The sequence below is a fragment of the Gouania willdenowi genome, chromosome 3, assembly GCF_900634775.1.
Source record: "Gouania willdenowi chromosome 3, fGouWil2.1, whole genome shotgun sequence".
NCBI lineage: Eukaryota > Metazoa > Chordata > Actinopteri > Blenniiformes > Gobiesocidae > Gouania > Gouania willdenowi.
In genome coordinates, this window is record NC_041046.1 from 19,711,124 (window position 1) to 19,855,302 (window position 144,179).

The 144,179-nt window shown below is 37.7% G+C and overlaps 4 protein-coding genes across 6 annotated transcripts; 3 read left to right on the forward strand and 1 right to left on the reverse strand.

Moving 5' to 3' along the window:
• Positions 1-2,086: 2,086 nt before the first annotated feature.
• Positions 2,087-8,525, forward strand: sec11a (SEC11 homolog A, signal peptidase complex subunit). The gene is made up of 6 exons (XM_028437075.1): positions 2,087-2,254; positions 3,743-3,852; positions 4,266-4,415; positions 4,520-4,638; positions 7,971-8,029; positions 8,101-8,525. Exons 1-6 carry the CDS (start codon positions 2,204-2,206, stop codon positions 8,149-8,151), a joined length of 540 nt encoding a protein of 179 aa, XP_028292876.1. The 5' UTR covers positions 2,087-2,203; the 3' UTR covers positions 8,152-8,525.
• Positions 8,526-22,229: 13,704 nt separating this feature from the next.
• Positions 22,230-23,526, forward strand: nmbb (neuromedin Bb). The gene is made up of 3 exons (XM_028443044.1): positions 22,230-22,456; positions 22,559-22,743; positions 23,382-23,526. Exons 1-3 carry the CDS (start codon positions 22,291-22,293, stop codon positions 23,433-23,435), a joined length of 405 nt encoding a protein of 134 aa, XP_028298845.1. The 5' UTR covers positions 22,230-22,290; the 3' UTR covers positions 23,436-23,526.
• Positions 23,527-38,523: 14,997 nt separating this feature from the next.
• Positions 38,524-48,396, forward strand: LOC114461320 (tetraspanin-3-like). Its single transcript, XM_028443323.1, has 7 exons — positions 38,524-38,692; positions 41,924-42,115; positions 43,336-43,410; positions 43,559-43,660; positions 44,903-45,055; positions 45,200-45,283; positions 47,324-48,396. The coding sequence occupies exons 1-7, from the start codon at positions 38,630-38,632 to the stop codon at positions 47,414-47,416; spliced, it is 762 nt and encodes a 253-aa protein (XP_028299124.1). The 5' UTR covers positions 38,524-38,629; the 3' UTR covers positions 47,417-48,396.
• Positions 48,397-53,019: 4,623 nt separating this feature from the next.
• Positions 53,020-64,797, reverse strand: LOC114461310 (proline-serine-threonine phosphatase-interacting protein 1-like). Of its 3 annotated transcripts, XM_028443309.1 has the most exons (15): positions 64,515-64,797; positions 63,614-63,714; positions 62,130-62,204; positions 61,656-61,690; positions 61,462-61,568; positions 60,200-60,262; positions 59,910-60,002; positions 58,059-58,104; positions 57,870-57,949; positions 57,476-57,574; positions 57,205-57,301; positions 55,609-55,699; positions 55,281-55,360; positions 54,240-54,352; positions 53,020-53,790 (listed from the first exon to the last, which is right to left on the reverse strand). In XM_028443309.1, the coding sequence occupies exons 1-15, from the start codon at positions 64,545-64,547 to the stop codon at positions 53,659-53,661; spliced, it is 1,245 nt and encodes a 414-aa protein (XP_028299110.1). In that variant the 5' UTR covers positions 64,548-64,797; the 3' UTR covers positions 53,020-53,658. The 3 variants fall into 3 exon arrangements, with proteins under 3 accessions (XP_028299110.1, XP_028299109.1, XP_028299111.1); XM_028443308.1 differs by having other exon boundaries at positions 61,462-61,690; XM_028443310.1 differs by lacking the exon at positions 61,656-61,690 and having other exon boundaries at positions 64,515-64,553.
• Positions 64,798-144,179: the final 79,382 nt, after the last annotated feature.

The following is a 144,179-nucleotide window of genomic DNA, read 5'->3' on the forward strand; positions in this document are numbered from 1 at the left end:
TAACATAGTTCCCCAGGTTTGTGTTTAATTAAATTGTAATTGACAGTTTTTATATAATTTCCATGGTACAAAAGTCAATCATATGAACTCAATAACAATTCAATTATGATTACATCAGCAATAGATTTTTTTCCAATCACAACTACAGTTATAATTATGTCATAATTGTAATGAATTACCAATTATGGAATTACAATTATAATTGACGCCAAACCTGGTACTGGTATTGGATGATACTGGTGTAAAACAATCAATACTCTAATTTAATTTAATGTCCTGCATATAGAAAAAGATTATGTACAGTTTGACTTCAAGAAATATGTACATAGCCATACAAATATGAAATCTCTAGAGATTGATAACAGAGGTAAAAACAAACCGTACAAAAAAAATAAAAATGAATACATTTGCTGAAATTGAAGCAAATACTGAAAACAATATGGCTCAGACTTCATGAAATGTAATTATTACCCATTTGTGTTAAATGTGAAAAAAATACTGAATGATTACAAATAAGTGTAAGAGTGATTATATTATTACTTCCCACAGCCGATTCCCCAAGAGCACGGGAAAGTAATATTATATTTTTGTAATGTAGTTTCTCAACTTTACCTCAAGAAGATTTTTGTTTTCATTTGCTCTTAATTTTTTTTTTTGCACATTGTTTATTTAAGAAAAAATCAAGACATGATGATGTTTTTTTTTTTGTTGTATATTGTTTCTGAACAAAAAGGTTTGTCATGATATTATTATTATTAAAGTATTTTGTGGTCACTTAAACGTTACCCAAATTCTGTCCTAGTGTTACTCACTCCGAGTTCAATCAAGGCTCAACATCGTTCTTGGGTTTTAAACAGCCATTTATTAACATGTCTTTACACGTCAAAAGCCGTCAGAACTCAGAAGATAAAATACAAAAGTTAAATTAACTCACATAAAGACTCACACATTTGACACGTTTCACAAATAAAGCACATCATTGGCTCTCCATCACCTTGTGCTGCTCTGGGGTGCCACCAGTGGGGCCTCCAGAAATGTTTCATAGGGTGACCAGATTGGGCCACTTCAAATCTTGGGGTGGCACACCAAAACTAAAAGCCATAATTCAGGATTTTATTATACTGTTAACTGTTGTAAACAGGCCAGTAGAAAACTATCAGAAAGACTTACGCCTACTGATATACTTTGGTTACTTTGGATTATTAATAATCAAATATGCATAGACTATTAATAGTACAGTTAACATTTTGAGTTCTACAACAATTCTGTTTTATTGTAAAATGAATATATTAGGCATATGGTGTACGTTTATTGTAAACAAAACAGTTACCAGGGAAAAGAAGGTACTGGCAGATATAAATAAAAGCAAGTACAGAAACAATAATGTCTTTGCTTTATATATCAGGAACTTCCCAACAGGGATCAATAGTCTGATTCTGCACTGTAAACCTAAATAAATTAACAGATCTAAAAAAAAAAATTGAGGCAATCAATAGCCTCAGATTTTTTTTTAGTTGATCAACTCAAAAGTCAATGTTTTCCAGAACTTAAAAGATTGGATGACTGGCTACTTGTACTTTCTGATAACCGTGCCACAGCTAATTATTATCCCCAGCAATGCAATAAAACGGAACAAAAAATTAAGTTCTCCCCCTGTGTCTCTCTGTAATTTCAACCAAAATAAGAGAATTATATCTACATTAATTAACTGAATTTTTACCTATTCGTTCACTGAACATCCATATGAAATATGTATTTGTATCTATTAAAATGTTATTATCTTTTTAAATTAATTTGAAACTATGAATTGCATTTATAATAGTGTCTGTGATGGCAGCTACACTAGGTTTTTTTTTTTTTTTTACCAAATAATCCCAAAACCACCCATCAGTTTCAGCAGTTTGATAATACAAAAAACCTTTTATATTAAAAAAGTATCGATATCTGTTGCATTTAACTGATTATACGGTCGATACAGTCTTACAGTATCGGCCAACGCTACTATTTGAGGGCATCTGTTCTCTCGTATCCTGCACTGACACCTCAACAAACAGCCTCGACGAGGGGCGGGACTTCCGGTTTAGCGCACCCGGAAGATTCAGATACAAGTTTTCACAACAGCCAGACTGTGTTTCCATATGCCCATCACTCTGGGCACTTTATCTTCTTTTAGGTGCTTTTCGGATCTGTAGTGTCTGCAACTATGTTATCATTAGACTTTCTGGACGATGTCCGTCGCATGAATAAGCGGCAGGTAGGTTATTTCACTCTGCGGTGGAGTGCTTCTTTGTATGGGGACTGAGCTGGGAGCTAACAGGGCTAGCCGCTTCTCACCGCTACCTCTGACCACACGTTAGTCCGCTCACTGTGACTGTTACCTGCTTAAATACTGTACACACCACGCATACCCATACACTGTGACCTCAGTTTAAACTTTCCACACATTTTCCTGACTTACCACTGCACAGTTAGTTAGCTAAATCTGTGACGCCTGGTGAGCGATTCTTTCAGTCATAATGTGGACGAATGATGTAAATGTGGGTTGATCTAGTTTGTGGCTCAGAGAACAGCGTTTAGCGCGTACACGTTGGCACTACAGGGGAGTGGGACAATGACAAATAAAGCATGGAAAATAAATATATGGGTTTTCAAATGTTTATTTTTGGTTTAAAATGATAATTATAATCATAGATGTAAAGGAGTACTGACATGTCCTACTCAAGCAGAAGTACAGTTACTTTCATTAAAATTGTACTCAAGTACAAGTAAAAAAAAAAAGGTTATATATGGTAATAAATCTTGCCACGGTTCCCTTACATACAGTAAACATCTCATGTATAAACCTAAAAAGGAAGTGACCAAATCTTGCACAATTTGAACTTGCTCAAAGGCATCTGCATAAAATAAAAGGTTTGTCAAAATGTACAATTTAAAGAAATAAATAAAATAACACCATTGAGTTCAATTGAAAAAAAAAATTATATATATATATATATATCAGGCTCTAAGTATAGCAAAATGAATGCACTCTAAATCTATGAGAATAACCTCCATTCAATGTTGTCGGTGCATTACATTTAATCTGATTGGTCGGCTATGATGTGATGCATTTGATTGTCATCCGGTCATTTCATTTTCTGTAGTTTCACAATGTCTGTTAATAATTTAAAAAACAAAACATTATTTAGTAACAGTTTTTTTAAAAAACGTACTTAAGTTCAAGTAAAATGACTGATTTAGAAATATACTCAAAACATTACCCATAAAAGTAACTCAATTACAGTAATGTGAGTACTTGTAATCTGTTACACTCACCTCTGATTATAATAATGATGATGAAAAAATGTGTATTAGCATTCATTCATTCCATCATTATGCTCCAGAGTTTTTATTATTATTATTATTATTTATTTGTTTTTATTGCATTCCGAGCTAAATGTAGCTGGACAAAGGGTTACTTGGATTGAGAAGTAAGAGAACAGGGGTAGTTGAGCCAAACAAGTTTGATCTACACATTGTTCTACAAGAAAAGCACACAAGTACATAACTCTACGTTATTGTCTGAGTGATCTGAGATTACCAAGATTACACAAATTAACTCTCAAACTATCTATAACTTGTGATGTGTGGAACCTGCAACCTTTTAACTCTGAAAAACAAATGCATATAATTTTCAAATGTTAAATACTGTTTATGAAGCCAAATCTTTTAATGCTGATTTATTTTCGTCTGTTTCTTGCAGCTCTATTACCAGGTGCTGAATTTTGGTATGATAGTTTCCTCTGCGCTGATGATCTGGAAAGGACTAATGGTGGTCACTGGGAGTGAAAGTCCCATTGTTGTTGTTCTCAGGTAAGTCAGTGTAATGCTTCCCAATGGTGTTTTTCACTATAATAAAAAAAAATTATTTTTAAAGAATATAAAGAAAAAGAATAAAATGATGTATAGAAATGTTTTATTGACAAAATTGCTTATCATAGGGGCTGATTATTTAGAGCAAGGCAGCTTTAATGCTCATATTAATGTGTTACGTATTTTAGGGATTCATAATTGCATGAAAATTAAAGCCCTGAGGAAACTAAACATAAGTACCCTGAAAAACTACAAAAATGTTACAACCTCTGCACAACTGTCTCATTTAGAAGGACATTATTCAGGGACATCCAGTAACATCATACAGAGCTGGGAGAAATTGAGTTATATGTTGTCAACACATTTGCGTGTCAGTATAATGAAATACGAATCTGTAATTTTGCTTTTTCCAGTGGGAGTATGGAGCCAGCTTTCCATAGAGGAGACCTCTTGTTTTTGACCAATCGAGTGGAGGATCCAATAAGAGTGGGAGAAATCGTGGTCTTTAGGATAGAAGGGAGGGAGATCCCCATAGTACACAGAGTACTGAAGATTCACGAAAAGTATGAATGTGTATATTTCATATTGTTCATTTTAAAGACATGTCAAACATAGTTGTTCAGCGTGACCTTTGATGCAGTCTAACAACTTCCCGGTGTGTTGACAGGGCGAATGGGGACATTAAGTTCTTGACCAAAGGAGACAACAATGCAGTGGATGACAGAGGGCTGTACAAGCAGGGCCAGCATTGGTTGGAGAAAAAAGACGTGGTGGGACGAGCCAGGGGGTAAGTGCTCATGTTTGATTTGTTTAATGTAATAGTACATTTGATGAAGCGCTCTTTAACCATCTCAGTGGTGAAGTAGAAAAGATGTTTACATTCAAACTGTTCATACTTGAAATCATGGAAAATAAATCTACCGCAGCTGTAGGGCCTCCAATTTTCCGTTTTTAAATTTCTCAAAATGGTAAAAAAGTTTTACCATTTCCACGTCCAGCCGTGTCTCATTACACTGGTTATTAAACTTCCATACCGTGTACCAAACAAATAGGTTTAATAGAGTCAACTACTGTTACAGTAACTAGGGGTGTCCAGGTCCGATATCAGACAGATTTTATCGGACTGCATCTAAAATCTCCGATATATAATATATTTATTCAATTGTAGAATACTGTAGATATTATGTATGTAACCAATTGGTTAATAATAAATGGGTCAGTTTTTCTCATCCCTACTGTTGCACAGTACATAAATTGATCAAGCCTTTTCTAACATTCCACACTACAAAATAAGTAATAAACGTATGTATGATTCGTGCTGATATCGTATTGAATCGATATCGGCCAACAATCAAGGCTGCAATATCGGTATCGTATCGTAAGTGAGAAAGTAGTATCAGGACATCCCTACTGTTACCTTTACATTTTGTATCCTTCAGATGATTTACGTAAACAACATGGTTACGCTGAAGTCACGTGAGATTACTTCGCAAGAGTGATGTTGACCACACTGCTAGACCCTCACACAGTAATGGGAAAGATACTATTAAAATGTGTGATCTGATCACAAAGCATTATTTGTGAAACATAGGGCTGGGCAATATTTCAGGATTCAAGATATTTCTATTTTTCTATTTTGGTGATATAGAAATCACAACAACGCCTATATCAATAGGCTATCGACACACACACACACACACACACACACACACACACACACACACACACACACACACACACACACACACACACACACACACACACTTGATCTGGTTTGATTTTAGAAAATCAGAGATATTTATCAACCATAACTTTATGTGACATATCAGATATAAAATAAACAAGTTTCAGCAGCAGTGGTTTATATTAAACAGTAAAAACACTATTATTTATTGTTTTTATTTTCAGTTTTTTTTTTTTAAGAAAATAATTTCATAAATGAGAAAATAAATGCCAAAGTTGCCCCATAATATGTTCTTAATACAAACCTTGCTCTTTGTTTCATGTCAAATGTAAGTTCTATATCAGGTGTGCACTGATTTATTATTTACAAACTTGCGTTGCACATTTAGTTTGATTAAGCATTTATTTAATGTCGATATCTGCACATTTAATAGTTTATCTTTTTAATTTAGGTATTTTATTTATTTATTTTTTTACATAGTTTTGTGCACCTTTTTTTAAATGTTAATTTGAGTATTTAAATTTGGCCTTTTTCCTTCTGGTCCTTATTTTGAACAGGTTAAAAAAACCGAATCAATAATTATCGATATCGACTGATATGAAACTTATATCGTGATACACTTTTCAGGCATATCGCCCAGCCCTACTATTTATCTATCTATACATCCATCCATCCATCCACTGATACCATCCACACATTTTACACAAAATCCCGCTCATCTGTGTGATTTTAGATGCTTCTGCCATCACGTGTTACAAGGTACAATAATTACCAGTTGAGCTAGAACAGCGACAGCGAAACCTGTCTTTGTACCAGAGCCTTATCTGAAGCACTTGTTCATCACAACACATTAAAAACACACTTAATATGATGCTCTGCATTCATTTTCAGTCACAGGATAGCATGATTACTACTCAAGTCATTACATGTAGGGAGATATTTTGAACAGGATTATGGGTGAAAATGAAAGTTCCATCAGCTGTACATGATATAGAAGGACCTACTGCTCAATAAGAGCAGCAGGTAAAAACCCCTTAAGAACCCATGAGGTCGATGGAAACGCTGTGACTTCTCTACTTTAGTAGAACAAGGCTTTGTAGGGCTTTACTTCATCTATTTTCTATGTGGGTTCATTTCCATGTAACAAGCCATGTATGTACCTGTAGTTGATCCTTCTTAGTGCTTGTCCTCCCTTGTCCCAGTCGGAAATGAAGGGCATTGAACCTCTAATCTTCTGAAACCTCTCTTTTTTTCCTTTTCTCTGAACTTTAATGGCAGGGTTTGGATCCTAGATTCACTTAAGGTGTTACGTGTGCTTCATAGTCATTTGTGTCTTTTTGCCAGTTTGAAGGCAACAATACAATTAGTCAGAAATTCAGTTTGAGCTTCTCAAGCACATTGCAAAGAATAAAAAATAAAGTTCAACCTAAATAAAGTTAGTCAGAATTAGTAGAATAGGCTTAATTATGTAGTAGGGCCAGTTAATCAGCCCGATTTACTTGATTATTGAAGTCTCAACTCAGATATTGATGATTTGATTCCTTTTATTTAACAACAGTAAGCTGCTGAAGTATTTGACTTCTATTTTGATTAACACTTCACAGCACCTTCAATATTATAAAGTGCAGTGGTTCTCAAGCTTCTTTGGCCCCAGTACCCCCATTCTATCATTTCTGAATCCAAGTCCTCCTTTTGTCCAGATACATTTAGCTCAGAATATTATAAAAAAACAACTATAGATCATAATGATGGAATAAATGAGTGTAAACAGTCATGTTAAATGATCTCATTTTGTAAATAAGTGGAATGAAACCATATATTTTGCTTCCTGAATAGATGTATTTTTATCATTTCTGGTCATATCTCACCTGGTGTGGAACCCAGACTGAGCCTTGTGATTTCAATTCATGTTCCAATCAAAATCATTTCATTATCATGATTATGATTCATTTTTAACCACAAATACCCAATTTAATTTCTAATGCTTTTATTTATTAGTTTTCCGCACTCTGTAGTGCCATTGAGTACCCCTAGGGGTACACGTACCCCCATTTGAGAAAAACTGGTATAGTGTAATTAAACTATATATAATATATATTATATTAGCAGGAATAATCTGGTTTTTATTACAATTTTAGGAAATTTAAGAATGGATTCATAATCGTCAATAATAAAATCACATGAACTTATGTTCACCACCCCTTTTACAAATGCTTAAATGATTGAAATATCATTTTTGATAAGGCATGTTCACTCATTACTTAAAACTAAAACAGCTTTTGTGCTAAATCTGCAAAGTCTGCAGGTTATGCAAAACATGAGTAAATATTGTAAATGAAATAAATATGGTGAAATCTTTATTTATTGACGATAGTTTTTGCTCTTTTAGACATGGCGAGGTCTTTATTGTTGACTTTTTGCCTTTTTCATCTTCGGTTTGTGCCATACATAGGAATCGTCACCATTCTCATGAATGATTATCCCAAGTTCAAAGTAAGTTGTTGATCACTGTGTTAGACATGCTTTAGAAAGTGTTTTATTCATACTGTGTGTTTGTCCTGCAGTACGCTGTGCTCTTCCTGCTGGGGCTCTTTGTGTTGGTCCATCGGGAATGAGACGCTCAGCCTTCACGGATTAAACAACGTCCAAGAAAACCTCAGTCATGCCTTTCAAACCTGAAATAAGTTAGTTTGTCAAACCTGACTAGCTTTTTTTGTACCACGTGTTTGATTGTTTTGTAGAGCTGTGGTTCGGGTCTTTACATTGGAAAAGTTCAAGCTTTAAAATATCTATTTTTGAGGGATTCGACAGGCTAGTCTGAGTTTGAGGTCACTTTTTATTTGTAACCTTCCGAATGTGAGCTGCCATTCTTAAAGATATAACTTCAGGCTATTTTCTTTACTGTTTGTTGTCTTTAAGCAAAATGTGTGAAGTATTTCATGACAACTGATTCTAAATGGTATTAAATATGAATTTTGGTTACCATTCATAATAGATTGTTTTCTTTCTTTGGTAAAAACATTTGGATTCAACCAGGGGTGTCTTACACCTGCGTACAATTACTTTACAACTATTATTTTCCTTTATTAATTTGTGTGTTAGCAGGATTACATCAAAAGTAATGCATGATAGACATTACACCATGGAAGATTCAATTACATTTAGGAGGGGATCTCAATCAATTTACTGATTCTGGATCCATTTTTTTTCCTCTTTAAATTTCTATTTATTATTAGAAAAAATTCAAAAAATATTTTGTCGGTTTGCAATTGATCAATCTTTATGGACCTGGATTAAAAAATAAATTAACAAAGGGGGTGCCAGTTCCTTCTGCATGTTTTAGAGGTTTGTACTTTATCTGATTGTTACAGTTGTATGTTATGAGGTTGTTTGCAGAGCTGGATGATGACAGTCCGTCAGCTCAGGTGTGGAGAGCAGAATAACATCTGATTACCTCATTGATATATCACTGATATTTATCCTGTGTGTTGTGCAAAAGCAGAATAATTTAATCACCTTCTGTGCAGAGATGGCTATTAAAAGCTAACATAATTCATTTCTGCATGTGGTGAGAAACAGAAAAACCCTGCAGAAAATACTTTAGCAGGCACACAGAGAACATCCAAACTCCACACTGAAACACCCCAGGAGTATAGTGCTATTCAGAATGATGACAGTTCATAAAAATGAATTACATTTATAAAGCATAAACTTAAGGTATAGAAAAAAAACATTAATTGACACTACAGTCATACTGATGGAGGTAAGCTACATCTGCAGCCATAGCTGTCAAAGATGGAGCAAATATTTGTTTTCATGCTACCCATAAAACACTATTCAAAGTTAATGTGAGATTTTGACACTTGTTGCTGTTAATTCTCTGGGATCCTGGGTGTTTTTGACCATTTGTTTTTATATATTTATTTATTTTTTGCAGTGTACACTGTTTTTATCAGCCCATGTTTAGTAATGCTTTTTTAAGTCATCTGCGTTAGTAGATCTGGACAATATAGAATATGGCGATATAGAAAATGACATCACCCAGTATGTATGTATATATATATATATATATCTGGAGGGGGGCTTGGTGTTAACTCCGCTCTGACCTGGCCGCATGGCTCCACCTTGCCGTAGCATTGGTGTTGTACCTCGTCAATCTCAAGTTGTTATAGCAGTTGCCTTTTGTGGATGTTGAAACACTGAGTTACTAGGTGTTTGGCCGTGAGTTTGGACTGTGGGTTTCATAGTAACCATTTCTCCCACATCCTTTGCATGGAGCCCCTCTGACTAGGGTTGCTGGAGTAGTAGCATTCCAACAGAGCCCTGTTATCGCACCTCGCCCATTTCAGTCTTGTTCTTGTTCCAGTAGCCCATTTTTCATCAAGGCGCTCATGTTCCCCAGCACCTGACGCAGACCTTGTTTGGCCGGGCGACGTCTGAGCCGGCATGTCATTCATTTCATTGTCTCTCATCATTGTATGAGGTAGGCAGTAGCGTGAAGGATCTTGCCCAATGACCCACACTGGCAGATGATATATTGCTCATTTGCCCCAGCGGGGAGAACTTCCCCTAAACAAGCCACTCTACAGAACTCACTCACATGTGCTGTCCTTTATAGGAGATAAAAAGTCAAAAGAGGCACATATTGTGCAGCTGTTTGTTAATAAATGTGCCTGTGTAGCATTTTTCACCTGCAAATTTAACCGAGAAATGTCTCTCTGGTCAGACTTTATTTGATTTAAAAAGATTGAGACTTATATCATACATCACCATTTTGAGAAAAGATATCGAGATATGTGTTTTGGTCTATATATCGCCCAGCACTATGTGTTACTGTACTATTCTTTTTTTTTTAATTTCCCATTTTGGTATAAAATTTGGTTAAAGTTTTTATTGATTTGATCTATAACAAATTAAAAAAATAAATTAAGAAAACCTGAATTATAAATTTCAAACATTTAGTTACAGATTTAGTCAAATGAACTCCTTGTGGCTGAATTTTCCTGCTACGTCTTTATATTAGTCATCTGATCTAATGTACAGTGCACTCTACACCTCAGAGGCTTCACATGGTATCTGGCTGTGACCTTTGGTTGTAAGGGAGAGCTTGTGAGTATGGCAGGATGGTGCATGGGTTAATGTCAAATCAGCTACGTGATTGTGCCTCCAAATATAAACCCAGCTGCAGATTCTTTCTTTAGTTTGTTTTGTTTAACACAAGTTTAGCTTCTGTAATCAGGAGAAAATCTGCAGCAACTCTTTTATGTTTTACTCCTGCTCCATCTGGTAATAATACACTGCCTTGGATCAGCATGTAATTTTTTATGAATCCACTTGAAAATCTATCAAGGCACTTGAACTTTGTCTGAAAATGATTGCATTTGCAATTTGCATGCCTTTAGTCAAAGACCTTGACAGTGACACCTATAGGTCACGTGGGGGTGGGGTGGGGGGGGGGGGCATTAATAAACACAGGCACATTACGCGTATGTAGAAAAGGTCTGGAAATGCACCTGTAGTACCAGGGGCTATGGCTATGTTTGACGTATCTCTAGACACTTTTTTTATTCTATCCTACCTGTGTCTAACTTAGTGAATTACCACTGCCAGCAACTCTGTCCCTCCAAGTTAAAGTGCATCTCCCATATGAAAGCACATGTATCAAGTGTTGTATAATATATCATGTAGAACATCATAAATGAAAACACTGCTTATTTAAGCAACTTTACTCTCCCCTTCTTTAGTTACAGCAGGTGCTGATATTCAAGCTGCATTTTGGGTTTATTTCGGCAGGTCCAAAATATAGCTTTTAAAACTTATGTTACAGAAATAATAATAATAAAAACAAGTAGATTTGTACATTTGATTTCAGTCTTGTTTTCCATTCTATTATGAAGCGAAACTCGAGATGTTCTGTATGTTTAATTCTTTTTTTTTGTTTTTGCTGCACTGATGTATAACAAATTGGCTTGACAGATGCAGATGTAGTATTTGAGATTGCCTGTCATACTTCTGTTAATCTCCAATATTAGAAAATACAAATCAAATGAAACATCATATGTAGTGCTATAAGTTAGCACATCATAAACAAGTAAGAACACTTTTCAGACACCAAAACTTGTTGCTTTTTCTCTCCTTCAGAAAACAATATTAATCCAGTGAGTTTGTTCATTTGTCAGTCCACGGCGTGCTCGCAGCATGTAGCAGTTAGCACTGTCCAAGTGTCCATGCTAGCTGTCCTATGCTAGCTGCTACATGTTGAGCACTGAGGTGGTAGTGGGGGCTACAAAGCTCCAGTGATCCACAAACTCAAGCCAAAATGAACACAAACCAAGCTGAGCAGCTCTGCAGTCTTGTTATTGTTAGTGTGTGCATCAGTATTATGGGTATACCAGAAACTCTTAAAATGAGAAAGGCTCCTGCACTGTTTTAGACTAGTGCTAACAAAAAAGAAGCGATTTACGGCGTACTTTTTTTTAGTGCGTTATTTTTTCCTGTAATGAATTAATCTCAATGAACACGTTAAAGTGACATGAAGTATTTGCTTCATGAATTTGTATTGTATTGTGGCTTTTGATGATTTTTCCAAGTGTGGGTAAATGTCTAAAATCACTGAATAAGGGACATGTGGGCAAACACATCCATCCATCCATCTTCTCCCGCTTAGCCGTTTCCCGGGTCGCGGGGGCAGCATCCCTCAGTAGGGAGGCCCAGACTTCCTCTCCCCGGCCACTTCCTCCAGCTCTTCCGGAGGGACCCCGAGACGTTCCCAGGCCAGCCGAGAGACATAGTCTCTCCAGCGGTCCTCGGTCTTCCCCGGGGCCTCCTTCCGGAGGGGCATCCTAATTAGGTGCCCGAGCCACCTCATCTGGCTCTTCTCGATGCGGAGGAGCAGCGACTCTACTTTGAGCCCCTCCCGAATGACTGAGCTTCTCACCCTATCTCTAAGGGAGAGCCCAGCCACCCTACGGAGGAAACTCATTTAGGCCGCTTGTACCCGTGATCTTGTTCTTTCGGTCATGACCCAAATTCATGACCATAGGTGAGGGTTGGAACGAGACCGACCTGTAAATAGAGAGCTGCGCTTTTTGGCTCAGCTCCCTCTTTACAATGACGGACCGGTGCAGACTCCGCATCACTGCAGACGCCGCACCAATCCGCCTGTCGATCTCTCGCTCCATCCTTCCCTCACTCGTGAACAAGACCCCGAGGTACTTGAACTCCTCCACCTGGGGCAGAACCTCATCTCCAACCCGGAGAAGGCACTCCAGCTTTTCCGGTTGAGAATCATGGACTCGGATTTGGAGGTGCTGATTCTCATTCCGGCCGCTTCACACTCGGCTGCAAACCGATCCAGTGAGAGTTGAAGGTGTATGTTGTATGTTGGAGCCAACAGGACCACATCATCTGCAAAAAGCAGTGATGCAATACTTAGGCCCCCGAACCGGACCCCCTCACGCCTCTATCACTTTATTCACTTTAGCACTGGTGATGATAGGCCAGCTGTGTTGTCGGCTATAAATAGCTTTGAGAATCAGATTGGTCCTCGGAGAACTGCAGTGATCACAGCTCATGCTGAGACTGGCCTGATGTCATGTTGGCCAACGTGTGAGGATCTGCTAGGGAGGTAAACGTGGATGGAGCATAGATGTTCCTCTTTTTACCTCTGGTGTACACAATGTATCAGATGGACTTCATTGTGGTTAATAGTACAAATAACCTTTACTCATAGTTTCAAATACAGAATCGTAGACAAGGAAATGTGTGCATTATGGTAGCTGCAATAGGCACACTCAGAACCTGGTAGACATGGGCAACTGGAGGCCTGTGGGCCATATGTGGCCCTTGGTTTAAATTTGTGGATATTGCTGCATTTGAATGTTCACTCCCCTTTTTAAGCCTTGTATTATAACTGACTAATGTTATTGACTATGTCTATTAATACTGATTCTAGTTGTTTCATGAACTCCTGTTGCCTCCAGCTGCATTCCCACTTTAGATCTGTCGCACATTAACTCTTTTTTGCTCGTTTGTTTTGGTGTGTCATACCTGCTGCTGCAGCAAATGTAATGTAATCTTTGTTGTATTTTGCCATGTGATAATGAACTAGCTTTATCTATTTCCAGGGTGCCTATTGTACATCTGGCCTAGGGCTACAGAAGAAAACTAGCCTTTTGGCTAACTGGCATATTCTACAGTTGAGCTGTTATGATAATATGCATTGTCCTTGTAAATAAATACATTTCAGTTTTCAATTTCAATGACCAAAAATATACAAAATGACTAATATTACACCAAATCACAACAAAAATTACACAAAAGTAATACAGAAACACAAAATGAATTCAAAGATAGACAAAATTACTCCAAAAAACACAGCATAACTGTGTTTTAATACACACAAAACAAGAACAAGAAAATACGCTAAATACTATATACCCTACTAAATAACTCAGAAAACATACAAAACGACCAAAAGAAACACAAATTTCAACAAAAAGGCATGGAATTTAATCATCCAAAGTACAGAATGAAAGGAAGAATAAATCCATAAAGGGACAGAAAATATATAATAATTCAGAAAATACACAGAGCAACAAGAAAAATATAAACAAAATGACATACACACACATACACACACACACACATGCACAAGATTTTGTTTAAAAAAATCCACCTTGCTTTTTTAAAAAAACATCTTACATAGAGTATATCATATTATATATGACCTACAGCATTTACCCTACACCAGATCTGCAACACATAAAAAGATTTGTCACAAGGTTTTAGTGAAATGTGTTAAATACTCAACTTTATGAGCAGTATTTAACTTTACTAAGTGCTAACTAACATCTCTCATATGTATTTATCTTTGTGAGTTTGAATTCTGGAAAGTAAATCAGATTTTAGATGGAGCTCATTGGTGACTAGAGATCTTGAAGGGCCCCTCACATGGTCCATGAGGACTACCTGGTGTTGGTGACCACTGCTTTAAACTAACACTCTATGCTCTGTTTCTAAAAGCCCCACATTACAACCATCTATTTACATGTACATTAATGTACACAAGAGCTACACAAAAGCAGGACAACATTTATGAATCCAGAAAATGAACATCTCTTACCTTAACTTCCTATAGTCCTAAGTTTCCTCCTATGTTTTCAAATCCCTCTGAACATCATCCATTGAGGTTTTATCATTCATGGGTTTTTCCTTTTACATTAAATCCACTGGTATTTGGTCTCTTTTAATCTCCCACTCTTTCTATCTTGGGCTTTGTTCCTTTTTCTCTTTTTCTCATGTGTGGTAATTTCGTCAAAACAAAGTGCCATCTTATGATTCTGTCTCGCGTAAGTAAAATGACCGTAATGACGCCATTTGGGTCCAAATAGCAACTTCTTAGCTTTCAGAAAAAGGTAGAATTTATTATATAGAGCAAATATTAGGAGATCTACAGTTTTTTAAATTATCTCGTTCACCAGAGATTTGTTCTAGGTCCCTGGGAACCCAGACAAGACATGAAAGAGGATATGTCAGGGTAAAAACCGGACGTATGGTCACTCTATTAGACAATTTCCTTGAAATCTAAATTTAAACTGTTCCACAGCCGTACCCCACACTCAGGAAACTCAAAAGCTTTCTGGTGGTTCTCGCTGCACACCCTCAAGTCATAACTTCTCTCCTCGTCGGTGAAACACTTTTGGTGTAAGACAGTAAATTTTGATGACTTGCATTGTAAAAGATTTGTGCATTGTCAAAATTGATTAAATCAGTGAGCTTTAATAATTTGGAATTTAGAAAAAAAAAAAAAAAAAAACATTTGCGTAATCTAAATCAGTGTTTAGATCAGGGGTTACGTGAGCACATTGCAGGGGGTACGTGGAAAAATGAAGAATTTATTTCCAAGATAATAAAAAATATTCTCAGTCATTTCATAAATTTGTCAATAAAATGGTACGTGTGCGCTACAACTTGTTTTTAAAGTTTAAATGCCTGTTTAAAGGAGAAATATTCAAAGAAGCTCTTATTGTGGTAAATGTCATAAAACTTATATATAACACAGGCAGGTTAATTATTTGTTTTGTATTTATTCATTTATATTTCTTATTATTTGTATCTATTCCTTTTTTTTCTAATTTCAACTATTATTTTTGTTCAATGACAATATAATCATAATATATTGCTATTAATAATACAAATGTTGACTATAAAATTATTTATTATATTTATCAATTGTATTGCCTTGAAGGCAACATAATTTTGTTTAATTTGGTTTAAAAAAGATAATGCCTGAATATTAATTGTTCAATTTATGAAGATGAAATAAAATGACTTGCGTTGAATATTCAGCTGTGTTATGTTCTACTTTTGGAGAATCATGAACACGTATGAGTGAGGGGGTACTCATGGTATGAAAAAAGCACTCAAGGGGTACACATGATAAGAAAGGTTGGGAACCACTGATCTAAATAACGAGCCTGGTAATGCAGTGAACTTTTATAGGTGTTACCCCATATAACAAATACCCTAGGCTAAATACAGCAACACAATACAACAAAACAACATAGAGAGCATAGGAAATTCTTAGCTGTGTTTATTTTGAAAATATTTCTTTAAAGTTTAGTTTGTGTCCCACTGGGCAATCAACTTTCCTTCAGTCTGATCTACGTTTAATTGTCTTAGTCATTTTTGCACTAGTACATAGGGTCCATCTAAAGCCTTAACTCCAGAAAAGAAAAGAAAAATCAACATCTTTCACTTTCTTGCCTTTTGTCCAATTTTTGGTGCTTTTCAGATTTTGGTCAATTTCTCAACTTTACTTCAGTCTAGCTTCGTTTAACTGTCGTAGTCATTTTTGCACTAGTATTTAAGGTCCTTCTAAAGCCCTAATGCAACATATTTTCACTTTTTGGCCATATATCTAAATAGGACGAAAAATTGGAGGCGTTAACTTTAATTTTTTGTCCTTTTCAGATTTTGGTCAATTTCTCTACTTAATTTGTCTTCCCCTAATTCAATTGTCTTAGTCATTTTCCCTAGTATTTAGGGTCCTCCTAACGCCTAATGTCATGGTGCTACCCCTTGTCCTCTTAACTGGTTAGAAAACTGTTTTTTTTTTTTTTTTTTTTTGCAATAAGGCTGTCACAAGACCATAAACACTAGTGCAATTGTGATGTGCACACTTACACTGGGATGAAAATGCAGCAAGGCATGAAAAATTAGGAAAAAGTGGAAAATGAGAAAAAGTGACAAACACCCAAAATCATAGGTAAGGCATACAAATTGAAAAACTTTTTTTTTTTCTTCTCTGCAATAAGGCTGTCATAAGACTATAAACTAGTACAAATATATTGAGCACACAAAAACTTGGATGAAAATGCGATAAGGCATAAAAAATGAGAAAAAAGTTACAAATACCAAAAATTATTAAAGCATAAAATTAAAAAACTGGATTTTTTTTTTTTTCTGCAATAAGGCTGTCACAAGACCATAAAATCTAGTGCAACTGGGATGTGCACACTTAAACTGGGATGAAAATGCAGCACGCCATGAAAAATTAGGAAAAAGTGGAAAATGAGAAAAAGTGACAAACACCCAAAATCATAGGTAAGGCATACAAATTGAAAAACCTTTTTTTTTTTCCCCCTGCAATAAGGCTGTAATAAGACTATAAAAAAGTACAAATATAATGAGCACACAAAAACTTACAGGCACAATGCAGTAAGGCATGAAAAATGAGAAAAAAGTTACAAACACCAAAAATTATTAAAGCATAAAATTGAAAAACTGGATTTTTTTTTTTTTTTTCTGCAATTGTGATGTGCACACTTAAACGGGGAGGCATGAAAACTTGGGAAAAAGTGAAAAATGAGAAAGTAACAGACACCCAAAATCAAGGCAAAAAATGTGAAAACTTTGAAATTTTTTTCTCCTGAGATAAGGCTGTCACATGACCCTAAAAACTAGTGCAAATATGATGAGCACAATTAAACTAGGATAAAAAAGGCAATAAGGCATGAAAAATGAGAAAAAAGTGACAAATACACAAAATCAGAGGTTAGGCTGTAGTAAGGTAAATACCCAATCACAAAAAACCACTGCTTTAGCCAATCAGAAAATTGTAGTGCTCAGAATTAATTTTTGCATGTCGCAAATACATGCAAAACCCTTTGTTCTGTCTTTGATTATTAATGCTTAAATTGGCCCTTATTCTAAATAATGTGGGCCACAGATCAGAAAATCACATTTTTGTGACCCTGCTGTGATAAAAGATGTCCATCTCTGTGCATGCATTCATTTCCTGCACATCTGAAAAATGGTTTAGAGAAATATGCAGGAGATCATTTATAACCCATTGAAAATTCACATGTTAAAAAAAAAAAAAAATACTGTTTAATAAAATCAGCCAAAAAAAAAAGATACAATTAAATAATGAATAATTAATAATAATAATTTGCGTTAAATTTCAGATCATTGTCAGAAACAATATTGCAATTGTCAGGACACAAACCTTAATTGGCAAAAAAAAGTAAATCCAAATTTGAAGACCATAAAAATCTAAGTTAGTATTAGAAAAGTTTTCTAAGATATAAATAAAGAAAATGTGAAGGCATCTGGATATGTTTGTGAGTTTTATGAATACTTCTATTATACACTGAAAAATAACAACAACACTGATTAATAAAAAATATATATGTTGGCAATGGCATGATTAAAGCGTCCAATCATTGGTGTCCATGTGATGGCAAAAATCATGAACTGCAAGAAAAAATGATGAGAATGGATTAATACATGTTTTCATGTTATTCACTGATATATTTTCAATTTTAAAATTGAATTCAATGCATCAAATGTGATAACGATTGTGCTCCGGGCCCTCCCCCGCATCAGCATCGCGCGAGGGAGGTGCAAGCAGGGTCTTAATTAAGACCCTCCTGTAAACGTCTGGGAACCCCCTTATGCCCCCCCCCCCCATTTCGTCGAAATAAGAATTTATACATACACAAAAAATATACACGCATCTGGAAGATTGGCTGTTTTGCACAAGCGAAGGCCAGAGCGCACACACTTGTTCTATTACGTCACCCAGTGGCGTGCACAGACATTTTGGGGGGCAGGTGCTCAGTGAAAAATAAGGGCACTTTATGCAGCATGTAGAACTGATGGCTGCCTTATCATAGCAGTGTGAGATTTGAAAAATAAATAAACATTACAGGCACATGTTGAATGTGATTGCATAATTATGTCAACATCTTCATAAAATGACTTGACCTTTGAACTGGTACAGTTTCCCACTATAGCACTGATCAGTCAATCATTATAGTTGTATTTCTTGGAATGAACGCACATGGAGAGGTTTTAAGCAAGTTAACGAGCTACAATGATAGATTAGTGTAGCATTTTCCCCTGTCAGAACAAAAGAAGTGTACAAAGTGTCATTTGAAGTGAGGAGTGAAGAGTGAGTGTTACCACTCTCTAAAAGCGTCCTCCTCCTCGGTGCCATGTGTTTAAAGAGTCTGACGACCTCACTATGATTTACCTGGAGGTCTTTCTCTGTGGCAAGCTGTTGGATAGCTGCTATTTTTTAATTGTGTCATGTCTTTCACATACAGCTGCTACATCATGCCTTTCTTGTTCTCCCTCATTCTGGTCATCAGACATCACTTCTGATTCTGTAACTGTGCATAGACTTGGTGCTGCTATGGACTCTGCTTTATCTGGAGATTCATCTATCTCATCTTCTTTGCTGATAGACGGCCTACTGCTTTCCTGCTGTAGCTGCCTAGAAAAGAATAATAACAGTTTTAGTAATAACCTATTTTTTAAGGTTGAAAAGAGCATATTAAGGTAAATACAAGAATACGTGTCTTGTAACATAGAAATAACTTGTTGGTACAAAATAATATAATTAGCTAAAATAGCTTAATGCCTAATTTTGTACAGCCAAACCACTTTGTGTATTTAAAATAAAATGTGGACAGCTTTTAAGATATTTCAGTAAAATTAAAGGAACAGTTCAACTTTAAAATCTGAGCTTTAAAATGCCCTATACAGTGAACATGACTGCTGTAGCCCTCTTTCTTATCCTCTCCTTTCTAGGCATTTATACTGCAATTGGTTAATAAAAAGAGACCAACAATATGAATAAGACTGTTTGTTTATATTTCAACAAGGCACAGGGCTACTTTTTCTCCAGGCAATAGGGAAATGCCTGTTTGTTCATCAAAAAAATTACTGCAAGTGTTAATTATGTAACCTAATGTAAACCTAAACAATAGCCTACTAAATATTCATCTTAAGTAAGTATACTGATAGATTCACACGCTGTACGATACCAATGACAAACTACCAGTGGTTATCATCACGTCATATCTGTTATTGATTTTGGGGAGAGTCTGGCTTGTTAAGCAGGTGAGCAATCAGCTCATTTATGCCCAGCTGTGTGGCGTTGTGACAGGCTACTTCACAACAGAGACAAATAAATGCATTCATACTGTATATGTGTTACCTGGCTATTGGGCAGGGGAGGAGGTGTGTTTCAGGCTGCAGCTGTGCACTGTCTGCTGCTACAACACGCCTCCGTTTGTGTCACGTTGACAGAGGCGCGTTTGTGTGTGTGTGTGTGGGGGGGAGAATTAAATCAACGAGCACTTTCAGATGATCATGTAAGCGAGGGCCACCAAAAAAACACACATAAAAAAACAAAAAAACACTGAACTTTCAAAAGGGCACTTGCTTGGTACAGAGGGCAAAGAGCAGATGCTTTAGCACCACCTAGTGTCTACCTGTGCACGCCACTGACGACACCTGTCCAACCTGGGCTTCGTGATAAACATGGAAAAGAGCATGTGGTCCTCAGCACAGGAAATAAGTTTTCCTGAGGCTGTCCCTGCGCTCGGTGCCTTTCACGGCACGTCTCTCGGCCCAACGGTTGACAGCTTGTAGGGCATGTCTCGGCCTGGCGCTTTTCCAACCGGGATAATCTGTTCGATTCAGATTATGTCTTCGGTTACTCGGGCTGATGGCATCTGCCATCTTCGTAATCCGCCTTGGTCGCCTCCGCATAAGAGATTTCCAGCTGTGGGTGGCCTCATTCTCGCTGAATCCCGTGCGTCATGGCGCACGGAGAGTGCTGGTCACGCCAGAGTGTGTCGCTGCTCTGCGCCACTGGCGACCCCCGGCTTTCCTGACGCACGGTGCATGTGACTATGGGCACCATCACGTCCAGGATGGTGGTCACGGATGCCATTATGACGAGCTGGGGCGGGGTGCACGGGGGCAGATCTGTGAGGGGCCACTGGTGTGTGTGTGTGTGTGTGTGTGTGTGTGTGTGTGTGTGTGTGTGTGTGTGTGTGTGTGTGTGTGTGTGTGTGTGTGTGTGTGTGTGTGTGTGTGTGTGTGTGTGTGTGTGTCAGTTTTAGTGGAGCCCTAAAAGGAGGGGACGATGGGAGTGGAGAGGAGTTTATACATTAGATCTACAGATGTTCTCTGTGGTGCTTGTGAAAATAATTCACAGTGCTTATGATGTTACATGTTACAACGTGAAACATAAGTCGGACAAGATCTGGAACCCTTTCTACTTAGTTTTGGAGTGATGGTGATGTTTGTTTGTTCTTTTGTGCGGTCATGTTATTTGGTTAGTGGACATAAATACTGTGTAGATTGTATGATTGTTTTGAGGATTGAAGCAAAGCAAAACACCAAACCCTCATGTATATACTAGCCTGGGATCAATATATCTTCTAATCTATTGCGGTATTATTTCTTGATGTTTGTTGTGTCAGTTCAATTCAATGGGACTTCATTTGTATAGCGCAATTTACAACAAAGTCATCTCAATCCGCTTATCAAAATATAAAATTCATAATAACAAAGAAAAAAAAAACCCAACAAGATCCACACGAAGAAGCATTTAGCGACAGTGGGAAGAAACAACTCCCTTTTAACAGGAAGAAATCTCCAGCAGAACCAGGTTCAGAGGTGGCAGCCATCTGCGTCGACTGGTTGGGGTTAGTGGACAGAAGGACCAACAGAACTCCAGTTTTAAAGTCTTTACACTGGCTCCCAGTCAGCCTCAGAATAGACTTTAAAGTTCTGCTGCTGGTGTATAAATCTGTGAATGGGTTTGGTCCAGAATACATCAGTGACATGTTAGTCAGGTATGAACCCAGCAGGTCTCTCAGATCTATGGACTCAGGTCAGATAGTAGAGCCCAGAGCTCACAGTAAACATAGTGATGCTGCTTTTAGTTGTTATGCTGCAAAGAAGTGGAACAAACTACCAGCAGAGCTGAAATCAGTATCTAATGTGAACATTTTTAAATCAAAGTTAAAGGCACTTTTTTTTCCTCTACTGCGTATGATTGAGAAAGAGATTTTTGGTCATGTTGTTGATGTAATGTGTCTGTTGATGATTTTAATTGATTTCACTGATGATTTTAATTGATTTTACTGATGTTTTTAAATGTTCTTATTGATTTTAAACAATTGAATGTTTTGTCATGTAAAGCACATTGAGTTGCCTTGAGTATGAAATGTGCTATACAAATAAATTTGCCTTGCCTTGCCTACAGAGAGATAGAACATCAGAGTGTCGTCCCCCCCATGGACCCCCAGTAATAAATATCTGGAGCCGCCACTGATCAGCATCAGCTTCATCATCAGCATCATCATCAGCATCAGCATCAGCCTCTATAAAGCAGGGGGAACACAGGCTGCTGAACGACGCACTTTGGAAAGTTGCTGGGCTCAGAGATGAGAGGACTAACCCTTAACACCGTCTGCCAGTCCGGCATGTTTGCCTACTTTATGTTGTTTTCTTTTGTGTCTTTCACTGCTGCTGTTAGTTTTGACCTGACAGAGCTCAGGAACAAAGTAGCAAAAATCAAAGTGAATCCGAGAGGTAATCTGTGGGCAACAGGTAAGAAATACTTGCAACACTTTCTTCATTCTTTAGAAATAAAACTTTACGTTTTCAATGCTCTGATTGCACTATCGTGTGTTGACCTCATTGGCTCTGCAGGACACTTCATGGGGAAGAAGAGCGTGATGGAAGCGCCTCTGCTTCCGTCCTCTGAGGACCAGAGCGTGGACGCGCTCCAGCTGCCTGTGGCCGCATATCAGAGCGCGCTGGGTGAGCTCTTCCATGACTTTCTGCGGGTGGCTCTGCAAACACAGCTGGAGGACCAGAACCTCTCCAAAACCCAGGTTAGAACACACATATGGGGCGCCGATTGTAAAGTTGCCCATGCTAAAATAAACAGCAACATTTTGCAATAAATAGCAACAAACCACGTTTAAAAAAAAAACGTGTGAAATGTTTCCACGTAACTCTTGACCAGGTTTACAGCAATATTTGTAAAATGTGTTATTTATTTTCTCGTAAAAATACAACGTCAAAGTTAAATCTAAATGTTAAATATAAAATTTAAATCTAAACGGTGAATCTAAACGATTAATCTAAATCTAAATGTTAAATCTAAATTGAATTGGTAAATCTAAATTGAATTGGTAAATCTAAATTGAATTGGTAAATCTAAATCTAAATGTTAAATTGAGTTGGTAAATTTAAATCTAAATGTTAAATTGAATTGGTAAATCTAAATGTAAATGTTAAATCTAAATCTAAAAGTTCAAATTCACATATGTTTTTTAAACATGTTTATTTTGCTGAATGTTGCAAAAAATAATGCTGTTTATTTTGGCAATCTGGCTAAATGTGGCAAAAAAAAGTTGCCGTTTATTTTCATATGCACAACTTTACGATCATCACCCCATAACCTAGTGCCAGAGTTTAGAGAGTCATGATGATCACCTGGAACCGTTTTATCCTCTCTCTGTTTCAGGAGGGAGAATTGTTGATGAAAGTTATAGAAAACTACATCCAAAACAAAAAGTGATGCTGAGGATGGAAAGATGGCACGAACACAGAGGTCAGCTGCTTTGAATTAAAAACAAAACAAAACAAACAAAGAAGAAACTAATGACTTTCGTGCTCATTATTGTTGTTTAAACGTGACTGTTGCAGCACTGTTGTTTATCTCAATTATTTTTGTTTTCGTCATATTCTTTTTGTGTATTTTGATTATATTTAATAAAGTTAATAAAACTATTTGCACTGCTTTGACTTTGTTATTCCATAATGGTTTGGATGTTTAATGTCTAACCCATATATAGTGGAGCACATTGGGTCTTTTTAAGTCACATTACTGAGACTGACATTGTTGTATATAAATAAATAGCTATAGCTTTTAACTTTTAATTCATTTTTTTTGTCCTCAAATTATGAACAAACTTTACCTTTACTCTGGTTGTGCAGTTGTCAAGGCTTTAACAGTAAATTTGCAGAATAAGATAAGGTAAACCTTTATTCATCCCATAGAGAAGAAATTTGGTTTTAACATCCTCTGCTTTCCTCGCTTTGGTACACCTGATCCCTCCATCCTGCTTTATTCATAGGCCTATCACTAACACTTGATTTCTTCCAGTGAGCGCTGTTTTTTCTTGCTTTGATGTTGATGTAGAAGCATATCCAATCGAACACTTATATAAACATAAACGTAGGCTGCTTACATCAAATGTATTTCTATTTTCTCCTGCATACTTTGTCTACAAATCCATACCAAAGTGTTTTTTTTCTCCTTTGCATGAAGAGATGATTGGTTGTTCCAATCAATAGAGGTAAAGTCAAGTGAGATAACACTTATCGCTTTTTAGCTGTGGGCCAATGTGTACTAGAAATGTTCTTTGATCTATTTCTATCGTGCAGTGTCCTGGCTGCTTTGTGCCTTATTTCAGATGTGTTGCACACAAAAATGTGGAAGTGGTGAGTTGTTTAAATCAGTATAGGAAATGAATAATTGTGTGTAGAATTTTGAGTATGTAAATTTAATAATTTTGTCTTGCAAAAAAAAAAAGTAATCCAATTATCTCATGAGTTAGAAAATACATTATGCCTGATGACATTTAAAGAAGTAACAAATCCTAATTTTTTTTTGCTCAACCTGTTATCCTTTGATATATTAGAGCAGGGGTTCTTAACCTTGGGGTCGCGAGACACTGTAGGGGGTTGCCAGATGCCTCCAAGGAACTAAGAATGATTTCTGAACAATTTGAGCCCATTTGAGCTTATTTTTACCCTTTTTCTGCAAATACACCAAACTTGTCATATCTTAACCTATTTTCGTAACTTTTTGTTGCTGTATTTTTGCTCCTTTTAATGCGTTTTTGCTACATTACTCCCATTTCTACCATTCCCCATCAAATTTCAATGCATTTTCTTCACATTTTTTCCACTTTCAAGACATTCACTCATAATTGTCACTTTTGACCTTTTTTTTTTTTTTTTTTTTACCACATTTCTTCCTTTTTTGGCTAATTGAACCACATTCATGATTTGTCATGCCCATTATTTGCCAGTTTAAACTTCCGTAGTTGTTCCTCCTAATTGCTCCAATATTGATACTTTTATCCCATTTTACCACCTTTTCACTATTTCACTTTTTAACCCATTTTATTTCTGATTAAAACAGGGATTTGCCTCTTTAAGATGACTATAAACTATGGCACAAATAATACTAAACGTCCTGGATATTAGTGGATATTATAGTGGATATTATTCAGATCATCGTTTCGGACCATCATTTTGCTGACTTTATGGATGGGTCCCAAAAATCTCTCCTCGTTATTCCCCCTTATAGATGGCCCTGTGTCCACATGACTGTTCTTCAATGTTCATGTCTGTGTTCAAGCACCTTCAGGTACAGTGGAGGTCCCTGGTTTCTGGCACCCTTATTTTGGGGGTCACAGGCTGAAAATGTTGAGAACCACTGCATTAGAGGACAGCATATTTGTACCAGCTTTTCTCAGTATTCTTTGAAAACACATCAAGACTGGGTGAAGGAAAACTCACATCTGTAAACCAACCGTCAAAGGTCTTCAAACCACTAAATCTTCAGACGCAGGGTACTTGTGTGTCCATGTAGGTTAGTGGGTCAGAAAATTGCATACAATTTAAAACCTTATTACAGTACAATTCTGTTGTTCTCAAATAGGCTGCAGAAAAGTCTTGTTGGTGCCAACATTAAATTACCTCCAATGGTCCACAAGCACCTTGCATGGCAGCTCTGGCCCATTGGGGACTTCCACAGTGGTAATAAAGGTATTATATGAATCAGGCCCATTGAAACAGTGCTAGCAGTCGCCTCAGAAAACTGTCACTTTTTGCGTTTACTTTAAAAGAAAAGGAGAAAAGGAGGGGTTGCGGCACGCATCAACTGTTTGTTTATCACCGGAGCACAGCTGTTTAGATACTGTGGATAGAGGCACCGGACAGGTAGGGTTTGGACAGATACTTTGAACTGGTGTTCAGGTTCGGTCAAATAGTGTCGTTTGTGCTCAGGATTCTTCCTTTCCTGTAGCATCAGCTGTAGCCCTGAAGAATGGAACTTTGTCTGTAACAGTGAGAGCTGTGATTCACGGGGCAGGTAGAATGGAGCAGGAATACACCAATGATACATGGATTATGTAAATGAGTCAGATGGGTCTCTTGCGTGCACCGCCCCATTTATGTTTCATGTTCGCTTGTTACCCGTGCACTGATCTGATGTTGACATTATCAGTTGTTAATAAAATTGGTGCTTACCATTAAAACAAATGAAAATATGTCATTTCTTTGAGAAAAAAAAAAGAAGAGGTTTTCACTGTTGGGTCGGACTCAGATAAGAAAATGCGGCCTGATCCACACTCCAACTGTGACACAGTTATTTATTTACTCGCAGTCGCCGTTCATGTGCATATGCCTCTGCATACATCTGTGGAACCAAACAGTAGCGTCGTCTACTGTGCTAGTCTTCTTTCAGTCTCCAAGCTGTCTTCTTCTCATACTTCTTTATTTCTGGTACTGGGCCACCTCACCAAGCCATCGAGAACGTGCATTAGCGTCATTTGATGTCATGTTTTTAGAACTGCACTGGAAATTCATGCCCAGAACAGCAGTACATATGTAGAAATGTGTGTGGGCTCATTCTCTTTGGTTTAGAGTGCTTCATCACCCATTAGCATTAAAATAAAACTTAAAATGAGTGTATTTTGTCTCAAATCCTGCCCTATGCTCCTTTAAGTTAATATCGAAATAATTTTATGACATTTGTTGTGCACTGAGGTGCTGTGTTCATAAAGAAATGTAATATATAAATTTAATCTGATTCTATACTTTGGCTCAAGCTTAACTGAAAGATTATATATAATACGAGAGATTTAGTCAGGTTATTCTCCTTAAAAGTTATTGAAGAGCAGCAAGGACACACAGTCATCACCATTATGCTTAGTTTAGACACTAGTGATGTCATGACATTGCATTAGCGCTGTGACGAGTAATTCTCTAGTGGATATCCCTCCTCTAAATGGCTTCAATGTTGTCCCAGATTTGTCCCCACTGCTGGCTGTGTCTGCTCCGATGCACACAAAAACAACTTCATACCATAGGCGGAGTTTGAGATTCTTGCTGGGGGGCAAACGAAAAACATAGTATTAAATATGTAGATTGTCTCGAGATTCGCGCCAACTACGATGTGTAACATATAAAATAATGCAAAAAATTAAAAACATAATTGATCATGTTGACTACAACGCGTGGTTTAATGTTGTGAATTCATGATAAATTCAGGCCGGCAGCAGCTTTCTGCTTCATTTTTGTTATTAGAGTATTTTTGTTGTTTTAAAAATATTTTTATAATATGTACATTTAATTGAGAAATGCATTTTTCAAATGAATTTGGGAAAACAGTAATGAAAACTTTTGTACACGGGTGGGGGGGGAGTTGCTCATGCTTCATACACACGTCCAAAGCATCTGCAACACACATCCTTGTGTTGTCCGTAGTAATTTACAAATTCAATGAAAATGTGGAGAAAAGCATTTCGAAAACCTACAATAAAAAGGAAAATCAAAGAAATCATGGCTGCTACCAAAGGGTTTTATTTAAAAGAATAATGTTGTTCAAAAATATTTCAATTGTGTTTTTGTAATAAATGCGCACATATTTTTGTTCATTGGTAATACAGTTAACACATTTTATTAATTTACTGGAGGGAACCCACATGTGTGCTGGAAAATATACGCCCATGTGAAACATGCCAAAAAGATTCTTTTGATTTACATTTGGTGATACGTTTTCAGAGAAATGTAGTTGCGTTAACTATTTATGTAACACAGAAATAAAAAATCTATTTTAAATACAGTTTATGTACAACATGAGTGATCATGTGGATTACCAGAGTAATGCTGACATGGTCTTTGTCTGTGACAGGGTCAGCACAGCACAAGGGGCAACGAAACCAAGACCTCATTTATAATGATTTGCAAACTAGTTTCCATGCTTAGTTTGTAATCTATAAAAATGAACTTGGTGTAGGAATGTGCACACCTATATGTCAACTTGGATCCTTGCACACAAATATTTTGGAAACTTGGTGAGGTCATAAATTAAAGCGAGACTCACGTCATACGTTTAATGTCATTACGTATCAGACACACTTGTGCAGGCTTCTTTGTGAACCCACAGCTATAGGAGAAAGGATCACTGGCCCCCACCTGTAGCAGACACACTCTGACGTGCCATGTCTTTCTCCTCTTGGCTCCAACTTCAGATCAGATCCCTTTTTCTTCCCCTCTTCCATATTTTGCTTTGTGGCACCCACACTATTTACATCAGAGATGACGTGCTGTTACTAATTAGTTTTTCATTTTTTAGTGTCGTCACTACATGTGACCACCAAATAAATAATCTACTTTTTCTTGCCTTGTGTACTCACCCGTACCTCTATTTCATTCGTCAAATTCCTTTTCCTTGTCTTCTCTGCTGTGCTCGAGCAGACAATGCCATTGCAAAAATCATGAGCTCCTTCGAATTGACCATTTATGGTAGAATGTGGGTGTGTCGAGGGTAGCATATGAAGTTAATTTATCTGCAAACAATTTATGGTGGATTGTGAATTATAATGGGAAGAGTGTATGCAAGTCTACTCCCCATGGTTGTATGAATCTAAATATTTTTTGGTGCACCATATTTTTCGATTTCTGGATGCTCATTTTGGTATAATATAGATTATAGACAATGTTTTATAAATGAGTCTATGGTTAGCAGAGCGGCACACACTGTCAACAAAGTTGTGGAATGCTGCTGGGTAATGACGGTATCCATCCTCTGATGTCACGACCAAGATGGCGGAACATGAGCGAGTATATATGTAGTAAACACAAAAGAAAATTCTGGACATTTTCATATAAATGACATACGTACTTGCTATAAAGCACATAATGTTTAACAAAGACCTGAATGAACATAATCCAAGGCACTTGTTTGTTTCACTTCCCCTTAAAGTCTAGAAGGTCATCCGCAGGAATTTCCACAATTATAGTCTCCACGTCCACAGAATGAAAGAAATGAAAATATGTTCATCAGAAAGATTCAGGTTTAGAATCACTCATGTGATGGAAGCAATACAAGCAGCAGAGGATTCCTACCTCCATAATAAATGTCCCACAAGCTGCTAGAAAATGTAGGAAAATGATTTGGAATACTATACACATATGTTTGCACTGGTTTCTTTTTTCGGTTGCCGTGTGTGTTTTTGAATATCTGTGCGTGCTAGCTTGTGTATGGGGGATGCAAGATTTATGAAAGCATCAAACCATGAATAGTTTTAAACAAACTAACTAAACTACCTTTAATAAACTCCAACGAAAATCAATTTTTGTGACAACATCCACCAATACATTAAGGGGCGGATTCACAAAAGGTTGAGTGGTATTAAAATGTGTGCAAACATCACTCCACAAGCTAATGATGAGTACAAAGCTCAGGGAATCAGGACTGAGCGTCTTGAGCTCGTCAGAATGCGCCCTAATTCCATTTAGCGAGTTTCCCTCTAATGAATATGCATTGGAGGCGGATCTGCCAGGGGGACAAATATATGGGAGGAGGAAATGCAAATAAATTAATGCTGGGGACACAATGTGATTCATATTATTAAGTTTTAAAGTTGTTGATTAAAAAAAAAAGAAAAAAAAACATTTATTTAGTTTTATACATTATTAAATGTTTGTGCAGCAGACAGAGAAGTCCATCTGCCTCAAATTTAACTTCCTCAAATATCAGTGTGCTTGTGCACTAACCATTGCTGCAATCTTAGTGAATTCCGCGCAGCAGGTGAAGAAACTGCGTCACTAAATAATTTAGCGAAGCAATTGGATTACCACCCTTTATTTCAGATCTTAGTGAATCTGGCCCTAAGATGTTAAATTCAAAAAAACAACCCATTTGTGTTTTGTTGTTAATCAAACCCATTTTATGTTCAGTTTTTATGTTTAGTTGGAAGATTCTCTACACTTGTCTTATACAACAAATCATAGCATTCCTCTTTTGTGCTGAATCAGAGTTCTGCTGGTGCTGATAGGCTACCCAAAGTACAGCCTGCATGGGATATAGGAGCTGTTGCAGGGATGACACGTGAACATCATATTCCCACGCATTCATTCATTTGAGTTATACCTAGAATACATTTTAGGATGGTGGGAGGAAGTACTAAGAGATAATCCATGCAAACTCCACTCAAAAAGATAACTTTGTTTCCTTCTGACCTTAAAAGTCTTTTCCATTTTAAAAAGGAAATAATTATAAAAGTGACACAATTGGCTCTTGCTGTGCTAGCAGGAAAAAAATACCCTGGTTGCTTCTGGACTTAGATAAATTAAGTAAATATATTTCCCTCTTGTTTATTTGGAACCCTAAAGTCTGACAGAGACAAAAGTGTGAAACCTTCACTAAATAAAGTCAAGGCTTTGGGCACCAGTCCGAGTCAGGCTTGTTTGGAAGTTGTGACTAATTCAGGAGTAATTTATCTTTCCCCCACAGGAAAACAAGATGAAAAAATACTTGACATGTCTGAGGAGTTGCATTCATTTGTTTTTGCCTGGGGTCTATGTAAGAGGGTGAATATATATGGATATATAAAAGATTAATGTAAATGCTTCAGGAATGATTGTATTGTCATTGTTTGATTTTTTTTTTTTTTATTGCTTAGCTGTTATAAAGTGCCTCTCACAACCGATATCATGGTGTAAAACGAGCAATGAAACACTGCCTCCCTCTGGCAATCCAACCTCACTACATCAATGACCCCACAGCTTACAGTAGTGGTTCCCAAACTTTCTTTGATCGTGACCCCATTTTAATATCACATTTCTGGCGACCCCAAACACTTTATTTGTCCTTCTAGAATTAGTCAAGTTAGTCAGGATTAGTGATTAAATCAATATTTATGATAGAGTCACAACCCAAGATTGAATAACCCTGTCTTACCTAGTGTGGGTGCACTACTATTAGTCATACATTGGAAATGACCAATCCCAACATGAGCCATTCGGAAAGCTGTACAAATTGTGGCTTTGCCCCCACAATATATTCATAGCTTTTGCTTTGTTAACTTTTGCCAACCTGAGTAAATATGCTTAATTTACAAGCGCTTTTAAAACTGGTGTGACATGTTGAACTAAGTAAAAGTAAAAGTTTATTGATATGGCACCTTTCAAGAGCAGAAACGCCACAGAGTGCTTCACAATCAGAGAATTAAAACAGAGTTGAAACAAAAACAGTCACAAAGCAAAATACAGAAAGATTAGACAAAGGCAAGTCTGAACAGATATGTCTTCTGCTGCTTTTTAAAAATGTCCACAGAGGTCAGGGCTCTCAGTTCTGGGGAAGACCATTCCAAGTTTTAGGAGCCACAACCTCAAAGGCACGGTAAGTCACCTTTGGTTTTTAACCTTGTGCAAGGAACAACCAACAGTCTCTGGTCAGAGGACCTCAGGGACCTGCTGGTATTATAAGGCCTCAGCAGTTCAGTGACATAAGCTGGAGCTTGACCATGCAATGCTCTAAACACAATAATAAGAACTTTGTTTTGGATACAAAAACTGACGGGGAGCCAGTGTAAAGACTTAAGATGAGCGGACCAAACTATTTACATGCTGTTCTAGACTCAGAGGCTGACCATTATAGACAGGAACCTCAGGAACAACATGTTCAGGAGCAGATATAAGAACCTCTGTCTTATCAGTGTTCAACTGAAGAAAATTACTTAACAACCAAGCTTTTATGCATTTTACACAGTCAAGCAGAACAGACAGCTTGTGGTTTAAAAGAAATGAACAGCTGAATGTCATCTGCATAACAATGATCTGACACATTTTTAAAAGTTCTTATAAGATCCCCCAGATGGAGCAGATTCAACAAGAACAACAGAGAGCCCAAAACAGATCCTTTGGGAACACCACAAAATAGGGTTTCTACAAATGAAGCATGTTTACCAACAGTAACTGAAAATGATCTATCTGATAAATATGAAGATAACCAGTCAAGGGCTGTTCCAGAGACACCCACCCACTGCTGGAGTCTCTCAATCTGCACACTATGCTCCATAGTGTCAGAAGCAGCACTGAGATCCAGGAGGACCAGGACTGACCATTCTCCAGCGTCAGCCTACATTAGGAGATCATAACTGACTCTAAGAAGGGCAGTTTCCGTTGAATGATTTTGGCGGAAACCAGACAGAAATTTATCTAAAATCTTGTGCTCATCCAAGACTGATGTAAACTGGCACAAGCTGCGCATGTGCAGAGAGTGTTTCTTTTCTAAACTTCGGGAAAATCATCCTCTATAGGGCTCCACTAAAACTGACACACACACACACACACACACACGCACGCACGCACGCACGCACACACACACACACACACACACACACACACACAGACACACACACACCACAGTATTAGGGGTGTCTCAATCCAATATTGATATCGGTCCTATATCAGCCAGAAAACAAATATTGGATTTTAATGGACTGCATCTAAAATCTTGTAGCACAATAAAAAAACACGCACTTCCCTTTTACTTGAGGCAGTGTGCTGGATCAAAAAGGTCCAAAGATGCTAAGAAGCATTAAGATTTTTTTTTTATTTGCAATTGTGGTCATTACACCATATTAAGATTAGTTTAGGACACACCTACATAAAGTATAATACTTCCATACAATATTATGGGTACCCTGATGTTTGTATGATCATGCATATAAAATTATATCCTAAGAATGTTATATTTATAAATAGTGCGAAAAGTTTTTTTAAATATACATAGTCTATTTTATATATATTTGTATATAGTAGTGTGTATATTTTTGTATATATTTATATTGTGAATATAGTTAGCACACATGGCAACTGTAAATATATGCGAGACAAATGTCCACTCACCTACGCTGACATGCATCATGTGACCACCCTGTGCAATCATGTACACTATAAAAACAGGTGTGCCGGAAAGCAGCAACTCATGTCTGATGAAGGGCGGTCAGCCCGAAACGTCACGTTTTTTGGTGTTTATTAAAAACTGAAATTGGGAGCTAACTACGCAGTGGTGCGGACCTTCGTTTCTTCTCTGCATCTAAAATCTCCAATATATATTATATTTATTAAACTGTAAATATTATGTTGAAGGTTAAAATGTATGTAACCAATTGGTTAATAATAAATGGGTCAGTTTTTCCACATATCTACTGTTGCTGACTATTGTTCTCTGTTTGAGTAACATCAATTGATCAAGCCTTTTCTAACATTCCATACTACAAACAAAGCAATAAAAGTATGTATGATTCGTGCTGATATCGTATCGGATCGATATAAGTGTCGGCCAATACTCAAGGCTGCAATATCAGTATCATATCGGACGTGAAAAGGTGGTATCGGGACATCACTACTTCGTATGTCCTGTAGGTACAGGAAACAATTCTTCATTCAGAAGCAGAGTTCTTTCTCCTTTTTTGTTTTTCAAAAACTTTAGAGTGAGCATTCATAACTAAACTCAATTAAAACAAATTTGGAAAAAACAAAACAAAAAGTGCATTTATCACTCTTATCAGTATATTAGGAAATTATTGTTACAGGGATAAATGTTATGTACATTTTTGAAATCTACTCCCCTGATTTCATTATGTATACAAAATTTAAAGGGGCATAACCAAGCAGGAAGCAGAGATGAGAGGACACAGGCCATTGGAAATGACCATCATCCTGCCAGTGAATTATTAAGAGAAAGACCAGTCAACAGGGGAATTCATTATTTTGTATCTCACACCACACACCTTGGATTTTGAACTGTTGATGTAAACACTGTAAAAGAAGACAGAGTCAGATGGTCAGATGTTTTTTTGCATCCAGAGCAGTCTGCTGTGAAGGATTATTGATTACGTTACAGTAATAAATCTTGTCATCTGTTTGAGGTGATGAAAGAAAGAAATGGGGTCATGTCCAAGTCATTGGAAACACCAGCATTAAAAGTTCTACGCTGACGATATCAAATGAAAGCATAGATCACCATCTCTGTGTTGAGGATTAACTGCATTTGGGCCATATTATTAAACTGCTGGCAAATGTTCAAATGATAGTTTCAATATGTGAAGTAAATGCAAGCTGGGAATTTAGAGTAGCGTCAAGATCTTGAACAATAGCTCCTGGTTTCAGGGATAGTGACATCCCCGTAGTTGGTTTCATTAAGATATTTGTCTGTCAGGGCTTTAGGATTCTGACCTGGAGGGTTTTGTCACAGTTAATGTGTCATTTTTGCCATTTATAATTTTACATATGATACAGTTTAAAGTATACTGATTGGCCAACAGGATAACATACAACTGTGTATATCAGAGATGGGCAATTCTATCACAGTGAGGGCCACAAAAATGTGATTATATCTGATCCGAGGGCCACATTATTAACATTTACAGTATGTCAGCATTTAGAATAATGACCAATCAGTGCATTACAGTAATACAGGGGGAAAGGGGTTTTGTCTTTTTTTTTTCTTTGTCTGTGGTTTTGAGGTTTTCTCAGTTTTAATAATTTTGTGTGTTTTAGGGGTCCAATACATGTGTTTTTGTTAGTTTTTGTGTTCTTGTTTGAATTTGGTGTATTTTTCTACATTTTAGTTGTGGATTTGTGCATTTTTGGGTTCACTTTCTGTATTTTGTTGTCGTTTTCTGTATTTTCCTGTCATTTTGTGCAATTTTGTTCACAGTTTGTGTGTCTTTGGAGCTATTTTGTAATGTGTTATTGTTTTGTGTGTTTTTTTAGTCATTTTATTTGTTTAAGTGGTTGTTGTGTCTGTCTTTCTTGTCCTTTTATGTCATTTTGGGAATTGTTTGTGTACTTTGTGCATTTTGCTGCGATTTGTGTGTTTTGGGAGTTACTTTGTGTATTATGATGGACTTCATATTTCTGACTTCATGATTGACTTCAACGGGTGGGTCGGGACCCAAAAGCGGGTCGCGGACCTGTACTAGGTGGGTCGCAGAGAGCTGGTCAAAAATAGATAAATGCTTAATGTCTCTCATGTTGGACTTGTATTTTACTTTGAAAGAAACTTTTCTTTCGACAGGCATGCTGTGAAATGCGTGTTGCACAGGAAAATATATAGATTTATGTTTTAAAAAAGATTAAAGCTATTTTTGAAAAACAAAATTTTGTCGGTTGAATTCTAAAAAAAAAAAAGTGGGTCGCCATTTAATGTCCGTGGCAAAATGTGGGTCTCAGGGTGGGACCAGTTGAGAACCTCTGTCATATATCATATTCCTTCAATCTTCTTGAATTACAATTTTGGGGGATTTGCTTTGGGGGCTGCAAAAAAGTTGACTGAGGATCACATGTGGCCCTCGGACAACCAGTTGCATATGTCTGGTGTATATCATCATCCACATAGCTGTTAAAATATTAGTTTAGCTCAAGTGTATAATAAACTTGTAAAAGTTTAAAGTAATTGGGCCTAAAACAGTGCCTTGGGGAATGCTTCTACTTTGTGTTTTACATAAATCATATTTTATCTTTCAGCATGATAAGCTGTTCTCTGCATTTGTACAGAATCTGCTGTGACTTATTGAGTATTCTCAGATATCATCATCACGCCTTATTTTACATCTCAGTAACTGATAGCAAAGACATATAATGTGATAAATAAATAGATATCACTTCAGTCTGCAGTCATATTTGTCCTCCTCACTGTAAATCTTACTTATGGGCTTTTATAATTGGAATTGTGAGGATTTGGGCAACATGTAATTTGATAAAAGCATTTACTGATGATAAAACAGGAAAGCGTGTGTGAGGTTGTGGTTTCTTTTTCTATATTACCATTGATGTGTAAATGTGTTCTGGCATTAACATTTAGTTTTGCTGCTATTTTTTCTCACTTTACTTTAAAATTCTGTTTCAACTTTTGAATTATGCTTTCAAAAATAAAGAGGTTCTAACAATAGATCAGCAGTGTGAATGTAAATCATTAAAAGGAAACAAAAGGTTTGACTTGACATTTCCTGATAGGTCAATAATGGGATTTAAAGCAAACTGGTTTGAATGGATCTCAAAAGCATGTGATAGGATTATAGTGATTGCGTTAAGTGATAAATATACTGAGTACTGTGAGGAAATGCTGTGTGTAGCATTATGATACAATCATTGAGGGACAGTAAGTAAGTATTTAGTAATATTTTCAACTATCTGTACTGTACTTGAATATTATTTTTGGTGATTATTCCTTACTTTTACTCCACTCGATGTGAAAGACAAATATTATACTTTTTACTCCACTTTTTATATGAATGTTCTTGTATACTTACTTTTATCTCCTGTCAAGTTTTTTCATCGCTTCAGTTCTAATGCTACAATGTTTCTATTGATATGTTGATTTTACAGTGTAGCAGCTGGATGGCTCACTGTACTAAAGTTGTGGCGGTTTTTATCTGTATTACATTTGTATTATTTTATTATTATTTTTCATGGAGGTGTGCACTTGTATTTAATCTCTATTTAATTAACAATGTTTTATTTAGTTATATATGTTTTCTTTTCTTTTCTTCCTTTTCTATGTTTTAATTTGTCTTCTTTTCGTTCAATATTCTGGAGTATCTATAAAAAATAAATAAATAAATAAATTTAAAAAAAGCAATTTACCCCGGGGATAAATAAAGTATATCTGAATCAGATTCTCATACAGGTTAATGTCTATAGCCAATCAGACAGGTACTTTTTTAATAATGGTGTTGTTTGGACAATAGTTTTTTTTTGGTAGATATTGACCCTGTGGATGATGAAGATACTCCTCCTCAGCATCCAAGGCTGTATTTTAGGTCCACGTTCAAGGTTTTTGAAACCAAAAGTGATTGGTACCATAATAACAGTGATTAAAGATAAAGTCTGGTTAGTTTAACAACAGACACACTGAGCACTGCAGTGTATTAGTTCTTCAGTGTTTGGTGAATGTATACATCGGATGATGTTACGACAGGTATCAAAAACATGGGGCAGATAATGCTTTGGTGTTTCATTATTTGAAATAATGAAGATGTAAACTCTCGAGGAGATTTTTAATAACGTTCAACACTTAAGTCAGTTTTTATGCAAACACTTCTGTACTTTTATTTCCTATTTTTACCAAACTAATTGTTCTTTAGTAGTTTTTGACAAAGAGTATCTGTACTTTTACTAAAGGCAGAGGTGAAAGTAACATATTACAAGTATTCTCTCACATTACTGTAATTGAGTTGCCAGTGATACTTGTACTTTTTAAATGAAGTAAAGTAATTTGTTACATTTCTACACCCAACCGTTTGTGAGTAAATTATTATTTTTTGTTTCTAAAATGATCAACGGACATTGTGAAACTGCAAAAGAATCAAATGACCTGTCATGATCAAATAATCCATATGTTCTTAGTTGTGCCATTTCTGATCAACGCCACTTTATTCGATTCACAATAATATAACCTTTATTCATCACCGTAGTGAAATTCTTCTCTGCATTTTACACATTTTTCCCCGAGGGGTGGCAGAGGACTGCCAATTACAGGCACCCAGGGAGCAGTTGGATTAGGATCAAGGGACTTGCTCAGCATCCTACAGTGATGGCCCAGGTGAGATTTGAACCTGTGACCCTTCGATTACAAGCTCGCTTCCTTACACTAGGCCACCACTCCCCTTGTGGTTTCTCATTTAGAATGGCACTGTTTAGAACAGGGTTCTCAACTGGTCTCACCCTGCGACCCAATTTTGCCACCGTCATTAATTTGCGACCCACTTTTTTTCTTTATAGAATTCAACCAAACAAATTGAATCTTATTAATCCATAAAGTCTTTTTTTTAAAAAACATAAATCTATATATTTGCCTGTGCAACAAGCATTTCACAACATGTCTGTCAAAAGAAAAGTTTCTTTCAAAATAAAAGGCAAGCCCAACCCAACATGAGAGACATTAAGTATTTATTTATTTTTGACCAGTACAGGTCCGCGACCTACTTTTGGGTCCTGACCCACCAGTTGAGAATTACTGCTTTAGAATTCATAAAGTTAGTTTTATTTAAAGGCGGAAATCTTTTTTTTCTTTCTATTTTGAATTGAATTCATTGGTGGTATTTTATTTTAAAAAACAATGCACATTTTGAACAACCTTTGATTTTATAAAAAAATAAATTAAGTTCCAATTGTGCAAGATATAATCCCTTCTTTTTTAAGTTTATACGTGAGATGTTTAATGTATGCAAGGGAACTGTGGCAATATTTATTACCAAAAATAAACATGGGGGGTAAAAATTAACTAGTAACTTTTACTTTGTAAGTATTATTTAATTGAACTACTTTTTACTTGTACTTGAGTAGGATGTATCAGTACTCTTTACACCTCTGGTTAAATATATGTACTTTGTTCACCTTTGCATTCAATGCAGTAATGATGATGATGATGATGATGATGATGATGATGATGATGATGATGATGATGTCTGTAAAACGCGGTCCGTCTGTTTGTGCTGAAAGATGACGTCACCACAGCACGTGACCTTGCATCTTTGCAGTGATCTGATTGGTCCTTTCAGTCACAGGCTGCACTGTTGGGCTGAACGGGGCCATTTTATTATTTTAACACAGCACAAGTGCAGGTGCGTCTTCTTTATTTTCAAACCAACAGGTTTTTACCTCAGTGTTTGCTCCACCATGGGCCAGTGCGGGATTAACTCGTCTAAAACCGTGCTGGTTTTCCTCAACCTCATATTCTGGGTAAGAAGCCTTTTGTCTGTGGTGGTGGTAACGGTGTGTAGCATCCCGCTGAGGCCGGAGATGGACAGGGTTGGAGAGCCTGCAAACTGCGCCAGAGCCGCACTGCAGCTCAGACAGAGGCTGGAGGAGGGATGTGTACAGACTACACAGTTTAATACCAGTTCACAGTCAGGTATACTGTATGTTTCTGTGCTAATGTAGCGATGTGAGAACAAGCTAGCACCACAGAGCCCGATGATGTCATCCCTCTGCTGAGATTAAACCTCAACGCTATGAGAGCTCAGCATCCTCCTGTCAATCTGGAAATATACATGGATTATAATCCACACACTCAAATAAACCAGCCATGCATGGAGAGAACCACACTGTGATTGTCTGATCAGGGCCACATTATCAACACATATCAGCATTTATTAGAATAAAGAGCTTTCATCCAGGACACAGCTAGTGTTTTAATGTGCTTTTCTTCTATATTTGTCTGTCTTTTTTTTAATCTCTTTGTTGTCAGTTTGTGTTTTTTTTTTGGAGTCATATTTATTTATTTACCATTTTATGTGTTTTTAACGTTTTTTGTGCTTGTTTTGAGATGTAAGTTGTTTTGCATGCTTTTGGAGACATTTTTGTTGTCCTTTTGTATTCAAAGTGTCTATGGATACGGAAACGTATCCATAGCCCCCGGGACTATGCTTACGTTTTACGGACGTTTTCTACATAACCGTACTTTGTTTTGTGCCTGTGTTTATTCACCGTATCAGAATGGCCGAATGGTCCAAGGCGCCTGACTCAAGGATCCTATCTTCTGCTCCCGTGGGTTCAAATCCCACTGTAATTTTTTAGTTTTAACATATTTAACAAAGCAAATTTCACCTTTAAAAATACATATACGAAAATAATAAACATTTTATGTTATTTCCATAGGGATGTAACGATTAATCGTAAGGCAGTTAAAAATCGATTCATAGGTATTACGATTCACATCAATGCTGTGAAAATTGAATCACAGTACTTTTTTTAACCAGCAGAGGGCGCTACCCAGAAGTGTTGGCGGCGAGCGAAATCTGCTAATACTTTCTTTCTGGCCATCTTCTACTCTTTAACATATTCATAAATTATTCCTTACCCCTTTAGCACCGAAAGAATATCTGTAATATTACGTGAATATCTGTAAAAGTCACGTTTTTCTATTAGCTCTGTCTGCTAGCATAGCATCTCTTCTTCACTGCAAAATATCTGCATGCCAACCGACCACTGGGGTACCAGCGCCCTCTGCTGGTTCAAACAAATATCTGACCTAAATACAGTAAAATGACTGTTTTGTTTTTTTTTTTTTTTCTTTTTTTTTTAAAGTCCAATTGTTAAGGCACAAAATACATTTTCAGTTGCACTTTTAAAAAGAAAAAAGAACTATTATGCAGTTTTGTATTGTTTACTATAGAACCAGAATTTAAATAATAAGCTTATTCTTCATTTGTATTATTCCTTTATTTATGTCATTCAAGATTTATTTTTAGTTAAATTGCATTGTTTTGAATAGTTTATCAAGGGATTCTTTTGACAATGAAAAATAGTATAGTATTTTCCCAAAAAAAATAAAGGAATATTTTTTAGTCATTTATATACAGTCCCATTTTGTAAAATAAATCGTGAGAGAATCGTATCGTGAACCCAGTATCGTGAATCGAATCGTATCGGGAGTTGAGTGAATCGTTACATCCCTATATTTCCAGGGTTAGGGTTGAAAAATAAAAGGATAAGCAGGGTAGCTAAAAATAAATAAGCTAAAATAAAACTAACAGAACTTTAATGCTGTTTTCACACCGGATGCGTCACAAAATGTCCGTAAATCCAGATTACATACAAAGTCAATGGATAGATGTGTCCCAGATGCAAAATCTTTCCTGTGCGGCGGTGCAGTCTGATCCGCACTTCAAGAGCATTGGCCGTGCGAGCGTGCTCCCTATTTTACGCATATTCACACATCTGCTAGAGTTGAAAATATTGAACTCCAGCGACTGTATCGAGTGACGAAAGCCAATCAGAGTTTTTGTTGACGATGGCGTCAAGTTGTTAACACAGACACCGGTCTGTTCACCCATTGAACCATGGAGTAGAAGCTGTGTGTGACCACCTGGAGCTGTATGACACGGCCTTTATAACCGGGACCAGACTAGGAAGGATTAGGCGTGGAGGAGAATCAGCCAGGAGGTGGTAGTAGCAGGTACGAGCGTTAGCCGCTAATCACACCGGCTTTTTTCACTGGTGGTTTATGTTTATGAGAGGAGAAAAAGGAGCGCAGCTCCTCGCTTTAACAGGCAGTGAAACTCACTGAGTTGGATGTGTCGTTTCAAATGCGCTTATGAAGTGAATGGGGACATTTTATGATCCTGCAACACATGCGGAACGTTTCGTGTGGCAGATGCGCCCGGTGCCGCAGAAGACGCATTTGGTGTGAACGCATTAATAAGTCACATGGTGACCTATCACGTGACTTAAACTGGCCAACGAGGGGCGCTGCATATGAATAGACTGTCAGTCCGGTGTCATTTTTGTGTATTTCTACTGTTTTTTGTATTTTTTTTATGTTCCTGTCATTCTCTGTGTTTACCTTGAGAGCCACACAAACTGAGGCCAAGGGCTATATATGGCCCCCAGGCTGCATGTTTCCCATGTCTGGTCTAAACACTTAACACTGTCTAAACAGTGTTTTATAGGCCACCACTCTGAATGACTGTTTAAATATGACTATTGTAAGATTATGATTGCAGTATATAACACAACTAATTCAGTTGTATATATCTCATTCTCACTAAATACACAAATTTAATATAACCCAAAAATGTTTGCAAGGGCTCAGTTTCCCCATGTTTATATTGCATAATGGCAGTTTTTAATGTGAAATTGGCGAAAGAATCTGCAATTTTCCTCAAATTGTTCCAAATTTCCCCCAAATAAATAAAAATTGATCACAAAATAAAATAAATTTAAAGTGAAAATCCTGCAGGGACTGATATGTCACTTATTGCTTGGATATTATCAGTGCCTGACATTTATTAAACCGTGGAAATGCAAACCAGAGCACATTAGTAGTATTTGGATCCTGAACTAAAATTAGTTTGATACCCTTGATCTCATTCTTAATAACAATTCAATTTATTAAAGCAGCACCAAGTTGGCTGAATGGCCTCCTAATGACTCTTTTTGTACATCTCATCTTCCTGTTTTCCACACCAGGCTGCTGCTGGAATTTTATGCTACATTGGAGCCTATGTGTTCATCACTTATGACGACTATGATCATTTCTTCGAAGACGTGTACACTCTGATTCCAGCTATTATAATCATAGCTGTGGGGACTCTGCTCTTCATCATCGGCCTGATCGGCTGCTGTGCAACTATACGGGAGAGTTCCTGTGGCCTCGCAACTGTGAGTATTGATAGACGGTATTGGGAAAGTTCATTTTCTGTCACAAACTACTTCAAAGTTCGGTTCACGCATTTTAAAATGTACTAGTTCAGTTCATAATTCATAATTAAAGCACCTGGCTAGTATGGACTGAAATTAAATTTGATGTGAATTGTATGCAGGTTTGGAAAATAATTGGATCTTTAGGACTACTGATAAGATAACAAGGAAGAGAAGAGTTTTAGTTTAGTCTGTCCTGTGTAAACAGTAGCGCTCTGGTGTAAATCATACGTGTAAATGGATAAGAGACACAATTGAAAGCTCTGAAGCTGCATGTGAGCATGTGCCTGAGTGCGCATGCCCCTGCTACAGGAGAACAGCACTCACGGACACGGCGGCACGGCTAGCTTAGCAGGTCGGCAGTAATGCACAAAAAAGCGAGCAAAGGATCGCAATTTGTAATTCCTATAAGGCCGAAATAAGTCCTGGTGGAGCTGCAAACAAAAAACTACCTTATTCACGTATTATAGTATGCAGAAATTAAAGCTAGAAATCAAGGTAATGCTAAAGCTAAGCTAGTGCGGCAAAGAACCATTGGGTATTACTACTAGTGTGGAATTATTCTACAATATTCACTCATCATGACAGTAAAATAGACCATCCTAAGTCAATCTACTGCAGTAATTTCTCTCTCAACCAGTAGAAAATGCTGTGAATACTTGATAGTGCATGAAAAAAAATAAATACCGCCATATACAGAGAAACTGTTAGAATTTTGAAAAACACCGTGATATACATTTTTGGTCATACCGCCCAGCCCTAGTCCCAATATACATACAATCAACAGCTGCTACATAGTCAACGGCAATTCACAATATTCATGTGCTGTTCATTTTTTTTAACTTAATGATTAGCACTACAAATAATAACGGGCTGTACAGTAAATGTCTTGAAAATGTATGAAATGTGTGTTTTATGTGCAACAGACTGTAGTCTATCATATTTCATTCTCCACAGACGCCTCATAAGGAGAGGACGTTAAACAGAAACATTTGATTGTGTTTCCATGTGTGTTTTCAACTTTGAGCTCCTTTCCCTCTTTGATAGTAACTTTAATCCAAAATATTCCAGTTCAAACAAAGTGACTCAAAAACGTTGTTCTTTGAAACACGTTTTCTGTGAGTTGACTTTGTATTTCTAACTATGGTTTTTTTTTTTTTTTTTTTTTAATATAATTTCAGTTTGCAGCCATTCTTCTGTTGGTGTTTGTGACAGAGTGTGTAGTGGTGGTACTCGGATACATCTATAGAGCAAAGGTAAACACTCACTCACCAAACTAGTTCAAGTGGATCAAACATTTCACTTTGAGTAGGTGCTTTTATTTGTGATATTTCAGTTTGAGCAATGATCATTTTTGCTTGAGAAAAAGGTTGTTTAAAATGACTCCCAATTCTTTTGTTCCAGGTAGAGGACCAGGTGAATCACTCCATCCAGAAGGTTTACAATCAATACAATGGCACCAACTTTGATGCTCCCAGTCGTGCTATTGACTATGTGCAGAGACAGGTGAGGAAAACATCTATTGGATCAAAGGTCACCAACACGGGGCCCATGGTAGCCCCTCAGACCGGTCACAACGTTGCACTAGTCACCAATCAGCTCCATCTATAATCTGATTTATTAGTCAGACTTCAAACTCACAAAGATAAATACAGATGACAGTTGTAGTTTATTTATTTGTTCATTACAGTCCTTTTAGATGGGAATCCTTCTATGCTCTGGGTTTTTGTCTTCAACAGTCAGTGATTTAAATGTTTTAAAAATGTATTTATTTGTTCATTGGATTGGAGATCTAATTTCCTTGAAAAAAAGTTGTCTGAAAAAATTAAACCTTACATTTTATTTACAAAAAGAAGACAAAATGAACTTCCTGGAATGATCCCCTTTAAACAGTGCGCTGACATGCTCTGGTGGCTAAAGTTAGTGAGTAAAAAGCCTCAAGATAGGAGGACTTCCACCCAAAAGAACTCCAATGAACAGATAAATAAATATACTCATAAGGACACATCAAAGCAATCGGCAGATGCATCTGAGGAAGACTGGCAGTTGACAATTGAAACATGTCAGGAGATCTAATTACCTGAAAAAAAAGTTGCCTGAATAAATGAAACCTCACATATTAGAGCCTTAGTAGAGGCAAATAAAGCTGCATTTGATAGGTTTTGTATTAAATTAACAATCTTTGTTTATTTATTTTTCATGTAAGAATGTGACAAATTTATTTAAGTGTCGCAGATAAGATTTAGTTAAAAATGCTGTAGATTTGTTTTTTGGGAAAAAAAAAACAAAAAAAAACGAAAGTGGATTTTTGTAAAATAATTCATAGTTGTTAAATATTGCAAGTGTTATGTTTTACAATTGGCTAAAAGTTGCTAGTTAGTGGCTAGTAAAATAGGAGCATGACTTCCTATGAAATGTCATTACATTTTAATAATTGAATAAACAATTATCTTTTGAAGTAGCTTGTAGTTTCAGGAACTTTGGTGACCCCTGGATTGGATTTTTATTTTTTTTTCATTTTTTTCATCTAAATATGGGGCACCTCATTGCCCTTGGTGACCCACAGTTCTCCCGTTCTTGTCTCCCATGTTATTTGTTACTGTTCTTCCATGTTCTCTTTAGACGGGATGATACTGAAATTTGTTTAAAGCACTTTGTGGTTTTTATAAATAAAGATTACTTACTTACTTAATCAGAAAAAAATAAACACTATTACTAAATGTATTTACTCTCTACATTTCATAAAAGCTTCATTGCTGTGGCATTCACAACTACTCTGACTGGAGGAACACCCGTTGGTTTAAAGAGTCAAAGAACAACAGTGTCCCCGTCAGCTGCTGTCAGCCCAGCATCAGTAACTGCACCGGCACCCTCACCCGACCTGCAGATCTCTACCAGGAGGTACTCACAGCAAGTAGAGCAGAGATAACTCTGCATCTTTGAATAAATAGTTTACAAATTCAGAGTGAAAAGGATCTCAAAGTATTGGTCATTGCACTTTTGAAAGAGTTCACACCTGTGAAATGTGTGTTTTTCCTGTTCCAGGGTTGTGAGGCTTTGGTTGTGAAGAAGTTGAAGGAGATCATGATGTATGTGATTTGGGCAGCTTTAACGTTTGCATCCATACAGGTAAGGAGTGCAAGGTTGTGAAGCATCCAGAACTAGAGACATAACACAGACAAACAGACTTCAAACAAACAAGACCAAAGGAAACCATTTTAAAAATTAGATTCAAATGAAATCATTATTACCACCTGGTACATTTGTTTACAGTAGCCCATAGGTCTGTCTGCCATCTATACTGGCCTATTGTGAGATGCGTTGTCGGCACCCTTCGCTGGGGGTCGGAGGGAACGGGCGACCTGGCCTTGACCCCGGCCGCCGCGCCAACCCTCGGTGAAGGGGGCCGACGACTGTGGCGAGGCCAGGAAGTAGGGGGGGAGCGCAGCGAGGAAGGCTGAGTGCCGGGACTCTCGCGGTGGGGAGAGGAAGACGGCGGTGGCGGCTGCTCCTCCAGCCCATAGACTGTAGCCGCGGAGCGAGCCCAGCCCTTAGAGCCAATCCTTATCCCGAAATTACAGGTCAACTACTGTCTGCATACACAATCAAAAGACGAGAGGCTGGCCCGACTGACTGACTGTTTGTTGATTTTTGCGACATTGCTGCAGCGCTTGCAAGTTACCGGTCTAGCGCCCCTAGTGGCCAAAAGTTACACAGTGTGACTTTAAGTACGTTTTAAAATAAGTAAAGTAATTTATTACATTTCTACACCCAAACATTACTGAGTAAATTATTTTTTGTTTTAAAATGATCAACAAACATTGTGAAACTACAAAACAAGAAATGACCAGACAACAATCAAATGCATTACATCATAGCCAACTATTCAGATTAAACATAATGTAAATATGTCAGTTTTAGAGTTCATGAATTTAGCTATACTTGGAGCCTGATAATTTATTAATTTTGAGTTGAATTAATTGGTGGTGTTTTATTTCTAAATAATTTTTTATTTCATACAGATGTTTTTGTGGAAAATAAATTAAGTTCCACTTTTGGTAGATTTGGTCTCTTCCTTTTTTAAGTTTTTACATGAGGTGTTTACTGTACGCAAGGGAACTGTGGCAAGATTTATTACCAAAAATAAATGTGGGGGATGAAAGTAACTAGTAACTTTTACTTTGAGTATTATTTAATTGAGATACTTTTTACTTGTACTTGATCATTTTACTTGAGTAGGATATATCAGTGCTCTTTACAGCTCTGGCATTAGCCTAGCATTCGCATTAGCCTAGCATTAGCGTTAGTATTAGTCTAGCATTAGCATTAACCTAGCATTAGCTTAACATTAACAAACAGTTTGAAATGTGTTGAATGCATTATCTGAACATGTTAAAGGTTGAATGGTTTGTCATTTGTTTGTCAAAGATTTGAATTAAAAACTGGAGCTTAACCAGCTGTCCTCTCTAACAATGGGATCGCAGCTAAAATGTCAATACAGTTTCACAAAAAAAATGAATAACTCCAAAAGTTTAAAAGTTACAAATTATAAAAGTACAACCATACATTTGGGGAACTTTCTGAACGGTTTGATAGCTTATTTGTCAAAAACGGACCAACAGTGTTGGAGGAGTTAACGGCCGACGGAAGAAAGAACAAATAACTAGAAGTTAGATTCCATACACACTCAGTAAAAGAGCATGCTAGCTCTATTAATTGGCTATAACTAATGTTGTAACATTTTGTGTTTTTGGAGTCATTTTCCTATATTCTTGTTGTCATGTTGTTGTTTTTATTGTCATATCATGTATTTTCCACAGTTATCTTGTATGCTTTAGAGGCTTTTTGTGAATTCCTGGTGTTTCTTTTAAGGAAGTGGCTTTCCGTACGGTTGCTTTGTCAATATACCGACATTCTATCCGTATGCAGCGCCCCTATTTGGCTAATTTAGGTCACGTGATAGGTCAGTCAACGGTCAGTTTAGGTCCCGTGACTAAGACTAACCCTTACTGTAAACCTAACCCTAAGACTGCACAAAATTAGGACCCACAGTTGCCCATGTCTGGTCTAGTAGAAAGACAACGATTAAAGAATTATTAAAGATGTCAATGCTTTTGTTCTATGACAACTACATCATAAAATCAATGCTGTGTGTTCTGTCTCCCTCAGATGCTGGGCATGCTCTGTGCCTGCGTGGTGCTGTGCAGGAGGAGTCACGACCCTGCGTATGAGCTGCTGGTCACAACCAACAACTACGCATGAAAAGCGCAGCAAAAACCTGCAAAGCACCTGAAACAGGATCCTCACTCAACATGTCCGCAGTAGATTTTCACCTTTTCACAACCCATGATATACTGTAGTAGCCAACACTGATGATGAGTTTGGATGGGCGCGTGCTGTAATGAAAACATTATTTATTGATTACAGTTTTTTAACATTTATTTTAGATGTTTTCCCTTCGCATTATACTACGGTAGTTGTTTACTGATGTTGGCATATTTTTTTCTCCCTTTTTTTGGCTTCTTGTAGTTTTTTTTGTGTTCATTCTCTGTGTGAGGATTATGTAGAATATCTTTGGAGTTTATGTCGAATGTATTTCCTTGTGTGCGTGTTTGCACTACAGCTGGAGCCCTGGAGACATAACGTGGTTGCTTAGAGCACGTGAACACTTTTGTTTATTGAGAAGACTGTGAAAATTTAGACATTTTGTTGTCTGAAAAGCAGTCCTTCTCATACCATCATGGATTTAGGATTCATTTTACAAGTTCTGACACTGTATGAATAAGGACACTAATTAATTTGAATTCTGTGTTTTTCCCTTCAGAGCCATGCTTTCAAAAGTCTTCATCTTTACAAATAGTCAGGATGTGAATAAATGCGAATAATGTACAGTGTTTTAAAGTATGTGTGCTCCCTTAATCTTGTGAGCAATGCCAATGTATAAATTGTAAAACCAACCTTTTGGTCTCCAGTGCCATTAGTGGGAGTTTGATCAGTGTTATCTGAAGACTAGTCTGTGTATAGGTTATGTTTGTCCTTATCAGATATCCTATGTTTAGTTTATAGATATGATGATGCATTATTTTTTACATTTTAGCTAAATTGTGCAACGTTTCAGTATTTTCGACCTGTTAAGTTAAGCCCACTTGTATTAAGCTAGTGCTTCAGGAAGTGTGAGGAACAAAATTTGGGTATAAAGAGGCAAGAAAAGCAGGAGACAAATAAACTCATACATTTCAACATGATTGTGTCATTTCTGTTTTCACTCAGGCCTGACTTCACAAGACTGCTATTCACGTATTTGTAACTATAAAAGAACACATGGGAACGTTATTAGGTCATGAATGAAAGAGTTAAACTCTGAATACAAGCAGTGTAAGGGTTTTCCTCTTAGGGTGCTGACTGAGTCTGACCTTTTATACTGAGGTTTGCTGCCAACCAGCAGGATTTTGGTTTTTAATGTAATTGTTCACACAGCACATCTGGGTGTCTCTGGTTCCCAGTAGGTGATATGAGGGGGGATGGTGTGTGTGTCTGTTAAAAAAAATTACGAAAATGCGTCCCATCTATGTAGATAGAGTAGGAATGCTAAGTTCTCTCTTTTCTCAGTGGTTTGGTCCAGTCTGTTTCTTCCCTCTGCCCAGACAGGCTGAGACAGGGCTAAGGACTCCAAATAATAGTAATATTTTTGTGCTCTTGGTTTGCACACTGGTGATTTCAAAAAAGTAGACAGAAAAAAAAAAGTATCAGAACACACTTTAGTAAAGACAAAAAAAAAAAAAACAGTAATATTTATGGAATTATGGCAATCAAAGTGGAATAAGAAAAAGAATAGACTTTTGAGGTAGATGTGGCTTTATTATTCCATAAAAAAACTTTTCATTAAAAAAAGCCTTTTCAATCAAAAAATGTACTTTAATCAAAAGTAAATATTTTCATTAAAAAAAAAAAGAAGTATAGAAGAATTTTTTGAGACCCAAATAATTGCATTTGAACACTTTTTCTTTAACAATATTTACTTTTCATTGAAAAGGTTTTCCTGTTGTCATGCTTGTACACCTTCACAAAATAAGAAATGTAACGCTTATTGATAAATTTAAAAAAACAAAACTGGTATACCAAAATACGAATTAAATGCAGCTTTGCAGAACAGCTCAATATTGACAGGTAGTCATCATGGTAATAATCTACAGGAGTGATTGCAGAAACAACTGGAGGTCTAATATCCTTCAAACAACCCGAAAAGATTGACTAGTATATAGATTTAGTGTATCTATAGTGTAAACTTTAATGACTAATTCAGTGATATCCCTTAATCAACTTAGTACATACTGCTTGTTTTATAATATTGTAAATATATTTACATATTCAGAGATAATTGTGTGTGAATGAGCTGAAGTAAAGTGCATTGGAACTACTTTGTCATAAAAACACTATTTAAATCTAGTCCATTTTAACATTTACTATTCAGTCAACATTTTGCCTACAACTTCGGGTGCACGGTGAATTAGTGGTTAGCACGTCTGTCTCACAGCAAGAAGGTCCTGGGTTCAAAGGGTAGACACCTGGGCCCTCTCTGTGTGGAGTTTACATGTTCTCCCCATGCTTACCTGGGTTTTCTCTGAGTACTCTGGCTTCCTCTCATAATCCAAAAACATGACTGATAAGTTGATTCTCTAAAACGCCCAATGAGGGCTGGAGATTGGCACCAGCAGACCCCCTGCAACCCTGAAAAAAAAAGGAGTGAGCCTAGAAAACGGATGGATGGATAATTAATAAATAAATAATGAATAGAAATAAATTGAAACTGAAACAACAAAAACAAATCTGTCACAAATAGAACTAAACATGAACGTCAGCCTGTTCAGCATCTGACACAATTTAGTACAATTTTGAAGCTTCACTAGTTGACTAACTATAGGAGTGTTCTTGTCACCGGTACTTGTTATCCTGTACACCCTTGGTTCCCAAAGTGAGGTACAGGTACCCCCAGGGGTACGCAAATTGTCATAAAGGGTATGTGTCAATGTGTCAACATTGGAAACTAGAATATAAATAGAGCAGCAGTCAGGAGCCTCCATGCATTGCCACAGAGTACACATTGGCCTATATATGAGTTGTATTTCACAGTTTTCAACTGATAAATATGTTGTTTTACTGCTATATGTTCAATCAATAACTGTTTGGTAGATTTCTTCTTCCGAAACCAAGATATTGTTTCTCTATGGAAGAGTATTAGGGCCACAGAAGAAAAAAAATTTGCAGGCTAGAAAAAAAAAAAAAAAAAAAATGTCATGCACATGCACTTCATAAAAAAAAGTCAAAAATCAAAGTTGAGGTTTTTTTTTTGGAGGTAAAAAAAAAAGAAAAAGTCGAAAATCATTGTCAACATTTTTTAGGGCCACTGAAGAAAAAAAAAACTATCTCTGGTAACAAACAAACAAAAAAACAAAAAAAGAAATTCATGCACTTCAAGAAAAAAGTCAAAAATCAATGCTAACTTTTTTTCATTATGCTGACTGCTTGTGCAAAATGCCTGGCAGGCAGTTTGAGGAACTGGTTAAACTATACTTTAGAATAAACACAGATGACTGTTACTTCAAAGTGCAAAAACTGTGACTGCTTACGTGCTTCCTCGTTATGGTCAGTATTCTCGCCTGTCACTCGTGGGAGACTGGGGTTAAATTCCCCGATGGGGAGATTACATCATTATTCGTCCAGTGCTTATTTTTCTAAATTTATAGAACATGTCATTTGTTTGGATCACCTTTCCATGAACTAACAGTGTTTAAGTCTGAGTCAGTATCTCAGTGTTAATTATCTTTTTGCATAAAAATCTGCAAAATGGTGACTTATACCTGCATGCCCACTGTATAAAAATGGGGAATATTTAGGATGTCCAATTGTGTCCGTTTACAAAATCCTTAATGTAAACGATAATGGTAAGAATTTAATTGAACCACGTCCCCAAACAGGCATTTTGTACAAACAGTCAGCATAATGAGAAAAAGAAACATGGGAGGCCGACAAACACATCCTGTTACCACAGAGATAAACTGTGTTGACTGAGAACATCCTCAACATGATTATCACTGACATAAGGCCTGTGTCGATGGTTGAAGATGAAGCTTCATAAAGACATAAAATATGAAGAGACATTCAGGGAAGTGACGACTGCATTTAACACCAACAGCAAACTGTCTCTAACTGCTGATATATGAACATGTGTAGCCAATGAAGACTACCTTGGAGTTATCTGCCACTACATTAACAATGGGATAAATGAAGAGGCTGAAATTCAAAATGGGGTGAATTTTTATCCGATGTATCGAGTGATTGTTTGGCCGATCGTTTGTTGCAGCTCTACTGTTATTATACTTAATTTTGAAGTGATAAAGACCAAATGTTTTAGCAAATTCTCACCAGAACTCCAAATGTTTGTCATCAACAAACGGAACAAAATTCAACAATTTTGATACATTACATACAGTATATCATTAATGTACATGATAAATAATTTAGGTCCCATCACCGACAGCTGGGGGATGCCACGCACAATGTCCAAACATTCAAATTGATGTTCTCTCATTTTCACAAACCACAAATTTATTTTTCGTCCATGGAATTAAAGGTGCAGTCTGCAACTCTTATAAAAGTGACTTTTTTGTCATATTTGTTAAAGTTGTCGCTATGAAAGGACAGCTTTACATGAAACTAGTAGTTTGTGTGAAAAAAACAGGCTCATGCAGCTCCTGCAGCCTTTGGCAGATTGCCAGAATGCACCGCAACAGAGCAAATAGAACCAATCAGAGCCAGGATTGTGTTTGATGGACTATCTGACATCTGTTGCTCACATGCCCCGCCCCTTTCCTGGGATGTAGCGTCGTCTTTTTTGACAGTGTATGGTCTGGAGGAGTAGAAGATGGAATTAGTGATTTTTCTGCTTGAAAGGTAATTACTGCTGCTTGATTTACATTATGTTTGATTTGTAATTGTTACACTAGAACACTGTGGTGCATGTGTTGTTCATGTGCACGCAGCAGCCTCCGTTTGGGCTGCTTTAAGTGACACTGTGTTGTTGCTGCTGCTGCTGCTGCTGCTGATAGATTGGTGTACTGTGTGCACATTGAGAGAGAGAAGCACTGCAGTAATATGCTTTTAACAGAGCATGTTATATTACTGTGATGTTGCTGTTGGGCTAATGTTAGCTTGTTAGCTCCTCTGAGGGAGGAACTTTGGAAAGTTTGGAGGCAGGGCAAGAGAGCAGTGGGAAGGGAGGGGTAGAGAGGGATCTGAGAGTAGCAGACTGCATCTTTAATGATGTCCTCCATGAGTTCAGTTAAAGCTAGTGATGTTGACCAGTTGTTTCTGAAACCATACTGTTTAAGAGTAATTTGTATTTATGGTTTTTTTGTAATCTATAATTTAAAATAATTTCCAGAAATTTTGAGGGAGAAGAGAAACGGGCATGTCATTTGTGAAATGGTGTTTGTCTCCAGTTTCGAACATCTCTATTTTTGTTGTTTTTGGATTAGGGTTTTTTTTTCTCTAAATTTGGTCCAACATTTACAAAAAATCTATTAGCCACTTCTTTTCTATTATAGATATTTTCCATCATTGGTCTATGATTGGTCTAGATCAGTGTTTCTGAAAGGGGGGTACGTGATGGCACTACTGGAGGAAAATAAACAAATGAAAGCATTAAAACAATGGAGTTTTATAATGTTTATTTTAGTTAAAAATTACTATCATACTGAACATTACCAGCAACTCACAGAACGACAACAAAAACACACAAAATAAGGCAAAATATACCATATTATAAAAAGAACAAACAACAAAATACACAAAATGACATCAAAAACACACACACTAAGAAAAATAGTTACCATTACCAGCAACACACAAAATGACAAAAGACACTACATGAGAGAAAAATATGCAGGATCACGACAAAATGCACAAAAATAACAGAGATACATACAAAATGGCATACGAAGCAACTAAACAACACCAAAGCACACACATCGAGAATCATTTAAATAATACCAACAACACACAAAAATGACAACAAAAACACACAAAATAAGAGAAAAATGCACTGAATAATTAAAAGAACAGACAAACAACAACAAAATACACAAAATGACACCAACTTAGAACATGACGTGAAAATACAAAGGGTCATTCTTGGTCCCACATCAAGAGGCAAATGAAAGGAAATTATGAAAACTATAGAAATAAATCTAACCATGAATCACTAAATTCTGTTTCATTCACTTATTAACAAAATTAGATTCTTTAAAATGTGTGTTATCACTCATTCATTCCATCATTATGCTTTATAGTAAAATGTTGTAGTTGGACAACGGAGGTACATGAGTCAAAAAAGTTTGAGAACCACTGTTCTAGAGTAGTTAAGGCCGTTTACACGAGTATAGATTACAGTTTGGATTGTAAAACAATATGTACTATAATGGACTCATTTTGAACTAAGTGCATGTTCAGGCTTTAGTCAGGTAATTTCCAGGTACCACTCCAGTCAACCCATTGCTCTCCACTGTCCACCAGCCATCGTCTCCTCGCTCCAGTACCCGGGCCATATCCCCTTTGCTCACTGTTAGCTCATCAGCCTCCTTTAGAAATGATGGTACACATTATATACTAATTACACACAAATGTCCTGTAGATCAGTGATTCTCAACTGGTGGGTCGGGACCCAAAAGTGGGTCGCGGACCGGTACTAGGTGGGTCGCGGACATCTGGTCAAAAATAAATAAACACTTAATGTCTCTCATGTTGGACTTGTCTTTTATCTTGAAAGAAAGTTTTTTTTGACAGGCATGCTGGGAAATGCATGTTGCACATGAAAATATATAGATTTATGTTTTAAAAAAGATTATGTGTGTGTTTTCAACAGCTACTTTTGAAAAACTATGGGTCGCGAATTAATGACCGTGGCAAAATGTGGGTCCCAGGGTGAAACCAGTTGAGAACCCCTGCTCAATATTACTTTATGCTGACATTGGAAAAGCTTTGTTTCACAAGGTGATTATAGATTTGTTTTAAGCACGTGAGCGTGTACCTGTGCATTGTACTGATAACACACAACATAAAGGTCCTCCTCAGCTGAAGGTGTGGAGAGTGTTTCCTGCTGATGGCATGGAAGGTGGGAGTATCCTGTATCTGAAGTCTCAACTGAAAGCAAAAAAGGATTCTTAAATTAGTTTAGAAGCAATGCTTTTTTTAATTTGTATTTTTACAGCTGTACAACCCAAATTCTAAGGACTTATTTCACTTTCTATTTTCTAGTTCACACAGTCTCCTATCAGAAATGTGAATGTTTGCACTCAGAGGCTTGTATGCATCAAACATGTCCTTAAGATGGATGGGAAAGGGCTTTTCTTTACTTTCCCAGAGTCTCACACTGTATGATTTAGGTATGAATGCATCATTTCACATAGATCTTAACCGAGCAAATACGAAACATCAAGATGTTATTTTAAAATCAAATTAATTGAATTAAACCAATGCAAGATGTGACTGCAATCCTTGTTGGTAAATATAGCATCGGAATACCAATGCTTTGTGGGTACCCCAGCAAACAGTATAGAAATTATGTTGCTTGATAAGTGTAATATTTTCATTTGATACTATCTTAACTTGTATGTGAACGTTTTTAGTCGTCCAGGTTTAGACATTAACGTTATTTATGAAAAACCACCACGAACAGCTCTTGTTATGCTTTAAAGATCTCTCATCCACGAAGCCCCTCCTGATGTGAGTATACCTCTTGGATGAGCGAATAAAACCCATCAAGGAAACAAGTGGGGAAAAAATTTACAAAATAAAATAATTAAAGAAAAAACAAAACACGCATGTGGTCTGCTAGTAGATTACCTCTATAATTTCTGAATGTAAGATATATGCCCCATATTAATTTCTGTAAGCTTAATACACAGATGGGTGGCATTATCTTCCCACTTGATTTGCCTTTGCATCCCTAAAAATAATTAGAAATACAAAAACAATCATTTACCAACAAGCCCACATTTCTTTCTTTCTTATACCCCCCCCCGCAAAAAAATAAATAAATCAAAAAACCTCAATAAATGACAGTACTTACTGTCGCCAGCAGATGTCAGTCTTGAATGTGAGGTTTGAGGACTTTCAACAGTCAATGAGCTTCCCATGAGAGTAGAGGACCTGAGGCCATGCAGTATAATAAATACAAAGGAACAAGCAGACACAGATCATCAGGCGTGACAAAACAAAAGTCACTGACTGTATTAGCAAACCTGAATGTAAATAGCAAAAAGCCATGATAGGTTTGTGCATTACTCAGCGTTTGTTCTCTTATGTGTAATATGAGTCCTAATCACTTGGATATGGAAGGGCTTTCTGTACTCCCACTATTTGCTATACAGTGAAGCTACTTAGTTGCCTTGTCACACCTTCTTGTCCAGTTTTGTCTTTCCAAATGAGCTTGACCGTTGCTTTCTCTGAGTTTTACTGTGCGGTTGTAGCTTTCAAATGATATGGGCTCTGTAAAAAAGGAGAACAATAAGCTTTTCAATATACAAGCATTGGCCACATTAACATGAAAGCTTTAATTCTACTTTAATTTAGAATGCAAGTTAATTCCTCTTTAAGCTGACCTTGTAAACACTACATTTCGAATGCAAATGTAATTCTGAATAAAACTTCAATCCAGTTTAGATGGCTGGTTTATTCAGATTTTAATTCTGAATTAAATCATTGGAAACATGCTCGACTTTTCGCGATGACGTGCTGGTGACGACATAATTGAAGCTGGCCGCCCAGACTCCAGCCGAGACTATTTATTTAATAAGATCCTTGGAAGATATGATCGCTGTAACACGGTTCACCTTTCGCGGCCTCGGTGTTTCGCAGATTTTTTTTTACAGTGCAATTTTGGATGCATTTTTTTTTACACTGTATGAACGCGCATTGTGTCCTGTTTGGCTAATGCTGAGTTCACCCACCAGCGGCACATCCAACTCGGTGAGTTTCACTGCCTGCTGAAGCGAGGAGCTGCGCTCCTTTTCTCCTCTCATAAACATAAACCACCAGTCCTACAGCTCCAGGTGGTCACACACAGCTTCTACTCCATGGTTGAATGGGTGAGCAGACCAGTGTCTGTGTTGATGTGAAGTCATCATCAACACAGCCTCTGAATGCGTTCGGCATCAATGTCTGATCACTTGATCACTAGCAGTGTGACTCTGAAGTGCTGTATGTTTCAAAACAGGTTTATGTTCTAAAATCTATGAAGGTTTGAACTTTAAGAGTGTTTAAACGAGAGAAATGTTAATTCCTATCTGAGAAAAGTGTATAAAGTGTGTGGTGAGGGGTTTTACAGCCTTAAAACATGTATAATAATTGTAAAAAATAAAGCTGACTACTTTGCGGATTTTGCCAATTGCAGATTATTTTTAGAACGTAACCCCCGCAGTAAACGAGGGACTACTGTATAATGAAAAGGATGGATGGAAGCATAAGCATGCAAACATTCACACAGACACACGGACTTATTACGCACACACAGACATTGGCAAACGGAATAGGCTTCATTGGAACATGGAGCACCAGAGTTTCACTCATGACGCGGGGATCATTGAAAAGTTCATTTTTCACTCAATGTCCTGTATAGTGGAGGTAGTTGCATTAATTGCAGGCTTTGATTGACCAAAGTACAGTGTTCTGTCTCCCTTCTCTTTCTCAGCTCACGAAAGTGAAACTGTGTTATTGTCGAGCAGCTGCTTCAAAAATACAATCAAAATAAAAGTGAAAACAGTTCTTTGTGGTCTTTTATCTTGTAGCCGAAAAGAAAAAGTTTGTGTGTTTTTTTTCCCGAAAATCGTAATACGTCACGTTCTCCCCCTAGTGGCTTGATTAATGACACACAAGGTAAAGTTTTTGACTCACTTCTAAGTATTGGAATATCTACTGGAGTAAACATAGCCATATTATGGCGGCTGAGTGGCATTTCAAAGTAAAAGTGGTCTTTATCACAGCTCTTGGTTTACCTGGGGGCCTTGATCCTGTGCTTTTCTTCAGTATAAAACAGTTGATGTCTGTAGTGATGTCACACTGCTCCAGAACTTTCCTCACCTCCTCATAAGACTAACCAAACAAAAAGAGATACCCAATGTTTCCACGTATTACACAGCTGAAGATCTCACACTCCTTTATTTATGACTTTTGTTCAATGGGAAGTTATCCCAAAAACGATATAAAAAAAAGTCTGCAGTTTTTGTTTCTACAGCAGATAAATCCTGGACTGAGTTTTATATTCACCTCATCATCTTTGACACACTGCATTGAGAAATGATTGCAGTGGTCCCAGAGAGCACATCGCAGCATGCTAATGCGATCCCCCTCCATTTGCTGGAACACCTGAAACACACACGCACATAAACAAACATGTGGCTTTTTTGTGCTTTTTCCAAAAATGTGTGCATCATCAATTTTGTGTCTGCAGGAATTACAGAGAGCAAGCTAACTGATGAGTTACATTAAAAAGCATTAGGGCTGCTCTATGATGAAGTGTGTGTCACGTCATTATGAGTTTTTCCTCTATTTTTGGCTTCACTGTTGAGGTGCACTTCCTCAGTGGTCTGCGAATGCTGCACTCTTATACAGGCTGTGGTGTGAGGTTAGAAGCAGTCAACACAAAATTAATGTGCAGTACTTCGCAAGCGCTCCGGTGAGTCTCCTCCCACTCTTGGCGAACAGTTTCTAGATGAACAATGCTTTTGAAATACAGCTTTTCTGTAGGAAATGTAAAAGAGTTGTTGTTTGAAAAATGGCAATTATCACATGTGTCACAAAATGTTAAACATTTAACCTGTGCAATAAAAGATAAAAATAGACATCAAACCTCCTTCGAGAAGAGCCTGTTTGCAGTGACTTATCCTATGACGATACTGTCAAAGACATGAAGAGAGAAACGTGTTTGTTAAAAAGTGTCCTAATCTTAGCAAGAAAACAAACATATAGAAGTATAATGATATATATTATATAAGTAAATAGACAGGGGTCCCTAGTTTAAGGGTACTATACACTTGACAAGAACAGAAAAAAATCTGACTAAGGTGTTTATTTTGAAAAATCTACGTATGTTTTCAAAATTACAAACTCACTCAGTATCGTACATGTGTAGCCAATATGTTTAAAAATGAAGAACATCCGGACTGACAGAGTAACAATAAAAGGTTGTCAATTAATCCTGCCAAAAAGTGGTTAAATGAAATACAAAGCTACTGGAGATGAACGCTTTTAACAGATAAGCCCATAGTGTAAGCCTCATAGAGTGAAATATACATCCAAGGATGCTCTGGGACACATCTTCAGTGATGTTTCTGAGATCACTGGTTTTTTCAGCGCTATCTGCCCTCCCACTGGTGACCCAGCCAGGGTCGATCAAGCCATGGCTTGTGTCCCAGCAGCAATTTTTTACTTACATCCGCTGCTCTTCCTGATCTAAAGCCATCTGGAGGCTCTCTCAGTAGCTTTCAAGGTCTTCTTTATGGCTTTCCTTTTTGCAATCCCCATGATGCTAAGCTCTGTGTAAACTTTGCACAGTGAGTGGCCAGCAAAGCCTCGACACCCCACTTCTATGGATTCACAGTGTGCCTTCCAGCAACTTCCTTGGGATTGCTCTACCAGCTCCCGGTATTTGGGCCGCTTCTGCTCGTTTGCCTCCTTGATCCGATCCTCCCATGGAACTGTCAGTTTTACCACAAGACCTTGCCTTGCAGAGACAGAGGAACGCACAATTTCTGGTCTCAAGGACGTTGTTGTTCTGTGGTACACAGACTCGAGTTGCCTACCCAGGTCTACTCTTAGCTCCCAGTCAGACGCGGAGGTGAGTAGGCTGACTAGTGGTTTGGGTTGTGACTGAGGCTGCTCTCTGGCCCTGAGTAAGATGATCTTCTGCTTGCCTTGCTGGTGCTTGCTAATGTTGTTGGAGATGGCTTCCGCAGCTCCCTTCAGTAGCTTGTCATGCCGCCAGCGGTAGCGACCCTCCTCCAGTGCTTTCAGGCAACTGCTACGGATATGTTAGATTAAACCTCTCCCAGAACACAAGATGGCGAGTCGGCCATACCCCAGAGATGGACGTTAACAGGGCTAAAAAGGACATTGTGCACCCTGCTGCCGCATGGACACCACCCTGCTGCTCCGCTCTTCCTCGACTCCTGATCGCACCTTTTTTAGGACTAGCTAATAAATAGAACAGGAATACATAATAAATCCAATCAAAAGTGTGTTTTGATCTCCACTATAAACACTCACTTATTAACATTTTCGGAAAAGTTTTGCGCAATGTATTGTGGGATGAGGAGTCCAGTAAACAGATACATAGAAGTTTTTTCCTTTATTCTTACAGTGAGTTCTTGTGTTTCTTCACCAGACAAGGAAGACAGTGATTGGCTTTTTTGTTCTAGTTTCTTCCTGGTATTTCCCATGATATCATGTCACTGCAAGACATTCAATTTTGGCCAGATTTGGATCTTTCTGTGTAAACCCAAAAATAAACATCCACTATTGTTTTATCCACAACTTTCAGTCAGTGAAAACACCAGATATGTGTTGGGAAGTGACTTTGGCAGAGCTTTTGAGGGCAAACATAAGAAATCGCAGTAACAACTGTCAACCGGCAATTTTGATCTTTGATATGACCTGTGTTTCCTATTGTTGAATTGCAAAAGTTAACTGGCATGTAATGTACCTTTTCTGCAACTTTGGAAGAAGCAGCTGCTTTCTCAACCCCCTGCTCAACATCATCTGCCTCTTTGCATCTCAACTCGTAGTTCCTCTTTGACTGGAACAGAGAAAAACAACTGTGAATCTGCTAAACTTTCACAAACCTCTGAGAGAATGCATTCATATAAAGCAGTATAGCAGCACACAAAAAAAAAACATTTGATGCAATTCAATTTACGTCATTAGTGCTTTCTGAAATGTTTTGGTATTTCAATAACAACAATGACAGTGAAGCCAATTGAAGCTTGATCCTACCTCCATGCTCCTCTTGAACGAGGAAATCTTCTTCTTTTGAGTTTTTTCCATGATGCTCTCAAACTAGAAACAAGCAGTTTGAATAAAAGGAGTTAGCATAAAATGTTCCCTTGCTTTTCTGTTTATGTCCTGTGGGTTTATTTGTCTTTCTGGCAAAGATGAAAGTCTGAATTAGACATTTTTATATTATTGAAAATTGCCATTAATGGTGGACTGGAAGCAGACTTGTCTTTGGTTCGAATTCTCTGTTTGGGTCATCACTGTGGAAAGATGAGCTAGTTAAGAATGAAAAGTTAAGTTGATATTATATTTTTTCATGTGTGACAGTAATGTCAATAGTACACATCAAAGTAATATCTAGACCGAAGATTTCATAACAGAATCTTGCTCAAGGCACCTCTGTACCCGACAAGCTCTTGTCCCACAGGAGACACAGGCAACGAGTGTCCCCCAGATGAAGTGGAACAAGACATAAATGATCAGCTTCGCATCCCATTAACAAGTCTGACACAATCAGCAGATACAGAATTAGCATGTGCACCCTGTCTGGTCGACAGACAACAGCCTCTGATGTCAGTAAAAGTGTAGCATTATTATTTGATGAGAAATGTTCTGCTTCAACAATATTGGGTGTCTTGCCACATCCATGTGTAAACAAACATGTATAACTCCCACGGAGGTGAGAAGGTGCATAAATCATTCTGTTACAGTTGTATTTTAAAAGTAACTAAACCCTGAGGTTTAAGTTGACGTGCATCTACACTTGAATATTAATATTAAAAAAAATTCCTTGTTCATGGGCGGGGCTCTTGGACCAATTAAGACATACCCATTCCATTCCAAGCAACAGTCTATGCTATTCTAACTACTCAATACTTACTATACCTCTCTATTCAAAGGCTGCACAGTAAACAGGAGCGGGCGTGGCCAACGGTGCTGGTTTGGGTTGGGCAGGCTGGGCTCAGGGGCTGCATGGTAAATTAATGGTCAGGTGAGGCTTTTAAATTACCACACGAAAGATGCATAAATAGATGTTGTAATGGGTTATGGCCTAAAAAAATCTTGGGTCAGGCCATGTCGGGCTAAATATTTAGACCCAATTACAGCTACGTCACAGTACAACATTATGGCTAAATGTTATATCTACCATCCTTTATTTTCTTTGATTTATGGAATACATTTATAAAAGTGAGCAAAAAAAGAAAAGGAAAAAAATGCTGTTTTAAAATTACAATTCAAACACTTTAAAACAATCTCAGTACCTTTCTCCTCTGTTCTCTCTGACGCTCTCTGAAATTCTCAATCTTTTTCACCTCCTCTTTCAGAGTATCAGATAATTGCAGGTGTGAGTGTCCAATGTTCTGGAGTTCTGCATACAGAAATATACAAACAGCATTGTGAACATTTTGGCAGTCAAACAGAATTGTAGTGGGTTTGTCAAATGAGGAAGACTCACGACTCTTTAACATTTCAAATGAGGCTCTGAGAGTGCTGTAAAAAGATAACCAGAGAGGTTTCGATTAAAAGACATTCATTTCCTCTTCCCCTCAGTGAAGGAGTCATTATGAAAATACTAAAGATTAATGTTGAATTTACAGTAAGTGCTTTCTTTGGGGTTTCTTGTGAAGCTGAACACAAGTACACCAGGTAACTAACAAGGCAGGGAACATGAAACTGACAAATAATACAGATTGGACACTGAGAGGGAAGAGTTGAGTCATTTGTACAGTCACACATACACATGCAGACCTGATGTCTTTTTATGTCTCAAAGTAACGCACGTGGCTTTCCTCTAAATATGATGGATTCAGAGACACCTGACTCCTCCTGTTACATATTCTACCCATTTTATTCAATACAGTACCCTTAGAAAAATCAAATCACACTGAACAATGTGAATCTTTAACAGTTTACACTTCATATTTATTACCTGATTTCAGAGAGTCCACCTGCTTTTCGAGCGATAGCCACCAGCTCCTTCCCATACTTCTCCTCTGCTAAAGCCCTGCGTAATGTGATCAGATAAATCAGTATAAACCCAGAGCTGCATATCATTTTATCATAAAATTTACTTTAGTATCAAGAAGCATGTGCACATTTATCATTATTAAGTTAGCTGTGACTTGTTACTATTCACAAGTGAGCTTTTGATGAAATCCAGAACCTACTTTACTCTATTGAGAACATGACTTTGTAAGACCACCCCAGAAGGTGAATGCATGCTCAGCAGGTTGTCAATCTAACATCATTTTTTAAAATGTTATCAGTATGTCTATATTTTCTATCAGCCATTGAGACCTGTGGAGAATGACTCTATCTCCTCCTGCAGTTGGATTGGAAAGACACGCTCTATTGGGACAGATGTAGCAGGGACGGAAAGCCTGGTGTCACCCCCCTCCCCCCCATACACCCCCCCACAATACCAAATAGTACCATTGACAATATATCTTGTGACATTTTAATTTCACAACATCACGTACCATGATATATTGTCCCATCCTTATAATCCAACTAACCTGCCATATGTCTAATGTGTGGTGCTTAGCCCACTGGATAGCATGCAAATGCTAAAGGTCAGGACACATGCCAGCAATCATCTAACTATGATGACACAGCATTACTAAACTCACAAGGCTTATGTTGGGTGTTACTTAGCAACACCATGACTGATTGGAAGCCAGTGTAAAGACTTTGAAACTGGACTAATGTGTTCTGACCTCTTTGGGCTGTATCGGTCAAATATAGATTGTGGTGGAAAATAGCTTATTTATGTTGATACCCTTATATTCCTAGGCTGGTGGTTTGGCTGTCAAAATAACATTTCTAGGTTATTTAGAAGCTGAGATATTGACAAATAACCTTTTTCAAGGCAGCCATTTTGTAAAATCCAAGTCAGCGGGCAAACCCGATAGGTATTAGTGCTACTGGAAACACTGTTCTTCCTGATAGGTTATACAATAACGTTTCCAAAAAATACATAATTTTGATGCTATTCAAAAACCTGGTGACGTTACGTTCCGTGACTCTGTCTTAACATTGCGTGCATGTTGTTCCTCATTGGTTTTGACCTTTCAGTTTTCATAGCTAGCATTTCCTGCTTTATTTGAGGCTGAGAATTGAATAAAACCAAAGTTTCCCAAACATGTAGCTTCTTCTCTCCAGACAAATTTCATTTTTTTTCCACTTCATCAATTTCTGTGGAGACTTAAAAAAAAATGACAGTTTTACATTACCATGTTTCTATGACTGTATTCCTTGTGAAAGTAAAGTTGGAAAATAACAACAACAATATACTGTCATTAAAGCTGGTTCCAGGGCAATTTATTTTTATGAATAAATGTTGATGTCATTGGTCTTTTCAAACCACAATTTATCATTCAATGCGGATTTTAGTTAACAAGTTCCAAATACAACCTCATTTTCAAAAGCTCCTCCACATCTTTACACATTTGCCTTCCATCCCGTAACCTTTGGATCACTGCGTCATACCCAGCATGGCACGTGAAATCAGAGCTCTGTAATGAGAGCACATATAGAAAACATTTACACCGTTGCTTTGACACAGTTGGTTGCACAATAACTATTACAACATTAAGTTTGCCTCAGGCCAACTGTATGTTAAAAATGGAGAAGTAACACATGAAATGAACAAAATTACAACAGGGAGATTCCAAAGTATGTTCAGTGCTTCATCAAACTGATGACTTTAATGTGGCTTCCCATTCCATTAGTACACATCAACACTAATTTATTTTGGTATTTGAACTAAAGGGCTATGGGAATAGATCTTATGTCATATTAACTCCCCTTTGGCATGTGTTTACACTGGAATAAACTGTCAAATCATTTGAAGTTGACAAGATTTAAGATCAGTGTGATTTACATTTTGACTGTGATTCAAATATAGACAGCCTCACGAATAAGCTGATCATATTGTCTACAACAGTTTTGGTCCTTGACAGTTTAATCTAGTAGAAGTTAAGAGGTTATGCAGTGCAGTAAAATATAGTACTTTAGTTAGCAATCAAATCCACAACCCTTTTATGATCCATGAGACGGAAATGATAGAGGAAGCCATCTGGAACACTCACTCTTCGTCCTCTGACAGTGAGGAAGATATTTTTAACATGTTTAACTACATGGACCTGGTCTTCCTGAGCTGCAGCTTTTTTTTAGGCATCCAGACATGCCCAAACTCATACTTATTGTAGACTTAATACAGTAGATGAAAGGTTTGTTTTTAGCCAGAAATGTTTTTATGATTTTCTTGCAAGGATCACTTTAGAAAAACTTGAGGAAACAAAAAAAGACTTACCCAGAAAGCATCTTTGAACATCAGAGGGGTCATCTTATCTGCTCGATTTGTAAACAGCTTCACTTTCCTCTTTGCTGAAAACTCAGAGCATTCAGTTATTTAAAACTCCACATAAGTGCAACTTCTCTGACAGTATTTTGAATGAGGAAGAGCTCGTGTGCTATGATGTCACTGGACACAAACAGCTCAGCCCACATGTTACACAGAACATCTTTAATTATCCTTTGTTTTATTGTTGTTCATCTTTCACAGGTGTTTGAAGGCCACCATTGTGTTTCTCTCTGGTGTGTGACTGATGAATGGTGCTTTAAAAGTCATTTAGAGTTAAAGTAATCAGCAGGGTTGGACCACAACTGGTGGTCTTTGACTCATGAGTGTCCTCTGGTGGTCTGTGAGGTGAAAAAGAAAACTTTCTAAAAGCTGCCAAGGAGGATATTTTTGCCGGTATTTTTTTTTAATTTTATTTATTTGTCTGCGGACAGTCTAACTCAAAAAGTGATGATGAAATTTTCAGAAAATATCCTAAACGGGATAAGGAAGAAGTGATTAGATTTTGCCGATGATCTGGATCATTAAACTGGTTCTGGATCACTTCATAAAAAATGATAAATCCCTATGTTCGTCTCTTTGAGCTGGTTCTGCAACAATTGTAGCTGTTGGCTTTGCTTATTACATGCTCTAGTCATAATTAGTGTTTACATTTATTTTTTGATCATACCACAGTACATGGCAGAAGTATAAACCGCTTCACACCATCTCGCGGCACTTGAAGCTGCTTTGTATTTTATAGTTGTATGCAGAACAAGTGGCTGGTAAATGAAGCTGGGTTATTAAAGAAACTTGCCTCTGATCATTCTACATGTATGCACACAGATATGAATAGTGTTGGGACTGTAACGGGTTCGGCCTTAAAGAAAGATCGGCTTCATTTTGGTTCAGACGGGTTCAGGTCGTATATACTGTCGGACTATGTTGGGTTTGATTTTTTTTGGGCCCGGTTCTCCAATAGTGAGTATCGAGTAGCTGGTTAGCATAGCATAGATTGTTCTTTGGAGATTTTTATAGTATCGACTGGGCATGTCTTATCTGCTCCAGGAGCCCCGACCATAATAAAGGCATTTTAAGTTGTGATGATCATGGCATGATCAGGATTACTGATCCAGATAACTGCCAAATAGGATCTTTGGTGCTTGGGGAAGGTTTGTGCTCCCTGAATGCTCTTGTTCATGTATTTACTATTATTATGTTGTATTTTTATTATTAGAACAGCACAGTGGTTTATTGGGCATGACTTCTGCTTTTCTCAACTCAACATATCCTGTTCCTGGACGTCCTAGGAGTTTTCTCCCTGTGTCTGTAGAGTTTTTCTCCTGTTACTCTGACTTCCTCCCATAGCCAAAAAACATGCATTTTCTGTTGAATATACTGAATTAGTGTTTTATCTGTCTCTATATTATATGATCCAACATGTAGGCCTACACATTGCCTACATACCAGATGTGAGATTCAATAACGGTCGGGTACTAAAGATTTAAAAAAAAAAAAAAATGCATATTTTTTAATGCTTTCCGTTAGGCTTTTGAACTCGGCGCATTAGTATAGGAGATATTTTCAGATTTAAATAGTTATTTGTCTTTAAATGCATTTCCTGTCAGTTGTATGCTACATTAGTGACCACTAGAGGGTGACAAATACATTTGCCTGTAATGAATTGATCCTAAAGATCCCATACCAATGACATTAGATAATCTATCTATGGCCCTGGTCCAGGGTGAACAGCTCCTGAATGTCTTCAGGGGAGAAAATAAAATCTCAAATCTCGCCGTCCAGATGAAAAAAGTACAAATCTGTGCCTGAGGCATCTCTGGTAAAGACTCTGAACGAGCACTGAAGCCTGATATTGATTTTCAAAGTGAGGAGAGGAGACAGAGGATGGACAGAGCGTGTGTCACAGGTCGCTCCCTGAGACGTGTGAAAATCTTTGAATCCCTCACGGAATGAAAGGATCATTCTGTCACACACCACACAACATGTTAAAGGCACAGCACTAATCAATACAACCAACTGAGAATAATGGAGCCACGTCCATTTGTCAGATTTTTATCTGTTTTACATTTAAAACTTTTTTGGGTTTTTTTTTTCCCTCAACGCTTTTAGATTTTTGCTTATTTCTCCAGCGATATTAATAAAATGTTTTATTTAAAACCCTTGATTTTTTTCCTTTTTTTTTTTTCTAAATAAAAACGTATTTAGAAATAATTACTGAATTACATGCATATTAAAATAAATGGTAACACTTTACTTCAAGAATTAAGATTCAATTTAAGTCACAGCTGCAGAATTTTTCAGTTTTTATTTAATTATGTTATTTATTTTTTTAATTTTTTAAATAGTTTAATTAGCTTTTGCAAGTGTTTTAGATTTAATAATGTTCTACTTGCACCATAGTATATAAATAATAGAATAAATAATTGAATTAAAAATATTTACTTGGTAACTGTTTACTTGAAGTTTTATACATAAAACTGACATTACGCTGTCATTAGCATGCATTAGGTGTCATGAAGGCTGTCATTAAGTGTCGTTCACTAAATTATGACACCTTTGGAGCTATGTTGACATTTTTCGTGTTAGGTGGAGGGATCTAGTGGGGTTAGGTAGATTTGGGTTATTTAAGGACTAAACAAGGGTTAAGGTTCAGGGTTAGGGTAACTAATGACACTTAATTGCAGCCTTCATGACACCTTATTCATGCTAATGAATAAGGTGTCATGTCTTAATAATGACAGCGTAATGTCAGTCTTATGTATAAAACTTCAAGTAAAATGTTACCAAGTAAATATTTTTGATTCAATTATTTATTTTAATATGTATGTACAATGGTGCAAGTAGAACATTATTAAATCTAAAACACTTGCAAAAGCTAATTAAACTATTTACCCATTAGTAATTCAGTGATGGTGATAAAAAAAAAAATAAAAATAAAGAAAATAACATAATTAAATAAAAACTGAAATATTCTGCAACTGTGACTTAAATTGAATCTTAATTCTTGAGAAGTTTAGATTAAAAAGAGACATAAAATTGTAGTTTTCCCTCTTGGAAAACAAAACATCAACCAGTTAGAGCGAAAGTAATCCTCGCAGGCCACGGCTTACAAGTTTTCACATCAAGCTGTCTGAGTCCATGGTGTTTGGCCTTCACTGTGACCCCGATTGAGGCCTCAAATGGAGGGGACAGGCCCTGGGAATCAGCTCTGCTGCCAGAGGCTGCATTCACTCTTACACACACACACACACACACCCTTCTCCCACTCATTTTTTCTCTCTCCATCACACTCCCCGGAGTGGCAGTTATTGAACTGTGACAAACGAGCCGTGTCAGACCAGCCCCTCTACCTGGGGGATTGGCTAAATGACCTTTCCATTACCCAACCACTGCTGTATTCCCCCTCCACAGATAGAGTTACACACGCAGCCACACAGCCCATTTGCCAGGACCAGTGTCACAGTTGCTGCCATCATCCCTACATCCTTTCATCATATTTGCAGAGAATCATTTATTTCACATTATTTTTCTTTAGTTTATTTTTACAATTTGTGCAACATGTGCAGTACATGTATGGCACACAGTTGTGAGGGGCTAGACAGTGCTTCTGTGCTGAGTGATGAACATGTGACGCTCTTGCTTGGGTTCCTTCCATGTGTGTGAGATTTCAGAGAGAGAGAAAGAGAGACTGGCCCTTAAAGTGCTGGACGTAACTGGTTTTCACACATTTTCCGCCCTCCGTCCTTGCTAATCCCTTGATCCTAAACCACTGGCACCAGCCCCGAATCCCACTAGACACTTTGGGGGAAAGTCTAAGGAATGCAGAAGGGGGGTTGAAAGGGTTACTATAAGTATAAAAGGAGAGATAGGAAACAACAGGGAAAGGGTTGCTGGAGAAATGGGATGTGATGAAGATGTAAGAGAGGAAACAAGGTCAGGTGGAATAATGTGCATCAAGTGGAAATCATAAAATAGGAGGATATAAATTAAACGGCACAGAGCGTTGTGTTGTCTCCTGCTGAAGAAAAATGCAGTGGAATCCATGGCCGGCCACATTAGTGGGAACCTGTTAGGAAGCTGACAGATGGAGCGCTAATGATATGTAGACACTAGGGCAGGGCCTGTATTTGCTAGTGAGCCGATCTGTAGGGGCTGTCATAATATAGCTGAAAACCAACAGCTGAAGGAGGCAGAGGAACAGAGGAGCAGAAGAAGAAATAGCACATCTCTCGCATTTGATCTGTGGATGGATTTAAGTGAAACATTTATTATGTGTTCCTAATCCTCAGCATTACAGCTAAGAACACTGGCCTCAATCAATGGGATCCTCCTGTGTCTTAGTATTCCCTGTTGGACTTCCTTGGACACTCACACACATGCACGTCTGGCTCATGGTTTTTGTTGATTTTGGCAATGATGTCACATGATCACATATCTATTTCTCTGATAATATTTATAAGTGCATGCATGCTTGTGTGCATGCACTGTGTCCATGTTTTTGGGACTAAAGTGTGTAAGAGCTAGCGTAGCATTTACGTGTATGTACATTTTGGTGAGTATTATGTAGCCTATACTGGGCCTGACCCGTTTTACCTCCATGTTTCCTATCGACCTTTCAGGAGCCATTTTCTCCATAGGACAGGGTTGGGCAACTGTTATGACAGCAGGGGCCAAATAAATGAGATCATTATCAACATTCATGTCAGCATTCAGAATAGTTATCAATCTGAGCATTAATACAGGAAAGTGTTTTTTGTTGTCATGTTGTTTCTCTTTGTTGTTGTTTTGTGTGTCATTTTGTGTTTCTCTCTCATTTTGTGCATTTTTGTTGTTGTCTTGTTTATGGTTTTGTTGTTTTGCAGTCATTTGTGTGGAAAACTGTTGTGATTTTAGAGTCATTTATGTGTCTGTTGATGTTTTGTGCCGTTTTGTAAATTTCTCTGTCATTTTCATTTTTTGTTGTTGTTGCTGTTTAGTGAGTTTTGGAGTCATTTTGTGTATTTTTGTTTGTATTTTCTTCTCATTTTTTGAAATGTTTTTTTTTTAAGTCATTTTGTGTGTTTACTTTGGGGGCTGTACACAATTAGAGCGAGGGCCGCATGTGGCCCCCAGCTGCTTACATCTGCACTCGGACAAAGACAGTATCCTCTTCACCTGCTCTCATCATCTCTAGCGTTTTTATTTCTCCGTGTTGTCTTTTCTCCAGTGTCTCTCCAGAACCAGACATTTTTACTGCATCCTTTTAGACTTTTAGTTGTGGATTTTATCCTTCTGACAGAGGATGGAGCTTCTGCTTGGCTTCAATCTTCTGATCCAGGGCCACAGGGAGAGTCAAAGTGTGTTCCAGATGGCCATCAGGCCCAGCTGCTCCATCTGGACCAGGACTCAGTTAACACTGCTTTTTCTCTTCAAGTTGATGGCTGGATTTTTATAGGGTGTGGCCTATGAATGAGAACATGCTAGACTGTATCAGTTTTACAGAAGATGAGGGTTTGTTTGTCATCTAACACAGTGTAAAAGCTCCTCAACTGCTCTAAAACATTAGTTTAAGTAACATTGTCTGAACTGGATAATATAAAATCTACAGGAACTACGAAACCTTAGTGTTACTCTAAAATGTTCAATAATAACTGGAGGTTGAGGCCCATTAATAACACTGCATGCATCTTTCTTTCTAAATCAATCCAAATAGTTTAATAGTTTATTGTCATAGAAGCAATTCTTCAAATAAAAGCACATTTACTGACATCTTTACTTACTTTAAAGCCAACTTCTCCACTATTAAGAGCTTTTCCTGCTTGACTGTGAGATTAGAAAACCTAAATCAAAGCCTTTGTTTTGTCTTGATATTTTGATGAAGCCGTAATGAAATGTTTAAAAAGGCAGAGTGTGAAGAAGACCAGCAGGTGGGGCTGTTGAGTTTCTGAACTCATTGGCTGGGGTTTGTGGTTCTTTCATAATGACACACATATTTTCTTTTTGCCTGCTGTTTAGTGGGCATCCAAAGAGCGTATTTATATTCATCCACCCACTTATCCTCTATATGTGCCTATCCTGAGGATCAGGACTAGCAGGTCTATAAAAACAGCTGCATGGTGAGGTGGATCCTGGACAGTTGCTGGTCCATCACAGGGAGATGACACAGATGAGTTTTTCTTTGGGATACTTTTAAAACTTCAGTAGACACTAAAATACAGGGATCAAGGGGGAAATTATGGAGGTAGATAGGTGTCTTTATTATTAAAAAAAAAAAAAAACCCAAAACAAGACAACAAAACAATTTTCAATCTAAAAGAAAAATCACTTCAATGAAAAAAAAGTTTACTTCAATCAAAAATAAATACTTTCAATCAAAGGAAAAAAGTGTTTGAATGCAATTTTCTCTGTCTGGAATATTATTTTGCATTTGAACACTTTTTTTCATTGAAATTATTTATTTTTGATTGAGGCAAACTTTTTTTGATTGAAAAAGTTTTTTTTTTTGTCTTTGATTGAAGTGATTTTTCTTTTGATAAAATTTTTTATTTTATTCTATTGAATAATAAAGACACAATTCTACCTCCATATGAAATCAAAATAACTATAGATCCAGTGAATTAGGATCTGAATAATAAATGATAATAAAATAAAGACTGATGTGATAGCCTGCCTTTGATGGTGTGTTGCAGAGAGTTTTTCGGCATGTACAAAAAATAAATAAATAAAAAATGTAAAAATAAAAAGTGAATGTAACCATGTCAGAAATTAACTGAATAAATAAATAAATAAATAAATAAAACAGAGGACAGCACAGGCTGTACAGCAGAGAATTAGAAAAAGAAAAGCTTCTTCATTGGCTGAAATACTTTATACACAATTTATGATTAAACATGTTTTTCAGTACAGTATTAGAATATTATAAAATCTTATTTTCCTAAAAAAAAAAAAAAAAACACTTTAATTATTTGTTAATACATATTTGTTGTCACACAGTGAAAGATGGTGCGGGTGGCTCCATCCAGGCCTGTTTGTTTATGCAGGGATGCAGGCCAGCTCATGCAGGTATCGCAGTTACAGTGGTGTTGTGCTATGCGGTGGTGTGCATGAATATCGACCAGCGTGTCATGCAGGATAAGGCCCAGCGAGCCTCTGCTGACTGCTTTGTGGTCAGCGCAGGAGGGAGGAGGATTGTGGTTAGCCTACAGACAGCCAAGGCAGTGTAAGAAAATCAGCTGTCTGTGTGTGTGTGTGTGTGTTTCCTTTGCCACTGTGTCCTTTTTCTGTTTTCACGCTCTGTCACTGACATACATTTTTTTAGACCAAAATTAGCCTCCACATTTGTTTTTCTCCAATTCATCTACTCATGTATTTGCCCTCTCCATGCCACTCAAAACACACACACTCATGCACTTTCACTCCCAAGCTTTTGGGAATTGCCCGAAGCCTCAAACACGTCCTCCGTACTACTAATGGGCTTGCTGCGTGAGAATCTGTACTCTTGCCCAAACATATCATTTAAAATGCAAGACAGGTTTTCAGACTTTTTATATAGAAAGCAAAAAATCTACCATTCTCTTGCTTCTGTTTGATCTCGATCTGTTCATGTGCGTGCACGCAGTGGTCACTGCACACGTGCTAAGTTTGGGTCCTGGCTAATGTACAGATCTCATGAATGGTGGAGGCCTTCCACCAGAGAAGTGTGCAGGTTTTTGCCATGCTCTGATTGTTCCGCATCCCGATGTTAGCAACATTCCAGAGATCCTCATCAATTCTGCATGGGTTCGAGTGCTAAACACAAATAATATCTGACGGGGGTTTGCCACAGGCATGCTCTGAGCACCCTAAACCTCCTCTTACTCTGTCCCCTCTCAGTATGTTTTGCAAGCTTGAGTGGTTTTGATTCAGTCGCAATGGAGTGGGGACATCTCATTCAACATCACATCAATTGTTTGATATCATGTATTTATGCTCACTGTGCCAAGATCTTGCCGTGACACACCAGTGCTATTGATTGTGGTTTTGTCTGCGCTACTACACTTTTTTAGGATTTTTCTCCTAACCAGTACTTACTCCTCACAAGCTCCAAATAAACACAGATTAGCCCGTGATCTATAAACATCTGTGACAATTTGACCAAATGTGGAAATAAGGGCCATGCAATAATGCAGCCTCCTTGTAAAGACCCAATGTACTGGCTGTCCTCTTTTCTAGGAATTTGATTAAAATACCACTAAAACACAAAAACTATCACTATATTAAAAATAAAACTTGGTGTCAGATAATGAAACATGATGTGCTTCCTTTGTTTTTGCACAACCAGCAGAAGCATCAGGAGCTCCCTTCAGCCTCTGTCAGTATATCTCCCACTGACATTTAACTCATGATTAATGAATTTGTTTGAATAACACCAACACCCCTTTAAACCCAGGACATAAATGTGTAATTAGTTTTTTTTTTTTTTTTTTATCAAACCCTGTCTTCTACCTCATCGTGATTCATGTCACCTCATACATTAAAGGACACAAGGCACTTATCGATGTCTCGCAAATGAACACTGTTTGTGTAATTTGTTACAAAACACTTTGGGACTGAACGAGAGCAATATCGTCATCAATGCTCTTTCTTTAAATTTCATGACAGGCTGTGGGTAATCCTGTGTTTTCATTGGTCAGATGTGCTCATAAATATTCAGCTTTTTATTTATACTAATAATAAATAGTGTCATAACAGCAGTTGTCACTCGGTAATAGATAGTAACAGTATTGATTTTGACTCTCCTGTGGTGATTTGGCTCATCTGTCTCCAATGCGGTGAGATCAGATGTGTTGTTTTTTTTTAGATAAAGTGGCCATTTCTTTCCTCAAATGTCTTGAAAGGTTCTCGTCATGCAGAAGCTCTACGTTGAGCTAATTTGCTGTGGAAATACATCATTTTTGTTTGTAAGCTGGAAACTGAAAGCTCATAGATTTTACTCTAATGTACAGTCTCCATCGCTAAGCCATCCCAGTGGTGCTGGTCTTCCATGCAGGGTTTGCAAATTTGCCCTCATCCTTTTCTAAAACAGCAGAGTCTTTGAAAGAGAGAAAGTGTCTGCAATCGTCTGTCTCATGGATCTAGTACCCTGCAACCCCTGGAAGAATAAGCATGTGTCAAGGTCAGTAAGAAACACCTCCTTTCTGGAGCTGTAGAATTGGGCCTCAAAAGTTCAAAGATTACATATTATACCAATTTTTCACCTTTCAAAACAGTTCCCTGTGGTCTAAATGACATATCTGTGCTGGTGTTTGATCAAAACATAACATGATTTAAGCAAGAGGGGAGGTTTAAGACCCTGTATTATCGAGGTCGTTGAGAGCGCTCTGTTTTGGGAGGGGTGTCCCTGGATTTGCATAGACCTCCCCCTTTCCCGCCCCTCTCTTTTGTGGAGTGGCACACACTAAAGGTGCATTTATTTCACACCTGAAGTGACTCGATGACATTCAATATCTATGTGAATGAGGTTCAAGAGGTCCTGCGCGACCTAGTCACTCAAAGTTGAACATTTTTCAACTTTTCAAGCGACAACTCCCCCGTCCTTCACTGTCTGTAGAGCGGAGGCAGCAGCCCTCCTCCCACTACAGTGACATGGCTGCAGCGAGAGGCTTCCTCAATTTATCAGTGCAAAATTAAAGCGGTTAACTTCTTGAATAAGCCTATTTTCTGAGTGAACTCATCCTTTAGTAACTCCGTAAGTTGATCATTTAAACAGTAAAAGCGGCGCTGTTAATAAGTGCTGTAAACGCACGGCCAGAGAAGAAGTGATCAGCCCTCTCTTTCCCCTGTCACCCGGCTACACACACACACACACACACACACACACACACACACACACACACACACACACACACACACACACACACACACACACACACACACACACACACACACACACACACACACACTGTTCACTGGAGCGATGAAGTGATGGAGTGACCAAAAAGCACCATTATGTTCAAGCGACTCATCACGGGTGACTGCAGTCGCGTTCGGTGTGAACGCACCTTCACTTCTTCAATAGCGATTAAAACAATGGCGGACTTTCACAAAAGTTTTGATCAGGTTGGGGGTGGAGCCCATGGGTGGAGTTACCAGCGGAGGGGAGGGTATTTTCTTTCCCGATTTAGCTTGTGTCTGCCCACAGAAATCTCTACTCCAAGCGAGAAACTCGTGCAACTACATCAGAGGCTGTTTAGAGTGATTAAAAAGTGGGCAGTGAACACAAACCAAGACAAATTAAGGATAATATAATTATCAGCTGCTCTCCACCGATTTGGCTTGTGTCCAGGACTAAAATGGCGTGAAAACAGCCTCTGAAGAGAAGTCAAAAAGTAGGAACAGACAAACAAATAGGATGGTTCGTGCACACTTTTTAATCTGAAATCTCTTCCTACAACATTATCCATGACGTCATATTTGTGATAGCAACTATTATCCTTCTAGAAACAAAGTGTACAGTGAAGGAAACGAGGGAAATACACTTTGTGCTTGTTTGCCGACGCCCCCATCCTTTCTCATCCCTGCCTCTCATTTATTACTTGATGTGTACACATACCAGCAGGTCTGTCATCCTATTGATAGCCAGCATCTGTAATGAGGGGTGGTGGTGGACGAAAACATCTTTCACTAGTCCAATGGTCATCAACTAAAAGCATTGTAGAGCTTTAGCCCCAATTACCACTCCTCTCCCAGCTCACATAAATCACACAACAGCATTTATCACAAGCTTGTCTGATTCCTTCTCTGCCTGCTCCAGACAGGGCTTCCCTGACCACAGTGCTCTTTGGCTGTTAATGGAGCCGCGTCATCATGAGTAACTTTACCTCCCAAATTGTCCTCATTTATATTGAGTGCAAACTGTGTTTTGATTGCAGGAGTTTTAGGGCAGAGAAACCAAAGAGAAACCTCTGTACAAGCTGTTATGATCTTTTATATCACAGTATTAGCAGCAGCACAGCTGTGGGCACACAGTTTGATATCACGTTTAAAAAGACGAGGATCAGATTTAAGTGTCATTTAAGTCATTTGTTTTGTGTGTGTGTGTGTGTGTGTGTGTGTGTGTGTGTGTGTGTGCATTTGTGAGGGGGGGGGGGAGATGTGTATTGGTGTGTTTATAAAGCAGACTAGCTAAAGCGCAGTGTATTTTTATCTGGAACATCGATTTGTTTCACCCTCCTCCTCTGCTTCTGGGTGTCGAAGCCTTGACCTTCAGTGTGGGAGGTATCACTGAGCCGTGTGACCTCTGCTGGAACTCTGCTGCTACACATTTCACTTAAACACACACACACCTGCTTACACATGCACAAACTGACCAAAATCCTCAAGATCTGAGCTGGGAAGTCCACCAACACTTAACCTGTCAATCAACAAAGACAGATTGCTACGTATATACACACGCACACACAGATGCATGCACATACACATATCGGGTCATGGTCTCGAAACACAAGATTTCTGTTGTCTTTCTTTGTCGTCAGCACCTTCTCAGGCGGTTGAGGTTTCGCCTTCTCTGGAATCAGTCGAGCACTGCAGGAAGGGGGGCGAGGGGGTTCGTCTTGTGTGTTTGTGTAGCAGAGAAGAAGTGCGAGTAAGGTATTGTGTGTCTGAGTGTGTGTGTTGAGGAAGAGGTGGAAGACTCACTAGCTGCAGGTCCTGTATTGATGTCCGCTGCTTCCCCCCCCTTCTGTGGCTTAGCTCTGTGGGATAGTGTGTCAGTAGGACAAAGGCATGGCGCCATCCGTCCTGCTCTACGGGCCAGTAACTAGAATTAATTACACACCAATCGAATCCGCTGCAGCCAATTGGTAAACTAATTGGTAGTTTCAGCTGCTCTTCTAGTGTTGGACGGGCATATAACTGTGGCCACTGGTGCTGAGGTCCGAACTGAAAGCCTCTTAAGTGAACTTTTTATGCTATAGCTCTGCCTGGACATACAGTCAAACAACTTAAAGATTCTTGCTGAAAACAAAAAAAAAGAAATATGCCATTGTAGGAGAATCCAACTGTGGTCATTTTGGGTGAAGTCAGACATATTTTGTATTTTTAGGAACAAAACCTACTTTATTATCCTTATTATGTATTAGGAGTATAGAATTATGTCCGTTATGTTCATCTAATGCCGTGGTTCCCAAACTGGGGTACTTGAACACCTCTCAGGAGGTACACATAATCCTGCACATTTTCCTGCACACAGACTTTTTTCTCATCGATCCATAATAATTCTCTTTAAAATACACCAAAAGCTGGAATTAAAATTCTAAAACGAGCAAAACATCAGAAATAAATGAATAAAAAGGCCTGAATTCAAGGTTAATTATCGACGAGACACAGGAAAAAGATTAGAGGAGCCTGCAGACGCAAATAAATAATGTATAACATGAACTAAGGGGTACCTGGGGCAATAAAGTTTGGGAAACACGGATCTAATGGTTATCTTAAAAAAAAAAAAAAAATTGACATATGAAAATTGAAATAATAACTTTTTAGTGTACTGTTCTGTCATATGTTTTCATGGTGCTTGTTTTTATTATTTTTGCCTCAACTTTATTTTTTTAACCTTCCTAAGGACTGCATACAAAAATGAGCAATTTAGCTATATATTCTGACAATTTATGTCCATTGTTGCTAAAATGTTCATTAATGTGTACTGCCCCTATTAAGTAAACACGGAAATAAAATGAAATGATTTAATAAAATAAAATAATTTGTTACAAATTGTCTTAATTGTATATTAAACAAATAAACCAAAAACCTACCAGTATTTCTGAACCGTAATCCAGCCTGCGAGACCAGAGGGAAGGATAGAGCTGCCACTGACCCATTCACTGTCTCTGGCTAAGCTTTTTGGGATCGGATGGACTGCCCCTTCAAATTCTTCCCACACACCACACAGTCCTTGTCTTATTTAAACAGACAGCACCAGTCAGGACATGCCCCAGTGGCCCTTGCCTGCACCGGCTCCTTTACTGCTTGTGTAGAAGTGGTGGACGCGAGGTTCGGGTTACAAGCTCGCTCTGACGTGGCCAGGTGATAGAGCACCTGATAGAGACACTGCCCTCGCTGATCCCCTCCAGACATTCCCCACAAATAACCTCATTAGCTGGGAATGATGCTCCTATTCTTCCAGCACATTAGATTGCTTGAGGTTTTCCATAGCCCCAGTAATAGTTAGGACCAGTGCGATTACATCTGATGAGATAAAGAGGCCCCACACAGGTAGCTGTTTCTTTATCTTCTAAACACATCCCTATCGATCCAGTATGATCCATGCTTTTGGGAAGCTTAGAGAAGACCTCAAAAAAAAAAAAAAAAAGGACAGCTGACTGTGTTTCAGAGTGCCGTCAACATGTCTGCTTCTTGCCGTTTGGGAGGAAGTGCATGGAGCAGGATGAAAGGCATGTCAAGGTGCCAGGTTTCGAAAAGAACATCAATCTCCCAATTAGGCCTGAAATAACCTGGCTTGCTCTGACACTTCCTGTCGGCCTGGGTATGAGAGAGCGAAAGAGAACGAGAGGGTGAAAGGATGAGAGAGAGAGTGAGGGAGGGAAAAAATAAGGCAAAGCTCTTGGCCTTAAAAAACAAAAAAAAAACAAGTATTATTCAAATAAGTGTTATTGGTTTTCTATGAAATATGTGCACCCTCCAAGTGTCATTGGAATTAGTCATATCAGAGACGCAGAGGTGTTAAAAGTATATATTCTACTCAAGTAGAAGTACTGTTACTTGATTGAAATTGTACTCGAGTACAAGTAAAAAGTAGCTCAAGTGAATAGTACTCAAAGTAAAAGTTACTAATTACTTTAACCCCCCCCATGTTTATTTTTGGTAATAAATCTTGCCACAGTTCCCTTGCATACAGTAAACATCTCATGTATAAACTTAAAAAGGAAGAGACCAAATCTATACACAATTAGAACCTAATTTATTTTTCACAAAGACATCTGTATAAAAGAAAAGGTTTGTCAAATGTAACAATTGGTTTTAAAACAAAATAACACCAATTAATTCAATTCAAAATAAAATGTATTCAATGCTGTTTTGGGCTGTGCATTATGTTTAATCTGATTGGTCAGTTATGATGCATTTCATTGTTTCGTCTTCTTTTTTTTTTTTTTGTAGTTTCACAATGTCCATTGATCATTTTAAAACAAAAGATAATAATTTATTCAGTACGGATGGGAGTAGAAATGTACCAAATTACTTCTTTTAAAACGTACTTGTGCAAGTAAAATTACGGATTTAGAAATACCCATAAAAGCAACTAAACTACAGTAATGTGAGTACTTGTAATCAGTTACTTTCACCTCTGCAGAGATATCATGAAGCTTTCCTGCTTTAAACCACTGAGTAAAGAAAAATGATATTAAACAGAGAAATTCACACTTTTTTCAAAAAGTTTAATGAGTTTGTTAATAAAGTTTGTTGCACTTAAAAATCAGTTTTTCACAGAGGCAAATATGCACATTTAAAAAGCTGCACACTCCTGCCTTTTTTTAAAATTAATTTATTTTTTATTTTTTTACTTTTTTTTTTACCAGCAATATTAAATTGTGTGCGCTATAGCCTAATGTTTAAACTAAATTTAAACAGTAAAAGCACACTCACACACAGTCAACCTCTGTAACTTTGATCATAAACACAGGTGGTCAATGTGCTAAGCAGTATTCCAAAGTAATCCAGCAGTTTATTGGCCTTAAACAGAATGACCAGTACACCCATAAATTGATTAAAACATTAAAGTGCAGGCTTTCAAGTGGGCACCCCTTCCCCCAATTTGTGCTTTTAGCACAGAGTGTACATTGATTTCCTTACCAGCACTTTGCATAGGTAGGGCCTGTTTGGTTTCCAATAAGGGTAATTACTCAGTTTACTGATGCAGACATGTATTTCACATGAGCTGGGTTGCATCATTACACACATTTCAATGGGAAGGATCAGCTTCATCACAGTTGCTAGTCCTGCAATACTGCAAAGTTTTTTGATAATAAAATAGAATATATATATATATATATAAATATATATATGTGTGTATCACACGCGTACACCACCCCCTTCAGCAGACTCTCCTTCTTCTTTCGTATATAGTTACTGTTATTCTGAAGAATTGTATATTTTTGAACTTTTGAGTATGAAGATAAAAGGTTTTAGTGGCAGAAAAAAGATGCTCAGGTTGTGCATCTAAGTTTAATTTGTTAATGCGTTGAGTATAACTATTGTACATTTCAATTGTTCATATATAAAACTATGTACACTTTTCTTTTTTTCTTTCATTTATTTAATTGTATTTATGTTAAACCTACATGGAAAAGAGGATGATTTGAAACTCAAAGGAAGAAATATTTATTCTCTGTTTTTCCAGGTTTATTTTATTTTATTTTATTTTTTAAAATTTCTCTCTGAGTTTTGTTTTTAGAGAGAGGACTCGAAAAGACCACAGGCATCTCTTTACTTTAATGTTTATCTGTCAAATTGTTTTGTTTGCCACCCCTTGTAATATACTGAAAAATAAAGAGTAATAATAATAAAAAGAATTACTATGAATACAAAACTTCACCAATATTGTCTCTGATTATTACACTTTAAACCCAAACGTTCAAAGTAATTAAATTGATTTAGTAGTTTATACTTAAAGTTATAGAAAAGTTTTACAAACATAATTATGTCAAGTAGTGACAAAAGTATTTTTAATGAATAATGTTTGAGTAAATGAAACTATATTTGTTTGAGTAAGCATAACTTAAAAACACACTTCAAGTACAACATAATAGACTTATATAATTACATGCTAAGAATGATAAAGTCCTGTTTTTTCAAATAGGGATTATTTAAAAAATAAACTTAATTCATATAGCACTTAAATTTACCTATAAAGTACAAGTAGTCAGTCATCCTACCTTTTAAGTTCTGCAAAATGTTGACTTTTAAGTTAATCAATTTAAAAAAAATTGAGGCAATCGATTGCCTAAATTTTTTTGAATTCTAGTAACTTATTTGGGTTTACAGTGAAAGGACAACTAGATCTCATCACTTTCCCACAGTTTGCTTTACTGATTAAAAAAAATCTACTGCATCATAAATTTGTGTGTTTTTTTTGTTGCTGCTACATTTAGCAAAGGGTCAGGAAATGTGACCTGAGATGCTTTAAATTTTACATGAATGTCCACTAAAGCGGTCAGGGCTTAACTGGGACCACTGGGTGGAGTTTCTGAAGAGTTGTGCTCGCAAATCACCAGCTTTTCCTCCAGCCTGACACATGCATTCAGCTTTAAGGCGGATTTTCCTCTGAGCTGCAGGGAGATCAAAAGTTTCCCCTGATCGAGTTAACACTGCTGATCTCTGCAGGATAAACAGGAATCACAAACCATATTAGAGGCACATTCCCTTCTCAGATGCCCAGTCTGCGCTGTTAGAATCTCCCTGTTAGGCCAGTGGAGGAAGATAGATGATCAATGGCTTGTCTGAAAATCATTTGTTTAATCTGATTTGTAGGGATTTTCTCTCCTTCTGCAATGGAAAGGAAAAGCTGTGGTTGGAGTGTGCTGAAACATTTGTTCAATATAGACATTATTCTGAAACCTGACACTACAGGAAATAGATATTGATCATGATGACCATTCACTCACTCTGTGGCTGAACAGAAGGCAAAGCTAGACCAAGCAAGAAGTTGAGTGACAACGAGACCTTTTAGCCTTGTGGCAGCAAACATTTACACCCCCCCCCACCCCTGAAATAAGTTAGATCTGACACTTTCATTGCTTTTAATTGCCAATTTGTCCAAATATGCAATGAAAACTCAGTATCTTAATTTTTAGATTGAATTCCTAAAAAAATATTTTCTAAAATTAATTTAGAATAAAATGAGTTGTATCTTCCTGTTATTTGATCATCAAACTGATGTCGAAAAGTCATTTAAAAAGTGCTCTTAGTGAAAGGACAATGATCTCATACATACCTTATTCAGGTTTTCACGTCCGCCATGGAGCTTATGTTTTTTTCAACATTTATTTATTTTTCTGTAAACAGTCTAACTAAGAAAAACGAATGGACAGATTTTGATGAAACTTGATGAACTTGATTAACATTATTTTGTACATGGTTTGACTGGACGAGTCCTATTTTACAGTACTCACCATGAGCAGAACATGCTGCTATATGCTCTTCTTCTTTGAGATATTTATATGGATTCTATCTTGGTTTCTGCATTATTCAGAGCTCTAAAATCTATTGCCTGAAACACTAACACTGAGCCTTTTAGCATTGGTCAGTGGATGTATCTTTTCTTCTTTGGTCAGACTCCTTCACATACTGTACCTGTGAAGTAAAAAATTCATTGGACGGGACAAATGAACCAACTAGTCATGCATGGAAGACATGATAATGGACTTTGGGAGTCATGCAGCCAGCTTTACTTCTTTGAGGTTAAGGGTTAAGGTGAGCTCTTTTCATATGTCGATATTACAGTTTTGTTACGGCTTCATTCATTGTACGATGAACACTTTTCTTTCGTTTTCTTCTTTTTCCAACATTACTAAGTTTCACTAGAAAACGTTCTCGTGTAAACAGAGCCTGAGATTCATTCTGTTCAGCAATCCTAAAAACACCAAATTGGTTTTGAGTTTATGAATGAATGCAAAGGAACATTTAACAATGTTGAAAGATGAAATTACTTTAGTTTGATACTACAAGTTTGTCTATGGTTTTTCATTAATATTCATACATGAAAGAGACTGAAAGGGCTCTGCTTTGGTCATGGTGTATATTCTAGCTTAGAGCTGGGCAATATGGACCAATCCTCATATCCCAATATTTTTTCTCAAAATGGCGATATACAATACTGTATTAATCTTGATATTTTTAACTCAAAGTCTGACCAGAAAGACAATTTATTAACAAACAGTTGCACAATATGTGCCACTTTTGTCTTTTTTCCCTGTAAGGTACAGCACATATGAGTGAGTTCTGTAGTGTGGCTTGTTTATGGGATGGTCTCGGTTAGGAGGCACTATCTCCATCTAACTGTGCTTTTCATGTTGTTCTGAGAAGTAACGAAAGCAGCGACTCCTAAAATAAGCTATAAAATATACGTATATCTCCAAAATATAGGAAAAGTGTGAAGGACACTGTTTGACTGTACTCTATGAATAGTATTGCGTACTTGCATGATGTGATTTATACTGTGAGGTTGTATAGATAAAAACAAGTTTTAAAAATAAATACAGATATATCTCGATATAGGCGACATTGTCATTTTCTGTATCTCCAAAAAAGAAGACTTGATATATCTTGAATTGTGTTATATTGGCCAGCTCTATTCTAGCTATGAGTTGTAATAGTGATATTAACATGGATGGTTTAGTTCCGTCAGGGTACATTTACATGCACATAGCTATTGAGTTATGGTCACACACTGAACTCCTGACTAACCCCATCTGACTCTGCCTCAATAGGTGATGCTGCATCCTTTACAAGACCGTGTGCATTGGCGTAGTCCCGATTTACCTGAAGAGGAACATAACAACAGACGAAAATCTTTTTTTCTCCTGTCCATATATGTTGGGATTATCAGATCGTTTAGCAGCATGAAATTGGTTTCCTCGTCCATTTAAAAGTGTATCTTTTGCTTCTCAACTTCTTTTTTGGGGGGGCGGTCACAGGAGAAAAAGTGGTACATGTGTTTAACGCCGTGTCTGATCCATATCAGGCAGGTGTGCCTACATGCACTTACAGCTCAATTGTCAATCCCATTATCTTGGTGTGTTAAATTTAATCGAGATACAGATTGTCAAATTCCAGCCGAGCTAATCTGGTTACATGCCTTTAAAGTAAACTATACGATAAAAATCCATGTACCGTTCATTCTTTGGTTATTCCATTTTAAAACCAAATCCAAATAACAAGTAAACAGTGTGGTTATTTTGTTTTACTACCTTAAAACCAATACAGAAATACAAAAAAATCAAAAACCAGACAAGCAGCATTTTTCAGTTTTAAAATGTAACCTTCTGTTTGTGCGATATTTGAATATTTACGGGAAAACGATGGATGAGAACTGTTTTAAATTCACCAAACAGAGGACCCACAGACAGGGGCTGACTTTATCTCTGCTGAGTTTGAGAAAAATGATGTTGTAGCATGTTGTCCACCATGCTTTCTGTATTTCTGTTTAGGTTTTAAGTCATTAAAACAAAATAACCACACTGTTTATTTGTTATTTTGATTTGGTTTTGAAATGGAATAACCAAAGAATGAAGGGTACACGGAATGATAAAACCAATTTTTTTTTTCATCCAGCGTGTAAACCTACTGTGTAGGCCTTGGTGTGCAAAGCAGCTTGCCTAAAATTGTAAAAACATATTTGAATGGGATGCACATCAATTAATAAAGCACACACAGTTGCGTTTTCTGCAGAGAAAAATGTGTTTTACAGTCTTTTTTTTCTATCTTTGTGCTGGTTGAGCGGCTGGGTGGGGGTACAAATTATATCTCACAGAAGCTTTATCAGTTAGAAATGGTTGACGAACAGTGTTTTAGGCTGAATGTATCATTTGTATCCAAACTGCCAGCCCTATAGTGTAAATTGAGACACTCTCTAATGGCACTGCCTTAGTTCTTGACAATTTGCTGCTGCTAATTACTGAGTGTAAATGTAACATTGCTTAAAGCGTATAGTAAATGGAGTCTTAGAGTGTCATGAAACATATATAAGTGAACACCCAGGCTGCTGCATAGCAGAGCCCTTTACACCAGCTGAGATATTTTAGACAGAGCAGGGTGAAAGATGAGGGTCGAGGTGGGTGGGGGGTTGAGTTCACTCCCACAGGAGACTGTGACGCCTAAACAAATTCGATAACCTAACCTTGTTACCCCCAAGATGCATGGCACTGGCCCCCATAATACCCCCTCCCTATTCAAAACAATAGCTTAGGCAGACAGGCAAGACAAGTCGTGCATAATTTACACACTGATCTGAGCACATGCTCACACAGTGAACGCCACAAGTGAGCACACACACACACACGCACAAACATAATGAATGAGTAGTTGTGAATAGATGGCTATGTGCACTTAGTGCAGGGAGCAGCGAGCCTTGGCCATAGATGATGAATTGACAGCAGCTTGTAGTCCAGGCTGACAGGCCCTGGATCACATGTGAGGAGAGCAGAGGAGAGGGCAGGAAGTGGAGAATAGCACGAGAACTGTGACTTTAAAGATGCGATAGTTATGGATGGAGAAGACAAGAGAAGAGAGGGAGAGGAGTCCGTGGGGATGGTGATGAAGCATGCAGCTCAGGTTTCCTGTCTCTGATGTAAGGCCAGCCTGGATCGATGGCTCCGTTGGGGCTGAGCCAGCACACTCCAACCTGCCAGCTCTCCACAACTCTCTCTCTCTCACCCTCCCTGTCTCTGCTCTTATCTTTTTACCCCTTTTTCTCACCATTGCAATCCCCTCTTCTATCCATCCGTGACTCACCGTCTCAAGTCTCAGTTAGATCGAAGACCTATAGGAAAATCTCCACCATAACTTAGATGTTGTTGGTTTGAAAAAAAAAACACGATCCAACTGAAAGTGTAAATAAACAGCGCTGTTACATGGTATAAGGAGAGAAGATCAACTATGGAATATAGATATTTACAGGTGAACATTATATGCAGTGATGTGCCGTAAGCACTTGGGTTGGGATGGCAGGGCGTTGCAAATCGAGACCACCAATGTCAATACCAATGACAATTTCATATGTTTTGGCTGGCAAGTGTTAATCTAACAAAATCAAGATCGTAAAACACCATTAAAGAAACATAAACAATTATTCAGCAGCCTCCACACTCTCCCAACAAGATATATCTCATGACACGACAGTGCATCCGTTGTTTGTGTTGGAAACACAGAAACACAGAAAATTACATCAACAACAACAACTCAGAACAGCCGGTTCAGTGAGGTCCATCCACAAAGTCAATCCTTCCTTTTGTACCATTCACTGTGGAAAGTACAAACAATGTTCTGACCTTTCCTTTGCTGAAGGTCTGGTAGCTCAGTTGTTGGTCTCCCATCTTTTAAAAGCTGTTGTTTTTCCTCAAATGAAAGTTGTGAACATTTCTTTATCGTCTCTGGCGCTGTCATTCTGCCTGTAGCGTTATCCCGCCTACAAGCTAGAGAACGTAGCAGCGGCCATGCAACTATTATTTCACTTATGCACTATGTACAGTAGTCCCTCGTTTATCACGGGGATTACGTTCTAAGAATAACCCGCAATAGGCGAAATCCACGAAGTAGTCAGCTTTATTTTTTACTACTACTATACATGTTTTAAGGCTGTAAAACCCTTCACCACACACTTTATACACTTTTCTCACACAGGCATTAACATTTTCCCACAATTCTCTCTTGTTTGAACACTCTAAAAGTTCAGACCTTCGTAGATTTTAAAACATAAACCTGTTTTCAAACATACAGCACTTCAGAGTCACACTGTTAGCGATCAGACATTGATGCCGAACGCATTCAAAGTCTTGGTTGACGATGACGTCAGGCCGTCAACACAGACACTGGTCTGTTCACCCATTCAACCATGGAATAGAAGCTGTGTGTGACCACCTGGAGCACCTCCTCAGCGAGGAGGTGGTAGTAGCAGGTAAAAGTTCTCTCTGTAGCACTGAGCAAGGATAACATTAGCCGCTAATCACACCGGCTTTTTTCACTGGTGGTTTATGTTTGTGAGAGGAGAAAAAGAAGCGCAGCTCCTCTCTTCAGCAGGCAGTGAAACTCACGAGTTGGATGTGTCGCTGGTGGGTGAACGTAGCATTAGCCAATCAGGATGCAGAAGACAAAGCGCATTCATACGCTGTAAAAAAATGCATCTAAATTTTGCACTGTAAAAAAAAATCTGCGAAACACCGAGGCCGCGAAAGGTGAACCACTTTATAGTGAGGGACTACTGTATAGCATTTAGCATAGCATGGTTACGCCCAATGGCAGCAAAGTGATCTGCCTTTTTACGTAAATGGTTTTCATATTAGGGAACTGATTGTGCATATGTGAGCACATATAAGCAGGCAATGAAGGCCAAAAGCAAAGCCACCCTGTGCCTTCGGAAGAGGGTGTGGCCTCCTCCTGCCTTACAGCGGAGTGAGACTGTGCAGCATCTCTGCCGTACCAGGAAATAGCAATGTTTAGTCATTTGGTCTATGAAAAGCACAAAATTCTGGCGCTTTCAAACTTATAGGTACTGTAGGCTATCGGAAATTGAAAAATAAATTATAATTCTATGATAATTAAAACAAATAATCAAAATATGAAATCACCCTTGGGTAGGCACTGCCTACCCTGACTGCACGTCACTAATTGCATGGCTCTACTGTGCAGTAGATCGGCAGGAATAAACTGCATTTTCCATATGACACACTTGCTTTTCCCGTTTATTGGTTATCTTGTCTGCTCAGTGAACGGCAAAATCATCAAATGGTGGGAGACTAAAATTCGACTCCTTTTTTTGTCCACTTCCCCTTGTGTTCATCAGCAGACCCATGAATAGTTACGATGCTGGTACATTTTACCAAATCTGATAGAGCAGTTCATTGTCAGCTTGAAGCTTTAGATATTGGTTGGGGGAATGTTTTTCCCTCGGACAGGGACTTTGGCAAAATGTACCCTGCTCACTCGTCTCCTAGAACAGTGTTTCTCAAATGGGGGTACGTGTACCCCTAGGGGTACTACTACTACTACTACTACTACTGGCACAACAGGGGGTACTTGAATGAGAGAGACAAAGTAGAAAATTAACATATGAAAGCATTTAAAGTATTTTGTTTTATAATCTTTATTTCTTAATTTGTTCCATTTCATGACTCGGGTGGTAGAGGGGTCATCTTCTGATCGAGATGTTGGGGGTTTGATCCCAGTCTATACCTGTACCTCTATATGCGCAGCGTCAAAGTCTCCTTGGGCAAGACACTGAACCCTAAGTTGCTTCCAGTGGTCGACTAGCACCTTGCATGGTAGCTCAGTCCTATCGGTGAATAAGCTAATATGTAAAGCGCTTTGAGACTACTTCATTGTGGGGATAAAGTGCTATATAAATCAATTTACCAGTCCACTTGTTTACAAAATTAGATTCTTTAAACTGTGTTATCACTCGTTCATTCCATTATTATGATCTACAGTTGTTTTTTCATAGAACTCTGAGCAAAATGTTGTCGTCGGACAAAGGGGGTACTTAGATTCAGAAATAAAAGAAAGGGGGTACTTGGGCCAAACAAGTTTGAGAATCACTGTCCTGGAAGCTGAGCTCTGCTGAGTGAAACATAAAATCGGCGATGCTACTTGGTATTAAGTTTGCTTGGAGACTGGCGTAGCTGTAGGAGCTGAGAAATGATCTTCCCCCCTCGATCAATTCATCTTCATGACCAGTAGTGTTGAAAATATGTTATAGACGCTAAGAGTTTAAACCAGGAAACAATGGTGTTGTTATTTAAAAGTTGAATATTGAACGTTCTATCTGTGCATTTGTAATCTGAGTTGTTTCGACTCGTTGGTTGCGTATGTGATCAAGATGGTCGTCTGAGGGATGTCCTTGCAATAAATAGGTATTTGTCTATGACCGATTGTGTATTTCTCAATACAGATGTGATTGCAGAGCTCCATTCTACCTGGTTTTTGGGGGCCATCTAGTGCCAAATGTTTAATAAGGGGTATCCTTGGTAGATGACATGTTGTTTTTCTTTGCCTCTCCCTTTACTATACTATACTATACACTATACTGTATTTCGATATTATACCATTATATTTTACCTTAGTACTTTCTTTGCACTGTTTTAAATTTTTTTCTTAATTTTTAAATTTTTAAATTTCTACATTGTACTTTCCCTGCATGCCCCTGTGTTCCCATACCTGTAAGCTGCTGGAACTGTGAATTTCTCTTGGAGATGAATAAAGTATCTATCTATCTATCTATCTATCTATCTATCTATCTATCTATCTTTATACCATTGGTTCTTAACCTTTTTGGAGGGACTGAACCCTGCAAGTTTCATCAGTGCATTCACCCAACCTTTTGTAATTAAAAAAGTAAAATAATAATTCCTTCAAAACATAGGAAAATGTTTTTACATTTTATTCGGACATACAAATGTAATGTCTGGGCCAATTTCATTTTGCTTGGTTCAAAACCATTTTATTTATAAAAAAAAAAAAAAAAAAAAAAAAAAAATTAAATTATTATTATTTTTTTAAAAAAGAATAGTCATGGAAATATATTTTGTTTAACACATTTTTACAGTGTGTGTCTTGACCCCTGAGACTGACCCTATCGGACTCAGGTTAAGAACCACTGCTTTATTTTTTGTACAAAAAAAAGCTTGATACTTTTCTAGCTCTGCTCCATGGTTTAACTGCAGTGATTACCAGAGATGAGCTGAACTCTAACCCCATTCATTCCCCATTTCAAGTGTGAAGCATAATAAAACATAATAAACAGTTGGTGTTGCTACCCAAATGAGAATTGTCTTCTAACATAGGACCAATAAACAAAAGAATACAATGTAAACATTTTAATTATTTGCTTTACCATTGAAGCCAAATACTGTGAAAGGTAAAATTGAAAGAAGCAACCGTTGGCAGTAAACCTTATGTATTAAGACAAATGGCTTTAAACAGCCTTCAGGATTAAAGCTAAAATAAACAGCAACTTTTCGCAATATTTAGCAACAAACCACGTTTAAAAAAGGTATTTGAATTACAGCAACATTTGTGAAATTTGTGATATTTATTTTCTCGTAAAAATAAAATTGAATGTTAAATCTAAATCTAAACGTTGAATCTAAATGTTAAATCTAAATTTTAAATGTTAAATCTAAATTTCAAATGTTAAATCTAAATTTTAAATGTTAAATCTAAATCTAAACATTGAATCTAAATGTTAAATCTAGATTTTAAATGTTAAATCTAAATGTCACGGGTGAAATTAAATATTTAGCTAATATGCAAATTCACCGGAAGTGAATGTTGCAAAAAAGTTGCTGTTTATTTTAGCATTCAGTCAGCGCCCCATACACAAGTTGACCCTCGAATAGATAAAGAAAGTTCAGAAAATTTTACAAGGTGAAAATCTGTTAATTTTATATTAAATTATATAATTGTTTTTCATATTAATACATTAAAGCTAATTATACAACTTCAAGAACTTTTCATATCTATTGATTTGAAAGGTAACACATTCATTTGAACCTATTAATAAATGTCTCTTTTCAAAACTAGTTTGTCTTATGTATGGATCCACATGTGTACGTCAAGGAGATGAAAAGCAGAGCGTGAGAACAAAAAAATCCTCATTAGGCTAAAGCCAAGGAGCTGAAAGAGAGTCTCGTCTCCAGTCTTTTGTTAGGTGGCCTGAGTCTGAGGTCGTCATGGAAAAACTCTCATCTCATCTGTCAACAGGAGGATAAATGTTTCAAAACCAAACACATGTGGCTTCGACAGCTAGCCTCAATTACAACTCGGGCATGCTTTGCTAAAGCATTGTTTTAAGACCTGGAAGCTGAAATCTATAAAAGATGAAACACACTTGAGCCCTTATAACCATGTTTGTGTAAATAGATAGGTACAAAAAGCTTTCCCTATGGATCGTGGAAGAGTTTTTTAAAGCTTTTAATTGAGATGTTTATGCTATTATGGATGTACTTACTGGTACTGGATATAATCTAGGAAAAGTACTAGACCAAAAGGTTATGGCCAGGCTAAGTCTATCTCAGTGACTTTTTATGGTAATAAAATGTTTCTTTTCACTGTACCAGCTTCTTATGTTCTCTGTCGCCACTTTGACAACCTCAAGGTAATAGAAAGTTACAGTTGGACAGTTCTTTAGTCAATGATGGATTTAAGCCTAATTTCTTTCCTAGTCACATGTCAATTTCAAGTTGGTTTTGAGACTGAGTTCAATTAAAAAAAATCTACTTCATCCTTTTCCCCTTGTTCAAACTTTACAAGCCCTCTGGGATGCAAATATCATCGTTTGCCATTTTAAGTTAATTTAGTCATTAAGAAGACATACTAAAGAATACAATATACTACCTTGTTCATTCTTAAAGGTCCAGCATTATGCTATTTTTCACCCATCTCCATTTGTTCTAAGAACCCCAACAACATAGTATTTGAGGTTTGTTTTCCCAAACTCACCTGTTTTCTGGAGTTTTAGCCCTCTGAAAAGTCACTTTCATGACGCTTCTAAAAACAGGCTGTTTTTGGGCTTCCATGCATATGCATGAGTGGGCGTAAGCACACATGCTACTTCAGCGCTGCTTCAGGGTGTGTTTATCACAGCAGCAGCAGCAGTAAATCATTAATAGTCATCCTTCTCCTCCTCACCTCCTCTGACCACAGAAATAGTCTATTTAAGATGATTGTCCATTGTTTTGTCCAACTGCTGCATCGCATTGGGTCATAAACACGGCAGATCATCCCATGAAAGCGATACGAGGCTGTATAACTGCTACTAAAAATGGAACTGAATGTAACCGCTTACGCTGCTGGCAGGGGGGCTTTGGGGTTGGGGGTTGGGGTCGGTGGCGGGATGCGCTGGGTGCTGGGCTGCTTGGGGCTTCCTCGGGGGTGTGTGTGGGGGGCGGTGGCTGCCTCTCAGCCTGGGATCTTGGGGGCATCTGGGGGGTTGCTCGGCCGTGGGGGGTGGCCTGGGGCTCCCTGGCCCCCACTCTTTCTGCTGGCCTGGCTGCATCTGTGGGCAGTTCCTGGGTTTGCGGTAGCGGTTTTTTGCACTTATACTGGTATACGATGCACTGGCACGCCTTGGGATGTGGGATAAAACTCATACTGGGCTTAACTTTAGACATCTTAACCCCCAATTACCTGCTTTAGGTACTACCACTCACTCATTCCCCCTGACCACAGCCACCACCATTATAGCTAAGCTCCACACTTGTCACTATACTGGCTTGATTACACAACATAATAATCACAATATATTCTACAACTTCACATCTCACCCTCACTGGAAAACAATCTATTCTTCCCCACCCTTTTTATTTCCTACCTTGAGTCTCTCCTCCCTGCTCCCTTTCCCCTCCCACTCCCTCTCCACTTAGGTGTAACACTGCTCTCCCTTTTTATATCCTCCCTATAATAAAATATTTCTTACCCTTCCTTAGGGAGGGCTGGTGATGGTCACAATTAAGCAATAAAATAAATCAATTTATTTTATTGCAATAACAAAACATGCATTGCTGTCTCATAATGATTGCACTTCTTGTAGTGTTGACATTTGACAGCATGTGGAGACAAGAGAAAAAAAAATATAAAAAAAAAAGGAGGAGGAGTTTCCACCTTTTGACTCATAAGGGGGCAAAAATCCAACTCGCCCGTTTGGAGCTGACTTTTTACAAAATGTGGAATAACGAGAGAGAGAGAGAGGAAACAGAACTTTTTCAACTTTGGCCCTCTGAATTAGGGATGTATATCACTGTAGCAAAACCATTATAAATCAATTTTTTTTTCATAATACTGCCCCTTTAAGCTAATCATATCTCACCATTAGCAGCGTTGGCTTTTTTGATAGATTGAACCATCTTAATCTCAGCATGTTAATCCTCATATAAAGCACTTTGAGGCTTTGAAAGAGTGTGAAGCCAAAACATTATTGATTTCTGTGAAATATACTGTAAATCGGATAACCATGTGTTTATCCTATTATTAGTTAGTAATAGTTAGTTAGTTAGTTAGTTAATAATTAGTTAGAAAATGGGTCTGATTCATTATTTTTCACTCTTTGACTTCAGCTCCTTCTTGGAACTTCTCTTTGAATGATCTGCGGTTTCATTGAGAGCAGTGTGAGGATATGAGCTTTGGCAGTTTGGAGCACATTGTGACAGCCTTTCTCTTGCAAATATTTCTTCAAAAAGCACTGACCTGGTCCAAATCTACAGTATCTGGCATCTTGCAGAATTGTAGTTGACACATTTGTACAGATATCTCATTTATGACAGATATACATATATATTTCTGTGTTCCTTTAATTCACAAAGAACAACACACTAATTCTGGATGATACTCCTAAAACATAATCTAAACAATGTTTTATCATCTGTAACAGGACCTGTACTTCATCTTTACAGTGTTAAAAGGTTTGGTATTGGCAGAATATGAGCCTGAAGGACAAGATGATAGGATTGATTTATATCGTTTATATCCAGGTGCCCTTTTTGATGATCTGATATGTCATTTACCTGTTGTTGATCTGATCAACATGCTGTTTTTTTCCCCCAAAATAAACCTTTATGCTTCATTAAGGAACGTAAATTAGTAAACATGAAAAACATTTAGCCTGTCATTGCTGAATTGTGATAAATCAATCAATATGTAGCTTTCAGTTAAGTCACCATCTAATGCAACAATGCTCAAATAGTGTGGGCATTTTTTATTGTATGATCAGATAAAAAAGAAAGAATTACTCAACAAAAAAACAAGTGTAAAGAAAGACATACATTACATAAATCAATCGCATGGGAATTTGTTGAATTTTTTTTAGTCAATGCACATTAACTTTTATATTTTAAACCACATTTTGGGACAAATCTAAACAGGTTTTTTAAAATGGAATATTCAGGATCACTAATAGCACATGGACATTTAAAGCATGTCTATTCCCACTAACATATCTAGTTAACCTAAAAATGAGCAATTTATTGGTTGTGTAGTTAAAAAGGCAGTTGCATCATAAATATCTGTTTTCAACTGGAGGCAGTGCTGCCTTCTTCACATTTCTGGAGGGTCCTTTGGGCTTCATGTGCTCTGAGAAATTCACACTTGCAGGGGCTTCATTGAAGCATGCAGGTGTGCTAAAGGCTCTTGTACAGAACTGGGGTGTCAGAGAGCGAGCCTCCAGAGGGACACAGTCTCAGTCCATTAGGCCAGACTGATCGCTGTCTCATTTCAACTCCTCACTGCTTGAAAGTAAAGGTGCAGTTCAGGGTGTATGCATGTTAAAACTAGGCCCCTGAGGTGATTTAGGGATTGCACTTTGTTTATCTTATTAAGATTGTGACCCTTTTTATTGATTAAGCATTTTTACAATAGGGCTGTGGAATTTTCAGGGTAAACTTTTATTTACAGAATGTATTAAAATGACCAATAAATCATCAATTTTTTGATTTTATTTTATTTTTAAAGTTGTTGGTTGAGTGCTTGCTGGTGGGAGTGTGCTCGCCTGTGTATTAGTGCATGTCTACATTTTTTAAATAAATAACCCATGCATCCCGTCCACATGCTGGTACATGGCAGCAGTATTTGTGTATGTGTTTAGAATCTGTGTACCCTTCATTTTTTGATTATTCCATTTTAAAACCTAATCAAAATAACAAATAAACTGTGGTTATTTTTTTTTTACTGATTTAAAATCAAAACAGAAACACAGAAAACCAAAAACCAGTTAAGCAGCGTTTGTGTGTTATTTTTTTTTGTGTGTGTGTTTTTTTTTTTTTTTTTAAACTTGTTCTGTTTGTGTGACGAGGAAATTAGAGTGACAACTGAAGTCCGTTACACCTCCCTGCCCAGGTCCTGGACCAGGTCTCCTCACATAATAGGACTGTTAAGCATTTGTTTTAGCAGTTTTCTGGTCCTGCTCCTGTTTTCATTCAGTCTGTGGGTGTTTTAGCTCATAAAAACCTGCTCACGTTTATGTTTTTTACAATCCAAATAGTACAGTCGTCCCTCATTTATCGCAGGGGGTTACGTTCGAAAAATAACACGCAATAGGCGAAATCCGCGAAGTAGTCAGCTTTATTTTTTAACATTTATTACACATGTTTTAAGGCTGTAAAACCCCTCACCACACACTTTATACACTTTTCTCAAACAGGAATTAACATTTATCTCTTCTTTAAACACTCCCAACGTTCAAACCAGCTTTTTTCACTGATGGTTTATGTTTGTGAGAGGAGAATACCGCGAAACACCGAGGACTCGAAAGGTGAACCGCAATATAGCGAGGGACTACTGTATCCAAATAAACTGGTGACTGATTATCGACTGTGAGGCTGGTGTGAGGAACAATAGATGTTAGAACTTCTACAATTTGAAAACTTTTGTAAAAACAATTACAGCTTTTTTGAGGGCAGTAAAAATGTTTATTTTGCACGTTATAAATACCATTAACGGCAGCTGTCAACACACACGGAATTTGATCACAAGAAACGAGGAGCATCAGTAGATTCATTACACCACCTCTGGTTCCACATATCACGTGTATGTTTTACGTAACATCCATTTTTTGTTTTTGATTTTTTTATGTATTAATAACGTTTCAATTCACCAGTAATGTGACTTATGCGTTGCTTCTTTTTATGTCCGGACCGGGAGCTAAAGTCCGCCCAGTCACCAGTTTATCTGGATACTATTTGGAACGTAACACTGTTTGGTAAAGTTGTCAGATATTCACAGATTCGGACTTCCCGCATCAATAACTCTTTAACAAAACCTCATCAACACAAATTACACCTCTGCCATCAGTGTGAGGTGGACAAGATGATACAAGATCATTTTTTATCAAAAGTAGCAGAATAAAAGTCAGTCTGTGTGTTCCCTCTGTGTGGTGAGATTAAAACACGAAGCTCTCGTCCTAGTTTCCCCGTAAATATCCAAATATCCCACAAACAAAGCCAGATTTGACTTTAAAGCAGAAAAACTCTGCTTGTTTGTTTTTTTTGTTTTTTTGTATTCCTATTTCTGGTTCTAAATTAATAAAAAAAACAAAAAAAAAAACAGTCAGTTTTTTCTATTTTCTTATTTGGTTTTGAAACGAAATAACCAAATAACGAAGGGCGGATTGTTTAGATTAGATTAGGTTCCCTTTATTTGATATGGACAACACAATTACATTGGTCACCCAGATGTATTGTTTTGTGTGTTAGCACATATTCTAATTTACAACATCTGTCCACATGATGCTTTCAAAAAGTAAACAGTAACAGAAATATTAAGAAAGTAAATCAGGAAATATGCACTGCTGAGAGCATTACAAAAAGAAAAGCAATATTTAAAGTGATATACAAGGGTCTGGATCAGAGAATGATGGCTGATGAAGCCATATTTTTACCTAAGCGTCACTGCCCCCACATCAACACACTGTGGCGCGATGTTATTGCATGTGAAATGTTTCCCACTTTTCATTCCTGTACCATATCTAAGTTGCATTTCCATCTGTGAAATCCTTGTTTTGAGTAGATGGAAACGAAGTTGCTGAATTTTAAGTGGGGGTTCTGATCCTGCTGCGCTTTTATTGATGTCTTTTAGCATCTATATGTGATCTTCTGTGGACACATACTGTACATACACAGGGGCTGGTGTTTTTACCATGCATGATCTTCCCAGTTGCTAATGTGCATCAGCCAGTCAACCAGCTGGGAGACAGTTTATGTGATTATCTGCTCTACTGGACACTAAGTGAAACGTCCATGGCCGGGTGATGCTACTGATGCACTGAAAATTATTAAGTTGTATATTAAGATAAAACTGAGCCCTTACAAAATAAATCATAGTGTGAATAAGGTGTAATATGCAGAACACAAATTAAAAATAAAGCTTTAATAATAACTTAAAAAATGTTCCTAAAATTTGTTACTGAACACTACATCTTAGTTGTTTTGAATTTGAATATTTAATTAAAAACAGTAAATTGTAGTAAATTGGTCATATTTGGCATGCATATTGGTCTAAAATGATTTATTACAACACTTTATTATTATTATTATTATTATTATTATTATTATTATTATTATTGCTATGTACTTGCTTGTATGCATTTATCCCTCAGTGGTGAAGTAGTTTCTCAAATTAATGCCTTTCAGTTACATTATCAGGATGCGTGCTGTTTGTTTTTGCTGACTAATCATTTTACTGATTAGGTCTGATGACCTCAGCATCATTTAGCAGAGATGAATGTGTGGCTGTTTGTGCTTAAAGTAAATTGATTTTTTGATGATGACTCAGTGATTGTGCGTAATATCAGCTGAAAGACTAATGACTGCACTTGGTATTGTTACATAGGTAAGCACATTACTTACTATTAAGCGCATTCAAAACAATTCAAGATAAGCTCATATTTTCTAACAGTTTAACTAAAGGTGAAATCTGTGTTGCAAAGATGGGAAAGGACAGCACTAGTAGAAGAAACCAGACAGGCTCATTTAAGTGTTACATTTCTTTTCCTCACAGCTTTTATGTAATATTCTTTTTTCACCTGAATAAAACTACACTAACACAATATTAGACAGAAGCATCCATCCATCCATCATTTTCAGACCCGCTTGTTCCTGTTTTTTCAGGATCGCTGGGTTAGACAGAAGCAGACGGAGTAAAACTCACTAAAATACATGCAAACTGATCAATAAGTGGCTAATTTAATTTGAGGAAAGGGGAAGTATTCAGCAGTTTTATGGTCACAATATCCAATGAGCTAATCAGAAGTAATCTCACTGTGCAAGGTTTACCAGTTACACTTGCCGCACCCTCCTCTATGTGCTGGTGCTCTGGGGTATCACTGCCGTCCCTGGGCAAGTTGTCTATAGGGTTAGGGCAGGGGTTCCCAACCTTTTTTGGGTCGTGACCCCATTTTGATATGACTTATTTAATATTTTTAATTAAATATATTCATATTTGAGGAAGAACACAGTTGTTCGAGCTTGTTTTAATTTGAAAAAAAATTAATTTAAAACCGGTATTTTTTTTTTCATCTATTACTAGATATTTCTGGCAACTCCACTTGAAAAACAGTGTTAGAGTTTGTTTCCAACAAATAGCTCTGTCACACTTGTAAGCACACACCTTGTCTTATCTTCATTGTGTCTGAGCATTGGGATGTTTTCCCTCTAGCATTCTCACACGTGTCTCTCTACACTTTCACTGCAGCTTTCACTCTGTTGCACAATTGTACCATCACATTATACCAAAAGTCCGACAAATATTTGATTTGATTTGTATATTTATTCAAGAGACAATGCATATTTTAAACAAGAAAATGCCAAGAAAACATGTACCTGTGAATATGCTGAATTGTAGCCAAAGCTAATTTCCATCCTCAGTCCCCTGCTGGACCAAAAGGTAGCCACATTACCCACACAGTACATTTATTTCAATACATCACCAACTTCTATGCTCACTCTCATATATTCTTAAAGGTCCAGTGTTATGCTATTTTTCACCCATCTCCATTTCTTCTAAGAACCCCAACAACATAGTATTTGAGGTTTATTTTCTCAAACTTGCTTGTTTTCTGGAGTTTTAGCCCTCTGAAAAGTCACTTTCATGATGCTTCTAAAAACAGGCTGTTTTGGGGCCTTCATGCATATGCATGAGGGGGTGTGTCAATAGACGCAGACTTCATGCCTCGCTCTTGGAGAGGGAGATCAGTCACCATAGCGATTTTCTTTTGCTATCTACACGGTTGTTATTGTTTTCAGCCAAAAACTGCACATTACGGTAAAACACATGGCTATTTAAGCCGCTATTGTGATTGTGAGTTTGACAAACGCTGCTTCAGGGTCTGTGTTTATCACATCAGCAGCGGAGTCAGTCAGCTGTTTTATCTGTTTCAAACACTCACCAGAGCTGCTACTTCGCTTTCTTCTCCTCCTCACCTCTGCCCACAGGAATAATCCCATTAAGACCATTGTCCACTGTTTTGTCCAACCGCTACGTCGCATTGGGTCACAAACAAGTCAGATCATGTCAAAGGCGGTATAACGGCTACTAAAAATGGAACTGTTAATGAGCGATCACACTGTGCTTCGGATTATCTACATATTATATTGGATTATCTGTATACTAAACATAAATATATTATCTGTGGATAAAGGGAGCGGGCTTGTAATTTTAGGCTCACTGGTTCTAATCTCCCTGGTCCATCGTTTTTTTATGAACCCTAACTGCTCCTTGGGTGCCCACCGCTCCTCAGACAGGGGTTAAATGCATAGAACACGTTTGTGTATGTAGCTTTACATATGTGACAATAACTTATAGTGTATATTCTATATTAAACCGCAGTGTTTGTTTTACCTGTGAGGTAGTTTGAGAGGGAGGAGCTCACATTCTTATAGGGTAGGAGGAGCCAGGATTGCCAGGAGGAATGTCACAACGCGAGAAAAATCCAGCTTGCCCGTTTGGAGTTGACTTTTTACAAAATGTGGAATAACAAGGGAGGAAGGAAACATAACTTTTTCAACTTTGACCCTCTGAATGAGGCTAAAGGGATGTATATCACTGTAGAAAAACCTCTGTTTAGTGATTTTTTCATAATACTGCCCCTTTAAGCGTGGACATCCAACTTTAAAATGACAAGTGTGTTTATGGCTTTGCTCTTGTCCTTTTTTCTCTTCTGTCATCCTTAACTCCTTCACCTTTGTATTTCCCCATCACTCAGGTGTAAAATCGTCTTTTTACATCTTTCTTCCGAATAAAGTCTAGCTTACCCTTTCTTTAGGAGGGCTGGAGATGGTCACACTTATGTAACTTTTGTGGGGTTTTGTTTGTTGCTGCAAGAATAAAACATTCAAAGCAAATGAATTGCCCTATACATGCAGTGTTAACCTATGATGACAAATGCAGACATGGTGAAAATAAACAAATCATAAAATTCGATCAAATTTTGCTGTCAAAATAAATGCTGATGGGACTGGGTTAAGTAGCATTAACAAAGAACATATTCAAATGAAGATTTAACAGCATTCATTGAACGCCGAGTGGCCTGTGTGGTGATAAATACTTTTTTATGTTTACGCTCATAAAAGAGAGAAAGCAACCACAAATCAAATCATGCAGAACGTTTATCTCTTAATAGAACTAAATAGAATGGGTGAGAGCATGAATGTCACCCACCTTCTGTTTGATTAAAATCATCGTGCAGACGGAGGAGCTAAAGACCAGACAAAGAGGCTCATAAACTGAATAGAAGGTGTGTGTATGTGTGTGTGTTGTAAAAACCAAGCGCAAAAGAGAACTGACAGTGAAATATCGTTACAGCGGACAGGCAAACAGAAAGGATGAAATGAAAGTGGTGAGGGAAGTGTGACGGAGAGCTCCGAGGATCAAATCTTGTTAACACTGTGGCATGACCTTGGACAGCAGCTGAACCAGCGATCATCTTCAAGTCACCGTCACCAAGCCACTCTTTTTAATTGACAGTAGCTGCAGAGGTAAGGTTTACCACTAACTCACAACAGTAAATATTATCTCTTCTAAAAAAAAAAGAATCCTCATTTCAACAGCGGTTCTAAAATAGCATGCAAACTGGCCAACATGATTTTAGGAAAAAAAATGTCTAAAAAAAACCCATGAATGATATTCAACCAGCAGCAGAGACATTTATATAGTCCCCAAATAATGGTTAAATGAAGATTTAGTTTTAGTTTTTTTGTTTTCTTTGTTGTGATCATCAGCATTGTTTATTGGCCATGCAGGTTAAAAAAATATGAATGAAACAATTTACATATTCACCAATTTACATTTAAAGATCTGTTCTCAGCTTTAAAGAGACCTGAACTAAAGCTGAGGTAGAAAATGAAAAAAACTGGAAAACGCCTTTATGCACGTTTTGTTTTTTAATTCCCAATGTAAATCAGACCACATGAAGATGCAAAAAAAAGTTACTGCAATAAGACGGATAAGAATCACACATGTATTCATTATTTGTGTTTATACTTGAGACCCTTGGAAGAGGCAGAGGCTCAAAGTTAAAAAGGGGCACATGGAGCATGAATAAATGAATGAAATACAGTGTTACTGAAAAAACTTTACTAGTTTCTGTTACTAGTTACTTCATTCACAAAGCAACTCAGTTACTATTTTGATTGCTTACACCAAAAACTAATAAGTTACTAGAAAAAGTAACTTTTAAGTTACTTTTAATTAAAGAATTGTATTATTTATTGGTCATTAGTGTCCGTACAGCTTCATATCAGTGCTGTATCAGTGTATTATGTCCAACCCTACAGTTTCTAATCATTTACATTCACAGTACTAAACTCTGTTCAGTATTAGTCTTTATAAACACCAATCAGACTGAAACACTAAGTATTCTTTCAATACCAGTTTATTTACCTGAGACCAGCAGAAACTGAAAATGTTACAAGGAATTCTGAGATAAAAAAAAAACCACAAAACAACCTGAATACTATTCAGAATCAAAGATCATAAAATTTAAGTGGCTTCAGCATTATAAAAACTTACAGCTTGAGTACAAAAACTAGCAACAATGTACAACATGAACACAAAAAACCTTCTAAAAGAAATAAATGAATGCAATCTGAATTCACATTTGGAATACATTTTGACCAACTCTGCTTTGCAAAGTTTGCTATTAAACAACCATAAAATATTTGTGTATATAAAGCACAAAACAGCTGTCTTGCCGCTCTTGTTTAGGTGGAGGGACTCCCCTCACGTTGAGTGCGTCCACCAACGCAGCGTTAGCTTAGAGCTGTACCGATGCATGAATATTTTGGAGGCAGATTGGTAAAATAATTGTGGGTATTTGGTCGGACTGCTCGAGCATTGACTCGGCCTTTGATTAGCGCACGTTACAGTAAGCAGAGACACGTTGGCAATGCTTCTTCTTCCTCTGTTTTACAGTAGTTGGCACGGCATCCAGCAAAAAAATGTAGCGCCACTGTAAACAGGAAGTATACTGCAGCTAACCAAGTAACGGACAAACGCACCATATTATAAAGGTACCTGAGTTTATTTCTTTAAAAAATATTGCGTTAGAGTACTAGTTACTGTCAAAAGTATTGTTGGGGCGGTAACACTTTACAAATAACGTGTTACCACCCAACAATAGTGAAATATGATTGAAAAACGACAATACATAAAGTTGTGTATTTTATTGTGTAAGAGGTACAGTACTTTAGTGTAGTTTATTTGAGCTGTACATTCATTTACTTACAGAAATCATTGCACAGTAATAGAAGCAATAAGCTGAAGCATACCATAGGTTTGATTCACGTACTGTTATCTAGATACAACACATTTGGAACCTGTTGCAGCATGGTTCTCATTTGTTATAATAAAGGTATTACATCCAGTGAGACAGTGTCAGGGTGTATGGCATGATGGTTCTGTTTCTTTAGATAGCACTCTGGCTTTAGAATAAAGAGGCCTAACTTAAGTTCCATTCATAGGGAGGGATCTGGGACTGCATGGAGTTTGAATGTCCTCCACAGGACTGGTACTTTAATTGTACAATGAAAATAGAACAACCTTTGTCTTTATAACGCTGCATTAGTGAAGTGGAAGTCCCATAAATATAGTGACGTCATTGTGTACACCTGTATCTTATCTACCACAGCATGTCTCTATGATCCTGTCACTCGGGGAACACAGCCTGTTACACCCACACAGTGACACACATATTAACACTAAACACTCAGTTATAGATGCTGCTCAGCAGTGGTCGGGGCCAGACAATTTCAAACTACAGTCAAAAATTCTAAATAGCATGGAGATGATGGTGATTTGTTTTAAACAATGATTTATTGGCTCTATGAAATAAAATCGATGTTTAGAAAATGCAATTGTTTTTTTTTTTACTCCAAATGTTCGCTTATTTTACAAACATCATCTACAATGACTTCAAATTGTTGTCATTTTTTATGTCGATTAAAATGTATTCAGCAAGAACTCCCAAGTGCCGGTATATGTTTACAAAACCGTTTACAGTTAAACAATTTCATGCACTGTAGGCTCCAATTTTGATACAACAAAAACCTGTGTGGATTCTCACTCAGTGTAGAACAGTCTGCTGTAGGAAGTTTGGTGGGAATTGAGCAAAGATTGTGAGTTTAAAACCTTTTACAATTTTTGAAGAAAAAAAACAAAAACAGAGTAATGTTTTTCACAATTTGCAATAGCTTTGAATGTACAAAAGTTTCTCCAGTATTGGGGCTACATTTTGGTGAAAGTTGCTAAATCTATAGCACATATTATTCCGTGTGCGCTGTACTACCGCGCTGGTTAACTGCTTACCATGTTAAATCCCCATGGTAACTTAGGCTGAACAGCTGACCTGATAGGGAGCAAGTTAAGATGTGAATAAAATTTGAGCGAGCACAAAGGTCCCGCCTCCTGGCCAATCAGTTGTCTTGGAAAATGACCTGCCCATTCTTAGAAGATCCTGGTTGGAGCGGGAGTCTGACAGCTGCGTTTAGGATAAAATGCATTCATTCATATATGTTAGTGACGCTGACAGCCTCAGCAGAAACATACAGAGGTGTGGATCACCCTGTGAAATAATATAGACAATAGAAAAGGCAAATAATGTATATCACAGTGTGTGATAAACTGAGGCAGACTACGTCAATAGAAACACGTGTGTGATGTAATAAAGTGAAACTGGCTGATTAGAGCGCTGTCCGTTTATTATTCAATGGATTAATATTGTATAATCTCACGATTTTATGCATTAACATTGTCGACAGCTTCCCTGCTTTTTTCTGCAGCAACAGTGTTTCCCTGTTTTTGATCTGAGTTTTTTATTTTAATTCTTCATATTTTTAAAGAAATTGTGAGTGACGTAAGTTGCTCTGCACGGTTCCTCCGTGTTTGTGATTGATCAGACGCTGCAATCTCCACCCCTTTCATAGGTGCCCGCACGTCGCCAGGCTGAAATCACCTGTCTTAAGTGAACGTGTTTATATCCTGCTTCGTAGTACAGCTGCTCTGTGAAGGAGAATGTTTGGTGCGATGAAGCCTGCTAACAGAGAGATATAATTGGCTTGCTGTAGCGCCACCTTAGGGACGATTGGTCAGAGACAATCTGGCATGGGACTTGACCTTGGTGAAGAAATTTAGTGATTGTTCGCGAATATGAAGTAGGATTTTTCTGTAGGAAGAAGAAGAAGATGAATATGCAGGATAACAATAGGTTCCCGGGACCTTAGGCTGCCTGGCCACTAATTAGGAAACACAACATTTTACAACTGTGGGCAGAATCCGGAGTGCCCCGTGAATACCTACCCAGAATAAATGATTACAGGCTTCCCAGGCCAACGTTACTCTGAGCTGACAGGCCTAGATGAATATGCTTTGAACGAATGGCAGCATTGCTCCCCCAAATTCTGCTCCACAGATACTATGTCCGGTTTTACTTGGATATGTCCTCTTTGGACGTCTTGTCCGGATTTGACAAACACATCAAAATGTCTGGGTTTCCTGGGAAACCTGAACACATCTAGGGGAACGCGTTAATTTAAATGAACGTAACTTCGCTAATATGTGCGCAATATGAGAAATTCCACCAGTTTCTGAAAGCTAATGAGTTGCTCTTTTCATTATCATGTTATTATTTTACTCACACGTGACAGGATTATTATAGATGCCACGTTGTTTTGACAAAATCATCACACACAGCAGAAAGAAGAGGGACAGATTGAAAGAGACCAAATCCTGGAGGATTTAATTAAAAAATGTCAGCATTAAGATGCTCATGGATGATAAAACCTCCACAGTGGTTCAGAGAGGGGTTTGAAAAGGAAGGAGCCACTGGGAGAAACTTAGAATGTAGGAAGTTAAGGTAACGTTTACATCATCTGGTCTAGACCTCATCACTTCATCACCTCCTTGTCTCCACAGACAACATCAGGAATAAAGCTCAGAGTCAGCATGGGACCAACGTTCACAGGTATATATTAACATGTATACAGTATTTAATGATTTAATTTACAGGTTTAAAAAACACATTAAAAAAAACAATTTGTATGAGGAGATGTTTCTCATTTTTTCAATGATTGAGAGATTTTAAGAAGGTAAATAAGATTTTTTGATTAGATTGTTATAATGCATAATAAAGTCTTTATTAAGAGATAAATTAATTTTTAAACCTTATGGACAGTAGCAACCTATTTATCTACTATATCATATTTGTCTTTACAAGTTAGATTCAAGAAAAAGTGGAGTACTATGAGTATGTTGAGGTCAGTCCAAGTGTCCTCTTTTTTGAAGGTCAAAATATGGTCACCCTATTGCAGGTATGACATGCTGTACATACATACAGTCTGACATTGTGACATGACTAATGATATATAAACAATCAGTTATCATCACTGAAGCTGGATATGACATCACAGTGACTAACCTCTGCTGGTTGCTTCCCGACAGTGGCTGGTCATTATCTAAACCATCTTCACATAGCTGCATTGTGGTAATGTTTTACTGTAGGAGAAACAGAAGGATGAGTCAGAAGAGACCAGCACAGGCCGGAGAGTCGGGGATAGAGTTGGTTATTGATGGCCTCTGTGTGACTCAGGTTCTGTGACTGACCCCTCTGTCTCTCAGATCACAGTCTAAGGCAGCAGGGCCTGAAAGCACAACTTCTTTGATGACGATCAGATTTATAGGGATGCTTTACTTATCGCACCTCTGAGGCCACGCTGGCAGGAGGGAGAAGGAGGTCTTTCTCACGAGTATCACACGATTTATAACTGGCCTGTTTCCTGGGAGTGCTTCTTTACATTCAAAGGGAGAAAAGATCAGATCTGCTCAGCAATGAATCTTTCATTTAGCTCTAAATAAAATGCTACAATCAACTGTGGATATGTCATCAACGGCAATGGCTACACTTTTATAAGGTTTCTGGAATTTAGTTAAAACAAATATACTAGAGTTCACTTAAAGCTGCTACCCACAATTATATTTTTTTGTATTAGATAAAACAATAGGCCTCGTAGATCAATTAATCAAACCAAATTAATGCAAAAAAAAAAAGGGAAAAAGTTGTCAGTTTATTCAAGTTTATTTTGATATCTTATTGGCATTTTCAGACAAGTTTTGCGAAATGTATTGTGGGATTTGAAGTCCTATAAATGGATGCATAGGAGTGTTTTTCCTTCATTTTTATCATGATTTATTGTGTTTCTTCACCAGACAAAGAGGACAGTGATTATCTCAACACCATTTTTGTTCTCCCAGTATTCACCATGATATCAGAATGACGTAAAAACATTTATATGCACCCGCCTCCACGACTTCACATCCCACAATACGTTGCGCGGAAATGTCAACAAGCAGGGTGTTTACGGTGGAGATGAAAACAAACTTTCAAGCGGCTATTTCAACCTTTTACATATTTTTTCCAAACAAAAGATCTTTAATTCAGTAATGAATGAGGCATACGATTTAGTATTTGTCATGAGTACCAGCTTTTTCAGTGCATGTGTGTCAGCCCTTCTGCTCTACAGCTATGATTGCTACAGAATACATTTTCTGAATATGAAAAGTTCATTTTTTTCTTAGTTTGAAATAAGCAATATGAATTATTTAATTTAGAATAGCAAAATAACTTCATCAATAAAAACAATATTGATTTTACATTAAACATGTAAAACCTGTAAGTATTGTACTCGTTCTGCAGCCGTGCGGCACAAAACAGTTTTTTTAAAAACAACTTTTAATGTGATATAATGACAGGAGGAGGCAATTAAATGTGACAATTTGATGCAAAACTATGAAAAATAGCGCAGGCTGCATCGTGATACATTGACTCAACTCTGATACATGACATTTTGGACAATGCGTTTTTAAATACAAACTCAAATCAGTAAATCCCACACATATATATGTATGTATATCCCAAATATTGAAACATTTTTTGTATGTGAAGTGAAACAATTTGAAACCAGAATATATGTATTTCCTGAACAAAATGCCAGTGAGGATGCAGCTGCTGCCCCGCGTCGCATTATGCTTTATGAGGGAATTGAGAAGATCCATCCATCCATTCTAATCTAAAAATGGGATTGTAGCTGGGAAGTGACTGCAGTTGAAGGACTGTAGGTCAAAAATAGTTGACGGTAGAGAAAAGTTGAAGAGCTGAATATTCTAAAAGGTAATCAGTTGAAGAATGACACAGCAGAAGTTCAAAGCTGAAGGGAAAGAAAAAGTTGAAAAGGGGGATTTCCCAATTAAAATTAATGGGAACATTTTGGAATCAAAAAATTGATACACAAAAATAAAAAATGACAACAGTTTAAACACCCCTGTGCTGAATTTTTGACACATTTTGATATCTTAACTGTCAAAATGGGTCAAAAGCTAAAGGAGTTGCAACGTGGCAAATCTGCAACCGAAGAAATCACTACTATGAATACCTCCTTCATCCTCACTAATAAATAAATAATCCAGGTTTGAGCTATTGGACTAAGTTCATTTCTTGTTATTTACCAACAGGCAGCTCTGTGTGTGATAAACATGCTGAGGTTGTCTGACAACTGTTGGAACTATATGTCTAACCCCTGACCTTGCAGTTGCTCCTCAGTGGAGCTCTCTCTGCTACCTAATCCCTAATGCCTTGGCAGCTCCACTCTAATTCATTACTTCCTCCTCCTCTGCCCTGCCACGGTCACACTAATGACATGCACCGTATCGGACACTGATGTTGACCAGAGGCCTTCATTCCTGCTTCATCATTCTTATGTTTAGTTGTTTATATGGAGGTAGAGAAAAATATAGATGTTTGACGAGTAAAATGACATTGCAGTGGATTGAAATCATGTGTTGAAGATGGGAATCTCCCCGTGAGTCGTTGCTGCTGGGAGGAGAGAAAGAGAGAACAATAGCCTGAGAGGAGATGAGTGTGTGAATTATGGCGTCACTGACGGACCCCAGTCTATTAAGCGTGGAGTTTGATGGAGGTCTGGGGAGAGTGAACTTGAATAAATATGACAAACTGCAAACAGTGCAGTGGCAGAGGGTGAAAGTTGTTTTGAATAATAAAATTTGGTGAAACCCAACTATAAAAATTGACCTTCCTCTTTGTTTTTTCTCTGCAGGACAGAGTCACTGTAAAACACGTGTAGCTTTGCCTCTTCTCCGTGCTGCTGGAGGTGATGTTATCTGCGGTAAGATAAGGTGTAATTGTTCACAGACTTATAGCGAGGTCAGTCCGTTATGTCTCATTCACTGGTATTTAAAATGATTTGCAAATGTGGCCTTCACTTACATAGTCGTTAAACACAGGTGTCTCAGATAACTGCAGACCTTATATTGTAGAGATGCTTTAAAAAGTATTGTGTGTTTTTTATATTCACTGGGACACACAGACGTGACATAATAAGCAATGACATCAGACCTAAAATGACAATTTAGTGTAGAATAATCTCACTAGCTACATATCTCATCTGTTTGTAGTTCTGCTGCGTAACCAGTGAGTTTCTACATCACAAAAACACTAACATTTCACAGAAGAATAATTATTTTTTTTTTAAACACTTAAAATGTTTGGTTCTTAATTACTGGAAGTAAGGGACAACATAAGACGATTAGAGTGCATGTTGTAGACATGGAGTTTAAGACAATGCAACAGGAAATATTGGAGGAAGCCTTCTAGGTCATCTTAAACGCCAGCCGTCATATTTGAGAAGCAGGATTTATTTTAGATGGAAGCCTGTTTGACACATCATACAGTCACTCTGTAAATTCTAGTTATAGTATAGACTTGCTGCTGATAAAAGAACATCAATTACGTGTTTCTAATCCACCAGGTCAGCTGACATTCCTGTTCTGGTCTTTCTCACACAGATTTATCTGTTCTTTCATATATTAAGAGATGATTTTGCTGCATTGTTATAGACTTAATATATTGCATGGTTTTATCTTTGAAGATACATTCGTGTTGCTAAATGCGTGCTGATAAATGTTAACATTGGGTCAGAAAAGCTTGATTTTTAATATTTATAGGTTTGCAGCAGTCACAACAACATTCAAATAGCATTACCTAGATGCCTATGTTAAAATGTAGTATAGCAATAATAAGTTAGGCTGTAAATCCTAACATGCAACCAGATACCAATGTAAAGATGATCAGCAAAATATCTATATCAGAATAACTTACAGAAAATAGAATTAAAGTAGAAAAAAGGAATACATAAAGTACAGGGTTTTTATTTTCAGATCAATCATTCAGTCATTCATCCTCTGTACTTGATCCCATAAAGGCATGCAGAGGTGAACTGCTTAAAAATCAGCAGGGCCGTCCTATTACTGTTCAACTAATTCAACATAACACACGTTTATTATTATATTTTCATTGTTTTAGCTATAAAGAGAAAGTTATTTACTATTAGCCCAACTTATTTTCTAGAATTTTAGGTTTAGGTTTAAATATTCAATTCAACTTTATTTATGTAATGCAAATTACTCCGTATATGTCGTCCGTAGCCGTAGGGACTTGGGTTGGGAACCCGAAGCTTGCTGGTTCCAGTCCCGGAGCAGATATATATATATATATTTTTTTTTTTTTTTTAAACCCATAAAGTAAAAATGGCATAAATCAAAAATATATTATAATTTATTGATTTAAAAACAAGCTCTCATGCTGCCCTTTTTATACGATTGATTGATTGATTGATTGATTGATTAATTGACTAATAATCAAATACACACACATCAATTGTAGCATTTAGACAAGAAAATGATGACTTTAACAAAATGAACAAAATCTAATTATTAACACTGTGAAAATAAATGAATATTGAAATCCAAAGCTCTGATAGAGGCTATGGCAAAGGTTTCTGTTGCATGCAATATTTGTACTAGAAACTAGAATTTCTGTTATTGTAATAAAAGCGTAGACGGTCAAGGTCAGCGAGCAATGTGCAACCCTGTAGTAAAGTTTCAATAAAGTTGTTTGGTATTATTTTTGCTTTGTGTACAGTGGTTTGCTCCTTTTTTTTTTTTTTTTTTTTGGTGATGGCATCCACCATGACATCCGATTGATGTAGCTGTTGCTTACTCCATTCACACACACAATTTGTTATGTGGTATTTCACTCAGGCTGCTGCCAGAAGCCCTCGTCGTACCTTCCATAACTCTTACACCAGTGAAAGATTTTTAATTAAAATTAAGACAGCTGGCTGAACTGTGGAGATGTCACAAATAGTTTTCGCTCGCAAAGAAGCCCATCATGGTCTCCAGGCGTCAGATTGGAGGCAATTTCAGCTTTTTTGAAGAACTTGTTAATCACGTCTCCTTCTTAATTCAATTATCAACAGCTGCAGATTGATGCATCCCACAGATAGCGGGATGTGGAGAAACAGAGAATTCAATCGCTTTCCGTCGGCTTATGGGTTGTCAACCATCCGCTTTCCGTGTTATATATTGATATGCGGCTGACCCTGTGCATTTACTGTATTGGATTTTTTTATTACTCACCTTTGAGCCCGTGCTGAAGAGTAAGCACTGACCCCTAAAAGTGAGCACATGGGGAAAGAGTGTGTGTGCTTTTGCACTCGCATGAATGCATACATACATCCAAACAGTCCTAACCGTTTGCATGTTTGATATTAGGTTTGTCAAGTCAAGACAGAGTGTATGGGTGTGGGTCAGAGGGTCAGGGGGGCACTGGGGGTTGGTTTGATGTAGTTGTGGGAGCTGGAGAGTTGGAAGGTCATGTTCATAAATTGTTACCAGTGTGCTGGGGCCTAATTGAAAAGGCTGGAGAAGAAGCGAGACCCCTGATCTGTGGCCCTAAACCCCTCCTTTATGACCCTCCGGTTTTCACTCATTCAGCTGTGCCTCTGTCTCTCTGTTTTTCTATCAGTATATATTTGACTAACTGAGCAAGGACAAAGTTTAAATGCAACCTGTAATATCAGAAAAGACCTGCTACCCTCACACTAACCCAATAGAAATCTAGAAATGTTATGTTCTTTATTATGAGAGAAGGAAGCATTTCATCAATGATATGTGACTTTCAAGGACACACACAGAGAAAACCTACAAGAAAATTCAGCAAAATAAACGCTAATATAACATAGTCAGCCTTTCACTCCAGTTATCACTAATGTTATCGTGTCACTCATTTTCCTGCAGGATAAAAATGTGCGTATTTGGTTGAATGCAAGAAAGAAAACTATGTCACAATAAAGTTCACTGTACACTTTGAGGATTGAACTATAGTTGTAGATGATCTAATTTAAAGGTAATGAAGAGATTTGAGTTTTGTTTATCTGGGAGCTGGATTCAGAGGATTTTAAGACCTCCTTGGCTACTTTGACATAAGCATTAGAAGTGACTTGTTCCATTCGTGTGGGGAAAGCAAAGGTTTTCTTACAGTATTTGAATCTGTTTGCTTTTACGCAACACTGTCAGCACAAAATTATACAGTATCAACAAGTGCTTAGAGCAGTTTTTCATAATGCTCTTTGTCCTGTTTAGAAATCTATATAAGGTTTGACAAAGCAGCTGTTTGGTGATGTGCTTTGCAGCACAGGTTACCATAAATACTGTATAGAAACTATAGAAACATAAGCCAAATTCCATCCATCCTTTTTCTGACCCGCTTGCTCCTTTTCAAGGGGTTCTGCAGGTGCCTATCGCCAGCTCTCATTGGGTTCTTGATGTGGCAGCAAATTTTATATGCAAAAAAATGTGACAAAAACCCTAAAACTGCCCAAATCCACTTAGAATTGCCAATAATGATGGAATTGCTGTAATAAAATGTAAATTGAATGGCAAAGTGAACTGACACAAAGGTGAGACAATTGATTTGTCTTTGTCATTATTCTTTTTGTTCAGTTTAAAAACAAACAATTGTCCATCTTTTGAACACCTATAGTACATATATGGGGCCTTGAAACAGTAGTAGTCTCATTTTTAAAAGTTAGTAAAACAAATATGGTGCAAAAATAATGGCTTTTGTTAGGCATAGATCTTCTATTAAGGACATTTCAATGGTTTTAGGCCACAATTGTAAAAACAGTGTGGAACGTCACCTTCTTAAAAAGCTGACAAGGCCAAAGTCGTGCGCTTATGGCTGGGGTGTCAAACTCATTTTAGTTCAGGGGCCAAATACGGACCAGCTTGAACTCAAATGGGTCGCAGATGGGTCACAAATTGGTCGCTAAATACCAACTGAATCAGTTTATAATTTACACACTTATTCATGTCTCATCATTTTTATTTTGTCTCGCAGGCCGACTTCGATGCTTGAAAGGGCCAGATTTGGCCCCCGGGCCTTGAGTTTGACACATGTGCCTTATGGCCTCTGAATGTCCCTCCACCTATGATGTGAGGTTGCTTCCGTCATCAACTTAGCCAGGTTGCTTTAGCTAGAATCGACTCCTTCTTCCTTGACCTGTCTGGTCATTCACTGAAACATTTCTTGCTCCTGTTTGTAGGCAGGTTTCATTAAATTACAAAACCAAAGCCCAGCAGTACAGAGACAATATTTCAGTGCACGGTAAAAGGGAAAAATTCAAGTCTGACTAGAGATTTGTTTAAAAGAAAAAATCTTGATATTTTTTTTTTTTTTTATTAAAGTTCTCAGTCCGGTTTAAAAGCCACAGCATATACATTTGATTTTTAAACAAGTTTTAAAAGTATCAACTGTAGGAGAGGTCCTGATAACAGCGTAACAATTGAAAAAAATACCATAATTTTTTTAGAACAAGACCTAACAGGAGTATGTATAAAGAAAAAAGAATAGGGCCAAGGATGGACCCCTGAGGCACCCCACAGGTAAGGGGAGCAGATGGGGAGGAAAACCAAAAAACTTCTCCCTTCAAGATAGGACCTAAACCAGTCTAGAGCTGAACCTTTGGTCCCTGCAACATTTTCTAAGGAGGATGGTATGATCCACTGTGTCAAAGACAACAAAGAGATCCAAAATAACTAAAATGGCCTGGCTACCAGAGTCAGTAAATAATAAAAAGATCATTAAGAACTTTTTAAAGAGCAGACTCAGTAACACCTATATTGTAAAGTAATATACATTTTGATCAGTGACGACTAATTAAAATTCCTTTGTTTTAAATCCTTCACTCCATACATTGTCTGTATGGGCCAGTAGCCACACTGTGGTTTAACTGATAATCATCTCACTCCATCAATCCTTCAGCTGCTCCTTGAGATAACCCTGCTCCTGTGTTGACAAAGCAGGGGCTCATTTATAAAGGAGAGGTCCCACCTTCCCATCCCCTATGGACACCAAAGTCTCTCCAGGCAAACAAAACAATCATAAGCATGAATAACAGTGTGCTGTGAAATTCTATCTGACGTGTCTTTACATTCTATACAGGTGACACATAGTCGCTGCCTTTTGAAGAGCAGCGTTGAGCCGAGTGGCCACTCGGCATGAAAGAAGGGGAATCTGTCATTTCACACTGGGAGGAAATCCATCCCTAGTGACTATTGTTCTGTATAATAGGTAGGAGATGGTTAAACATATCAATTTGACAGTGGGCGTTATGACATGGACAGTTTTACTGCTGCCATTGGTGAAAGGAAGTAAGTGACTCTCATGTTACTGTGAGCACAGTGAGATGCAGATTCGATTCTCCTTACAGTATATCATTGTTTCTCTCAGGCTTTGTTTCTTTGACTTCACACCTTTCTCTCCCAGGAGACCAGCCTTTAGTCACAATAATGATGACAACGATGAGCAGGTTTTATTCAAACGGTTTTATGTATTGTGTAAAAACTAAATGAACTTGAATGGAAAGAAATGTAATGCACCGATAGACTTGGACTTAGACCAACTTTAAAGGACCAGTATTATGCTATTTTTTACCCATCTCCCTTTGTTCTAAGAACTCCAACTAACTCTCTTACTCACTTGTTAAACGTTTTGTGATAAATAGTGTCAACTCTATGCTTTGACTTCAGTTTTATTTTAAGTGTAAGGTTATAAGTGTATGTCCTCCTCTAGCATTAAAGAACCGGGCTGTGTGTTTTTGGTGTCAGTGTATTTTGATGTTGTTTGTTATTTTTTATTATTCAGTATTTTTTTCTCGTATTTTGTGTTTTTTGTTGTCTTTTTGTGATTTGCTGGTAATATTCAGTCTGAGTATCATTTTCAACTAAAAATAAACATTATAAAACCCCATATTTTTAATGCTTTCATTTGGTAATGACCCCCCCCCCCTCTCTTTCTCTCAAGTACCCTCTGTAGTTCCATCGCATACCCCTAGGGGTACACATATCCCCATTTGAGAAACACTGGTCTAAAGGGCCGGATTTGACCAATGTGCATGAACTGATCCTTCTACTGCTGAAGGCCCAGTCAATCAAAAGTTTCCCCTATGTCAATTTATGTGTACAGTGTTATTCACCAGTAACTGTAATTTATGGAACGCTCACTGCCATCATCAGTCGTTTATTTTGACAATAAATTTGACCTAATTTTCTTTAAAGATTAATTAGAATATTTGTTGTTTTCGCTACTTTTTACATTTTCCTCAAACTCAACAATTCTGTTTACTGATCAGAAAGGCAACCTACGATGTGTCATCCATATTCTTCTATTGAGCTTTGTAAAAACACCTGTTTGACGTAGTCTAGAGTTCGTAAACTTGATAATCAGGCTTCCATGTGTTCAAAGGTTTCACACCTTTTAGTCGAAGCAGCTCCCTGCCTCTTGTCAATATGTCAACCATCTGTTTTTTAGACAATGCACGCTGCAGGAGGGTGTGAGGGTGGTGGTGTGGGTCCTCACTAGTGTTTCATGATTCTGAGGTGTGAAGCCCCCGCCCCGAGCCCAATGTGCTCTCCTCACCCACTGTGTCCACCTGAGGTCCCAGGACAGCAGTTATGGAAGATGATTGCTGCGCTCTGGTCGGCTGGCTGCCTCTTCTTTAAGGTGTAACAGAAACAATCCCATTAAGTGGTGGATCGCCTTTCACACAGATTACTGAGCATCTGGCACTCCTGCTGGAGGGGGCAGGGACAAGGTCGCTGCCGCTGGTGCACACAAACCCCAGCATAGATGGAAGCAAGTGATCAGAAGCACGCCACACCCCTTAAGGCAATCTATTGATGATTTGTGTTTTACAAGATTTGAGTTTGGGAGCAGTTTTCAATTCAGTGAAAACTTTAGAGAAATCGAACTTAGAATGCTCAACAAGTTTCACTTGATGCCAGTTAACTCTCATACATTTTAGCCCCACAGTAGAGCAACTATTTAGAGGCATTCTCAAATGTGAAAATAAAATAATAATGTCTAAATAAAGACTAGCAATCAGAAATTGTACTTCATACAAATGTTATCGTCTCTGAAAATTATGGGGTAATTATTTTGTGAACACTTCTTCCTCTTTGCTAAGCTAAATATCGCACACACACAAACACACATTCCTCATAAGCATTTGACTACATAACTGAAGCATTTTGGCCAAGGAAAGGAAATCCCCTTCACTTTGTATTTTTTGCGCTTCATCAGACGTTCTCATTAGTATGGCAGTGACTTCATGCAGGTATGTAGCTAAATGTAAGCAATCATTTATGTCATAATGTACATTTGATCAAAATGGTTATAACTAGAGGTGGAACTTGATTAACAAATTAATCTAATAAATTAGAGACTTTGTAATGAATTATTTTCGAGTGATATAAAATAATTGCATAATATTTGACACGAGAAGCAACGTTTTTCAATTTAAATGGATTTTGCTATGTGACTGAATCATTGACAACAATAAATGAGCTTAAATAACAAAATTGTGTTTATTATTTTCATCACTGTGTGCTAACAGAATATTATGATAGCATTGTTCACAAAGCGCAAACCTAAATTCAAGTAAGCTATATTCATGCTTTTCCAGATTTTTTGTAAACTTTCTAAAACAAATTTTGATTTTGTGTATTAAAATAAAAAAAAAAACAGCACCAAAACATTGCAGAGATGTGGAAATTGAATAGTGCAAAATAGTGAGATTATCTCTCTCTGACACCAGTACGTGTGGTGGACCCTCCACAGTTAAGGGGATCCGCAAGGACGCAAAACGATCCATTCCTCTCGAGTATGTTTGAGCCTTTAAATTGTTGCTTCTCCACCTCATTCTGTCTTTTTCCTCTTGATTTGCTGTGTAACTGTTGTGTCTAACGCTTTAATGGAGACTTCTGCTGGAATGGCCATCATTACACTTTTACTACCGAAGGTATGCACTTGACTTCACTCAAGCAGCCAATAGAAACGCTCAAAACAGCTCATAGCTCATAGCACACTTGTTTGTAGAAAGATCTTTCATTGGCTGACATCCAGTGTCACACTTCTGGATTTCTGAACTTCATTTACAGGGCCAGAAGAAAGAGCAGAGATTCACTGCCCACTCAGAACACTTTGGATTAACATATGCTCAAAGATCATTATGGATTTTTGACCAAATTATGCCAAAATCTTACAAACTGCAGCTTCAAGGTAAATTAACGTGAAGTTTTGCTTGAAGATGTTTCACCTCTTAACCACGAGGTTTCCTCCATTTTTGAACTGACTGGGAATCTACGGTTTTTACTCTTGAGTTAAGCCAGATCTACTACAGCATTAACCTTCAACTGATGTGATAGAAAACCTGAAAGTCTTTTCAAAAGCAACTACTTGCCAAAACTAGAGTTTGATGTATCAGTCACAGTGGTTGGCCCACAACTTATCTGTAATGTCAGCCTCTTGTTTGTTAGACCTGCCTTTCTTATGTCTTTTACTGTGCTGCAGTCTTAATATTGTTGGGTCGGTGTTTTGTTCTGGTCTCCGCGGGGCTCGAGGGCCCTAGTGACGCCGCTTCACGTTAACCCCAGGTGAAAGGTGAGAACTCTGAGAACGGAGCGTTCTGGTCTGCTAGAGAAGACCTGCCTGCTCTGTTCTGCATGCTTGAGTTTGAGAAAGGGGTGACATGAAGGTGGAGAGAGAAGAATAGGTGAGTAGGAGCGAGAAATGAAGGAAGGGGATTAGTGCACATGAGGACAAATGAAAGACATCCACTAGCAAAAGGGAAAAAGCAAAGGAGATGAAAACAAACATGAAAGTGGAAGAACTACACTGCAGTCATGAAATACTCAATTAAAGTTAATTATTTATTAGTGTAATCACATTATGATCAGTTTAACTTCTGTGGGCCAAAGATTGATTTCAACTTTGATGATCTTGTAACATGGACAACGCCAAGTACCTTTCAAAAGAATTCTACGGCGCAAACCACACCGACTGCTTGAGCTTTTATTAAATCACGCAGGAAAAAGCAGAAATCTGTCATGGAATAATATAAGAATCATTATTCTGTAGCAATCTCCCTCAATTTATACTGTGTTGCTGCTTTGCTTTACCTGAAGAATAAGCATTTTAGAGCCCCACATTTATTGTTGTTGCCCTGCAATGGACTGGCGCCCCTTCCAGGGTGTACCCCTGCCTAACACCCATTAGGAGCTGGAGATAGGACCCTCCGCGACCCTGAAAAAAGGAGCAAGTGGGTCAGAAATTGCATGGATGGACAGAAATGACTACTATACTAAACAATAAACAAAATACACAAAAATTACTCCTACAACACACAAAATGACAAGAAAATACACAAAATACCTTAAAAAAAAAACATACAGAAAATACAGAAAACAACTGCTAAAATAGAAATAAATATACAAAAAGAAAAAAAAAATTAGACAATTACAGAAAAATATTCAAAATAACTTCAAAAACTCACAATACAACAGAAAAACAGACAAAATTCTTTGTTAATTTCTGTATTATTACTCAGATTGGTCAATATTCTGAAGGCTGAAATGTCGATAATGTGGTCGTCGGATCAGACAATCAATTTTTTCTGGCTCCCACTGTGATAAAAGTTGTCTCTGGTGTAAATCAATTATTTTGCATAGTTTTTTATTGAAAATATTTGTAGCAGGACAAAAAGCTGTTTCACTACCATTGTTAATGCTTCCTGAGAATCATCAATTGAATTGATTGATGCTTTCCTTTTCTTTCTTTCTTTCTTTCTTTCTTTCTTTCTTTCTTTCTTTCTTTCTTTCTTTCTTTCTTTCTTTCTTTCTTTCTTTCTTTCTTTCTTTCTTTCTTTCTTTCTTTCTTTCTTTCTTTCTTTCTTTCTTTCTTTCTTTCTTTCTTTCTTTCTTTCTTTCCGTCTTTGCAGTAACTATTTGGAATTATTTATCACTTCCTCTTCAATATAATGAGACAATGTTTTCATATAAAATACATAAATAAATGGCTGAATTCATGTGAAATGTGAATTTATTGATTATTTAAAAAGGGACAATACACAATAATAAACAGACATGTTGTAAATCAGAATCTGAAAACGTTTATCATCAATTTGAAATGAGCTAGAGTTAGCTTAAAGGGGCTAAATAAGGACTACACAGGACTGTCCCACTGGTGTGTGAATGTGAGCGTGATTGGCTGAATGAGCTGATATGTAAAGCGCTTTGGGACTGCTTCAGTGTGGTTATAAGGCGCTATATAAATCAAGTCCGTTTACCATTTTACCATTTTAATTTGTGGCTAATCAGTCAGTTTCTGTAAATGTAAATAAACAGGAAGAGTATTTCAAATTTATCAAATTAAAAACAATTTCGTAGCATTTAACAATATGCAGGACTTGCAGTGTGTCAGTAAATAAAAGACAAGTTACCATGGAATATTTACTTGGAATTTTAAACATAAAAACATACAATTTAAAGAGGCAATATGTATAATGTTGTTTTTAGTAGATAATATCATATAGTAATATTATTACTTAATGTACCGGTAATACATAATATAATATATGATAATGTTCAATTTTTTTTTTATCAGGTTGCCAGAATTTATTACATTATAAAACAAAATCCATCTTATTTACAGCATTTCAAGCACAATAAGAAAATATTCTGTGTAACACTGAGGATATGCTATATTTTTAAATGCAGCACAATCCTTATCGTGGTCAAAAGTGATGCTAAGGTGTGTCCATAAATTTAATCAATTTCGACTTTAGTTACATGTCATCAGTCACTTCCGGACTCACCATAACAAGTAAAGCATTTTGTCTCACGCTGGTGCCTCCAATAGAAATAATAAGAAGGAATAGTGTAGAGTTTGCCTTCCTTGTTTGTTGGAAAAAACTATATCCCCATGCATAATGACTCTACATTAATATAGCTAAAGTGGCTGATCAGAGGAGTGGAAACATAACTTACAGTAAATTACTCTTACACTTGCATTGTCAATTCTAATGTGGTGAGACGGGTCAAATTTCACTGATATATCATGCTGCAGGCGCACTGTTTGCCATGTTATTTGACACTATCTGTCATGTCATGATGGAGGATGGAGCGGCTATTTCAAAAGTGGGTGTTAAATAGGACTGAAGGATAGAACAAAATAAAAAAATAAAAATAAAAGTTGCCTCCATGCTTCATGGCTGTCTTTAGAACAAAACAGATGCGCTTTAATTTATGGCCACTTTCTGTGATTGGAGAAGAAAGCCTGGAATCGATCCGGGTGCCTCTCTCTTTCACCTGTTAAGAGCTTTCCTCATAATTGGCTGCTGCCATCACAGCTACTGCCAAAACTGCTGCCTCCTCTGTTACACAATAGTATGTTAAAGTATGTGTAAACTGTGCCTATTTTTCTTCTGCTCTGACTATTGATTTTTAAATGAAGTATCAAAGAAAATCAATAGTAATCAACAAATAGAAGGCAACACGCTGTAGTGTCAGATCCAGGGGCACCCCTTAATCAATTTAGATGCCTGTCACAACATGGGGATGAAGGGGAGACTAAAAAAGAAGTTCAGCACCTGGTTTGAATAGAAAGTGAGCCACAGAAGTTATTAATCGTTACAGAAGAGCTAAGATGAAGAGAAGGGGATATCCGGCTAGATATAAACCGACCCCCTCTTCAGCCATCTCTTCTTATCACTACGTCCTCTCTCTGGCTGGGGACACCATGTTCACCCACAGTTTGGGGCAATTCATGTAAAAACATTATAGTAGCCCCAGGCTGGAGATCAGGTTGCACCACGCTGAGGACTTTCCAAAGGAGCCTGTCCAAAATGCTTAATGAATGTGCAAGTGAACTGTGAACAGGTAGTCCGCCTGCCACTCACTGTCAACACCTGCCTATCTATCGTCACACGTCTCATCTCTCATCGCATACCTGGAGCCGGAGCCAATGCTGTACCTCAAATCAAACCTGAAGAAGTGATTCACATGATTTATGAACAGAGCTACAAAATGGCCACAAAACCACAACTCCCCTCCTTGCTGTACTGAAAGGAAACCATAATTGACTAAATAATCTGATAATCAATTGTAATTTTCTCAATTGGGAAATGATATACAGATTTACAGTGTAAGTAATGTACATCTATTCATTTTCTGGCCCGCTTGCATCTTTTCCCAGGGTTGTGGGGGTGTGCTGCAGCTCTCATTGGGCATTAGGGTGCGTCACAAAATTATTTGCCAGATTGGTTTTTGCCTTCTGTTACCACAATTGGAGTAAATCGCCGCCCCTTTGGGGGGGGGGGGGCACACTTTTTCACAATGTTGACATTTTTTCTATTTTCAGGAATAGTGTTCTAATGTTCTTACTCATTTAGTGTAAATACAGGGAAAAACTATTAATGACCACACTTACCTTGATATTGTTAAAGTTTCTGATATCTGTGAAAGTTATGCATTCTTTGGTTGAGAAAAAGTTTGCCACCTTTCACAAACGTTATATTGGCTCAATTTTTTGGTACAAATGTTCAAAATATCAATAGTAACAAGGCAAAATTTAGAAAACTTTTTTTTTACCATTATATTGTGAACCATCCTAGCAGGGGTGCACCCTGGCAACACACACACATAAACAACAACTCACACTCGCATTCACTCGTATGGGCAATTTAGAAACTCCCAACCAACAATCATCGTTTTGGATTGTGGGAAAGCCCACAAGAGAAACCCATGCAAGAATGCGGAGGACATGCAAACTCCACAGAGAAACGACCCAAGTGTCCACCCTAGGGCTTTAGTCTCCTGACTAAATGCCATATACTCCAGTGAAACCCCTGGATGTGTGAGGCCTGTCCTACTAGGGTCACAAGGAAACAGTGTTATCAAATTACGATGTAAAGCTACAATGCTAACACCAGCACTCACTACAGAGACTTTTTGGTTAACACTTTACTTAAAGCTGAATTATGCAATTTTTTTTTTTTTTTTTTTTTTTGGTGTATTTGGTCAAAAATCTATAATTGTCTTTGAGCATATTGTAATTCAAATCATTCTGAGTGGACAGTGAACTTAGAAATCCAGAAGCGTGATGCTGGACTTCAGCCAATCAGAGCTCTTTTTACCAACAGGGCGAGCCCATGAGCTGTTGTAAGTATTACTATTGGCTGCTCGAGCTGCTCAACAAAAGTTGATGCACGTTCCCGATCTGAGAATATTTTAAGTCCCATGGCTTTAATATTCCAGCTGAAGTCTCTAACGCGGCTTTTGGCACAGCGGTTACACGGCAAATTAAGATGAAAAAGGAAGACCGAGGTGGAGAAGCAACACAACAAAGGAGGAACAGAGTCCGCTGAGGTTCCTCTGACCTTGGATTTCCACTGGATGCCTATCTGCTCCGAAAACCGCTCCGCTACGTAACTTCAGCTCAATCTGTAGTCCGTCAATCCCCACCACCTTCTGTTTTGCTGTACATCTGTTGCAGCAAGGACTCAGGAGATTCCGCTAATTTACCTGTAATCACGTGAAACATATGTATGTGATACAAACATGGATAAATGCAATTATTATATGTGAAAGACAGGTCCCCCCGAGCCCGAATATGTTTTTGGGTAGAGTCCTAATTACGCCCGCTAGATCCAAAATGCACAATTTTTGGGCCGAATTTTTTTCCTCTTTTTTTAAAAAATGTGGTATCAGCAGACAGGTTTTGTTCCCGAGCCCGAATATGTGCCTGGTTTTTAGATAGAGTCCGAAATGGGCCCGCTGGAGGCCCCAGAAGGTCAGTGTTTTCCTTTGTCAGGGGTAACCTTGGTCAATGGATGGAATTACGATCCACTAGAGGTTTTAGGGGTATTAAAATATGTGCAAACGTCACTCCACGCGCTAAAAAGAAGTACAAACTCCAGGGAATCAGGACTGCTCGTCTTCAGCGTGTCAGAATGCACCCTCAATCCATTTAGTGCGTTTCCCTCTGATGAATATGTAAAGTAGGCGGATCTCATAAGAGGCGCAAAAAAATGTGAGGAGGACATGCAAATAAATGAATGCAGTGGGCGCAATTCAATTCATTAAATCTGGAACTGTTTGCGGTGATTGTTTTAGCACCGGAAGATAGAACGACTGACAAGCAGGTGCAAACACATACGCAGAGATCCGCTGCAGTATATTTTGACACAAAACACAGCGGAGATGGAAAAAAAAGGCTCCAGTTAAACTTTCTTGTAAGAAAACAGTTGCTGGTAAGAATAATTCACAGACCAAATTTGAAAATGTTTTTATTTTGATGGGGTTTTTAATTCTTCTCTATGGAAGTGAATATGTATTTTTTTTAAACATTCATGATCAATATCATCATGAATCATGATATAAAAGTCCTGCGTCCAGCATACTGGGTTATGAAAATCCCAAATGAAAGGGTATATGTAAGATATATTATGAATATTAATGTGCTTGTGTTAGACATATTATGAATATTAATGCGCATTGAGACAACTAAATATATTACCAAAACCAACTACAGGCAAACCACACAAAAATTATGTTAAACATGCAGATATGTTACAGTGCCAGACAGCATTCTACAGTGGACTACTAAGTGACCAAGTGCCCATAGAACTGGTATAATATAAGTAAGTAAGTACTTGGGAAGAGGTAAACTGATAATGATGCTCAATTCTTTGTCATAATTATCACAGATAACAAATTTCAACTTGTAAATGCATCATGCAAACAATTACACTAATATATTGCACCAAAAGTCACCATATAGCATCATTTTTGCAAAATTTTCCGGGGGTAGCATGCAACCACCCTTAGATGTCATGCATCATCGGCACGCACCAGTGGCAACTCGCCGCAAGTTTTAGCCTTATACTTTTTGTTTTTAAGCCTAGACATCTCTGCATTAGGTTTTAAAGTTGTTTTTTTTTGGTATGTGCAGCAAACAGAGAAGTCCATCTGTCTCCAAATTAACTTCCTCAAATGTCATTGTGTGCTTCTGTGCACTCACGTCTCCACATTGAACAATCAAAACGCTCATTTAAATAGAGCGCTCTCCACCACTTCTGCACCTGCACTAATCATTGTTGCAATCTTAGTGAATTCCTTGCAACAGGTGAGGAAACTGCTTCACCAAAGGATTTAGGCACGCAACTGGTTTACCACCCTTTGTTTTAGATCTTAGTGAATTTGCTCCAGAGTATTTTATTTTGAGAATAATCTGGATATTTTATTCTGTGTTCATGCACTATTTCCTGTCCCGCACGGGCTTATTGTTGTTAAATTGCTACGGTGCACAATACGGTCTGTCATTAGCATGAATAAGGAGTCATGGAGGCTGTCGTTAAGTGTTGTTCGCTAAATTATGACATCTTTGGAGCTATGTTGGCATTTTTTGGGTTAAGTGGAGGGATCTAGTTTGGTTAGGTATAGGGTTAGAGTTAAGGTTAGGATTAGGAGTCAGGGTTAGGGGTTAGGGTAACGAAGGGTTAGGGGAATGAACAACACTTAATGACAGCATTCATAACGTCTTATTTAAGCTAATGACAGGTGTCATGTCATAATATTGACAGCGTAATGCCAGCCTTATGTATAAAACTTCAAGTAAAGTGTCTACTCTCCTGTATAGATCGACCAATACTTTTCTTCACATTTCCTGTAAAATCAAATCGGCGAATGATTGTTGAATTATTATTTCAATTTTTTCCAACAAAGTGTACTATAGAGGTAAATGGACACTGCAGCAGACCTGTTTCATGCAGAAAAATAGTGTGAATAATAACATTTAGGATAACACTAGTGATAGGTGCATGTGTTAGCAGGCAGATAAGGTGAAGGGGTTTCAGAATGTACAGTGCATTGTGATCAATCACACCTAAATACAGCCTGCAGAATCTACAAACCCGTCTGTGTGCCTGTCTTTGAACCCTAACATGGACAGTAGTCTGGTTACAACTTTGTATTAAGAAAACAAACAAGTACAATATTATTGTTGTTAATTTACTGTAAATAAATCATTTAAATATATATATATATATATATATATACACACACTACTGGTCAAAAGCGCTAAAACCGGTCAAAAGTTTTCGAACACCCTCATTTTTCCACTTATTTATTGCAATTCGAGTTGTGCAATTCCAATGAATAGCTTGAAATGGTACAAAGGTAATATTGAACAGCCAGAGGTTTAAAAAACAGGCTTGGTTACCCAAAACTGAAAAATAATTTTACAGAATTTTACAAATTTTTCAGGGAACATGAAGTGTGTTAACAATTTAAAGCTGTTCTACAACAATGAAGGTTGAATCAGCCTTGAAAGCTGCTGCTATTAATTCCTACAGGTGTTCCAACTTTTCTTGATTACTTCCAACCCCCTCTGTCTGTATAAAAGCAGTGTTGGAACACATTGTATCTACCAGACCCTCATGAGCATCATGTCAACAATATTGTTCATGGATTCCATCATTTCTTCAAATCAAATTGCTTATTTGTTTTATGCTTTCTTTTCAGAGTGCAATGACACAATAAACTGAATAATTTTCAGTATAAAACTGGAAAGCCAAAATTTTATTTTTTTTAATTACTATTAAAGATGCTGTTTAGGCTTTTTTTTTTGGATATATTTAGCATTTTATCAACACAACCTTTTACTAATTACCTTAAAATTCTAAAACTACATGATAAAAGGTATGAGTGATAAGTGAGAGCAGGCATCAATAATGTTTTTTTCCGATTCACAGAAGTAGAAAAAGTTCAAAAGCTTTAACAGCTCAGTGTTTGACCTCACTGACATGATGGTGAACTTCAAAATCCAACAACCATTGCTTTTCCATCCTTTTGACGGATTACACTTGGTTTCCCATCTCTACGTTTTTCGGCTGAAGTGTCAGTCAAACAAAGCTGGTCTCTGTTCACGTCCACTCATTGTTGTCCTCAGAACAAACAGAAGGCCTCCCTTCAGGCTACATTTTCTTAGCAAAATAAAAAAAAAAGATGGCTAAAATCTTGTTGTACTATCCATCAATAGTCCTTCTTTCCCTTTACACCCCCCCACAGTCACTCTTACTGCCCACTTTGTCAGCAGGACTGCTGTGCCAGGCCTCCCTCCAGGCCACAGCTCCGTGAAAGTGACAACATAAGGTCCATTCTGTTCCCTGTCACTCACAGCCTCAGGCCTACTGGTAAATGGAAAAGGCTTTTAAAGGCTGCAAATGGGGAACGGAAGTTGAGAGGGAGGTGGGCCAGAATGGACATATGAGTGTGTGTGTGTTTGTGTTTTTTGTGTGTTTGTGCCTCAATGCACTGTATGTATGGACATCTGACTTAAAGTGTGTTGTCCTCATAAATCCTCACCATTTGTATTGTTTAATATTATGATTAAAAATATATATATTTTATTTGACCCTTATGGTACCTGTGATCCATCCTTGATCACAATGATGACCTGGGCAAAAGCCAGACGTGCCACAGTAAGGACATGAGCAAATATGCAGAAGCAGATAATATAGAGACACGTGGACATTTTTTTAAAAATGCTGTTTAAATCAAGCCAAATTAATGTACTTTGATGTGTAGAAAATAAAGAGGCTAGAAGTAAGAAGCTGTGATTAAAGATAATAGAATGATAATTCATACCAACAAAGTGAAAGCAAGTCATTGCAATGTCCTAGAAACACCTACATGTGATGTGCATAAAGAATGTCTCCAAGTTTAAAGTTTCATATTTTTTGTTTCATATCTTGGTTTTGGCCCGTGTGTGATTTGTTATAGCTATAATAAAGCTGGAAATGTCTTTAATTTTGGAATCACGTGCAGTTTGATTGTACATTTCCACAGTTTAACAATAAGGAGTCCATGTCATAGTTGGACCCCTGTACATCATGAAAGATGTAATTTAGTGAAGACGTGCAGCAACTGTGCCTTTGAAACAGATATATGACTTTTGACAGTGCCTGGTAAGCAGCCTTAAAAACCAAATTCCACACTGATCTGTTTTTATGATGTGGGTTGTCTGCATCAATCCCACAAAGGGGTGAAAGAGGGGACAGTTTTGATGAATTCATTATTAGTGCAGCTTTGAAGTTTCAAAATCCCCCTTCTCTTTGCCCCAGCTGATTACTAATATTTATAGCCATCGGCCATTTAGCTGGGCCCGGTCACTGTAATATATAGCTTCACAATTTGGTCCTCATTTAACCTTGGGGATTGTAAAGCTGTCATGAAGGAATAGTGTAATCTTCACCTTTATGAGAGGGGCAAACTTTGGTTCACTCAAAGTTACCAAAGCCTTAAACTTTCACAGATTCAACAAGGAGAGTAGAGTTAAAGCATCTGTGTGGAAGAACATTTGAGAAATTCTTAATTACGAAATAAAGTTCATTGAAAATTGTAAAAATTAGAAAATGGTAAGATGTACTTTAATGAGCCCAGTTGTTTTCAATTAGGTTTTTCTCAAGCCCAGCACCTAATTTTAGTACTTTTTTTGGAGCTCAAGCCATTTGAATAAATAACCCTCACATGTGGTAACAAATCTATAAAAGCCCTTTTCCACCACTAAAAAAAAATAATAATAATTATGGCAAGTCATAAGTGAGTGTTGTAATTATGAGATAGAAAGTCCTAATTATAATAATGACTTTACTAATTCCTAATAATTACTTTCTATCTCATAATTATGACTTGCCGTGGTGCTTTTAATTCTTGTTTTGAGTGGTGGAAACTGGCTTCCATAAAAATCACATTTGTTTATTGTCAGAAGTCGAAAAAAGTGTAAACCACTCCTTGAACAAGTGCACCAATTGATACTCATAGAGATTTATCGAATCCTGAAATTGACTGGTCTTACAGTTAATAAAATATAGCTGACCACAGATACACAATCATAGTCGTAACTTCATAATCTCTGTAATTATTAATGCATGTGAAGGGCCCCCCCCCCCCCCCTTCAATCACAAACAGTTATTTTTTGTTCACCTGGTGAATATACAGTATGAAATTTTGAGAACACAGACCAATGTAGCAGCACATTAGAACAAACCTTTACTGCAAACAAACCCTTGTCTGGTCCTGACCACAATGGAAATACAAGTTAGGATCATGACAGCCGTAATGGATCGATGGTAGCGCGTCGTGCTGTTTTCAGTGGTGAGCGTGATGACTGTCAGTGGAAGGTTCTCACCTGTCGCTGCTGAGGCGAAGTGAAGGGACGGCTGGCGCCAACCCTGTCTAAACAGTAGTCAGCCTTCACTGTCTGAACAGGTCGGCTTCACAGTGAGGATGAGAACAGACACAATACACACTACAAGCCTCTCTCTCTCACACACACACACACATACACACACTGCATTTGTTTGTTTGCATACACAAGTGTGGACACCTTAATGTAAATACATGACTTTTTCTTAGTGTTTATTTTGGTATTGACTTTTCTGGTAACACATTCTTGTTTGCTACATTTCTGCAGTTATCTGCTCTTTTACATCATTTATTTAGTGTCAGTGAAAATAACCAACTGATGCACCACTATTACACAGACAAACTCTCCCCAAGTGTGTGTGTGTGTGTGTGTGTGTGTGTGTGTGTGTGTGTGTGTGTGTGTGTGTGTGTGTGTGTGTGTGATCGTGATCTAGTAGCAGGATGTGTGAGAGAGTGCTGGCAAAAACAGACCATCTGTTTGGGTGGATCGGGGTGTGCTTGATGCTCCTTTTGCCCAAAAGTAGCAGCTGTACAGATGTTTTGGTTGTTTTCAGCCTTGCTTTGTTTTTGATTTCGTCTCATTTGTTTAAATCCAGAGAGATTACAAACCCCTCTTCTCTGGGACACAAAGAAAATAGCTTCTTATGTCTGTTTTATGTATATTTAAATTGTCTTGGCTGTTGTTGCCTTCGGAGCATTGACTCATATAAAGAAACCAGATGAGAAGGAAACCTGTACCATTTTAAATAAAGACAGGTAGAATATCATCTTGTACATAATAATTTAGATGACCTTTAAAGAACAGGTTTGATTGATGATTTGTATACTAAAATACAATTACTGTCTGTTTACAGGGCTTGAGTGCATGCTTGGAACATCCTTTCTACCATTGGAGTTTGTGGTTGATAATTTATTTTAACATAGGATTTAGTGACAATCGTCACATTGAAATAATCTAAACATGTACATTAGATCATTCACCGATTTTAAACCATTACCACAATAGTCAATGTCATATAACGGCAACTAAATGTGGCCCAGCATTAACCTGAAACATCATCTTTCATTGACCTCTCAAAGATAATAGCAGAAATCCTGACTGACTTTGAACTCCACACTGGCTGTATGAAATATGGCCAAGAACATCTCAAGATGTTAGTTTTAAAATCCGGCCTTGCTGAACACATTCTATCCAGGCTATATTGTAGAAAGGGAGGTATCAATGGAATTTTTGGAATACAACATTGTAGAGTTTCATCAAAGTGCATTGTTTTTTAAGAATTAACTTTTTTAGTGAAGCAAAACTAGAATCCAAACTCCTTAAAATGGAAGAAGTATTGTAGAAGTAAATGTTTTTAGCATTGATAGGCAGTGTATTTTTCACCTAAGCCTTAAAATGTGTTAAATTACATTATTGATGTCATCAATATTTTCTAGATCTTCTCCGGTTTCTCCAAATGCACTGTTGACAGAAATTGTTGCACCGTGCTTTGGTGTCGTACTCGGGCTACCTGGACTAGGGATTTTCCGTCAAGACCATTCGAGACCAGCACTAATTCCTGCTATTTTTAAACTTTTTCATAATGTGATAATAACACGGAGAAGAACGGGATAAAACAATATTTTATTCATTCTTTAATCCACCCCGTATAATGACCACAATCTTCCTTAATGTGACTGAGTGTGCGTGTGTGTGTGTGTGTGTGTGTGTGTGTGTGTGTGTGTGTGTGTGTGTGTGTGTGTGTGTGTGTGTGTGTGTGTGTGTGTGTGTGTGTGTGTGTGTGTGTGTGTGTGTGTGTGTGTGTGTGTGTGTGTGTGTGGCAATGGTTTCAGTTTGGACCGCGGAGCGAAAGGGAGATAGAAACTAATCACCGGTAAAAACCCCAGTAAAACTCTGGAAAACAATCACCAGGTATAAATATTATCTCCCTGGTAAAGACAGTAGCTCAAACAACTGGTAAAATGATAAATTGGTGATATTACAGCCTGTGAATGCAATACGGGTACGCACTTACTCGGCCTCTGGGTCCTAGTGCCTGCCGTCCAGTGAAGCCTGTTCCGTTTACCGAGGTCTGTGTGTGTTTAATAAGTCTGTGTGTGTCCGTGTGAAAGTCTGCATGTTTATGCCTCTGTCCATCTACTCTTTTAAGGCTTTTATTACATAGTGTCTGCTGTAGTCCGGGCTGCCGCCATCTTGGATTATGTCGTCACCAGCGTGTCATCGCCACAAGTCGCGCCAGGGCAGAATGACTCAAATAACTGTAAAGAGGTCTTATATTAGTCTATTTTTGTGGCTTTAGACTCCAATTACATATTTATATATAATATCTTCCCTGCATTATAAATAGGTTCTCAATATAACTATTTTTTATAGTTTCTGTTTCCACTGTATCCAGAATAATAATAATCTTTTTCAACAAGAACTGTTGATTGATTTGTCACATGACTGATCCAGAGTTTGAGAGTTTGAGTTTGTTTTATTTAGTTTCACCATGTTATTTCTTGGCAGAAATGCTTTTAAACACTTGCTGTACATTGAGCTGACATGAAAATCTTGTTTTGAATGCAGGCACCTTTTTTCTCCGTCAAATGTATTTAAAAGAAACTAAAACTAAAGAGAGAATGTTATTTAACTGTCAAACCTTGTCATAATTTTATTTATTCATATATTTTTTTAAATTGGAAATATTTATGATCTTGCCTTGGTCTCGGTGCATTCTGGTCTCGGGCAAGCCTTGGTCTCGAATAGTGTGGTCTTGAACACAACACTAAAATCTGATGTGAGTTTTACTCTACAAAGGCCAGAACTGCTACTTCTGCAGACCAAAGCCAGATATAAGTGACTCTGACAGATGACAGCTAAGACTTGGATGAAAAGTCCTTTTTAAATATTCACCACCAGAAGCAAAACAACCAAGAGAAAAACTCTGTAAAGAGAAGAAATGATGCATTGATTTACTTTCCCAGTTAAATTAAACATAGGTCTGTAATTCTGAATGTGTTTGGGCCTGCAGAGAAGACTTTGTTGTCCTTGATGATCCATCAGTGTTTAAATAATGATTGATATGGGAAACCAATGATCAGTTCACCATGTGTTTTCTACCGTATTTCATATACACAATGAGTCTCATCAACAAATACAATCCTGTGGTATTTGTTGAATGTATTTTATCTAACCTCGGCCAACAGAGGCTCTTTAGCCTGGGTGTTAGTTGGATCTCAGTGAACGTTCTTATCTGTTGGTGCTCAGGTGGGGTCATCTGTTCTGGCCTTCCTCAGAGAGAAGATTGTGGGACATGAGACCTCACACAGACTGTGGAAAGAGAGGGATAGTGGGGTTCCTCTTATTAGTACCAAGACAAAGCTTAGTCCTAGAGTCAATGAAGCAACTTTAGGATAAAGTCCATTAATCGGTGACAATGTAATCATTGTTTCTCTTATCTTGTGGATGTCATGTTATTTTCAGATTTAGATTTAGTGAGTCAAGTTTGTTTTGCCTGGGATTTTCCCCACAGGGTCCAAACATGGCTCAGATTAGCAAGAACAAATTAGGGATTTGTTATTCTTTTCAGAGAAGGAGTAACACACCCACACTTGCTCCATGTGTTTAGAGTTCTCCCGGGTGGTGAGTGGGGTGGTATGTGTTGACTCTTTTGGTAAAAAGTGGCCTTGATCCATCTCTGCATGGTCACTTCCAGGTCAGGCCATAGGCAAAGTCGGTGTGGGGCGTTGGGGGGTAATGCAGGATATCAGAGACAGGCCAAATAAACAAACCTGTCAGCTGGAGCATGGCCCTCTGACCTCCCCTGTCCCATCTGTTTTCTTATCTACTCCACTGCTAATACTGAGAACAAGTGACACCTCTTTCTGGCAAGCACCGCTGTTTTCTTTCCACTTAGCTGCAACAGTGAAGCACGAGATATGCACATGGTGAGGATTATGATATTGTAAGTATGAAAATAGAGGAGCAGCTTGTTATCTGAAAATATAAACATGATTTAACACTCATGATTGTAAAAACACACGTGTACAAGTCTATAATACTATTCTCCATTTTTCCAACAACTACTTTGGCAGATTTGTTTCAATGGAGAACACACAGAAGTCGACAATTTGTATTTATTCAGTTTCTTTTTAGTTTGTCTATCTGTCTGTTAGTAGGATTACATCAAAAGTACTTAAAGGATTTTGACAACATTTTAACAACATATAGACCTTACACCATGGAAGATTCCATTACATTTTGCAGGGAATCCGTATCACCATTCTAATTCTGGATCATCATTATATATCTCAGTTTATAATGGACCAATCTTTATAAATGTGTCTCAGTTGTGTTGTGTTGGTTCTTCAGTTACCCGAACAAGTTTCATCCTTATTGGATTCCGTAGTGTGCATTTCATCACTAATTTCTGGAAAAATTAGGGGTGCTCATACATTTGGACCTATTGAACCCTTTATAGTGTGAATGATAATGGTTCCATGATCAGGATCACTGATCCAGACAAATGCCAATATCTGGCAAAGAGAAGATTTGGAGCTTGACGGAGGTTTTGCGCTCCCTCACTTGTTTTGAATATGAGTTTGTCTCGATGAAAATAAACAATTCATATAAAGAGCTTTTTTAGTTATACATCTGAAATAGAAGAGCGAGGCCCGTAAGCTATCAGAGGCTGATGCTCTTTGAAAGCTTGTAACTCCTGTTTTCACCCCTAACAGCAGTTAGTAGGACTAGACAATGAATGAGATGAGTGTTCCGCTTCTTCAGACATAAGCAGCACTTCACTCTCTCTGACTTTGCTCCAGCTGTTTCTTCATGTCTGCAAAGAAAGCCATTGACTGCTCAATGTGTAAAGAGGCGGAGTGGATATGGGGTTGATGGTACCAATCATTAGCTGGGGCGGAGGAGCAACAGCCTTTAAAGGATTCTCCCTGGGGACAAAGATATTGAGGGTGGAGTGAGGAGGAGGAGCAGCAACAGGAGCGCTTATATTGGAGGTGGAGTTTGTGTGTTTGAGACTGTGGGTGAGGTCGTCTGGGTGGAGAGCTAACAAGCTGTCACACATGAGAAAAGTCTGCTCCAGTAAGTCACATCTGCGTATGGGCACAAGGGCCAAGCCCGAGGGCTGCCAGGTCAGGGGTCAAAGCGTCCGCCTGCACAAGGCTCGGATCACATATCAACTCTAGTCAATAAACTGGCTGCTGTCACTGTTACAGACACCAACAATAGGGTTCATTTTTCTATAGACTCAACGTCACAATGTGTAGCAGTGATTTACAGTGCTGCTGTAAAACATATTTCTCAAAGCTAGAATATACATTACTGCTGGACGTCACTGCAGCATCCCCGAATGTAATACTGTTATTGGACAAACAGCTTTTTCTTACAAAGCCATCAAAGAATGGAACAGCTAAATGATCTAAAAACCTGCACAGATTATAAAACATTCGTAGCTAAAGCACCTTTTTTTTATATATTTTTTTAAACTAATCAAATTTATCAACAGTTACCTACATTTGTACTTGTTGTTTAAACTTTTACCATCAATATAGTCTTATTGTTTGTTGGCTATGGAGTCATTGTAAATTGTTGAGTTTTATAAATGCTGCTAATTATTGTTTACAAGAATGTTTTTGTACTGTATCTCCCTGTTTCTATCACTTCCTTTGGTCCTGTTACTATATTTCTGACCTGCTTTTGGGAACTGCAGATTGAGTTCTCTGTGGGATGGAATATGCTTTTTTGTTGAGAAAATGTTATAATTTCTGATATATTTTAATGTACTTTTAGAATAAATAAAAATCTTGACGTAATTTATCATTCATCTTCTTTAACAGACAAACACAAAGAATGAGCTCAAGTAGATAAATCAGGGTTTTCACACTTCGAGGTAAAATTGTTAACCTTTATTCTTCTGCTTCTGAATTAATTTAATACACCTAACTGCGCGTGTTCCACGACCTGACCTGGACAAGCGCTAGAAGATGGATGGGCGGACCTCCCTATGTATTTTTTTTTTTTAAAACTGGATTTGGGCTCATGCATTTGACACTTTTGATGATTACATTGGAAACTGTTTTTTCATCCCTTACATCCTGAAGCCACTGTGTTTTTATGAATTATCTGATCTTGAACCTTACTTACATTCAAAAAATGTGGGTGGAGATTTCAACCAGCATCTCAACTATTGCCCATCAAATCTCTGAACTTCTCCTTGTCTCCATCTAGCCCTGGCAGAGCCCATGATCTGCAAGTGCAGGTCCCTCTGTGGCTGGTAATGGTTTATTTAATGTCAAACTGCATTTATGTTCTACTCAGCCTAAATTTTCACTACAAATTTAGCAGTTGAACAACTCAAACCAGTCATGAGCTCACATGTTTACAATGCATGGCTGCTATTGTTTGTCACACCTTTCAAATAAAAGGTAGCCAAGATGGACAATGTTTACAAGATGCAGGGAGCTGCTAGGGACTGCGGCTGGCATCGCCGTCCTCTGGGATGTAGCGTGCGGGCTACCTTGAAGACTGCTTAGGCTTCAGTGCCTCCTTGCTGCACCTCAGAGGTGCCGCTCTTGACACTTTATTTTATCCTCCTGGTTTCTGTTCTATCCTGGTGGATTCTTCCAGATGTGGATCGCTTTTGGTCTTCACTTTAATTAGCACAATTATTTTAATACACTTTTAGGAAATCAGATTTTGTTGCCTCAGAGTGAAGCCCACAAAGAGAGCAAAGTTCTAGAATGCTTCACCCATTCCACAGCAAAGTCTGTTGTTCAGGAATGGGTGGTCTCTGATTAGTTTATGTCATGTTCATGATGACATGCCCCAAAAACATACAGGAACTGTGAAGGAGGATAACACTGGATGTTATTTAGGTTTTTCTCTTCTTTAAGAGAAAAAAAAAAAAGGACGCAACATTTCCAAACTCTTTGCCAGATAATGGCAGTTATCTGGATCAGTGTTTCTGATCATGGTACTATGATCATTTACATTTTTAATGCTTGTGAGAAATTCTATCCCATTAATAACAATACAGTAGGTCCAAATGCGGGCAATCCCATAAAAAAATGTGCAATCCTATTTCAATTTTTTTTGCTTTGTCTGCACATGCTGTTGAGAATTCAATTCAATTCAACTTTATTTGTATAGCGCAATTTACAACAAAGTCATCTCAATGCGCTTATCAAAATATAAAATGCATAGTAAGAAAGAGAAAACCCAACAAGATCCACATGAACAAGCATTTAGTGACAGTGGAAAGAAACAACTCCCTTTTAACAGGTAGAAATCTCCAGCAGAACCAGGTTCAGAGGTGGCAGCCATCTGCTGTGACTGGTTGGGGTTAGTGGACAGAAGGACCAACAGAGCAGGATAGAGAGATAGAACATCAGAGTGTCTTTGACTAGTTGAGCCGTGAACCACAGATCAGGAACTGCCATCATCAGCTTCACGACACCTGAAATAGAGAAGAGAGAGAAGGGTGAGGAGAAGGCACTGACTGCAGAAAAACATGATTTTATCAAGTTAGCCTGCCTTGGCCATGGTCCTCACTCCCAGTGGCCTAGTCAATACTTATGAAAGTCACAAATCTCTTTCTGTTTATTGGTAAGCTAACAGCGACTCCAAGGTCTGTAAATGCGACCGTTCACAGACGAGCCCATGTTCGCCCTAGTGGTTAGGTCATTTTATGATTCAGTCCTGTTTATGCGGACTGTAAATCCTAACCAGATACATCAGAATTTGAATCTATTCCTGTTTATTGAACCAGAACCGTTTACAGACGAGCCCATGTTCGCTCTAGCGAACTACTTGTAATTACTACTTGTGATGTCAATACTACAAGTAGTGCAATTTTTTGAAGACAGCAATGCATGTTTTGTTATTGCAAATAAATAAATTAATTTATTTTATTGCATAATTGTGACCATCACCAGCCCTCCCCAGGGAAGGGTAAAAAATACTTTATTAAAGGGAGAATATAAAAAGAGAGGGCAGCGTTACACCTAGGTGAGGAAGAAGGGAACAGGGAAGAGGGAGTTGAGGTAGGTAAATCGAAGGGGTGGGCAAGTAGACTGTTTTAAGGTGAGAGTGAAATGTGATGTTAAAGTTGTGCATATTGTGTTTATTGTGTTGTGTAATCAGTTCAGCCAGTCTGGTGACAAGTGGGGAGAAATTGAAGCGGGTGACACAGCACCCAGCTTTAGTATAATTAAATGAAATGCACAATCCTGATCCATAACTGTGTCATATTTATAAAGATTGGTTATTACAAACCAAGACATGAATTTTTGAAATTTTGTCAATGATGAAACTGATCCAGAATCAGTATATGGATCTGGATTCCCTTTAAAATGTTATGAAATCTTCCATGGTGTAAGGTCTATCTTTAGATAGAATTTTGTTAAAATTGTTGTACTGTTTTTTTACATAATCCTACTGATAGACAATTAAAAACAAACAATAATAATTAATAAAAAATTACCTCCTTGGCTTTCTCTAATTCTCTATTATTTTTTGACAAGATTATAGAGAATTGTGCTTGTTTATTTAGTCTAATTATTTAATGAAAGGCATACACAGGAAGGTGACCAAGCTTCATTCACTGTCTTCCTTTTTTTGTCAAAAATCATAAAGGATGAAGAAAAGAAGGGTTTTTATAACACAAGGTTTTTATAATCACATAGTATTTCCATTGAATATTGATCGTCCTCTCTATGATATTGACATGTGATTTATCATGAAGTCATAAGAGAAATAAACCTCACTCATACAATTGTATTCATTGTAACATTGCAGTCATTTATCCCTATTGTTCTTTATATTCTAACTTACATCACGCAGTACTTATTCTAAACATTTTGATGTTGTCGTGATATTTGCACATCACATTCATAATTTACAGTTTAACAGCAGGACTTTGGTGCTGCTGAGGGAAACACCTGAGGGCGTTTATCACAGCTTCACTAACCATTTCCTCAAAGACATTGAAATGTGTGTCAGTTTTTTATCTTTCTGGTTATTTCTGTGTCAAATGTGCTGTAACAGTAGCACGCTCCCCCCACCCATCGACTCCCCCACCTCTGCCACTCCCACCAGTGTCTGATGGACTCCCTCACTGGCTTTTCTCCATCTGTTGCCAGAGATCTTACAGGATGACCACCACCACCACCACCTCCTCCTTTTTTCCTGCTCTCCCATTTCTCTTTCCTCTCTGTTCTGGCCATTCCAGTGCCACTACTACTTACGCCACCTTCAATGTCAGCTAATTACTGGGGGTGAACAGAGGCCAGTACAAAGGCCTCGTCTGGCCCACCCACTGACCCGGCCCCTCCCTCTTATAGGGCGTCATTTCTTCCTATTAGCCCTGCCGTAGTCTTTTGATTACAGCCAAGAACGCCGGGACACAAAGAGCTAATTATAGGATACAACTGGCTGAGCTGTGTCACTCACCTTTGGGATAGTGTCCTTCCCGTCCCACCCGACCCTCCTCTCTCTTGTTTATCTTTGGTCTGCTGCTTGACAACTGAGCCTCTAATCTCATCGCTGGTCAGCGAAGCAAATAGGCTGTCTGAGCCTCTGTCCTTTGTCTGCCACTGAAAGAGAGATATTGTTTTTTCTTACCTGACACACCATTACCTGTCCTATGGTTATACACTTTTGTCTGCATTGTTGTAATCTACTGTGATCAGGGATTTAGGAAGTAACGATTATCTTTTTTTTTATTATAAAAAAAAACCTAAACTGGCTTTACACCTCATTCAGTCATAGAAAGTACGCTGTGCATGTTGTTTTATGTTTTTCTTTTAATTGGTCTATTCTTATAAGTTTTCAATCAAAAAGAGAGTGTGGCAGCATCCTATGAGCCAACATGCCGGTAAGTGTAAAATGCTGATAAATGTCTTGCTAAGTTGCATTGGGATGACTACACTAAACTATTTACCTTCAGTCAAGAAACATGCCTCATCAAGACACGTTGTTCATTTCGTTGTGCAGGTGGATTGTAGCCAATCGTAATCTCCAAGTATTTTGCGGCATTCCTGCACTTCGCGCGTCTATCCCGGCATGATGAAAAAACTAAAAGATGGACAGGAAAGTGCACTGATGCAATTGAGGGAATCGTTTGTCATCTTTTGATCTGAAATGTGTTTAAACTTGTGGGATGTTGAAACAATGCGCCCTCACTGCAAATCATGCAATTTGAAGATGACGAACAGTGCTAGAGTTACAATGTACGTTTTTGAACTTTCAGGACGCTTTAGAACAAAACTTGTACATCATCACCATCATCACCTGAATCCAGGTGTTATGAAGCAAACCTGGCACTGGAAAAAAGATGAAATATAAGACAGCTGTTGATGGAAGCGTTACCTGCACAGCAACTGTTTTCATTCAGTTATTCTACTTTTCCATCTGGCATTTCAACACATTTCATTTTCCCCAATGACCAATAATTTTAAATATGGCTTAAAACAATGTTTTATTCCAACACACTGACTCAGACTGCCTGTAAAAATAATTCAGCTAACAAAATATGGCATCAACTCGTTTTCACTGTCGTATCTATTAACTTATAGATTAAACAAATCAATTCAATGACCTTTAACCAGTGGTGGAATTATCCAATCATACTGAAAAACTGTTTTTATAGGTATTTAGGGGCTAGTGTGTGTTTAGCAGGTATATGTCAGCAAGGCAACAAGTGTATCTTAGATGTTTTAAAGCTGGTAATTGTGAAAATGCTTGCAAAAATCAGTATCTTCTTGCTATAAAAACTGATTTTCACTCACATAATACATATTTAACTTTTTACACCGAGTGGCATCTTGTTTGTAAATTCCTGGGGTTGTTGCTATCAATTGTTTCTACAAATTCAAACTATCAGTACACTGCATTGATGCAGGTTCCAAGATAATGCTGGGCTGTTGAAAAAGACTTTAGATATCCATCTTTGCGTTAGATTTTCTCCTTAAATGATGTTTAATAACTTCAGTCACATCAAAAATGGCAAAAAAAATCCAATGGATAAGATCAGAAATATCAACGGTAACTCATGGTCTTTGTTCCTTTCTTATTCTTCATTTAATTTCATGATATATCATTATTGAACATTTCATTACTCAAAACTGTAACATTGTCCTTTTTATTGATAGGTTACTCCCCTCCTCCTCCTCCTCATGGATTAGAGCAGACCTCCCTGCTGCCGCTCACACATAGTCCTGCTTCTTCTCAACTTCTCAGTCCCAGTTCTTACCCAATGTGTGTGTGTGTGTGTGTGTGTGTGCGTGCGTGTGTGCGTGCGTGTGTGTGTGCATGTGTGTGTGTGTGTGTGTGTGTGCGCGTGTGTGTGCGTGTGAATGAAGTCATGTGAATGAGCGTGTCTTAGCATGCATGCAAGTGCGTGTTGGTATTTTCTGTGTTTTTGTGTGTGTGTTGATGTGTGCCGGTGGGGGCGTAGCGCTTGCGTTGGTTTTTGAGATTAAGCAGGAATGGTTTGGGGATCACTGAGGAAGGAGGGGGGGGATTGGTAGAAAGCGAGGGAGAGAAGGAGACAAGGTGGAATAAGAGGGAAGGAGAATGGGGGTAGATGAGGGTGAGTGCAGGATGGGGCAGGAAGGTGGTGTTCAGGGTAAATCTCCACCCTAAGAATAACTTGATCCCTTAGCATGGCTGGGCTGTTCTTGACTGTGTCTTGTTCTGTCCGTCACTGAACAATGCGGTCGGAGTTACGTTACAAATGGGAGGGGAGCACTGATTTACCAGACAGGTAGTCCTCACTCTTTACCCTGTATTAAAGATCAATTCCTTCCTTGGTTGTTGCGTTCTCATAAGGTTTACTTCCCCTTCCCTCCACTCTGGTCCTCTTTTTGAGTTCACAGAACTGTATTTAAACAAACCTTTTCATTTTTACAGAAACCTATTGAGAATTCTCAAGCTAAAAAGAAGTGATCTATGATAGATTGGCGCCCTATCCAGGGTGTACCCTCACCTGACGCCCATTGAGAGCTGGAGATAGTCACCACCAGACCCCTGCGACCCTGAAAAAAGGTCAGAAAATGGATGGATGGATATACGTAATATGCATTTGCCACAAACAACTAACCACCTATTACAGTTTTTCTCGATTGTTTACACCCATTTTCTGAAAGCATGCTTCATACTCTCAGAACTCTTCACACAAATGAAAAAACTCCCACAACCGGCAAAACCCGACAATTCTTCTGCAAAATGAAAACTTCACATTCAAAACAATGTTATTTATTCTCCAAGTGGTGTTTTGTTTTCCAACGACACACACAAACCACCATATGAATAGGCTCGAGATGACTATTGTTGTAATTTGCGCTATTTAAATAAAGTTGAATTGAAGTTTTATAAGAACTATTGAACACTAATGTGCTCAATGTAAAACACTATAAGGAATGGAAAACACTTCTCCATTCATCATAATGACTTTGGTCTTGTTTTGTTTACTGTTACACTAACTACACGTAGTAAATACATTCTTATTCTACATATGTAGAATATTGTTTTTATACTCAGAAAAAACAAATACATGACAACATATACATTTTATGTTTCCAACAAAAACTCTGTACACAGTGTACATCCCATCCAACACAAAGTTGAACATACATTAATCTACATACCAAACAGAAATATTTACTGCATACAGTTACAGTCACTCCTCTGGCTTTGCCTCTGTTTAAAATCTTGGCATCCAAAACAGAAAAGCTCTCCTGTTGCCCTTGTTATGCTAAAGCTCTGATTGCTAATTGTAAAACTGTATGACAGGAGTTTGCCCATGGGATGAGTCAGTGAGCATAGTAGGGAAATCAACTAAACAATTTTGAACAACAGTGTGTTCCTTGTGAAAACAAGAGATTTTCTTCATGAAAATTATGCCAATGCAGAGAATTGTGTATAGTGTTTTAAAAAAAAAGTGTGTTTTACAGCTGAAATGCAACTGTAAAGCAGGAATTGTTGTTGTTGTTTAGCATAATTGGTTCAGGGGGTTTGGTGCATGAGTTACATATTGTGGTTATTGTGTCTCAAGTACCAGAAAAACTGTTACACAAATCACATTACGAGCAGTTCACTTTTGATATTTATTTTCGTTGGCCACGTTTACATGATGTTTTTCAATTCGGAATTAGTTATCCAAATTAAATTATTCGGAATTAAAGTGTTCTGCTTCATGTTTACATGGAAATATGAATTCACGAATTGAGGTTTACATGGAAAACTGATTTATTCGGCTTCAGGTCTGGGGGTTGGGAAGGCTCTGATTGGACAGGGGGAGAACGTTAAGTATCACGTCTATCGGGAAAAACACAACAAACCTTTTATTGTCGGCTATAACACAGAACACCACACATGAGAACTGTTTTCACTTTTATTTTAATTATAGTTTTGAAGCAGCAGCTTGACAATAACACACGGTTTTAGTTTGGACCACAGAGCGAAAGGGAGATGGGAACTAATCACCGGTAAAAAGCCCAGTAAACCTCTGGAAAACAATAACCAGGAATAAATAGTTGCTCTCTGGTAAAGATAGTAACTCTAACAACAGGTAAAATGATAAACTTGGTGATATTACAGCTTGTGAAAGCAGTACGGGGACGCATTTACTCCGCCTCCGGGTCATAGTGCCAGACTTCGGGTGAAGCCTGTTTTGTTTACCGCATTTACCGAGGTCCGTGTGTGTTTATTGAGTACGTGTGAAAGTCCACATGTCTATGCTTCCGTCCATCCACTCTTCATTATATCCACGTATTCTCAGGCTCTTATAAATAAATTGTCTCGGCTCCAGTCCGGACGGCCATCTTGAATTATGTAATCGCGGTAAATCGCGCATGCGCAGAACGACCCGAATTAACTTAAAGCGGAATTAAGCAAGTTAAGTGTTTACAAGATAGAGGAATTATCTAATTCGGAATTAAAATCGGAATAAACCAGCCACCTAATTTGGTTTTAAGTGTAATTCAAAAGTAAATTAGCATTAGGAATTAAGTGTTTACAAGGTCAGGTTATAGAGGAATTAACTTTTATTCCGCTTTAAAGAGAAATTAAAGCTCCCATGTAAACGTGGCCATTTTCTGTCTTTTCAGATTGTTTAAACTGTTTTACCTCCAACAAGGAGGCCAATATTTGTTTGTTTGTTTGTCTGTTACGTAAAATGTTTTAACCAAAGATAGACCTTACGCAATAGAAGATTCCAAGCATTTTAGGATGTGATCCAGATCAATATACTCATTCTTGATCAGTTTAAAATATCCCTATCTCTCATTATTGGTGAAATGTGTTTATGTAATTGCAGAAACAGTAGGACCTTTGCAAAAACAAACAAACAAACAAACAAACAGAAATGTGACCCATCCTTACAGTAGTCCTAACCCAACGGCTGTTTTCAATCCCAGTACAGTAAACATGTAGATTTTATTAACAACTATCAATGCTAAAACTTTTTTCTAAATAAACTGAAATGTATGTCTCTCTTATTGCAACTTTCCTATAAAGGCATGACGCAACATAAGCAGCATTACTTTCCTGAGCTTCATAAAACTTCCCACTTTTACATCAAGCATCAGAAATCGAATTACATTCCCAAATGAATTGAGTATTTGAAGTTTACAACAACAAATATATTTTCCTCTTTTTCTCATATGCTTTTTTTTCTCCCCTCAAATGCACACAAAGTCCATTAGTACCATTTATCATTAACCTCCGTGCGTGTAAGCTGTGAGTCCGCGTGGCTATGTTGGTTTTTCTCCCTGCAAAAACACAATCATTTCCCAGCGCTAAGAGCCCTTAATGGACTGGAATGGCCACTCTGAGGCTCATTAGCATTAGCCAGCTTCCTACTCTCCGTTAATGGAGAAACGTTTTTTATATTTATAATGCTTTTACAGAACGGGACGATCAATATCATAATCTACACGATTGTGGAATATGAACTAAGGTTTTTTGGTATGCATTAGTGTGAAAGAATTGGTTGGAGTTGCAGAATGAGAGCACACTTTGATAAGGGTGTGGTTGTTGTTGAGAGGGAATATGGGATTCATAATGTAATAGGTGGAGCACTAACGAGATTCTGTTTGTGTTGCTGGAATAAAATATTGACTTTAAAAACTTTGCTCTCTTGGGTTTTTCAAGCTAAACCTACTGTTTCAAAGCAAAAAACAAAAAGACTCCCATAGGTCTGAGTTAAAAACAATTAAAATATGATTGGATGAATAAATGCAGGTATGTTGACACATCCTGCAAACATGAGCCGAAAATACAGTCTGTGCAATGTCAATAGCCCTGAGGATTTCTAGGGGAGGTCTCCTGCAGGCCTGTGTAGAGTGGCTTCAGATAAGTGAGCAGGCTCTGTTTTCATCTACAGGGGGGGGGGTTTCCCCAGCACCTCTGCTTCCCATTAGTGTGAAAGTGTTAGTGTGTGCGCGTGTAGTGTGTGAGAGATTTCTCCTCTTATGTTATCGCTGGTGTTGAGAAGTGTGAGCCAGAGAGGCCTGTGTGGCTCAGAGAATAGACCCTACGCCCTGCCCGCTCCAACCAGGAGACTCACGCAGGAAGCCAAAAGTTTGGACTTTTTTTTTTGACAATATTTCCATTTGGAATGAGATAGAAAAAAAAGACATGCTTTCATGTATTATTTACCCATGTTTACATCAGTCGGGTATGCATTGAAAAGCATGCATGCACATACTGTAATGAGAAAAACCAGGAAGCTGTAAAAATCCACAGCAGTCATGGTGGTCTGCAAGGATCTGTCTTATGCAGGGTCTGGCTTTCAAGTAATGGACTGCAGGAAAGACACAAAAGCCACATCATTCTCACTGTTTGCTCCATATAAACTTTGTAACATTCATTTTTCCTTTTTCTGAGCATATACATATAATCTGTGCTGTCCATTTCTGTTTTTTAGGCATTGACAAAGGCCTGGGTTGGCTACGATTACAACGACCAGCATTTTTTTCCAATTACAATGAAATTACAATTATTTGTTAACCTCAAAAGTCCAATTACAATTACGTAATAACCTAATAAAAGTTAACCTTCCTCTTGTGTTAGCTTAACCAGTAAATTAGAGTTAGGGAAATTAGATAACAGGTCCTAAATCAGCTGTAAAATACACTAAAAAAAAATACATATCATCTAATTTATTACCTATCTAATGATTACCTTGTTAGACTTCCTAATCAATGAAAATATAGGTTTTCATATTTTTGGTGTGGGCGTCTGAGCCTTTTTTATGTCAGTATACCCCTCGATTTCAATTTTTAAATAGTACAATATGGGAAAGATTGTAATGAAACATATTTTAATAATTGTTAACTACATATGTGTAGAACTGTACATAGAACTGTAACATAGTTCCCCAGTTTTGCATTAGATTATAATTGACAATTTTTATAGCATTTTAATGGCAATTACAATTACAAAGTCAATTATCTAAACTCAATTACAATTTAGATATAATTATGACAGCAACATGTTTTTTAAATGATGCCATAATTGTAATTAATTATAAATTACACAATTATAATTGACCCCAACCCTGACAAACATCAGTGTTTTCTGGATACTACTGTTTTCTTCTACAATGCAAAAATCCCAACATTCTTTATCTAAATTTGTAGTTTCTTTCTAATTTGACCAGAAGAAAAGTGTAAACACTTGTATGTATTCTACATAAGTTTGCCACAACAGCAAACAGCATTTGGTTGAAGACAAAATGATTTTTCTAATATTTGCCATCATTTGTTCTCCTTTGGGAAGTTTGTATATTTATCTTCCAACAATTTATTCTGTTATAGTTTTCTGACACTGCCATTTTCCATCATACAGTCACAGACTGACATAACTACTCTTTAATGCAACTAGATATTCATTAACTTACACGGCAGATACTCTGTGTTTTGAGCTCAGAAGCACCAGAATGATGAGGTAACGTGATTTACATGTCTTTGAACATGAAAGGAATGGATGTTAGACTGGTCTGAGTCGGATGCTCATACGACATGATTCACTTTGAAGAGGACGACTGGCTATACTGTGTTTCACTTAAAATCAAAGATATGTGAAAAGAGTCCTGGTTATTGTCAGTGTGAGAATGTGATTTGGATAATACGAAAACACCTAATTTCATTTCATTTATTTGAACTCACAAAATATTATTAAAAAATGTTTAAAACATTGTACTGGCAGAGGTTAAGAAGATCAAAAGGTCTCGTAAAGCCACCTCACCAAAGTCAGATACAATAGCATGCCATGAACATATATACAAAGAACTATAGATAAAGTTAAACTTTTCTGAAATTCAAGCAAGTCTCCAACTGTTATTGAAAAACCCCAAAGTGGATTTTGTTCCAGAAAATTGTTCCAAAGTGACGGCCCTCTATATATTTCAAAGTGCATTGGTTAATTGGAGTTCT

Bases quoted from the DNA above. Each gene is read 5' to 3' on its own strand.
- sec11a (XM_028437075.1), top strand. From the start codon at position 2,204: ATGTTATCATTAGACTTTCTGGACGATGTCCGTCGCATGAATAAGCGG. The intron at 2,255-3,742 runs GTAGGTTATTTC...TGTTTCTTGCAG, and splicing joins GTCGCATGAATAAGCGGCAG to CTCTATTACCAGGTGCTGAA. The intron at 3,853-4,265 runs GTAAGTCAGTGT...TGCTTTTTCCAG, and splicing joins CCCATTGTTGTTGTTCTCAG to TGGGAGTATGGAGCCAGCTT.
- nmbb (XM_028443044.1), top strand. From the start codon at position 22,291: ATGAGAGGACTAACCCTTAACACCGTCTGCCAGTCCGGCATGTTTGCC. The intron at 22,457-22,558 runs GTAAGAAATACT...TTGGCTCTGCAG, and splicing joins AGGTAATCTGTGGGCAACAG to GACACTTCATGGGGAAGAAG. The intron at 22,744-23,381 runs GTTAGAACACAC...TCTCTGTTTCAG, and splicing joins AGAACCTCTCCAAAACCCAG to GAGGGAGAATTGTTGATGAA.
- LOC114461320 (XM_028443323.1), top strand. From the start codon at position 38,630: ATGGGCCAGTGCGGGATTAACTCGTCTAAAACCGTGCTGGTTTTCCTC. The intron at 38,693-41,923 runs GTAAGAAGCCTT...TTTCCACACCAG, and splicing joins TCCTCAACCTCATATTCTGG to GCTGCTGCTGGAATTTTATG. The intron at 42,116-43,335 runs GTGAGTATTGAT...ATATAATTTCAG, and splicing joins GTTCCTGTGGCCTCGCAACT to TTTGCAGCCATTCTTCTGTT.
- LOC114461310 (XM_028443308.1), bottom strand. From the start codon at position 64,547: ATGACCCCTCTGATGTTCAAAGATGCTTTCTGG. The intron at 61,691-62,129 runs GTAATAAATATG...ATCTTTTTACAG, and splicing joins GGTGGACTCTCTGAAATCAG to CACTCTCAGAGCCTCATTTG. The intron at 60,003-60,199 runs GTAGGATCAAGC...TCTCTGTTCCAG, and splicing joins CGTTCAAGAGGAGCATGGAG to TCAAAGAGGAACTACGAGTT.